Below are 144,179 nucleotides of genomic sequence, written 5' to 3'. Positions count from 1 at the left end.
TTTATTTCACTTATGGCGTTCTTGAGTTACTGCGTTTAAATGCGTGAGAAAGTACAGACAGACAAAACGATCAACCCCTTGAAGCATAAGATTTCAAACTTGATATAGATCAATATTATCAATGTTAAATCTGTGTATCAATTTTAACTATTTAGCTCTTTAAGTTTTTCTGTTTATCGTGTTGACTTACACTCGGACAACAGAACAGATAAAACTTCCTATAATCGTTCAAAATTTGATAAAAATCAGCAAATTTCCTGTTAAAACTACATATTAAATATCAACCGTCCATTTAAAACATTTTTGAATTATAGTGTTCACAGATAAACAGATATAAGTTCAAAAAGGAGTATTCTGATAGGTCTGAAACGCGGAAATTCGTCAAAAACTCTAGTTTAAATTCTTTAGAAACTATCTAACATTAGAAAAAAAAGAAACTAATTCCTGATATAATTCAAAAAGCGCATATTCCTATAGTTTCATTAAGCAAGTAACTATTTTCATTTTTATCATTTAATGTGTTTCTTAAATCCTTTTTACAAACATTAAGGAAAACAATAATCAGTTTTACCGCGAATTCGCAACTATATAATTCTCATATAAAATCAATTAGCTAATAAAAATTAATCAAATAAGTGATACTAGGCTCTGTAAATATTAAAATATTGAGCTGTCAATGAAAAGAGACAAATGCTCAAAATTTCAAACCTGTAAAACTGTAAAAAGTGAGTGAAAAAATCAGTTACAATATTCCATATTTACGAATATTAAACTAATAAAAGTTGAAAGAATTTAGATAAAAGCGTGGGAAATGAAACTATCAGAAGTGGATACTTTTCGATTTCAAGCATTTGTAACATGATTGCCCAGCGTTTCATTTTGCCGAATAGTTATTCCCAGAATCCAGTAACAACTCTCATAGCAACCAGGGATTCCATAACCTTTCGCTTATTTGTTAATATACGAATTGGAACCAAATACCGAACATCCAAACAATATCACATCAAAATTTATTAATTTTTGTAGGTCTCTACTAACAACAGTAAGTTTTTGTGCACTTTAATGTCTTGACCTAGACTGATCAAATAACGAAGCAGAATTTCCAGACAATTCTTTATTTTACAGCCCTATATATACAAAAGAACAATTTGTTCTAATCTTGGTTAAATAAATAATTATTTACACCTGAAGTAGGAGACACAACAGTCGAAGTCGAAGGGTTTTCTTGAAACTCAGTTGGTTCTCGGACACCAAACTCCTCGGGGTAGTTCAACAGTCTGCCTGCAATTCGTTTCTTCTCTTCTCCTAAAAAATATCTCCGCACTTTATTTCGGCGACAATCTCCGCCTCTTAATTTACATTGGTCATTTGAGCTGTCTTTCGGCCAATCGGGGTTCAGCAATATGCTCCCTCAGCGGCGCCGGTAGGTCGTGGGAAGATCCTTTTAGTGAAGCACCTTTCATAACTGACTATTCTGGAACACGGAGTTATCATAGTCCTTTCACAATGAGAAACATTTAGCATGCAGATGTTTAGATACCCCTTTCTCTTTGAAGGTACTATCAATACCTCTTGGATGAGGAATTCTCACATGTGGCTTTTCACTGTAGTCGCTAATGAACAGATGCGAGACCACCCAGGTGAAAAGATCCACCATCTGGCTATCTGGAGGAGTTTAGTCATTAACAACGACGACACAGCTGACTGTAAATGTCTTATCAGTACTGGGAAACTAGGAATGTTACAATGCCTACAGTGTCCTGAGATATTTATTACGCTTACAGCCGTGAAATCTGGCACATAGGCAGGCATAAACAGTGATTTAATGCATCCCGAAACCCGAATTTTAAAATTTAATACAGAAAGTATTTTATTCAATATTTTGAGTTGTTTGGGATGATTTCTCATACGGACCGTAGAATAGTTTCGACTGATTGTAAAAGCCAACCTGTAGGTTCCCCTTCCTCCGAAACTTTCTCGCATAATCTCTAATAAATGAACATGCGTATTATTAACTGTAGGTCATTGGTGGTTAATCGCTGAGATGAGGTTAATACACAAGTACCAGAAAACCAAGTGCATATTTTGGATACTTTTTTCTAAACGGAATGAAATCAAAATTTCACGCAGAAATACAATTGTAATCACAAAATCACATACTAAATTTCATATATTTATGTCATAGTGTTTTTGAGTTATATTTATGCGCTTGGGATAGAAATTGTGTACACTGTTAGATTAATTTTTGTTAATAGAAACTATGATTTTTGAAATATTAATAATTGTAATTTTAAAGCAAAATGATAGAATCATGTATTAGTTAATTAAAGTTTAATTAATTCGTATTTTTATTACAACTGCAAGTCGATTCATTACATAAGAGTAATCAATGTATTCATTTTTATAAACATTTCGTTGAAAAAGAACAAGAAAATAATTTTTATCAAAAATATACTCCTTTTCCAGAATTCTAAAAATAATTGCTTCTTCCTCCGTCAATTTGGTTTCTCTGTCATAAGTGTATCTTATCATGAGTTTTCAACACGAAACTGAATTTTGAGTCATAAGTGTAATTTATGATTTTCGATAAATGTTTAATATATACAAGTCCGATATCACGTCTTTTTTTTTTATAAATGGTATAATTTTAAAAATTTCGTATTACAAAAGCTATTGAATTCATTTTCACAGTTAATACGAAATTTCAGTGCTAACTGTGTAAATCCTTCTTAATTATAAAGGGAAAAATTGTGCCTGAGTGTTGCTGTTCTACTGGCCAGGCCATTCAAAATTTAACCCAAATATACTTTATAGAATGTGCATCTTGGAGAAATTATTTTCAAATTTTAATTGGTTAAAAATGAAATAAACGTTTGGCGTTTCACTGCGATCATTTTAGAAAATATTAGCTTGCAAAATTGATTTTATCTCGTTTAAAAAATTGCCTTTTGAATGATGCCAATTTAGTAATACAATTATTCGCTAAACTTTGATTATTTTAATTTTTTTTTATAATTTTAAACAATAGCATTTATTATTGCAATGAAATTCAAATCATTTTCATCATTCCGTCAAGTATTTAATCACGTGATTTCCTCCCATTGATGAAAGCTAAGGAAGAAAGATCAATTTATTATTCCCATAGTTTTCCTGAGGAATTAGAACATGAAAATGCATTACAGAAAGACCACCTGAAATTAGATTACAATTACGTTTACGTGTAATTACATTTTTAAGAAGACTATAATGTTTTGGAACTTGGCTTAAGAAGTTTCGTGTGCATAACAGACAGAATAGGTATAAGGTCATTAAAATACAATTGTCACAGTCTGATGCCCAAAAATTAATAACATTAATATTCTAAGCGAATGAGCTGTTATCAAAAGCGATTGGTAGTTAACTAAAATTGATTTGGACTTTAAATATCTCTCAACTGGAGTAGGCTTGTTTTTTAATTGTTGTTTAAATATGAATATTTCGATTACGGATTTGGCGTATAAGAAATATTCAAAAATGAGTAAACTTCTAAACTCTGATTTCTAAAGACATCTATTAATGTAACGATCAATCAGTAGCAGATCTGGGAATTTTGTATCAGCAGGAAGTGGATATTATGAGGTCCCATTTTTAGTAGCTGGTCAATTCAGTTTAACTTTTTAACGAATTTTTGTCCTAATGAATATTACTAATTTATTTTAATTTGATTTTTTATTTTAGTAACTTTGAAAAATATATGAAATTTATTATTTTTATTATATATTTGATTGACTAAAATACTAAATATTGATTTGAAATTGCTGTTTGTAAGTCACTGATAAATTATAAATAAAAGCATCTAATTATCATGATATATTATTAAGAAATGATAGCAAATGTAGTTTCAAAAAGTATTATTTCACAGTATCTATCAGAAGGAATATAATATAATAAGTAAAACGTATAATTAAATTTTCACTATAAATAAATGCTTCATTATACTTTAATTTATTTAACAAAGATTTTAATAATTCAGTGTAAATCTGCATTGTAGTCTTGATATTTTATAATTCAAAAAACAAATTTATGTATTTGACAACTTGGGCATATTTTATTACTCAAAGCTCAAGATCTACTTTGCTTCGTTGAAAATGTTGCAAATATTAACCAGCGGGAGTGGTCTCCGAAATACTTTCTCACATATTCTCTAATAAAGATATTATCCAAGTGAACGCCTTGCTTAGCATTGGAGTACAATATTTACGAAATTTAATCTTTGGTGGGAATTTAGCATTTTTACTGAATCTATCACGTGACCATTGGCGAATTATTTGGCGATTAAGCCCTGGCATGACATATATTATCCGAAAATCGAATTTGGGTTTCAGATGCCTTCTTCCCAACTGATTGAAATAAAAATTTGACATGAAACTACTCTTAAAGTCACGAATTCATGTACCAAATTTGAAATATTTAAGTCATTGTGTTTACATGTTTCTGAAAGTAAAGACCGACAGATGAGGAACCCTACTTTGGATTTCGCTCAAAATTTGACAGGTTTCTACAAAATAAATGTTAAAACTGTACACCGAATTTTATCCATGTAATTCTAGCTTGTAATTCCAGTAGGCTCACTTCCCCTGAACAGATTTTACTCAAAATTTGATAAAAACCTGCAAATTTGGTGGAACATACACCAAATTTGACCTCAAATTTCAACTGTCTAGCTCAAATCGTTTTTGAGTTATTTTTGCCACAGACAGACATTTCCAAAAATGTGTTTTTCGAATTCAGAAAGGTCTAAAACGGGGAAATTCGTCAAAATTTCGAGTTCGAATTTTTTGACGATTACTACACTTTTTCTATACTATGTATACAAAAAAGTAAAAATGCTTATAGCATAATGTATTAACTAATCTAACAGTTAGTAATGTAACAATTTTCGACTTGAACCTACATTTTTGGGATACAAACTATCAGTATTCGCCCTTTCCTGTTTTGCTATATGATATCGAGACGAATCTAAGAGTGATTTCATATCGCTAAAGAATAACTAAAATTAAAATCCCTCCTTCGCTTTTTAACATGGAAAAAGCTGAGTGCATTTCATTATAAATGATGCAACTTATGGTGTTAAAATGAGTGGTGACAGTGAAAGAGTTCTGCGTTTGATAACCGTGTGAATCGTCTGCATCTAAAGATAAAAAAGTTCTGAACTTCGATACACGGTCAAGGTTAACGTTATATTTATTCAATAAGGGGGGAAACCTTCGACATCATCTTTGAATTCGTGTATTTTAAATGTTGGTTTTTCTTTTAATGTTGAACGTCCAATTAAATTTAAATAGTTATAAATAATTTTTAAGATAAATGTCCATTAAGCTTTGGGCTACTTCTATTAAAGATGGATATTACGAAAATATTTTAGCAAAAAGTAAAGGGATGAAGCATTTCTTTTAACGTGCCATTTGATATGCAATATGATAATGTTTATAGGTTGGTTATACTTCTTGTATACAGCCGACCATCGCCATCACTGAACGTAGCAATATCGACCTTAGGTCAGTTATACTATCGATATATTGTGTCATGTTTCAATATGTATGAAAAAAAAATATCATGCAAAATCTTTACAGGATAGATCAATGGATCTGGATGGGAAAAATTTGACAGGAAGTCAATTTTTGGTAGTAGATGCTCATTATAATAGTTTCTTTTTTCAAATTTTAATATGATTTGTAATTACAAAATCGAAATGTTGACGTATCTCCTTAATAATTTCGGAATATAATATCTCAGAAAATTTCAAATAAAGCACTAATTTTATTTCCATACAATTTTTTTCTTTAATTTTAATATTTTTAACAATACTTTTCATGATTTTGTTAATACAAAAGCGCGTTATGCCGAAATTAAATAGGGAATACAGGGTTTAATTTAGCTTTATCAATGTCCCATTTTAAAGCAGCACTAGTGCTATTTTGTGGCGGATCTTGTAATTTTGAACCACAATCAAATGGCGAAGACGACACTTGAGCTGGCACCTCCCTCTCTAAGCTTTCATACCACACCAGCTGGAGAACGTTTGGTCCCGATTGATTTAACCTTCAGCATATTCGTTTATTGATGGTTCTTCGGTGGAATCGGGTCTTCGAACTTGAAACCCTCCGATTCCGAAGCCGAGACCTTACCAGCAATATTCATTAAGGAATATTGGGACAAACAGAAGATGCTAAAAATAGATAATATTAAATTAATTCAATTTCTGAGACAAAATTATTTTCTTTACATGTGTTGTTAGAATGATATTATATTGTACCAAGTTGGATAATTTTTTAAATCTATTATATTCAAAACTTTTTTTTTCCACAATTCTGATAAAAGTTGAATATAATTTTATTTTTAGAAAGTATAAAACAGCAACTAATTAATTAAATATTGCTTACTATTTTTTGAATAGTATGTAACAAAAGGTTATTATATTTAAAACTTCAGTTCATTGTAATCTAATATAATTAAAAAATAATATATAATTAACTAATAATTTATTATCAAATATTTGATACAAATTTTGTTCATGTAATTTTATTATATGTAATTATTGCTTTTTTGTATAATTATTCATATCATAAATAGGCTAATTAACGCTGTTTATAGATGGATCCCGAGATTAGCAATTTTCGACGATTGCACTTCGCTAAAGGGGTGACAGGCGGAAAGGTGAGCAATAATTACTCCTCATAATTTCGCGGACAATCTGAATTCATCTTATTGCTAAAGTAAACTTATTCTTCCTTTTTTTTCTCTCACCCCCCCCCCCTTTTAACGAAGCCTGACGCATGTGCAAAAGTGTAGAAAGTTTCCAAATCCGAGAATGAACGGAATATAGTTGAATAGCGAAAGGCGAGCAGTGGCTTTTCTTCTTACTTTAAGCACAGCTATCCCGTTGTTAGCGACAATATTATGTGATATCGTAAAAGTTATGTGGTTTTCGTCCATGATTTTTGTGTGTATGTTATATCGACTTACAAAAATAAAGAAGCAAAATGTAACCAAGAATTGTTCAAAGGATAAAACTCCACACACCTCACTTCAAATTTCTTTTCTCTTAAATCTGAGCATACTTCATGCTCCTGAGTACAACGCAACACTTTATTCTATCATAGATCTCGCAGCAGTCAATATAATATACACAGTACTTTCTTTGGAAGTTTCTACTGGTATCATGAATGTCAGGCTTCTTAATTTTTTTTTTATAGGAATCAAATTTCTATTCTTTAGTAGCAACTCCTTTTTATATCTTAAACATCTTTCCTTAGTAGTTTTAAACATTCAAATTGCTTCTTTTTTTTATTCAAAACATTCAAATTGCTTCTTTTGTCTAACATACCTGTTATATGCGAGATTATAACTTATCTGCGGGTTTGCATGCATTCTTTTATGGTACGGAACAGTTTGTGGATTGCATAATTTATTACACAAGATGAGTTTGAAAAAAAAATGCACACAAACGTAAAATAGAAAACAATAAAAATTACAGAGGCAAGACTATGAAGTCTTCAATTCACACCAGTCATTTTACCTTGACCGGAATCATCAAAAGTATTTTATTTATATAGTAAAATCAACAAGAACAAGATATCAATAAGGAATGAGTGTGGAAGGTGTGTTATCTAAGGTAGCCATATATAGAAAAAAAATATTATTACAGAAAATTCTGCAAAATTGACATGTTCTGATGTAGTAGGTGTATGCTTAAACAGTATAACAGGCTTAATAACAAATAAGGATGTTTATTCAAGACGAAGACACAAATAAACAGACAGAAAACACAACTGAGCGTAAACAAGAACAGCACTTAATATAAACAGTAACAACAGTAACAGGTAGTAAACAACCGCAACAGCAACGAAAGGTTCATATAGAGATCGGCAGGAAGAGAGACTCCACACAATTATTCACATCCTTTTAAATGTCAGCTGTTCTTCACTGTCTGCTCACTTCAGTTGAAGCGAGTAGACTCACGAGTTAGTGAAGTAGAGACGATTTCACTATTAAGCAATGCTCGACTCATCACCGATTGGCTATTCAGCACACGACTCAATGCTTTCTCAATATTGAGCTACATGATTCGGCACACGGCTCAATACTTGTCTCACTAATCACTCGAGCTGATTTCAGTTGATTCAACCGACTGACTCTAAAGTTGTCTGTGAGCTTTTTATAGCTGCTGAGACAGGACACAGAAACCTTTAGAAAGATCGACATAGTTCGCATCTTAATGATCTTATTGCCAAAATTCCTATTGATTCTGGAATGTTGCATTTTTTTTCGCGAAAATCGCCACATTCGTCGCCAATGCAGAAGGTCTTTGAACCGTCATCCGTACACCATCTACTTGAAACTATATGTAGAATTTTCTTCCTTGCGATGGAACTAACTGCGCTGGGAAGCATCATTGCAAACTAGTAACAGTATTTTCTTTTAGTTCACGAGATCTTATGTTGGGGACTCTAAAAAATTACAAAATGTTTGTCGGAATGCACGAACAGCATCAAACAGACATGGAAATGGTGGCACTGTCTCCACTGTGTAATTTTTTTTTTTTTTTTAGAATAGAATGAAGAGCTAGTAGAATATGAAAAATGGTCAGGCGTGGATTTACATATTTTGTGGCCCTAGGTATATACTATGAGGCGTAGGTGTCCCGGCATAGGGGTAGCGGGTATTCCCCATGATCTGGGCGTCCTGGGTTCGAGTCCCGGTTTGGGCATGGTTGTTCTTCCGTTGTTCTATCTGTGAAATGTGTGAATGTGCCCTCCTGTAAAAAGGGGTTGTGCAAGCGAATGAGTGATGCGTGAGTAGCAAAGTCTTAATCTTGGCCCTAGTTAGCGCTACTGAAAAAACAAGTGACGCTCCCCCACCGGCTTAAAATCGTTGTCTTCGTAACAGCGGGCTTGTCCATGGCAAGTGCCATAAAAAACAACAACAACATATACTATGAGGCTATTCTGAGAACAGGATTGTAGATTTGATTTACCATTTCTTACATCTTTTAACATTTAATGATTTGTTTTATTCCAATTTTGTTTTATTTTATTATTTTATTAACTTTTTAAAATGTATTCGTTTATTTTTATTTGTATATTATGATTCTAGAGTTCTCTCTATCTATGTTCATACTTAATATTACCGAAGCAAATGTTCAAAGATAATATAATATATATTATAATATTCTAATATTGTTGTATTATATTTAACTTATATTATTAATTAATATAAGTTTATAAATATTCTAATATTATTAAGCGAATTTAATGAAACATATAGGAAACTGTCCAAGAACTTGGAATTATTATACTTGAGAAAATATTAATCTATCCTAATATTATATTATTAATAGAATTTACATTTTTGACTAATTGGAAAATAAAATTTTTAATGAACCTGTTAGCAATCTCCTATCAACTTAGCGACCTTAAGCAACTGAGTAGTTGGAAATACTCCATTGAAAGTGTTGAATAGCTGAAACGTAAACTAAGTGATTATTTGTCTTATACCACTCATCAACATGCTCCGGACTTTATCGCTGCTATAATTAAAATTTAAAATTAAAGTTAAAAAATAAAATTATGGTAAACATATCAAGGATAACACATCACCATACTTCGATATTTTAAACAAAATATTCGAATTTCTTCTGTCGCTGAGTCAAAAATTTTATTGATTTCCAATTTTGTTTAGTTCAAAGTAATAACAAAGAATGCTGTCATTACTTGCAAATTTTGTATTAAAATTTCTTTAAAAAAATCGTTTTTATGGTATTGGAGGGATGATGGGATCAGTTTTGTGTGTGTGTGTGTGTGTGTGTGTGTGTGTGTGTGTGTGTGTGTGTGTGTGTGTGTGTGTGTGTGTGTGTGTGTGTGTGTGTGTGTGTGTGTGTGTGTGTGTGTGTGTGTGTGTGTGTGTGTGTGTGTTTCATTTGTTTTAAAACAACGTTTGGCCAAGATTATTTTCAAGATTATTAGTTGTGAATAAGTTATTCTAAATTCTAATCTAAATTCTTTGTTATTTAGTTGTATTCTATATTATTTTTTATTGAGAATTTTGTTCATGGCATTTTTAAGACAATTTGATTTTGTGTCTTCATTTGATTTACAATGCTGTATACTCGAACAATATTTGCGAGAATTATTTCATGCTTTTTCTCTTTTTTCTCTTTCCATATTAGTAGGGAAGTTTCTTTCTTTCTTTCTTTTTTTTTTTTTTTTCAGTTGGATGTTTGACTCACAAGTTAACAGCTTTTGTACTTTGCATTAACCCTTTCTTGGACTATGGAAAGTATGCTTCCCACCAAATTCATCAATCTTTGTACGAAGTTATGTTGGTTGGCATAAGTTCTGGCAAATTTTTCAATAAGATAGAAACTTAGAAATTTCACTTCTTTATCTTTCACAAAATGGTGTGTCTTGATTTGCTACTAATTAATTAACCAAATTAATTAATGTATCAAATTATATTTATCTATTAAGCGAAATGAATCCTTTTTTAAACCATTGTCAATTCTGAAAACCTTTTAATATACCATGACTATAAAAGAAATGACCCTTTAAAGGGTTATATAATTTAGATTGTGTTAGTTTTTCGCCATTTCATTAAAAAACATCTTTATACACGAGATGCTGGAACCAACTCTTTTGAAGATGTCCCTTAACTAATATTTTGCTATTTCAATTTGTTGTAATATTTCTTCCTCAGATACTGCTTATAGAGAAATTTAAAAAAAATCTCTAAATTAACATCAATTAAAAATATCTGCAGATGAAAATATTTATTGACTTAAAATTAAATTAACATCAATAAAAAATATCTAAAAAAAAGAGAGGAGACTTTCGAAACAAATCTAAGGGTCCCTTCAAATACAACTTATAAAGAGACCAAATTAAAACCAATAAAAAATATCTATAGTTGGGGAAGAAAGCGAGGAGGCCCGCGAAGCAGATCTAAGGGCCCCTTCAAATATTGCTTATATAGGCATCAAATCAACACCAATAAAAATATATATATAATTGGGGAAGAAAGAAAGGATCCCTCGAAGCAGATCTTAGGGCCCCTTCAAATACAACTTATATAGGCATCAAATTAACATCAATAAAAAATATCTATCAATGGGGAAGAGAGAGATGGCCCTTGAAGGGTCCTACAACACTTAATCTGGCCTTGCTTAATTACACATTTGAATTTATATTATATATTGCATAAATATTTCTAAAATATAAACAGATGTCATCGTCAGAGCACATATAGTTTAATAATGATGACTGAAATATTTCAATTTTGGGTGACAAATTCTAAGAGAAGATTTAAAAAAAGAACGCTAAATCATACTTTACAAAGTGATAAAAATCTCAGCTCATGGTTCTATGAATGCCAAAATACCCGCTTCGTCGCCAAATATCTTCTGTTCACATAAGTATGCAGAACCGGTCAGTTTTGTTCTGCATCAGACTTTGACACAGAACTCAATATCACCAGGGGCAATCCCAGCCTTCAAAAGAACGCGGGGCCGCTCTTATACTGCATTTTTTCGAAACATAACTGTCTGTTATTGCTTTTTCGCAGTCACCTTTTAATATCCTTGTGCTGTCGTTAATAGAGGTCGTAAAGGCTTTCTAAGCTCTTCAGACAGTTGTTCACTTTTCCCATCACACGAGCAACTGTAGAAAAAGAATGTTGCCAAAAGAAGAAAAATACTTATAAAAAGTATTTATTTTATACTAGACGCTTTTGGCAATCATTTGTTTTACTGAAATTAATGGTTGCTTCAATTTTTTTTAAAGTATTTTGTAAATTTTTTTTTTCTGCAAAATATTTTTGGAATTTCAAATTTTGATTGATATAATAACTCATATGGCCTTACAATAACTAATATGGCATTTTTCTATTCAGTGTTTTATTCACTTCCTAAATTTTCTGTATATATGTTTATACAAACAATTATATCGTAGGGAAAGAGCAGCAGTATGTAAATATACGTAGATGCACTTTATAAATTTTTAACCGTTGCTTGATTCTGAAATTTAACCTTAATTATAAGTATAATGGAATTAAAAAAATACTAATATAAAACATTTCTTATATTGAAAACCATTCAACATGAAAGAATAAATCGAATCTTCATATCTGAACTTAAGAGCAATAAAATATATCGTTGTAAAAAACAATTAAAATATTTTCTATAAAAAATTAATAAAAAGCAAAAGAAATTATACGACAAAAATTTTTTATGATTATTTTTATTTTTGGTCATGTTAGAATTATTTTTGTGTAGTAATATTTTTGCCCGAAAACGCCAAAATTTAGCTTGATTTTTAATAAATTAAAATTTAAAAAGAAATTGCTCTGAAGTGGACATTTTTACGAGCCAATACGCACACTAATTAATTCATCTTTATTATTAATAAAAATAGTAAGCAATAATATTATTAAAAGTAGAGTTGACGTTTTTTTGAAGAATTAAAATCTGTTTAAGTTGTAGATTTTCTCTGAAATATTTCTATTTATATAAATCAAGTAATTAAGTAGCTATAGATATCAGAAAATCTCCGATATGTACTTATTCTTGACTGTGTTTGTTTGTAGAAGGTGTCCCGAAAGCTCATTATCAAATTATAATGGTTAGATCAGACATATGAATCAAGCCCTTTTTGCTTTCTAATAAAGAAAGTAAGAATAAAGAGAAGTATTGTAATCGTCAAAAAATTCGATCGCAAGATTTTGACGATTTCCAAGTTTTAGACCTGTCTGAGTTCGAAAATCTCATTTTTGGAAAATGTCTGCCTGTCTGTGACAAAGATAACTCAAAACCACGTTGAGGTGGACTGATGAAATTTGGCATATAGCCTTACACTAAATTACAACCTCTACACTATCAAATTTTGAATGAAACCCGTTTAGATGAAGTCTGTCCGCCCGACTGTTCGAATATAAATTAACACGGTAACTACAAAACGAAGAGAGCTTGACAGGTGAAATTCGGTATACACATTTAACATCTATAGTGTAGACAATTATAAAATTTTGAGCCAAATCTAAAGAAAGGTTAATCGTCTGCCGGTCTGTACTCACCGAAACATGTAGATGCGATAATTCAAAAATGTAATGACTTAAATATATCAAATTTGGTACGAGATTTTGAGACTTCAAGTGTAGTTTTAGGGTAAATATTTGTTTCAGTTGATTGAGAAGAAGTCATTAATAACTGAAATTCGAATTTCATATAGTTTTTAACCCCATGCCAATAATTAAATTAAAAAAAACTCGCCAAGTATCACACGATAGATTCAGTAAAAATGTTAAATTCACGCCAATAGTTAATATTTTGTAACTATCATACGCCAATGCCATCCAAGGCGTTTCCCGGTATGACACCATTATTAGAAAGTATGCGAGAAAATTTTGGGAGAATTGCTCCCGCTGGTTTGCCATGGATATTTAAAGTCGTACTTAACAGAATATATCTGATAATGACAAATATGATGTGGTATTAGCAAGTACATTGGCGCGACTTCTGGGCGCAAGCGGCGGCCAGAAGTCGAGGCTGAAGATGGGTTCAGATGGACTTGTAAATCATCATCTATTTATTTTATTCTACATCTAATGTGATATTTTTTATGCGTGCATCTATGTATGTTTGTTTATATTAAGTTGCTCTAACAAAAAGTAAAACGAAGATAAATTAAACGAGAAACTCATAGCAATGCACATTGCATTACTACTTCACCGGCCATGACTGGAATGAAAAGAATTAAGGAAGAAGTTTAAATGGAGCTGCCGACGGATTTGGAAATATACGAAGTTCATATTATATATTATAGTCTTGTGCAAGTGTGCAAAATATTATTAATATAAGGTAAGTAGATTTACAATCACTTACCTCACCTACTAAGTAATAGCTTAGAGTATAGCATATAATGACGAAGATGACAATAACAAATATCATGAAGAAAGTATAAATGTTCTTGGTTTATGGCCAAGTATTATCTATACTTATATAAAGCTCAATGTGTGTGTGTATTGGCGCTGTACAGGCTACCAAATTTGGTACATGTATACCTTGGAGGTCGGGAATGTGCACCTGGGGTCCGTTTTTTGAATTTTTAATTAGAATTTTAATTATTAATTAAAAACTAACTTTCCCGCCAAAAAAATCTTCATTTTCCTCATCGCCAAATGAGTAAGGCTTCAGTTTTTCCCACACTAATGAGGCTAGGGTTAATATTTTTCGGCCGATTATTTCAAACGATTCTGTTTATTTTCTTAATGTTTGATGCATTTAAAATGAAACATTGTTAATTAATCGACCTTTCAGATTCATTATGAAGTACTTTTGAATTAAAATAAAACAGAATAAAGGAAATTAAAAATGTCTAATATGCGTAGCGTTACTCCAACTGGTGTAGAAAAATTCACGCATATGCGTTACCATAACTGGCGTTGAAAATTCACGCACGCGCATTGTGTTCTGATTGTTGACAACTGTTTTCAACGGATGCGACTTGATTTAAATTATTTTTAGGTTAGTTGTGTGCTTTTGTAATTAAATTGTATTTATATTAGTTTTTTTTTTTTTTTTTGTATATGCTTATAGTTTTAAGTACATCGTTTATTAAGTAGTTTTTTTAATATGTTTTCGACTGATTATTTTAAACGATTCTGTTTATTTTCTTAGTGTTTTGATGCATTTAAAATTAAACATTGTTAATGAATCGATCTGCTCATGATGAATCTGAGAAAAATTTCTTGACAAAATCTTGAGATATTACATAAATTAAGAAGGACATTCTTTAGTGCCCATAAAGTTTAAACGCTCAGTGACTCTGTTTTCAGTAATCATATTATAAAAGAAAATGCTTTGTTTGGAAAGGATTAATATACAATTAATATAATAATATTTTTTACTGAAACAAAGCATTTTAATTTAAAGTATAAATTCTACGGGAGCTAACAGAAAATTAGAGAGATACATATTACGTTATGACTGAAGGCCTTTATAATATTATGAGTGAATTATATGACTATCAAAATTTGAAGTTTTAAAATATATTGATGAAGAAGCTATTAAAGTAGGAAGTGCATAAAATATTTAATTATTAAAATTTTAACGAGCATTAAGATTGGCGAACCGGCTGGTCATCAAAGGCGGCTAGTAACTGAAAAATTTAGATTGTTTTGTGTTAAAATCGTATCTGTACAACACAAGGGAGTTTTTGCTAAAAATGCTGAAGATAGATCATTTTCCACTACATACTACTATAAAAGAATGCCAAATGGTGAAACTCAACTTCGCAGCTGGTTAATTTATTTAAAGACGCAAGACTCCGTATTTTATTTTTATTGTATATTGTTTTGCAAAAGAAGAGGAAATGACCAACCTACACTATTTATAGGTGTCTATAATAACTGGAGAAAGCTGTCAATTGTAATCTAGGATCATGAGCGTTCTGGTTGTCATTTTAATTCGTTCATTGCTTGGAAAGAATTACTAAAACGACTCAATTTACATTCAACTATTTGTAAAACAAATCAAGCTAATATAAGTAAGGAAACGGCACGAGTCAAATTACCATTTCAAAGAATTGTAGATGTGATTCTATTTTTAGCGTGTAATAATCTTCCACTTCGAAGAACCCACGAAATAATAGGTACTCCTAATGATGGAAGTTTTTTAAGTTTAATCGAATTATTAATTAAATACGATCCTTTGCTAATGGATCATATAAACAAACTAATAAATTTTAAAAATTTAATTGTGCATCATTTAGCACATAGGTCACAAGAACAAATTATTTCTGCACTAGGAAATGAAATTCTTAACAAAATTAAACATGATATAAAAGGAACCATGTACTATAGTATCCAAATGGATTGTACTCCTGATATTTCCCATAAGGAAAAAACTTTACTCACTATAAGTATGGTATGTAAATTTTGATGAGAAAAGGTTAACTATAAATGAGTCAGTTATAGGGTTTATTGAAATAACTGATCTGGCTGGTGACGGACTAGTAAAAACTCTATAAGAAAGATTAAGCGAGCTTGATTTATATATTATGAATTGTAGAGAGTAAGCATACGACAACGGTAACAACATGAAAGGGAAATATAAAGATGTACAGTTTCGAATACTTTCTCTAAACCCGCATGCAATTTATGTGCCTTGCCTGTCATATTCCTTTAATTTATTAATTTGTAATGCCGCTTCCAGCAGTATATTTTTTTAAAATATTTGGGGGTATTGCAACGCTTATATTGCTTATTTTCTGCATCTACAAAAAGACAGGAAATTCTACAAAAGTATTTGAACATTACTTTTAAACCATTATGTGACATCAAAAATAGATCCTTCCCATTATGGGAAACCAAAGTAGATTCGGTTAAAGCAGTGTATACACAATTTGAACAAACTTGTAATGCCCTAGAAGAATTTATTGATATAAGTAACGATAATATAGCAGTATCCGAAGTTAAAAGTTTATGCAATATAAGAAATTCCATTTATTTTTTGTTTAATAGTATGATTTACAATATTGTCCAAAATTAACACTATCAATAAACTATTTCAAACAAAAACAATTGTTCTTGACTCGGCTTTCAATTTAGTCAATAAAATTAAAACTGAAATCCAAAATTTAATACAGTTTTAGACGAAGCAAAAGTGCTAGCACGTAATTTGAACATTTCAGAACATTTACCTGTAAAACGAATTCGAAAAACGAAAAGATTATATTCCAGATTAGCAGAAGACTAAGCTATAAAAAAACTCGGTAGAGAAATTTAGGTGTTATTTTTTTTAACACTGTAATTGATATTGTTATTGTACAAATAGAAGATAGATTTAAAAATATACCAAATATTATTTCTGATTTCAAATTAATCACTGATATAAAAACTTTAGAAAAACATGAATTAGAGAAATGTTCCAAAAATGTTGTAAAGTTTTATAACAAAGATTTAGATGAACACTTACTTCAGGAAATTTGTTTGCTACGGGATTTGATTTTGAATGAAAAAGATATAAATAACGCACAAGACATACTGCAATGCATACTAAATAATAATTATAAAGAGTATTTCTAAATGTATTAAAACTTTTCTTTACGTTGCCAGTTACTATAGCAAGTGCTGAGCGCTCTTTCAGCAAACTAAAATTAATAAGGAATTATCTTCGGTCAAGCATGTGTTCAGAACGCTTACATGCAATTGCTATATTAAGCATCAAAAAATAAATTGCAAAAAAATCGTAATTTTTCTAAAGTAATTGATGATTAACAAAAACAAAATCATTCATTAAATAAACATGCATTAATAATATGTGTTCGTGTTTTTATTTATTGTTTTTTTACTTCACAAGAAATTAGAGCCCTAAATGGCTTCTTGCACCCGGGCCCTTTCATAGAGAAGGTCAGCTCTGTTTAGGGCCTTATGTATATAAACACCAGTAGATGCTGCTCCGCTATAATACGAAACACAACAAAAACGTACACAAAGACGGAATTTGCCGAAATCAACAACACACATGCAAGCAACAAATTGCCAATCAAATAGAAGCACAGCACAACAGAGCTTAGAATGTATCAACAGACAACTCATACCGCAATCACACTCCAAAGAGAGAATTACTTCAATTGATTTCTTGCTTTAGTCTTAGCTAAAATTTGGTTTATAATATAGTGACTTAATCGGCAGGGTATTGAAAAATCCTAATAGAGATATCGCCTTAATTTTGCTTTCGAATACCTTCATTTTTGTTGCCAAATTCACCATTATGGCCAGGGGGCAATGATCTGGAATCCATTAAAATATCCTCTCTTCCTTACTATGAGACTAGACTTACTATGAGACTCCTTACTATGAGGCATAAGGAGACAATATTACAGATAGATAACAATTTGATAAATTTAAAATAATTCTAAAGGGAAATGAATTTGTAACAGGAACAAAGATAGATTGCTAAATAGCTTGAATACATAAAGTTATAAAAGGCCAAATAAATAATTAAAAAAAAGACTTTGAAGAACAGTAAAACAATTAGTTGACGGAAATTATGAGCTAATCTTTGGATTTCCCAAACGAAGTGTTGATTTTAATTTAATTGATCTAAAATTAACAGTTCTATTCATTTTAATTTAATCTATGTAAGTAATTTTTAAGTAAAAAAATATTAGGATGAATTGAAATAACAAAATATTTGATTGTGGATCAGTTTCAAAAAGTTTTAGCTTCTTGCATATACAAAATAAATAAATTAAAAAATTAAAACAAAATAAATTAAAATAGTTTTATAAACAAAGTGGATTTTTTAAAATCCAAAGCTTTTTTTAAAAAATATTTACAGATAATCTAATAAAAACTTTCCAGGGCTGATTGTTGATATAAGAACCAATCATCCTAACAGACACATACACATACAAAAAAAAAAAAAAAAAAAATCACACTGATCTGCAATTGACCTTGAAAGATCAAAATAAAGTTTTAAAATAATAATAATAAATATATTATATATATTAATAATAAATTATATATTATATATATTAATAATAAATTATATATTATATATATTAATAATAATATTATATAAATTAATAATAAATATATTAATAATAATAAATATATTATTAACTGAACTTTAAACAATGCATAATTTCAATTTGAATATGACCCATGTTAATCAAATGAAAGCACAAAATTAGATAACCGTGAAAATACCACTAAATAATCCTGAGAATTTGGGGCTCTAAAAAAGTGCCTATTTGATAATCTGGCCCTGCGGGACAAAGCTCTCACATTCTACAATTTTCAGAGTCCTCCTTTCCCTTACTTATCTCCCAAAACTAGGAAATTTATGAAGAATTTTATCCCTTAGATTAAAAGATTTACTTTTATAGCGAGAATTGTAATGAAATTTTTTGATAATTTTTGTCTAAAAATTTGAAAAAATATACCTTTAGATGAAAAGACAAACAGCCTAGAAACTGGACTAAAGTATTTAGATACTTAAATATTTTTTTTTTCTCTTTCTCTCTGGAATAGATAATGATTTTTGATAAGAGACTATTAAATCAAGTTTCTTTAATATATATATATATATATATATATATATATATATATATATATATTTTGGAAAAGAGAAATAATCAATTTTTTTTTCAAACCAAAAGTATTTTGAATCCATATAAACAAATATCAAAATAATTTATTCCTAATTCAGTGTAAATGATTCTATTCAAAAATCCATAATAGTCAAAAAAATTTCTGAAATCCAAAATAATATTTTGAATTTGAATGCATAGAATCAAAATAAAGATTTTTTTAAAATTTAATTGTTTATAATTAAAGTAAGTTACTAAATTTCCTTAGCATTATTCCTAGAAATTGCAATATATATATATTTCAAGAATTGTATTAAGCAGTACTCTATAACTCTCAGCAACACAACAAACTATGTATACATATATGACTCAATCACTATATTCTTATTTTGTCTAATTTTTGAGGCCTGAAATGCTTCTGTATATAAATGCTTATCCAAAAATTAAATGAAAATAATATAATTTCTTAAGTATTTGTACTTTTAGGCTTCTTAACCTTTTTTCATATATTTTAATTAAAAAGAAATAATGGGAAGTAAAAAAATTCAAAACTTTGATTATTATTAAACAATTTATTATTTTACTTGCTTTTGAATTATACACATTTTTAGATCCTTTTGAATGATGTATTGATTTTTACATCTACATTTTTTTTTACATTTTTTAATACATAATACATAATATATTTAATACATAATATTTACATTTTTTGAATAAACATACATAATATTCCACAGATATTTCAAATATAGGATATCTTTATTAAAATTATAATGTAATTTTTTTTTAAAGAAAAATGAATCAAATGAATTATAAATAATAATATGAAATATATTGATAATTACCATATAGTTTTTAAAATAATAAAAGTCAGTACAACTTAAAAAAATCTTTGATGGAAAACATTTCAAAATTTAATAACATGTGAAAATAGCAAGATTTTGAAAAATAAAATTAATAAATAAATTAAAGAAAGTTAGTATTCTTCACTAGCAAATGGCTTTTGATATAGTGAATGAATGTTAGATAGTTCATAATAATGGTAAGTTAAATAAGTTTTGAGAAAAGTGATATATATATGAAACATTTATACATGACTAGACAGCAAAAATACAATTTTCCTTGTTTATACAATATTATCAAGTATCTTTATATTGAAGATTGCAAGCAAAATGTTTTTTAAATGAATCCAAAAATAGAGGTATAGTTTCTTTAATTGTAACATCGCGCTGAAGCTCCTTCGATAAAGACGTTACTTCCTTCCCTTCAAGGCCGCAGGGCACTATATGGGAAAACCAGTTTAAATCAACATTGCAGTTCAGTGCTATGCCGTGAGATGTAACATATCGTGTGCCATGAATGCCTAAAAAAAAAAAAAAAAAAAAAAATGGCATTAATTTTTTTTTAATTGTAAATAGTTGCATATGAATAGAAGAAATATTTATATAACTGACAGGATAATAAACATGGGAATGAAAATTCAAAATTTCCTGGAAAATGAAATATAATTAATAGGAACAAATAATGTTTGGTAAACATTTGGATAAAATTTCAATTTCCATAAATATGCATTGTAATGAAAGAGGGGAAAAATATATATGTTTACCAACAACTTGAGCAGTATAATATTTATATAATTAACAATATATATATATATGAAATTTAAATAATAAATACCTGATGATAATAAAATATTACAAAACACTGATTCATGAATAATGCAAATTCCTTCAAATTATTCAAAATAATTTTTAAAGAATTCACATTTGACTTTGATTAAGAATCAAGATCATTTAGAATTTTCATAATCATAATTTTTTTCTGTTATGAAAACATTTAATTACTAACATTCAAATATGCATATTTTGCTCAAGTGCTGGATAATGAGTTTAACTTATCTGAATTGAGACAATATTTTCCATGCAATTGTAAAAAAAAGAAAAGAGAAAAAAAACTTTTAAAGAGACATAAAAAAAATTGCAAACAAATTCAAAACACATAGCTTTTTAAATGCATACACTTCACAGTCTAAAATCAGTGGGAAAAAAAAAAAAAAAAAAAAAAAAAAAAACATTTTTCTTTAACTATTACTCAATTATTCAAACAAGTCTTGTTTAAAAATTATAATTCTATAGAAAATCTATTAACTAGTTAATACACTTTTTTGAATACGAGAGAAAAATAACTATGTATTTGTAAGAGTATTTCATCAATTACATTTAAGTAACATCCTACAGAAAGATGCTATGTTTGTTTTACAAAATAAATAAATTAATTAAATCTAATTAATTAAAAATGCAATTTAGAAGTAAAGAAAAGCCCCAACATCAGGTACTACTACATTATTATTTGGTTTGAAAAATAAACAAAAGTATATGTACATTTTAATTCATATCGATACATGATAACCTGAAATTTGCTCAAACCAATTTGAATTTTTTCCTTTAGACTCCTTAAGTATAGATATTAGATAGAACAAAAACTCCTTAGATATCAAAATTATATGAATATATAATGTAAACACTGTCTCCATTTCACTATTAAACAAAAACTTTGTACAAAAAAAACAGGAACTTTATTTGAGCTCAAAAGCTTTTCTAGGCCTTTTTATGAGCAATATTTGGAATCGTAATAAGAATATTACCTATAGCTGCTATTTTTCTATCATTTATCCACACTCCCACATCGCTCGTAGTAGTGGCTGTCAAACCGAAGTTATGACAAATGCCAATTATTGTATTTTCTAATTGCTTGACATACAATTTCATGCTTTTATTTACATTAAATTGGCCTAAATAAATCACAGGATAAGCTACCAGCTGTCCAGGTCCATGAAACGTTATTAAACCTCCTCGATCTGTTACTAAGAAATCTGCACCAAAAGTTTTCAATTTTTCTTCATCTTTTACATATTGTTTATTGCGAATACCAACAGTGTAAACTGGTTCGTGTTCTACTAAAAATAAACAATTTTCTATTGATTCAAAGTCCTTCGACGCTAACTTCTTTAAAATTTGTTTGCTGGCAGTTTTTTGAACATCTAATGCTTTTTTAAAACACATTTTTCCCAAATTCTGAACGAAAACTACCGGCAATTTTTCTAATCCCATGTTTGCTTGTTTATATTTACAGTTTACACTATATTTTCGTAATTATTTCACTTCAGTTTTCAAAAGAGTGTTATTCGGATGCATTAAAGAAAATAAAGTAACCTATCAAAAATAGTAAATTTCTTTAAAAATGAAATGTCTTGAGGCAAAGAAAAGTATGCAAATAAAATCCCTTTCTAATATTTTTACTAATATTAATTCTCTTAATATTCTTACTAATTCTCTTAATATAATTCTATAATATTCTTCTATAATTCTTTAATTCTATATTATTAAGAGAATATTAATTCTCTTAATATTCTTACAATTCTAGGATTTGATTTTACACTAACTGCTATGTTTTTTGGTGGCAAATCTGAAAACGGAATACGGAATGCAGCCGATATGTAAAGGATAAAAGTGATAACAATATTCTTACCTAGGTATTGCTGTATAATGTTTCTATGTGTGCTCGCATGTGTGTATGTGTATAAGCATGTGCTTGCATTATAGAGCACTAATTCTTTCTAACCGTAAAATTATGTTTTCTTTTCAACCTCACCCACTTGTTTGCTCCTTCGAAGTGCCTCACTGTCTATTTGTGTAATGTAAGTGTATGATTCTAAAAATTTTTTTTCCTCAGTTCCATCTTTGTATATAAGAGAACAGTTTTAAGCTGAGGCACTTCATATAGAAATCCAAATCAAATCATATAATATTACAGTTACATGGCAAGAGTAATTGCTCGTGACTATATCTTTATCATTGCACATTGTTTTACACCATTCAGAAATCAATGAAACATGCACGAAAAATTCCAACATTATATCGGAGGGATATATTTGTCTTGTATAATGAGAGTATTTATTGACTCTGTTAGGAATATAAACTACAAAAATTTTTTAATGCAATCTAAATTCTATAATACAAATTTGTTACAGTTGCTGGTCAGTCAACAGCAAAAAAATGCAGTACATTTTCGAAACACGAAAAAATCATGTGAATAATGTTTTGAACAGTAGATTATAATTTGAGAAAGATGGCGCACATGGCTTTTGTAAATCAAATTAGATTACCCTGAAAATATTTTTTTAAAAAGGAAGTCTCATAACAAAAAAGAAAACCTTAAATTTTTTTTCTTAACAGATCTTACAGAGACTTTCTCGTACAGGAAGTACATAAAAAAAGTGTTGTAATGGTCAAAAAATTTCTACTACAGATTTTCATGGCTCAGATTTTTGTATTCAGACCCTCCTGAGTCTGAAAAGCAAACTTTTGGATTTGTGCATATCTGTCTGTCCGTTTGTGAAAGCGATAACTCAAAAAATGCTTTGAGTTATATGAATGAAATCTGATAAGTGCCTTTATAACAAATTTACATATTTGTATTAAAATTTAGATGAAATCATATAAGGTATCTCCATATTTAGCAATTAAGCTTAAAAGAAAAAAAAATCTTTTCTGATTCATATAATTTACAAATGAAACAAATATTATTTCTCATGTTTTCATATAATTTCAAGAAAAAATTAAAACATTATAGAGAAATATTAACTGGATATCCTTTCAAAGTCTTAAAAATCAGTATTTTACTTAGCAAAGGATTCTGAAATTAAAAATTTGTAAAATTAATATTAACTTGCATAAAAATGTCCAGTTTTGAAGTTAAACATACTTTTTGTAAAATTTTTAGTTAACAAAATATTTTTGAAATACAATTAATTTTTTAAAAAAATGAAATTTTAAGGAAAAAAATCTATTAAAAATTTGTTCAATTTTCTTCTATAAATAATTTATCTAAAAATGAATGTATAAGTCACAGAAGAACTTATTTTGAGAATGTACATGAAATTTTAGATAAATATGTAGTATCCGTAGATTTTGAAAATTCATGTGCACAAGCTTTATTATTACTTTTTTCTTTTTTAGAAAAATGACGTTAAAATAAAAAAAAAAAAATAGTAAGAATGGATTTGAACAAAGTAATGCAAATTAAAATAACCCAGAAACATAGGCATTGTTCTTAGTTAACTTAAATTGTTCGGTTTCTTTTGAAATTTTAAGTTTTTTTTTTTTTTTTTTTGTCCTTATGTACATCAAAGACGGCTCTTAGCATGTCTTTTGATATTCTGGCGGAGGAATATTCTGTTTACAGTGAAGGGGTGTTGTTTTAGTTTTTTTTCTCGATAACTCTGAAAGTTTTAATGTAATCATTAAAACTTTGGTACTAAAATATGTTCAGAAAACATACGACTCTAACATATATTTTTTATTTAAAATAAATCGAAAATTTTGAAGTGTAAGATTCTTGAAACCCCTTAAAAGGAAGTCTATCTTGTTATGCGAAAATAAGTGAGAGTGATAACTACAAAACGCAAAAAAGATGGATGAAATTTGAAACATAGATTTAATATTTAAAGTGCAAATCCATATAAAATTTTGAATTAAATATGTTGGAAGGCTGATCGTCTGTCGGAGTGGTCTTTTGTATAAAAGTAAGCATTATAATTGAAAAGTGCAACGATTTAAATAAAGGAAGTTTGATATGTGAACTTGTATTAAAAATTACTAATTGTGTTTTAAGTTTTGATTTCGATTTGCAGGGGGAAAAAAAAGACATCTAAAATGCATATTGGTTGTCTTTATTTTAGTGCAAAACAAAACTCTCATGTACGGGCTTCTGAAAATAAATTCAGGCGCATTGTTCATAGCTTTGTTCATATTTTATTATTTTTATGCGGAAGGCAGTGAGGACTGTATCAGGCCTGCTTTTTTAAAGGGGGGGGGTAGCATTCCCTCTGGTTGGTGATTTTTAAAATGTTTTAGAGTTGCCACTCTTATCATTCAAAATTATCTGCGGTGGAGCCGCAGGTACTTTTTCATCTGCTCTTTTCTTTTTACAGAGTGACATTTTCAAAATCGAGATTATATATTTGCATATGTATGTGTGCAATGATACCTCTTAATCTAATTTAAATCTTAATTGATTTCCTGATTTTTATGTTAATTTAATCCATATTAACTTCATTTTAAAATATTCTCTTATTTCCTGATCCAATTCCCACTTTTTTTTTATTTAATTACTTTTTACACGCGTTCTGTAAAACTTTTGAATTCATCAGGTTCACACGCTTCGAGTGAAGGGATAAAAATCTTTAATGTTTACATCATTCTTTTAAAGATGCCTAAATTTCCTTTTCCTAAAACTAGAAATCCACTACCAAAATCAAAGAGTAAAACCACTGAAGGGAAAAATTTTGCTGTCTTTTGCTCTTGTGTCACGATGTTAATTAAAGCATCGCTAATTGTATGCAAAGTGTGCCTCCCATCGTAAAATAAATCAAAGTTTTAAAATTTCCAAATTTTCTTCTGCTCAGCCACGCAACATATATATATATATATATATATATATATATATATATATATATATATATACACACACACACACACAATACGAAATACGTTGCTACTGTTTTCGAATTTTTGATCATATGCACTTTCTTTTTTGAGTATTTCAAACAAATTACCTGTACTATATTGGTATTCGTATTGAGTTAATTTGGCCATATATGTCTTCTTATTTTTTTCTTTTCAGAATAAAGTTATTTTTTGTTACAGTATGTTACTTATGATATTGTCACTTCCATTAAATGTAAAAGTAGCAACATCTAGCTTGTCATTTAGGATTTTAACTGAAAAAATTTCATCTTCGAATATCTTTTTTTTTTTGTAGCCTGCTAAAATAACCAATCACATTTTTATTCCTCACAAAAAATGTTTCACATAATACAAGGTAATTAAGCAAAATTAATTTACAAAATCAATACTAATCTTTACTAGGTAATTAATTGTATTGAATAATATTTAATACTAAATAATAAATATTGAGATTTCATCAAGAATAAAAATACTGTGGCGGATTGAAATGTGCCAGAATAGAACCTGGAATCTGGTGGTTCACAGCCGAGTAACAAGACCACAACACAAACGCAATTGCCTGTGTAACATAGCTGCTAACTGGCTTATAAGCTTTCACCACAATACTAACTAATTTATATTCTTGAATTATTTATTTTTATCTGGTTTGCTCTGTTTTTTTCAATTCCTACTATTAGCTCACTCTCTCTCTCTCTATATATATATATATCTTGTTCAAATTTTCAATCGTTAATAAAATACTTTTTATTCATCCACTGAAATTCAAATACATTTTTTTAAACTTGTAGTGGATGACACATGATGTTAATACAGTTTTCTTTTTCAAATATTAATTAATTAATTAAATTTGTCCAGTAATTTTTATTTGGTCGCCAAATCTTTCGCCATGTCGCCAAATGGACGTCAAGTTTGTCGCTAATCTCTATTTTGCCATTTAGTATTGCAATTCTGTCATATGTATATACATATCTGGGGGCACGGTAGTGCCCCCGCCAAGTCGAGCAAAAACAGCGGCACGGCCGTACCATCCTTTTCTCGAAGCAGTTCAGGCCATTTTCGACCCCCTATAACTTCGTTGTGAATAAAACTAGAAGTCTGAATTTTCAGTAACCAAGCAGGCATGAAATAAACACGGTATATTTCAAATTTCCTTAAATTTGAACCAGTAGTTTCAGAATTATAACTAGTCAAAATTTGTGAATTTTGTCACTGACTGGCTGACTGACAGATCATCAAAATTCTAAGGCACTTCTAGCAGACATAGAAGCTTCAAATTTAGCATGCAATTAGTGTTTAGTGTATAAATCAAGGAAAAACTAAAATATGCCTGTAATAATGGACGGATCGATAAATTTCTCGAAGTTTCGAGCATTATCCATTTTGTCGGCAAACTCGTCGCCAAGTTTATCACCAAGCTCTGGGATCATTGGCTCGGCATCCGACAGCATCCAATACAGATTACTGTAAAACGATCTTTCTTATGATGACACTGTTCTCGCTGGGAGGCACAATTACAGGTTTGTAACAATATCTAATTTAAAATAATTCAATTGGAAGTTGCAAATGCAATGGTTGACTTTCAGAAAATCAATCTGGTAGAAGAGCAAACTGATCTTCAAAGTATGATCGCAAAACTTAATGCTGATCAAAAAAGAGTCTTCGATGTGATCACAAATAAAATGGACACAACTGATAATAACGCTGAGGTTTTACGCTGTTTTGTGAGTGGAACTGGTGAAACTGGAAATTGCTATTTAATAAAAACTCTGAAAGTTTGGGTTAAGAAGTATTTAAACAAAAAAGTGGCAGTTAGTGCTCCAACAGGAATAGCTGCATTCAATGTGAATAGATTGACTATACATAGACTATTGCAGCTGCCTGTAGAACACAAGCAAACACCGAAGTACAAGCCACTTTCTGATGAAGTGCTCCAAGTTCTGAGATCAGATTTGAAAGAAGTAGTGTTATTTATCATAGACGAAGTGTCAATGAGAAAAACTGTAGCTGAAGCTCAAGAAGTAGTACCGGAAAAGAAAAAGAGGAAGACTACGTACAAAAATAAGAAAAGGAAAATCTACAAAAAGAAATGAGATGTCATCAAAAACATAACTTGTAAAAAAAACCAAGTCTCGCAACTCAATTCTTCTATCGTAAAAAGTTGTGAGATCCATGTAATACCAAGTCGGTCAATTTATTCAGTCCCTACTTAAGAGTCCTTCTGTCTTAAGTTATTACGTAATTAGCTAACCTAACAACATCTTATATTGACCATATCAATATTAAAAATCTTTTATGGTTTAAATAAATAGATTGACTTGGCAATCGCACTAAACAATCTAATTTAATATAATATGTTAATGTAATCTAATTTAATGTAAAGATACATTGTGTTTTCATGCGATGGCCACGTCAATCTATTTATTTAAACCATAAAAGATTTTTGATATTGATATTGTCACTATAAGATGTTGTTAGGTTAGCTAATTACTTAATAACTTAAGACAGAAGGACCCTTAAGTAGAGACTGAATGAATTGACTGACTTGGTATTACATGGATCTCACAACTTTTTACGATAGAAGAATTGAGTTGCGAGACTTGGTTTTTTTTACAAGTTATGTTTTTGATGACATTTATATTAATTGTAATTATTTAATAAAAAGTAACTAAAATAAAAAAAAATTGTTGACCTAAGAAGGAGTTGACATAAAATTTTTTTTATATATTACTTGTTATTTATAATTTTATTCAAAACGTATTCTAATCATGCTTTTTATTCTTATATAAAATATACATAGAACAAGCATTGTAATTGCCAGAAATTTAGCCTCGGGGATACGATGATTGCTAAAAACTCGTTTTTCGAATTTTGCATCTATATATAAGAACACAAAAACTAAAAAAAAAAAAAAAAAAAAAATGAAATTTGATATATAATTTTTATATAATGTAATAAAAACCTCATATCTATATATAAAACATATACTGATATGTAATGCAGGTCTACAACTACATATACAATCAATATCAATATAATTGCAATTACAATATAACTATATATATATCAATACAATCGCAACTGCATATTGATATGTAATTGCAAATCTGCATCATATTTTGGATCCAATAAATCAATAGAAACGGTCGCTGTTTCAAAATACAAACTTGATTCTGTTCAATGTCCGACGAATATGAGTTCAAAATGAGCCATATTGCGGAATGTGCATATATAGGCGGAAGTTCGTTAATAAGCATAGCGCGAATACTGTCCCCCCCCCGCAATGTTAACCCATAGTTTAGACCCATATCAATGCTTAGAAATGTTAACTAAAAGTTTTTGAAATTCCTATAAAGCATTAGATTATAAAAAATGTAGGTACGCTCTAATTTAGTTATTTTTACAAATTTTTACAGAGGGAGTAGTATTCCCGAAATTTCCTCACATACTCTCTAATGTACTCCCCCCCCCTCCTCCTTTCGTCTCATAAAACTGTACATCCAAAATTTTAATTCCCAAAACCGGCACTTGACAGTTTTGTGGTACGTAATATAACAAAGAAAACGGTATATGCATTTTGGATGCGTTTTCTTCCACCGATTGAAAATAAAATTTGACACTAAGCTACAAGGTTAGTAATAAGATCAAATGCCAGATTTTAGTTATTTAAACTTTTGAATGATATGTTTTTTAGTTCAAATATTAATAAAAATCAACATTTTCAGTGCTGAATCTGTGTCAAATATGATCTTTCTAGCTCTTTAAGTTTTGTAGTTTTTGTGGTCACTTATATTTCGACAGTCAGACAGATGGACTTTCTGTAAATGGATTTCTTTCAAAATTTGAAGAAAAAACAGTTTAACGTAAAGACCACATGTCAAATTTCATCCGTCTGGCTCTAAGAGTTTTTATATTATCGTATTCACAGACAGATATAATTCAAACCAACTCCGTCGTCTCCCCGAAACTTTCTCGCTCGTTTTTTCCTCTTTTTCTCCTTTTAATAAAATTGTACATTTTGGCCAAATCTGCGAACGAAATGAGAACTCATTTTTATAGCACATGAAAGTTTTGTCTTCTTACTTAAGAAAATAGAATATGCAGTTTGGACAGCTTTTTTAATTGGACTGACTGAAACCAAAAGTTTGACAGATAACTACTGCAATTTTGTTAAAAAAATTCATTTAATTCAATCGTTTCATTTTTGAATTAATATATTTGCAAATATGCGAAAAATGCAGGTAGACAGACGGTTACAGTTTGACAAATTTGATTTTCACTTTTTAGTTTGGTTGAAAATTTTGGTTTGATGGTAAGATCTATTGATGGATCATCTTAGAAATAGAAGGGTCATCTATTGAAAGATCTATATTTTAGAAGTTTCCAAATTTCATTTATCATAGTTGTTGCATGTTTGAATTATCTTATTTGCATGTATACTAAAGTTATAGATAGACAGATGGTCGATCCCTTGTTTCAAAATTTGATACAAAGCTTCAATGTAGATGTTTAATTTTCTAGATGTTATCCATCTAGCATATAGAAGTAGGGTTTCAGGTTCGAGACCCGATTCCACCGAAGAACCGTCGTATAAGGGGTCCTGTTGCACGTTAAATCCGTCATGACAAACGTCCTCCCGCTTGGGTGGCGTGGAGATGGGGGTGCCAGCTCAGGTGTCGTCCTCGTCATCTGACCGCGGTTCAAAATGACGAGGTCCGTCCCAAAATAGCCCTAGTGTTGCTTTACAGCGGGACGTTAATATAACTAAATTAAACTAAACCATCTAGCCTATTTCGTTTTGTTGCTTTCGGTATTATTTATTCAGACTGCCAGGCAGATAGGTTTTCTGTAAATGTATTTCGTTCAAAAGTTAAGAGGACCATCTAACTGAAAGCGTTGAGTTATTGTCTTTGTAGATGATAGACATAATTCCAAAAATGTGTCTTATTGGGTTTAGAGATATCTTAAGCGGAAAGATTTGTCAAAACATCAGGTTCGAATTTTTCGGCGATTGTAATACTTTGCACATTTCATATACGAGATACTACAAATAATTGTGCATCATATCAGTAATACAACGATACTTGATTTGCCAAATCGCAGGAAAAAAAGTCTTGAAAAATACAATTATTTACTCCAAGAAAGTTGACTTATATTGTCAAGTAGGTTCTTTAGTGTGAAACGCAATGACACACACAAGAAGTAGAGCTAAACCAATTTATTAACTCAACTCAGAACACAGTGACTGACAAATCTTCTGCTTTTATACTAGCAGGGAAAGTTCCAGAATACTTTTCTGGAGACAGTAAGAAAAGTCCAGAACACTTGTCTGGTAAACTAAAGAAATGTCCAGAATTCTCTGGAACATGAAATAAAGGAAAACATAAAATCAAGGAATTAAATATTTACACAGACTGCGAATCGCATTGTCTCTAGCGAGATTCGAACTTACGATCATGAGATCAGTGCTATCACCATTCGGCCATGGAGAGTCCACTACATCTTTTCAATGCGGCAATATTAAGACCGATGTTCAACAATTAAAATAAACGATTATGGTTGAAAAATCAACCCAGTGCAATAAGGTGCATGCTTTTAGAATCAGAAGATTCAAAAACTCGAGCGCCATGGATAATTGCCTTGTAATAATTACAGTAAATTCTTTATAATCTGGTACTATTCTAATTCTGTCCCTCAAAAAGTCTGCTGTTTTCAGCGCGGCTATTAGAAAGAACGAAAGGGAAGCAAATCATTGCATATTAATTTCAGCGATCTCGGTACGAAGTAAATAATAAGCTGCAGCTTAAATTTTGTAAAAGTTTCTAATATTAATTACATTTTATCTATTTTTCTGAATAATTTGGCATATTGTGTGCAACTTCCCTGCATTCGAAGAATATATAAACAATGTGCGTGTGTCTGTCTGTCAGCCTACGAACACGATAACTCGAAAAACGGTTTAAGCTACACAGATGACATTTGGTATATGAACTTAACATCAAATTTGTAAATTTCTATCAAATATAGAACGAAATCTGCTCAGAAAAAGTCTATTTGTCCGGCTGTTCGAATACCAATTGACATGATAACTACAAAAGGAAGAGAGCTAGATGGATCAAATTAGGTACACAGATTTATCATTTAAAATAGATCACTATCAAATTTTTAGCCTAATCCGAAAGGAATTGAAAGTCTGTTGGTATGCAGTTTTTCAAGCATATAGACGCGCTATCTCGAAAACGCAATGATTTAAATTAATGAAATTTATATGGGATAACGTGACTATAATTGCAGTTCTCTATCAGATATTGGTTTCAAGCGATTGAAAAAAGAGCGGCCAGCATTTATATTCTATTTTCTGGTACTTGTATATTAATCACATACCAGAGATTAATCTCTAAAGATCGCACATTAATGGACTTTTTCGTAATTATTGCCCATCAACGCTGTGTGGTTAGGAATGCATAAAAGCCTTTTTTTAAAAAAAAACTAAATTACAAAGAACACACAACTCTCATGCGCGAAAAAAAAAATCTAAACTCTCATGGCGTTTTTGGTGCCCAAGGTTCAAATTTTATGCGGTGGGGGAGAGTGAAATAACACCCTTAATTAGTGACTGTACGAGAATGTTTCATGGAAACCGCCTTTTATGTTTTCACCCTTAAGAGAAGTTGTTGTAAACAAACAACAACAACAAAAAGACTATGATTTCTAAATGGACATAAAGGATGCATGGCCAAACATTTCCAATTCTATATTCAAATTCTCAAGCTCACGTTGTCCAATTCTATGGACAGAAACTGTCTTTTACCATGGCGTTTATTGATCGATGATAATCTTAGGAAAATCTGTTCAGTGGATAGTTTTATTAGGCAGAATGCTACTTCTCATCTTCAGATCTCCAGAGCATGTCTGGGAGGCTCTTGCTCTGGAACACAGATTGTCACTGGGTCATTCAAGTTCTCTCTGAAATTCATTCCAATAATTAAATTGTCATTTCCACTCAAAAATTATGTGTCACTAATAAAGGAAATCAATAAATTAATAAAGGATATTAATACGAAAGAAAATTATAAACCATATTACATCTTTTAGAAGACATTCCTTCCCTTTTTGTCCATCCATTCTTTTCTTTATTCTGTTAGGTTAATTCTATATTGAAACTATACGAAAATTGCAAGCAGAGAACTATACTCGTAATTCTAACAATTGAATTCAGAGGTATAATAGTGTTTGTAGTATATAAAATGATGCTGTTCTCGACGCAACTTTTCTTTATTTTTACTATTAATATACTTTCATTTATGTGCTATGAAGGAGAAAAAATGTATATCTAGCTTTGCTCCTTCCTGCAAACTATGATTCTCACTCATCTCCTTACAAAAACTAACTTGTCTGATTTTACCCACTTTTTGCGTCACATTCGCCAATTTGTCAGGATTGTCTCACCTTATTCGAGAATCCTAGGATAGAATAACTGGGTCCCTTACCAAGACCGTAACTGGGAGTTTGAATGCCGACTGTTGAATGAAAATAACTACTTAATAAAATAATAAGAAGGAAAAAAATCGGAACACCGAATACGTATTTAGAATGTCTTTCGTTTCCAATCTATTAACACCAAAATTTGACGCAGCAAATACAATTGTTATCACAAAATCACATACCAAATTTCATATATTTCAGTAATTGCATTTTTGAGCTATCACATTCGTATTTTTGCAAAAGTATGTCAGACAATTGATGCATTTATGCCAATACCTTGATGATTTGGTTGCAAATTTGATAGGTTTACTTACATTTTAAATGCATACTTTGTATTGGATCTTGTTTACTGTCTAACTCTCTTCGTTTTATAATTATCGTATTAATTTATATTCGAACAGCGGGTCAGGCAAACTTCCTCTGCATGGATATCATTAAAAAGATATTAGAAATGTGCATATCTTAATATATATAAATTACGTGTCACGTTCTTTGTCCGCGATGGACTCCTAAACTACTTAACCGATTTTAATCAAATTTCCACACCGTATGCAGTTTGATCTAACTTAAAAGATAGGATAGCCCTTTTTTTTGAATTTTTAATTAGAATTTTAATTATTAATTAAAAACTAACTTTCCCGCCAAAAAAATCATTTTATTTTCCCCACCGCCAAAGGAGTACGGCTTCAGTTTTTTCCCCCAACAGTCATGAGGCTAGGCTTAAGATTTTTCGGCTGATTATTTGAAACGATTCTATTTATTTTCTTAATGTTTGATGCATTTAAAATTAAACATTGTTAATTAATTGATCTTTCAGATTCATTCTTAAGTACTTTTGAATTAAAATAAAACAGAATAAAGGAAATTAAAAATTTCTAATCTGCATAGCGTTACCCTAACTGGCGTAGAAAAACTCACGCATTAGCGTTACCGTAATTGGCGTTGAAAATTCACGCATGCGCATTGTGTTCTGATTGTTGACATGACAACCATTATCAACGGATGATTCAAATTATTTTTAGGTTAGTTGCATGTTTTTGTAATTAAATTGTATTTATGTTAGTTATATATTTTTTGTATACGCTTATAGTTTTAAGAACATCGTTTTTTTTAGTTTTTTTTTAACCGGTTTTCAACCGATTCTTTTAAAGGATTCGTTTTATTTTATTGGTGTTTGATGCATTTAAAATTAAACATTGTTAATTAATCGTTCTGGTCATAATGAATCTGACAATATTTTGTTGAAAAATTCTTGAAATATTACATAAATTAAAAAAGATATTCTTTAGTGCCCATAAAGTTTAAACGCTCAGTGACTGTTTTCAGTAATCATATTACAAAAAAAATACTTTGTTTCAGTAAAAAAATATTATTATATTAATTGCAGATTAATCCTTTCCACTTTAATTTATAGTATAAATTCTACGGGAACTAACAGAAAATGAGAGAGATACATATTACATTATGACTGAAGACGTTTATAATATTATGAGAGAATTGTATGACTATCAAAATTTGAAGTTTTAAAATATTTTGATGAAGAAGCTATTAAAGTAGGAATTGCATAAAATATTTCATTATTAAAATTTTAACGAACATTAAGATTGGCGAACCGGCTGGTCGCCAAAGGCGGCTAGTATATATATATAAAGGACAAAAAGTTTTTGAATTATCATTGTTGGCGCATGCGTGCTCCCAACCGGTCATGTGATCACGAGTGTAAACAAGGGGAAACCCGGGGAGACGCCGCCAGGATTTCGGCAATAACTGACGTGGGTAATCACGGTGATAAAGTATGAATCGAAACCCACAATAACAAAATTTACTGTCATCTATATTAATGTTTTGTGTAGTCTTGTGTGATGTCAATAAATAATTGAGATAAAGGCAACACTGGTCCGTCGTTATTTTATCAAATGGAAACTGGATTTTAAGTCAGACCAATCATATTCATAGAACAGGCAGACATAATGCCAAAACATGTGTTTCTCGATTTCAGAGTGGTTTGAAACTCGAAGATTCGACAAAACCTCACGTTTGAACATTTGACGAACACAACACTTTCAATGTGTACGCTTTGTCGTGGCTGGTTCGTGAGTGCTTTGAAAAATTAGGCAAATAGAAAACTTAACAGATTTATTGCAGATTCGTTCGAGTTATTCTGCTCAGTAACTCCTCCTCCAAGAGCAAACACTCGAATTTAATTACACTCGCGCTAGTTGCCTAGCGCCATCTATGAACGTTTATTTTCTAACGTTTCAAAATCCAATCACTACACGCTTCATATACGAGAAAGTAAATAAATAAATAAAAAATTAAAGAATTTATAAAGTCCTATGAAATTAATGAAATAAAACAGCAGGAATGTTCTTGCCTTAACTTTCTCATAACATGGACATGCCAGCACTATCTTTTTTCATCTCTCCATTTAGGGGATAGGGTATAGTGAGTGAAGCGGCGACCTTTAATGTCACAGCTGTCCGCATGCGTGACATCCCTCCCCCCCTACTTCCGCCTAGTGGGACGTAGAACAGCACGTTGTGTATTTCGAAGTAAAATGAAGAAAACTGAGAAAGCAGTTTAGACGTCTTCCTTCCCATCAGTTGGATCCAAAATTTGACACACGCATTCAGTTTCGCCCACAAGACCGCATATCAAATTTTGTTTATCTAATTCGGCGTGTTACTTGAATTATCGCATCCACATACACGCAGTAACAGACCAACCCCCAACCCCTTCCTTTGGCAGTATTGGTTCAAAATTTAATATGCTTTACATTTCTGATGATAAATCTGTCAGGGCTGTCATTTAAATCTGGAAAAAAAAAATTCCCTGTTTTTTTTTTTTTTTTTTTTTTTTTTTTTCTGTACGTATATTCAAGACATGTGCTAATTATAATGGAATACAGTTTTAAGAAATGGAAAAAGCAAGGAAAGGAAGCAACAATTTAACATTGTTTGAGAGAGCACATTAAAAAAAGTTTCTATTTACATACAAAAAAAACAAACAATTTATTTATTATCCAGAATTTAGCAAGACAAAATTTATATAATAAGGGGAGGGATCTATTACCTCTCATGCTCTTTAAATGTAAGTCAGACAAAATTAAAGACACGGGTGAAATAAACCACAAAACATTTTTGTTATCATGATACAAATCATTTAAAGATTATTTAAAAAATATTATAAAGCAAGTTTCCCTTTTTTTTTTTTTTTAATTTATTCATTTTTGCCAATTTAAGTATTTGGGCAACAATTTCTGCAGATTTTTTAGCCATCAGTTTCATGAAATTAATGGACCTAATTCATAACAAATAAGGTAAACCATTCCTGCATTGCCTAATGTAATTTTTTTTTATTTTTTTGTTATTTCACCTTCAGGGAACATAAGTGAAAACATTTCTGATATATCATTGAATGCATTAAAGGACGAATGTGATGCAACAACTTTTAATACCATAAAAATTTAACTTTAAATGACTGTTCTAGAACTATAAAGTTCAAAATCGGTTTATTTTCGGACATTAAATATGTCACGTCCTATTTTCCTTCATTCCAAAGTCCAACATTAATGATGACCCTTATGGATTGGTACGCAGTCATGTATGTTTTCTTCTTTTGGCGTGACTAGTGAGTGCCTATTTCCCCATATTACTTAGGTTTATTATCTTCTTACGAAGTGAACAGTACACAGTAAATGGATAATATGGAACTTCTCGAACCTATTCAACAAAATCAGGATTGATTTTATTTTTATCCGTCCAATTCGTATTAAATACGGACTTTCAGCCGCTCATTGCTTTAAATAAGTTGTCTAATCTATTTTGAATAAGATCACAGTTTTCTCAAATGATAAACAAAACATTCAATGAACTCAAGTATGGTCAACTAAATACCGCTGCTTTGCTTCCATAGATTGAATGTTGCTAGTCCTACCAGAGAAACGGATTCTATTCTTTCATGCAGTTACAAAAGTCTCGCACATGCTCATTAGCTTCAGTTCGGGTATCTCACGGAAAAAACAACTTTCTTGATAATCGAAACTGGAATGATTTATACAGAAAAAAAAAAAAAAAAAAAAAGGGGGAAAAGAGAAAAAGGGTGAGTTTCCATATTATACGATTGCGAATGGCATTGTTTCGTTTTTTAGAAGATATGAATACGATAATTTATTCTTGCAATCTTTAGATATTAGTAAATTTTTAAATGTGAAAAAGAATAGCTTAGAAACTTAAAATTCCCGCTATTTTTCCTGTTTTTTATAAAAAATTGTCAAAATTCCCTGCATTTTCTCGGTTTTATTAGACAGTTTCTAAATTCCAGTGTTTTCCCTGTGGCGTGGCAACCCTGATCTGCGTTCTAAATTTCATTTGCATAGCTCTTTGCATTTTTAAGCCATCGTGTTTACATGCATTCGTACAAAGAGACTAATGTATTGCGTCCAAATTTTTCTTCTTTCTTTCTTCTACCAAATTTCAACTCTCTAAGTCAGTGCACTTTTGAATTATGGTGATGATAATAAAAATGATATACTAATTTCAAAAATATATTTTTCTGATTTAGAAAGATAGGAAACAAGTTTTATCAAAAATGGAAATCCAGTTCTTTTATTACTTTTATCTTCATATCTGAAAAAGAAAAACCATTTATTTATATTTATTGCCTGCAAAGAAAGATGCTGACATCAGAATAATTAAAAAGACTATATACACTAACAACATAAATAACAGCATTGCGTTTAAAATAATCATATCACATTTTGTAAATTGTTATACAACATATAATATTAATTAATATTATATGCCGAACAAAAGCCTAAATATAACGCACACTTATGATATGTAAAAGTGTGCTCGTATAATGTATGTAACTTTTACACGAAAGCTCAAGACTTTTTTATTGATCATCACTGTATAAATATTTTGTGAATTCATTTACATTGGATTAAGTATTGTTTACATACAACATCAATAGTGTCTCATTATAGTATTGTGCATTAACATTGATCATCACTATACAAATATTCTGCGCATCGATTTACATTTGCTTAAACATTGTTTATGTAAAACATCGATGGCTGTCCTAAATGATCATCACTATACAACTATTTTGTGCATCGATTTGTTCAAGCACTGTTTATGCACAAAACATTGATGACAAAATTATTTTCACACATATTTTGAATTAAACTTATGCAATATATATTGAAATTAATATATTCAAATTAAAATGGAATCTATGTAGAAAATTTTTAGCACCTTTGGAACAATTGCTTTTTTTTTTGTTTTTTTGTTACAGCCCACTGAATAGGACAGCGATTCTGAACATCGTCATAAAGCTAGGCTATATCTCATTTTTCTGACTTCACTAGTGCACTAATGTGAAAACGCTTAGCCTAATATATATATATATATATATATATATATATATATATATATATATATATATTACGATTTTATATTAGGTTTTGTGATTAAATCGGATCTCGAACCAGTAATCCTCAGATCTCAAAACTGTCTCGATTAATACATCATTGCGACTCATAACTTTGGTATTAATTAAAAAAAAAAAAAACCCATGAAGAAACTTTATGAGATTTTTTTCCAGTCTAGAGTATTTACTTATATATTTGTTTTATAAAAAAAAATATAAATATTTAACATTAATTCATTAATACAAATATTTCAAGAGATTACAACAAAAAGTATAATCGAAGATTTGGGAGCTATTGCATTCGAAATTTAAAATTGCATTGCTAAATACTATTTATCTATAACTGAAAATTAAATGCAATCATTATTAGGGAAGGTGGAAAAAAATTGAGTGTTACAGCATTTCTTAAAAAACATTTTCAATACAAAAATTTCATTTTTTAAAAAAAATATTCAGTTATTCATTACAGAATTTAATACATGCATGAAAATTCATTTTCAAGTTTCGATACAATGGCCATTGCTTGAAGTAGACAAAACAGCTATGTAAACAAGCACATTTTCAAAAATATGCATTTCGGTTTTATTTTTTTAAATCAAGCTGTGCTAAGCTTTTGTCGAAAATATTTTGTTATTCTAAGCATTCTTTCCTTTTCGCCTTTTTTTTTTTTTTTTTTTCAGTCAGACTGAGTAATTGATGATAAGGCAAAATTCGTTTATCTATGTTTTCGAATGCTAAACATAAATATTTACCTGATTCGTAATATACTATGTATTACATGGATATTTTTTTTCCTTTCTTTTATTATCCACTTATATGTAACACGAGTATTAAAAGTATGTTTCACCCAATTTTTACGTTCCTTTTTCTTTTTTTTTTTTCACTGAATATTTTTTTCCCGCGCAAAACTGAATCAAGGGCAATTGATAAAGATTTCTAACCTAACAAATCAAAGATGAATCACTGTGCTACTCCACGAAGAGATTTCCAGTTAAAAAAGAAGAATCATTTCTGCTCATTTCCTGTCATATTTTACACACTAAGCCTTTCATTGCTTCAAAGAACCTCACAGAGAACACACGCTCTGTTTCAGGAATTAAATTACTCAGTTCAGGATTTCCCTCTCTCCAGACAAACATCACTTCAGCGAAGAATTCTAACAAAAGCATCAGATCATGTAATTTAGATAAAGATCCGGACAGCTTTCAAAGAAAAGCATTATTAACGTTAAAGAAGTCATTAACTTCTCCGACCACAAATTCCCCATAATACCCGCATAATTCCTTTTTAGTATGCACGCAAAAAAAGTTCCCTAATTGGCTGGCAATTCATCCGATAATGGGGCTAATATTGAGCGAATGGGAGGAAGTTACTCTGAAAGAACCCTGTTATCGGCTAATAAAAACAAATATTGCTTGTTATAACCGATATGAAAAAATCCAGATGACATATTTATTCAGCGTAGCAGTTTTAAATCGGGATGAAACTTGAGCAACGTAAGCGCGATAAAAATCGTAAAATAAATAAAAGATAAGAAAAGACGAGTGTTTAGAGATATAATTTTCTTCGGCGCCTCGACTCCAAAAGAATCGGATATGCCTTAAAAAGATTACAGAAAATTCCCCGCCCTGGACACACAGCCATGTTTTTTGAATTTATCTGTTTGCTTTCTGTATTACTGGACATTATCAACTGCCTACCATCATCAAATCATTTCTTCAACTCGAACAAACCCTCAACTAGAATGTCATCATTCGCTCCAACCAGCCACGTCTCCACAAGATTGTTCCAAAATGCGCTGTCACCGCAACTTCTATTGGATAACAAACTGCAACAAAAAAGTGTCCTTGGTTCTCCAGAATATGATTCCTTCTTAAAATCAAATGTGCCGTCAATCAGAATATCATCGTTTGTGTCACCTAGTCCATTGTTCACGAAAATATTCCAAAACGAACAGCTTTTGCAACAGCTAAAGAATGAAGAAGTGGTTACTGAGAATGCACCACGGCATCGTGAAAAAAGAGGAATTGTTATAATCGACGAAGATTTCAATATTCCACCCGAACCAGGAGTGAAACAAGGCTGGGGTGACGGGAATTTCGAAAAAAATGTGACAAAATCCGATAAAAAGAGCATTGAAATTATGTCCACCGAAGAAGGAAGTGGTCAAACAGAAGAAGGGTTTTCAACCGATACTATTCATAACACGACACCGGAACTGTTACAAATATCAACAAATAAAATCAAAGTGATACCAACCAAGGAATATCGCAAAATGACATCAACTTCGGAATACACTGATAAAGAGACATCAACTTCGGAACACACGGATAAAGAGACATCAACATCGGAACACGCTGATAAAATGGTATCAACATCAGGACATGCCGAGAAAGAGACATCACCCATGGAATACACAGACAAAATGGCAACTACTGAGGATATTGAAGGATCAGGAGAAATTTCTGTTTCTACTCAAATTTCATCAACGACGGAGGAGCCCAAAGAACAAGAGGAAAAGTCAGCTATCAAAGTTTGCTTAAAACATACCTGTAATTCAGACGATCTCTTGCTTACACCAGGAATAACTAGAAAAGTACCAGAAGGTACGAACTTGACATTATCTTGTTCCTCGGTAAATACAACGGAACATGGAGTTTTAAAACTGTATAAATACAATGATAGTGAAAATTTATTGTTAGAAGAATCGAACAAAGAAGAAAAATTAAATTTTGACATACCCATGTCTCAAAGGCACCATTCAGGTACGTACATGTGTTTAAAATTCACAGAAGAATCCTGTTGTCATCAACAGCTAGATATTACTGTCTACGAAATGCCAAATTATAAGACTCATTTAATAATAATTGGACTTGTGGCAGCAATTAGTTTGTTTACATGCATTTTATTAGGAATTTATAGGAGCTTTAAAACAAAAAACTATGAAGTGCAAATGGAATTGCAGAATATGGAAAAACCAGTTTTGTTTTAAACAAATACATATTGCATATTTATTTTGTACATTTATCTTGTTTTTGTTTTAGGATGTGCTTAAAATTAAAATGTTAAATTTTGAAAAATGATGAAATTAAAAAAAAAAAACGGTGTATTTTAAATTCCACAGGATTTTATAATGGATCCTTTGCAAAATTCTAAAATTCATTTTAATAATTCATTAAATTTATTTTCTAAAACTCATTTAATTTTTCATCTGTGGGGTGGGAACCCCAACAAATTCACAAAGATATGCATGTTAAACTGTTATGCATTTTTTTACTTATATATTTCTTATTAATTCAAAGCATTTATTTAAAATAATAGTATATTTTATATCGACTTATTTTTTATATTGATTGATTTATATTTTTTATAAAATTATGCAATAAAATTCTGTTACATAAATATATATATAAACACACATAGAAAAAAAAACATGGAGTATTTTATTCTGTTTAAAAAACTGCTTTTATTTCAAATAATACATAGAGAGCAGTGAGTTTCAATAATAAAAACAGATAGATTTATTCTTTGATAAAAGATTTATAACTTCACTCAAAATATCTCCCATCATTTTATCACAAAAATTAAAATTGTGTTTTTATATGAAATTCTCAAATAATGTAAAATTGTAGAATAAGTATAAATAATTATAAAAAAAATTTAAATAATTCAAAATTGTATAACTTTTGTAATGTTTTTATATCTAAAAAAAATGATCTGATTTTTTTTTTTTTTTTACCATTTTTAAAAAGGTTTTTTAAATTAATTCATTCAATTTTGTTCTTCAAATAATTTATTGTTTTAGGAAAATAAGATAATAAAAAGGAATTCTAGAAAGACAATTCTTAGTATATAAAGCAATGGATATGTTGTGATAATCATACATTATAATGATTAGTAATAAAATAAAAATGCATCCAATCACTTCACTATCAAATAATATAAGGTTTATTAAAACACAGATGTGTTGTTTAGTGATTATTGAAAAAATATGTACATTAAAGGAAAATCGATTGATTTCTTTATTCTGTGTAGAAATTTAAACCCTTGAATATATACTGCCAGAACAGCAGTATGAAAATATATAATAGATACTAATTAAATTAGTAATTGAAAATTTGCTATGATTACTTCTAATATAGCTGTTATTTTTAAAGATAATTCTGTACAAATTGAAGAAAAAATTTATATTAATTGAAGAAAAAAGAACTAATAATTAATAAAAATCAATCTCAATATGGAAAAAATAAACTGTGGAATATGATTGGTTATTATTAAGTAAATTTTCTATATAGAAAAAATACCTGTATGATTCCAATTATTTGATCTAGACTGTATTGTCTATAAATGTTTCACAAAAATGATAAGAAAAAAAAAAAGTAAAGGTAAAAGGATACACAGTGTATTGTGGTAAAATGCTTTATTCTTACATTTGAAATACTATTTTATTAAAATACTTACTGAATAAAGAGCTGTATGTGAAAGTGTTAATTTATGCTTAATTTAAATCAATGATAAAAAATGCAGTTATTTAACTGCTAAGTTATTTATTGGAATATTTTATTACATATTTTCAAGCATAATTTTTTTATGATAGCACAATACATTTGATCCTTTGTATAGTACATATTAAACAAATTACAAAAATGTTATAATATTTGTATTGCATTCAAAAATGAGTGTCTATATAGCTAGCAGCTAAAAATTAATATAATTGATTTTTTTTTAAAATAAAAAAAATTGTGTTTTCTATATTAGGTAGGCAGGAAATAATAACTGACAAATGATTGAGAACTCATGCTCTAAAACAAATTATATGATTAACAGTTTCATTGTTTCATTTCTACTATTTTATAATAAAATAAATAAAATATCACCATTAAAAATATAAAAAATTCAAATCAGTTTTGTATCAGATTATTATTTGACATCATATTATTATTGCAGAACATTGTTATACCTTTAAAACTGATCATAACATATAATCAAACATCTAATTTGTTTTCTACTTTATATTTTTACAATAAAATCTCAAAATTTATAAAACTATATTCACATGTGACAATAGTAACATTTCAAATAACTGATTTGAGTATAATTAAAGCACTTAAAATAAAAACCAACTCTTATGTCACAATCTGACAATTTTGCTATCAGAAGGCATCTTTTCATATCAAATTTCCACAAAAAGAACAATTATCTATGACGAGTTAGAAACAAAAGAAAATAAAGCATTCATACAATTCTGATTACTGATAAATCGATGTTGAGTTTTAATTAAAAAAAGATACAAATAAAAGATTAGTTAATAAATGAAGAATGACATTATTGTACAAAAGGTAGCATCCGTACAGTGATGACAATTGTTACAAATTACATATTATCAAAGTAGCTTAATTCTGAGAGATATATAAACATATAAGAATGAAAAAGTCATTTTAAAATGAATGATTTCATGAAACAAGTTACTTTCATCAAGAAAAATGTGCAAAACATCTTTTCATGATTGAGTTATGGATATTAAAGAAACCAATGAAAATAAAAACAAAGAATTAACAAAAGGTGAAGAAAAAATTTTGAATCAAAAGATGTCTATAAATATGTAAATAGAAAATCAGATGAATAATTCTTTTGAAACTTGTTACATGTAATTGTACAAATATCCTCTCTATTTTATGAGTAATTCTGTCCTTTCTTTTGATATACATATTGGGACTGTTTTCATGCAATATACAAGTAACTTGGTGAAATAAAAAAAAAAATTTATCATTGAATATTAGAATAAAAAAAAATCCTTTCTATAAGCAGTGCAACTGGCTTTATTCAATATGAAATGGGAAGCAATATTTCTAATATAAATGCATAGTTTTGATGAAATTCACTCTTACAATTCAATCTTTTCTTGAATAAAAAAATCCAAAATATTTTGTACAAGGTAACAAGCACCAAATGAATAAATCTAATCTTTTGAAATGCCTTCACTATAAAGAAAGGCAGTCATTGACTGAGATTAAAATATAATACTTTTGATACATTATACAAAAGATTTGCCGGACAGATTCAACATGTAAAATTATAAAAACCTGCCTTATTATAAAAATATATTTAAAATGTTATAATTTAATCTGTAAGAAGCATGTTAAAATATGACTGTAAATAGTATAATCCTGGTTTTAATTTCTAATTTTATAGAATGACTAAATGGCAAATTTGTTTTACATATGAATATAAGAGTAAAAAAACTATGGATGGTATAGTTTTGAACAATGTTGGTATAAATCCTTTATATTCATAATTCAATTTTTGTTGCAGGTAACTCTATTCTAGATTCATGTATTCATATAACATTAAAATTATTTTAATGGCATAAGTTATTTCCTTTGTTACAATAAAAATTGTAAAGATTTAAATAAAATATATGAAGGAGATGTTGTATCAAAATGAGATTATTATGTAAAAGATAAAAATTGATGTAATATATATAACTTTTTTTTAAAAAAATTTTCAACAACGAAAATAGAAATAAAAAAAACAATCCTTGTTCCCTGTTATTAAAATATATAAAAGCATACAACATAAAATGCACATTATATAAACAAAGAGATGATTTTCAGATTTATTTAGCAATTTACTTTTATCTATGACCAAATTCTTGAAATCATTAAATTAAATGCAGCTTTATAACACTTCTTAAACATGTGATAGGACATTCTTCTATTATAAAATGCAAAAAGAAAATCTCTTAATGATTAGAAATATTTGAAAATATTAAAAGAAAAACTATTTAATTTAATGAACCTTTCTCTGCTATTCAAAATTCAGTCAAAATTTTCATATAAATATCAAAATTGACCAGGTGTATAGATTTCTGAATGCTTCTTCACTTCTTTTAGTATTCTAATCAAAACAATATTCAATACATCCTACATTTTTCTGAATGTATGACGAGAAAGAAAAAAAATATTAAATCCTCTTTATTCACATCAACAGAATAATCTTGAAAATGCTACTTTGTTTGCTTTTATAAATTTATATAAACAAATATAATATAATTTTCTTATTATATTCTGAGCCAAAACACAAATTATTTCAATAATTTTATTTTTTATTTCTAAGGATTAATTTTTCATCAATTTTTTAAATATTACATAACCAATGGATCTTCATAGTTCTCCACAATAAAATAAATTCAGGATTGGATAGAATTTTAATACAAAATAAATTTAAAAATAGTTTTCAATTTGTAAAATGCCTGCTCAATTGAAATGCATCTCCTTAAAATGAAGAAAAACATACATGTCCTGAAAATGTTATATACTTTACAGTGAATCACTCAAGAATGAAATTAATACATCTTCAAGAAATTTTCAATTGATGTTAGATGACCTTATTCTTCTTAATCATAAAAACAAAAGAAAATAATTCGGCATGTCAGATTTAACCAATATGCAGACAAATACATGGAAATTGATGATAACTTTACAAAATTAACCAATAGCACAAGTTAACTTTTAAGATCAAATATATTTGATTTGCATATACTGACAATAAAAGAATTCATTTCTTTTTACATAAGATAATATTATGATAAATCTCATAATCTTCATTGGTCATATTTTTTCTTAACAAAAATAAAGGACATGAAAGTTTATTTTAAGCAGAAAAGTTTATAAAAATGGAATGATATAAATACAAACAACAAGTTTTGAAAGAATAACGGATTTAATTTTTAACAACAAAAAATAAAATTTAATATCAAAACTGAAATCTCTTTAAAGATGAAGTGATATCAATGCCCTGTTCATGGAAAAAAAGACACCACAGATATGTCTTTTAAAAATATGTTTAGATAAAATAATATACAAAAAATATGGCCATTGAAAAATCTAAGAAATTTTCACATTTCTATCTTTGAATATGAAATATTTGAAATTCAAAATATTTTTCAATAGAATTTTTAAGATTAAACACATATGCAAAAAAAAAAAAAAAAAAAAAAAGTCTTTTATATTCTTAAATTTATACAGTGTTGAATGGAATAATTAAAATCTCTAAGAAAAGTAAGCATAATATTACACATGATTAAAAGAAATAATTACAATTACAACCATTTAAGAAAAACATGCAGCAATAGCTATTTCGAACAGAAGTTATATCTCTTCAAGATAAAATTTCTTAATCTCTTAAATAAATAAATAACTTTTACATTAAAAAAATAATTTAAAACAAAATAAACATTTCTTATTTATTAATTGAAACTTCAGCATAATTCACTGGCAGAAGTTGTAACAAAAATATCACACAGAATACAATTAGTTTTAAGCAATGCTTGTTAAACGATAATTTCAATGAAATTGATAATATCAATATTCAGATTCCAAGGAAAGCTGCAAAATTTTTATGCAGCAGCATTAGAATAAAAAAAAAAATTAAATAAAGTTAAAACATGCTGGTACCTGAAATTTTTACTTAATGCTTTAAAAACATATTTTATATGCAATTTTGGATTTGGTCAAATGTTAAAAGAAAGGTTTTAAAGTATTAAGCAGAATTTAAAAAAAAAAAAAATTGAATTTAAGTGATACAGAGATTATTTTAATGTTTCTTCTTTCTTTTACTATTGATTCATTCAGATTAAATTACTTTTATTCAAATAAATTATTTTTACATGAAATTTCGAATTTGGACCAATGGTTTCTAAAAATGTTTTTAAGTGTTAAGCAGAGTTTTCAAGTTTCTTCTTTCAGTATTTTTGATGACAGTCGATGGATTTATTTTTTTATTTGCATTATTCAATTTTTATTTCCTTAAAAATATTTTGTATGACAGATGGGCAATTGAATGATAGCCAACTTAAGTGTGTATGTGTAAACCAAATGAATCCAAAATGTTGAGATATGACATTTCTCCTAAACACTTAAAAACTTTCTTTCTTTTTTACAATTGATCTAAACCTAAAATTGCATATAATCCTAATTAGAAAATAATTTCAATATAATAGATTAATATTATCAATATTCAGGGCCTGAGAAAGGCTGCAATATCTTTATGCAGCATTAGGCTAAAAAACTTTTAGTAGAATTAAAACATGGCAATACTTAATTTTCTTTTTCTTTCTTTCTTTCTTTCTTTTTTTTTTTTTTTTTTTTTTTTGACATTTGGATGACAACCCATTTATATGTATGAGAAAGCAAATATATTTTCTTTGATCAGTTTCAAAAAAGCTAGGCTCTTTAACATTTCACTTAGGATGGCTAAAAAGTAAGTTTACACCAAAATTTCTTAGAGAATTACAATGACATAATTTTCTTTTAAAACATTTTCAGAGACACTAGACATGCTAAATAAATAAGAAAACAAAGTATTAATTAATGATAAGTAAAATAATAATAATTTTAAATTGCCACTAAACAGATTTAGCAAAATTCTTTTCATTGAAATAATTTCCTTTGAAATTATTTAAAGCTTTCCTTTAAAATTATATCTACCTGGATTTAAAAAATTTAAGATTATAATACGAAAATATCATAATTGTATCATAATCTTTGGGGAACTTCAATATTTAGCAATGCAATCTCATATTGGTACTCAGCCCCAAATTTTAAATTTGTTTTAAATTTATTAGACTGAGGAATTTAATATGCAATAAACAAGTGAGTAAAAATTTTCAGGAATGAAATGATAATTTCATTTACAATATCTATGTATTCTAAACCAATAATAAATAAATAAATACAACAATAAAATAATTATAGATAACATAGAAAATGGCGAATAAAATGGTTAATGAGTTCTTATTTAAATTCACCGTAAAAGTTCTGATAATGAGAACCAAAGAGTTATACTTCAAGAGGATTACACATGAAATAGTAATAGCAATTGTGAATGTGTTTACGGTATTTACAGCATGTATTAATTTCCTAGGATTCTACATGTATAGGTATAAGTTCTATCTACTGGTTTGACAGCTAAAACAGAAATAAATGCTAACGGTGACTTTGACATGCATTCAGTATATGAATAGCAATGTATGAATTTTGATAAAAACACAACTTTTCAAAAGAACATAGTTAAAAAGAGTTTGATTTTTGGGCACTATATTTGAAGAATCCTTTCCTTACAACATACTACTAGCAAAAATCACAATCTTCATCCCATGTTGTCTCAAAGTACATGTAATCCTATAAATAGAATTTAAGCATATCATTCATGAGAGTAAAGTGCTGTTATATTAATATTAAAATCCACACAAGGGAAAAATTAAAAACTAGTAAGTGATAAACATTTTAGTGAAACATTAAAATTATAATCCATTTTATGATAATCAAAGTGAAAATCAGATGCAGTTTCAGAATTAAGTGTCAACTCATTCTACGTTGTTTAGAAACATTTAAAATATTGCCGTTTGATAGCAATGAATAAGGTCCCAGTTATCATAATTATAACATACTAGGAAATCATCCATAAAAATTGGAAAGGTAAAGGTATCTAGTGTACCATTAAACAAAATACACAGAATGAAATTCTGCTAAGATTAATATTTTATGAGTTTTATGAATGAGTATAATAGGTATAAATAGTTTTTGTTGTTTGCTTGGAATAATATGTATTTTCATATATTATAGTAAATGTAATAAACTGGTGATTATGTGTAATACAAATGATTATTCATAACTATTTTTATCACAATATTCTCAAAATATGATTGTGAATAATCACTGATAATAATCACTAAGATAGAGATTTTATAAACTAACCAGAAAAATTGGTAAATGCTCAATAATCTATCACATTTACCCAAGTTTAGTAGTGATAACGTATAATCACCTGTAATTATACATAATCATCATTTTAATCACAATTACTATAACTTATATTATATATATATATATATATATATATATATATATATATATATATATATATATATATATATATATATATATATATATATATATATATCTTGATGATAGAGCAAATCTTTGAACGTATTACCTAATATTACAAGTATGAATAATCACAGATAATGATATGCAATCACTAAGTAGAGGATTTCATAAAGCGATTGGTAAAACTGATAAATATTCAATAATTAATCATATTTACCAAGTTTAGTAGTAATAATAAATAATCACCTGTAATTGTACATAACCACCAGATTAATCACATTTACTATAACTTGTATATATAGAGAGAGATGAATATTTGTTAGTATGCCTTTCATACAAATCTGCAGTTTTTGTTCTATCTTGATGAATTTGGCATACATGTTTTACAAGATAAAAGGAAACTCACTGTTGACTTTCCAAAGTCCTGAAATTAATTAAAAATGAAGCAAGTCTGAAGTGTTTTTCAGCTATATTTTCCAAAAATATAATCCCACAAAAATTATTTCTACACTATCTTTAAAACTTAAAAGATTACCTATTAATGATATTAATAGCATTTCTGTACAATTTTCTCTGATTTCAATACATTTTTTTTATTAAATTTGATACATAATAAAAAATAATGCTTTATTTTTATAATGTAATTTGAATTACTTCGCTTTTTTACTAAACTGTTCAATTACTCGCTGTTTTCAATGTTAAGACTAAAAAAACTGCTTTATTTGGATACTGATTCAGTAATAAGATTTTCATTTTAGCTTTTATTTTGCTATACATACACTTTTTATTTTGTATGTTTCAGTAATTTATAGTACATTGATTCTGTGAAATTCATATTTTGTCTCATCAAACAAGGTGAAATTTAAAATAAATGCATTTATATTAATAAGTTAATAGTTAGGAAAGCCAATATTCAATGGCTAGTCTATGATCTACAAATAAATGCACAGAATTTGTAACATAGAGTAAGCATTTTTAAATGAAAGGTTTTCCGTATTTGCTTCAATAACTTCATGAAAAAATATCTATTAATTGTTTGAAATAAATTTTTATATAACTTATGGTAAAAATGCACTAAAATACTGAAAAAAAAAACTTTTCCTTCAATACATTTTAAAAAGTAAGTAACTATAAATTATAAACTAACAAAAACTAAAAAAAAGAAAAGAAAAAAATTCAAAATTATTTTACTTTCGTAAAATAAAAATAATTGGTATTCAGAACATAAAACTTACAATCAAAAACAAAGCTCCTAATAAAGTTGCTTTCATCTTGACATCCAACTCAAGTGGAAATGAAATTCCAAAATGGTCAACATCTGTAAAAGTTTCTCGTAATAAGCCTGACCATTTCTTAGAAATCTTGCCAACTTCAATACCATCTGTAGAAAGTACCTAATAGAAAAATAATGGATTGATTAAAACAAACAACCAGTTTCCTTTGTTATTAATTTTAAGAAGAAAATATTTTTAAAGTAGTAAATAAATTTAAAGGACTTTATTTATAATTCTAGAAATAATGTGTTAAAAATATGTTGTCTCAGATTTTGTACTAATTTAATGAAATAAAATCAGAGTAAAATATATTAGCAATGGACAAATTTAAATTAAAACAATTTTAGAAGAAATCTGAAATATCTATTCTTTTTTCCAAGTTGAATAAATGCGTCAAAATAATAGAAAAACAAATTTAGAAATTCTGACTTTCTGAAGTATGGAAAATCTGAAATATACTTGTTTACTGAAAATTTCTAAAAGCAGTAGGCTAATGAAACAAATGCAAGAGAACAAGAACTAAATTTACTTAGAAAAGTTTAGGCATACAAATTCTTTCTTTCTTTTTTTTACTTAGATGAGACACATGAATTTGTCTTAAACAGAAGGAAAAGCGAATAACAAGGTACGTATATTAAATAGGTTAAAAAGAAAGTATGATGTAAAATTTGAGAGACACATTTCTCACCACATTTGTATTACAAAAAAAAAAAAAAAAAAACTTTTAGAAATTCTTGAAAATAGAAAATAAATGTTTAAGTTCCAAATAAATTTCTCACAAACATATGAAATAATATCAAAATTTATGTTTAAAGAAACTTTTAATTTGGAGCATAAATATGAATATGCTGCCTAGCATCAATGTAATGGGAACAGATATTCATTCAAAATGACATATTGAAACAATTTAAAATTAACGAACTGCAAGAAATATCAAACATATCTGGTTCATTAACATACAAGGTAGTTATAATTGAAGTTTGCCTATTCAGAAGGCTCTAAATCCCGTTCTATGGCTCCAAACAAAACAAAATTTCACTAGTATGTAGTACAAAAAATGCGCTCTGCAAAAATCGAAAAATAGTTAATATTTCTATCAACAGGTGGTGATGCTCCAATATCTAACAAAGAAAATGCACAGGCTGGAAAATTGATGATAGATATTTGAAATGATAGTATGTTGATTATTTAGTCAAATTAGAAATAAATATTACGTTAATATTCAAAGAATCAAAAAGAAAGATTAACTGAATCCGGCCCGAAGACTTTTTCAAGGGTCACCCTCAGGCAAGGATTCAAACCAGGGATTTTTTCTGTGAGGGGTCTGACTTTTCGTCCAACAAATTGACCCCTCGTGACCCGAAAATCCCAGAAAATTGAGGTTTTAGAGATAAATTAGTATCACAAGATTAAAACAAGTAAAAACACTAGCAAAAAACAAACCAAATAAGACCACAGCAAATCAAACCACAAGATACATGAAAAAAAGTAATATAAACACAAGGCAAATTACTTACAAAATGAAAGTACAAATCTGAAGAAAACTACTTGAGGTTAAAACGTGCTATTGTAGATGTATTTCGTTGAACTAAACTAAGATTTAATTTTTCCACGTTTACAGCTATATCCGCCTCCCACGTTTCGTCATAATGTATCGTCATCAAACTTGAAGCGCCATCTATTGAATTAAAACTCAAAGCTAACAAACCAGAGGAAGTCAGAAATTAAACAGACCCTCTCTTATCAAAACTTCTATATTGCAAAAGTTTTTGGGAAATTCGTTAATAGTTAAATTTTTAATGAGATTGTTTGTTGCTAAGATATAAGATCTTTTATTATTGCAAATTTTTTTAATTCTGTTAAATTGTGAAAATATCAAATTTTTGAAAATTTTAGAGTTTAAATTAGAATGGTAGTTACTAAGTTTAATTATTTTAAAGTTAAATTCATCCCTTTTATCATAAATACCTATCAAAGTTTTTCCATTGTCAATTTCTATATTTAAATCTAAATAATTAGCTTTAAGTTGATTTTCGTTTGTTTGAGTTAAAACTAATTCTTTTGGGTAACAATTAATAATATCATTAGGATTATCCACATTTAACAAAATTAAGTCATCAATATATCTCCAGCCTATTATTAAGTTAAGTTTAATTATTTCTTTTTCATAATAATGTAGGAAAATATTGGCTAACGCACTTGAAAAAGCTGTTCCCATTGGAATTCCTTTTTCTTGTTTATAAAAATTTATTCCGTTAAAAACATAGTTTTCTTTAATATTAAATTTACATAACTCTAACCAATTAGTTTTTGTAATAATATCTCTATTTAAATATTCTTCATATATATTAGTACAGACATCTATTAACTTTTCATGAGGTAGATTAGTGTATAAATTTTCAAAATCATAAGTATCAAGCTTATTAAAATTGTTATCCTTTAGAAAGTCCAAAATATCTTTGTTACTATTGATAATAAAATTATCTTCCTCTTTAATTTTGTTTAGGACAATTTTTAAGTATTTAAAGAAATGTTTTCCCGTATAGTAATTGTAACTGCCAGTGCTACAAGTTACGAATCTAAAATTTATTGGTTTTTTATGAAATTTTATTGTTGGGAAGAGGTAAGGGTAGTTTAAAGAGCAAGTTTTTATTTTAATTTTTTTAGCGAAAGCTAGCATCCTTTTATCCAATTCTTTTTTCCCGGTGTTAATTAATTTGTAAGTTGAATTAGAGTTATATTCCTTAGTTAGAAGTTCTTTATAATAATATTTACAAATTAAACCGAAATTATTTGCCGATTTATCTATTACTGTAATAACAAACCTCTCTTTTAAATTTTTTATTTCTTTTTTCAAAGTTTTGTTGAAATAAATTCCTCGTTCTTTAGTTCTAACGTTGTCTGCATTAAATTCTGTTTTAAAGTCTTCTAAAATCCTTACTTTCCATTCTCTGAAACCTTCTGGAGGCCAATGGTATTTCCTGGATAATTTGGAAATAAAAATATCCAAATCTTGTCCGATAGAAATTAAGATTTTTTTAATGTTAACTTTTTCTCTTAATCTAAATTTCGTGCCCCTTTCCATTAAATCTCTTAAAGAGTTAGAATCTATAATTTTTAAATTCCCTGTTATAATATGTCCTTTGTCAGCATCTATATAATCTTTATAAATATCTTTATTACAATTACAGTCTGTCTTGTCTATCTTATTTAAATTTTTGCTATAGTAATTATAGTTACAGATTCTTTTTCTTAAAGTTGCTGAATAACTAAATGCTATTGAAGCTATTGCATTATCCTTTAAAGGAAAAAATTCTTTATTGTTGTGCATAACTTTAGGTAACTTTAGGTTTTCGAAGCAAATATCCAAAAATCTCACTACACAGTATTCTTTATTTAAATTACTTTTAGTTTTAAATAGTAAATCGTTTTTTCCTATATTAAGCTTGAATTTGATAAGATCTAGAATTATGTATTTAGTGAATGAATTTTCAAACTTTAAATCTTCAAATTTGTTATTAATAAACCATCTAATTTTATTTTTTCTAAAGCCAAATAGATATTTCTTAATTTTAAGAATATTATCATTATTATGTTCCAAATTACACAAATTTTGAAAATCCTCAGTTACTATATCAAAATTGCCGCCTCTACCTTTTCCTCTCTTAAATCTTTTACTTTTGTTTTCATTATCTAGAAAGTCTTTAAAGATGTTAAGTTTGTTATAAATACAAATGTTATCCAAATCCCCGTAACCTTCTCCATTTAATTTACTATTGAGTCCATAAGGAAACAAAGTTTTTAAATTACATATATAAATATTTTCCAAGTCTAATCTTTTATTTAAATCAGGCATATTACCATTCTAAAGGCATATTACCATTATACTAAATTGATTATTTAGTATAATGGTAATATGCCTTTAGAATGTTTATTTATTAAACTATTAAAGCGCAATAGTCAGACAGTTTCGAGAAAATGGCCCTCAAACTTTTAGTATAGCTTATATACTAACACTGTGTCACAGTCACCGAACACCCGAATAGCGTAGTTGGTAAAACATGGACTTAGCATCATGAAATCCGAATTCGGTTCTGGGCTAGTGATTTTAATTTTTTTTTTTCAAAATACTTTACCAATTTACAAAGAGTTTTAATTAATATATTTTCCACTTTTTTTATACAAAAATAAATGTTTATTCTTCCCTTTCTTGAATTACAATTTAATTTTTAGAAAAAAAAATAATTATAAATTTACATGCGCTTTTGTTTATATATTCAAAATTATCTAAATTAAATCAACAATTTAGAGATGGTTTTAATTAATATGCTACTCATTTTTGTTAGAAAAAAAAAGTTTTTTTTCCCTTCTTTTTAATATGTGAGTTATAATTTAATTTTTAAAAGAAAAATAATTATGTTCATTCATGCGGTACTTGAATTATAATTTGATTTTTAAGTATTAAAATACTTATAAATAACTATTATTATCTGAAAATCATTAGAAGTTTCCATTTTTTTAATTTTAATAATGAAAAATTATTTGGTATAATTTAACGAAACTATATTTATATCGGAAATTAAAGAAAGCGGCTGAAATTAATAAAAAAATATATCAGTAAACGTTTCCAATATTAATAACCGAAAAAAAAAGCAAATGTTAAGTTATAGAATGCATAGGCAGATAGTTCAAATTTTTTTAATAACAGGATACGGTATGCTTTCGCTGGCCGATTTTCTGTAGAAAGACAAATACAGGATGTGCCATACATTTGAAATTTATGCTTTTTAAAATGTTATTTTCAAGATAATGTTTGAATTTAAAAACATTCCTTAATATTTGATAGTTTATTGCATTTTTAAAAATCTTTTAATATTTATAAATAAAGAATCTTTTTATGATAATTCACCCACTTTTTTGATAATTTTTTCTTTAAAAAAAAATCGGAATTTCATTTTCTTTCTCAGTTTTCAAAATCTCAGCATGTTTTGCGTAATTTAAAATAAATTTGCTGAAATTAAACTTCACATTAACAAGGAAAAGTTTCATGCAGAGCTTATTCATTATTATTTCACACCATTGACCGTACCTGAAAATTTACACTCCCACAAAATGAAAATGTACAAAAGGGTCCTTCAATCTTTAGTACTGCGTCACCGCTTTCATTTTCAATTTGAAATTGAGGTTTAAAAATGCTCCATTTTTGGACTACTGCGCCAATAAACTGCCCAGGAGGTGCAAACACCTCTAATCTCTGTAAAGAATTATTAGAATTAAAAAAATTGACATGATTGTAAGTTATGAAAAAAATTGAGGGAAAAAAGTATGTATGTAACAGCAAACACATCAAATTATAATTTTTCAATACGTCCTCAATAATCCATGTACAGAAAGAGAGAAAATTTATGAAGTGAATTATAATGATTCAGTGTAATGCATTTGTGCAGGTTGAGGTTCGAACTCGCAACGTTAGGGTTCGTAGCCGAGTAACAAAGCCACTAGACAAAAGTGTACACTCTTCTCTGGAAGTTGTTAACTGGCTTATAATGTTACCACCACATATTCTTCCACATAAATAGAAATGTGTTTCACAAGATCACTAATCCCTCCCCTCCCCCAAACAGCTAGGATTATAAATATCAGTATATAATTTTATGAATTTTAAGATTAATGAACTAGGAACATTATGACACTTTTTCTTGACAGGAAATAATTGAATTAAAAATAATTTTCATTATATTGTGATGTGCTATTTTTTTGCAGATTTACGAAATCAAAATAAATAAGTTCAAAACTGATATTGTATTGTAATTTAATAACAAAATGATTCCTTTTTTTCAATCTTTTCAAAAGGCATTATTTCTTTTAATTTTGCAAAAAAAAAAAAAAAGTAAATGACTTTAATAAGAATTAAATAGCAAAAGCTGGTATAAAAATGACATAAGTTCATCAAAAAGCATTACCAAAATGTATTGATAATATGATTCGTTATAGCTGGTACAAAATATATGTATTAAAAGCGTCAAGAAATTACAAGCATATGCACATGATATTTTTTAAAAAAAAATCAAAACTGTATACTTCCTGTCTAAAATGATCTAGTAACTGTTTTTCAATTATAAAAACAGTAAACAATTATCTATATCTATTCTTACTCAATGTGGGTGTGAGTGTGTTGGCGCTCTACAGGCTAGACTGTTCAACCTACAACTATCAATTTGGTATGTGTATGCCTAGTAGACCGGGAAAATGCCACTCGGAGCGATTATTTTGAATTTTGAATTAGCGTTTTAATTTTTTAATTAATTAGCGTCTAATTAATTAAAAAATTAAGCGAAATATTAGCGTTTTCCGCTATAACTTCCGAAAATATTACAGTGCAGAATTGATGTTTGCACATTCGTTAAAGCTCAAATAATTATCTTTTTAATTATATCAATGCTTTAACCTATAAATTAAGTTTCGATTTTTAATGATTTTTTAAAGAAATATTTTAAACATATTTTTCAACAATATATTTTGCACAAAAAAAAAAAAAAAAAAATTAATCTGCATGAGCACGTAAATGGGGAAAAAATTAGCTTTTATCAACGTGGTGTTATTAAACACTAACAGAAGTTCAAATTAAAAAAATAAATCAACTACTATTGCAAATTAAATATATAAAAGGGTAATTTTCAACATGTGTCTGCAGGAAGTGAAAAAAATTTGAAATATATTTTCTAAAAAGTACATGGTGGAAAAGTTTTCTATGATCTTTTACAATATCTATATTATTAATTCAATAAAACAATTTAATTTACGACAAACATGGTTTAATACATATACAGTATAATCACTCTAATCAGCTCCCATCAGCTAATTTGGGGCATTTATCTGCTAACAAAATGGTCTAAATGAACTAAATAATTATATTTCATATAACTTGAGTCAATAAATGCTCTAATGAATTACGAATTTTAAATTTTTACATAGGTCCTCTGCCCTTTGAATAATATTTAACATAATATTCTAGCAACACTAATATTTTAAATAAAAATTGTTGAACTCTAATCAACTAACTAAAACTGACTAATTTATGAAATCACTCAATCACTAAAACTGACTAATTTATGAAATCACTCAATCACTAAAACTGACTAATTTATGAAATATTAATATAACTTTTCTATAAAAACTAGCGATTTTAAACCACTTCATCGACCGTCTCAAAAAAAAAAAAAAAAAAAAAAAAAAGATATGCCAATTTTTTGCCAGGATTTCTTGACAGTGATTGGCCTATGATTATGAAAATGTTGATTGTTCTAAAATTGATATATAAAAACTTCAGATTTGACTGAAGAAGATAAAAACGTTTATTTATTTATTTAAAAGTTGAAGTGTCAAGAATTTTTCGCAGAATATGATTCCTTAGGACAAAAGGACTATGTAAACTTTAACTTCATAATTTTTTCATAAGTACATTTATTCACTAAAATAAAATATTTTTATTTACATCAATTAAATATTTTGATAGTAAAACTAAAACTGAATTTTACGATGAATCAGAAATTTTTGAGTAATTCTTTAAGATATTATATAAATTACGAAAATTATTCTGCAGTGCACATACTACTTCAATGAGAAACAATTCTGCTTTCAATTTTCATATTTAAAAAAAAGACATGGTTGGTGTATGTAAAAAAATGTTTTTATATTAACTTTAGTTTAACATTTCCACTCTAATTTAAAGTTGACATTTTATGGCCGCTGACCTAACTATTTTAAAGAGAGATTAAGACTATTTAAAGAGAGATATAAGTAGTATAATGAACAGAACTATTTAAGGCCTACATAATAGTATGACTAAATAGTATAACTATCAAAATCTAAAGCTTAAAAATATTTTGCAGAAAAAAGATACTAAGAGACCAAGTTACATAAAACATTTAATTGAAAATTTTAGCAATCATTAATACTGGCGAACCAGATGGCAAGTATTTAATAAAATGCAACAATTAAAATAAAATTGATTTATTAAACACTCTATTTTGAAGTTACACAAGGAGTTATTTGGAATGAATCTTATAATTTCATGATGAGGATGATATTTAAACCCATTTCTTTCTCTCAAAAGTTCCATACCATAAGAACAAGACTGCAAAATATATACACACACACACTGCACATAGCATAATAATTCAACATCAAAATGAAAATCATTTTGATGAAAAATTTGATCATCAAATGAAAATCATTATTCCTTTATATCTACTGGTAATAAAGATGAACGTGTGTGTTTGTCGGCGTTTTACAGGCTAGACCATTTGACTTAGAGCTTCAAAATTTTTGTACAGGTATATCTTGCAGACTGAAAATTTGCACATAGGAGTACCTTTTTTAAAATTATTATAATCTTAATTTATTAAAAAATTAACCTAGAGTTTGATATTTTTCTTTGATAACTTCAAAAAATATTCCTGCAAAAAAAAAAAAAAAAAAAAAAAAAAAAAGATATTTTCACTGTTTTTAAATCTAAAAAAAGTATCTTTTCAATGAGGCTACTTTTGTTGCTGTAAACTTCTTTAGTCTAGATTTAATCAGGCATATGTTTAAATATATTTCAAAACAATGTTTTAATAGCTGAAAATGGAACCAAAATTATTTTTATCGTTTTATCAAATATTTGATTGCGCGATTTCCTTCCATTGTTGAAAGCTAAAGAAAAATTCTATTTAATAGTTTACATTATGAATAAAAATGTGATGTTACAAAATTGTTAAAATTAGAAAATAGGAGAATCCGTCATTTATGCTTTTAATAATGCCATGACATAGAATAAGTTTCCATTAGAAAAGTTCGTAGACACAATAAACAGATCATATTTGAAAAAAATTAAAATAATTTTTTTTTGTATTTGATATCCAGAGAAACAGCTGATAATAAATAAATAAGATCACTAAAGACAACCAGTAAATCATGAATAACACATTATAACTTTTCATAAGAAATTAAATGAAAAGGATCATAGAATTTTTTTAGTTTAACTAGAGTATATTATTACAATAATTAGGTAATTTCTTTCTCTTGGCATGAATGAAACAGATGATGTTATAAAAGTTTGAAATAAATCAATAAAAAATAAATACATGTTTCAGATATCACAGTTGATTTTTTTTAAACAAAAGAATGCAAATTTATTCAAACAAACCTGTAAACAGCAAGGGAAACAACAAAAAGAGCATCGAAGATCTCTAGATAAATGTATGATCTCCGTGCCATAATTATTTTTTATCTTTAAGTCAAATGGTCGGCAACTTCCACAACAGTTTCTTGTACAACAACCGGTATCTATAAAAGTAAATCGGAGATTTCAAAAACTACAGATGAAATAACAGATACATAAAAAAATGACAGAATGAAATGAATGTTTTACTTCATTTGTGTGTTAAATAAGTTACAGAAGGGTTAATGAGATTAGTATCCCTATATCAAGATGAAAAAGATTAATTTTGAACAGATACTTTCATTGCGAGAGATGGTTTGAAAATGATAATGACATCTGCAATCATCAAACTCATTCTTCTATCCTATCATGGGAAAATTTTTATAATATTAGATTCAGTCTATATCAGTACACACAAAGACATGATCTGTTCTGGAATTTGATATTGATATTGCTACTCTTCGTTCCTAAATTCGAAACTCTAAAATCAGACATAGAGACTCCGCAAATTATGTTATATACATGAACCTAAATCTATGATATACATTTGATTTTTAAGTTTAAATCTAATATCAAAATGTGTGATTAGATGTTTAAATAAAGACGAGGTACAAAATAATTCACACACGTATGAAAAAGTATACGGTATTTTACAACTGCAGTACACCTGTGCAGTTTGTTCCATTAACATCATAAAATGAGAGCTGTCTCCACCTGCCAAAGTATCCAGGGTAATATGAATATCGAACTGCAGCAACAGCATAGTTAGATACTGCGGTGAATTGAGGTTGGCACTGAGAAAGGCAGTCATGGCTAAAACGAAATACTTTGCAACATTCTCTAATGAAATTACTTTAATACAATTTAGTTTTATTTTGTACAATAATTTTCAATATAGTTATTTCACTGGAAAGAAAAACACGAATATTTTTATCATACAAACGAAAATTAATTGAAAATTCCTCTTTTTTAGAGAAATAAGGGTGTTAAGAAAGGCTGTTTATAATTTATTATTGCAATAAATAAACAATAAAATCCCGACACATCGAGAAATTTCAATTAATTTTAGACGATATACCACAATGATGAAATTCAATCACCACCCAGCTCTATCTCTCTCATTAGTTGGCATATGAACTTATTGCACTCTCTAGGAATGCATTATTAGACGTTTATAGAGGCGTGACTCCTTAAGAGCATTTAGCATCAGTCCAAGTAATGGACACAATAGAATTTTGGGTATGCAAAGCATACACAATATAAGAACACAATATTTCAATATAAGAACTTAGGTAAAATAAAAAAAGATTTATTTTCAAACGTAGCATAAATAGGTCATAACGTTAAAAACTGTGAGATCAGTATGAAGTAAAAGATTTTATAAAGTTCTCGCCGAGATTCTGCAAAAATTACCGACAGTCAATGGGTTCAATGTAGCGGGTGCAGGGTGAAACAATCCAATAGGCTCAATAATAAATATGGACGTTTATTCTGAGTGAAGATACAATTATACAAAAGGATAAAACACTGTCGAGACGTACGCAAGTACATCACTTACAATGTAAAGTAACACATAAGCAGCAAATCAGTAGTAAACAACCGCAACAGTTCAAAACGGTCAGACAAAACACTGCAGAAAAAGAGATTTCACACAACTATTCACATCCCCTGAAACGTCTGCTATTCACCACTGTCTCCACGCACTCGTCTGATTACAAGATTCGGTACATGACGAAATACTGTCAATATCAGCTTAACTGCTTCCCGGTCAGGTCTTCTATTTTATTTTTTACAGCTTCTGAGACAAGCAGAGAAAGTTCTAGAAAGATTATTTAAAATCGCGTCTTAATGGAAATATCGCCAAAACTGGATTCTATTTGGATTCTACCATTTTGCCGCCAACTCGCCAAATGGCTGCCATGTTTGTCACTAAGCTTGGGGTGGCCATTAGTCCGTCATCCGTTCAGGATCCATCAGAGTTGTCTACAAAAAATTGCGTCTCTTACGATAGAACTAACTGCAGGGAAGCAATATTACAAATTCGTATTAAACTCAAAGAAAAGGTATTAAAAGTGATGATTTATATTGTAAATTACAAATATAATTGCAAAAGCATTCATCAGTATTTTTATTTATTTTTTACAAAGACAATACTGGTGAGACAATACTTGATTTAATTTTTATAACACTCACAAATTAAATTCTAATATATGAACACTGTACAATAAGATTCTGAACATGCTTGGGATAGTTAAATCTGAATAAGTGACACAAATTAAAGCATTAAATATAAATTGGTGGAATGTAAATCTTTTCTCAGTCAAATCATCCAATAATTGGAGAAAATTTAATTAGAAAGTTTAGTTTTAGAAACATAAAGTTATATATAACGTTATAGACAGCTATAGAGTCACTCGTAGTGACAAAATTCTATAAACCTGGAATTGAACACAAATGAAATTTATTATTCATTAGGAATGATCTTCTTAGCAAGTCATACTAAAGATCTTTGCGGTATTATAAGCTTGGAGACATTGTACACAGGATCAGATTACTTTTGGAATTACTCAAGAATTAGTTTTTAGTTTATTGAAATTAGAATTTATGTATTGATGGACTTTATTTTAGTTAAGTACAAATATGAATAATAAAAATGCCAATTAATTATGAAAAGGATATTTAATAATCAAAGCAACTCAATTAATTGTTCCAAAGTCAAAGATATTCTTAATTCCTTTATGCTTAGAGAATTAAGAATGAATCTGGTAATCATTCTAATAATCATTCTCTTGATTTCAGAATATGTGAATCTTGAATGATTCAATATGCAAAAGCAAAGTTTTCTGAAATGCATTTTAAATGAAACAGAAACATGGATCCAAAATTGCAGTTTGAAAAAAAAAAATGAGACTATGCCACAACTTAATGACTTGACAAATATAAATAGATATAATTACAATCTAAAAATTTGATATAAAAATGCATTCAAATTTGCCTTCTTTAAACTTTTGTCTGAAAGAAAATCAGACACTTCTAGAAAGATTTAAAATTTTTACTTAATATAACATTAATCAGGAGGAAAAAAAGTAAAATAATTATATTTTACAAAAACGCAGCAGTTTCTTACCTTCTCTTGCAGTATAAATGTTTTGGCCCAAGATGTTCTTTACTATATATTTATTTTTGTTTTCACAATTCAAGCCATCTGAAATGAAAAGGATTTTTTGAAAAGAAGCATTTTAAAAAGAAAGGCATTAAAAAAATACCTGTGGATTCATAACTTTTATAACTTGGACATTACAATGACAATATTTCAATAAGACACAATATTAACACACAGTGTATAACACATTAGTCAAGTTTGATTTGATTTAAATATTAATTATTTAAATAAATAAAATTTAAAAATATATTTTAGTTAAATGATTAAACTAATTTTTAAATAAATAAATATACCATAATAACCTTTTATTTTGAAGTATAATATTCAATTTTTTTTTATTTGAATTTTTCTAAAATTGCAATAATCTTATCTGAACTACACTTTACTTTTTTTGCTGAAGAAGTAGCTGTAAAGTGCTTATGCCATTTGCAGTGGTGAATGATATCACTAAACATGTTGATGTGATACTTAAATAAATAAAGAAAAAAGTCTTTTAAAGATGTTCCTTTTTTGACTAAAGATGTAGCCATAGGGCTTTTTTATGAAATTCCACTGTGGTAAATATTATCTATGTCTGTTTCATATAATGGCTAAACATTTTTTATAAGACATCTCGATGCATAATATTCATATGTAAGTAGTGTTTATTATTCTCTATCATACCAATTGCTTTTAGAAATTAAAAGGCTCTCGTTGAAATGTAGTGTAGTATAATCTAAATTAAAATTTAAATGCATTTCTTCATTAGCATTATAGGTAGCTTATATTTGTATACAGAAAGTCATTTCCCAGGAAGAAAAGAAAAATAATAAAGCTGTAAAGATTATTGCAATTGTATAAAGAATATTATATATAAAGAAACTTTATTATATAAAGAAAAAACACAATAAGCAGGCACAAAAATAATTATTTGGAAAGTGTAGTTAAAAAGACTCAATTGAAATGTCTGCATATTATAAGAATTGGCATCAAAACAACTCAGTTCTTATTAAAATTTCTTTTCAGTGTAGAAAAATGATGAATGATGGACCAAACACTTGCAGATTATGATAGATAATGAAGGTGCATTGCCATGTGCAGCAATCATCCATTCATCACATAACAGAAATTTGGTTGCATATTATCCTTTAAGCACTAGGCATAAAAAGTAGAACTTACTGTTCAACCATTAAAGAAGAATGTGTAATGGACCAAGTCAAATTATAAGGAAAAAAATTTATGAACGGCATGATTTTGACTGAATTATAATTCTGATTTTTTTTATAGGCTTTTCTAATAATTTTTCATTTATAGTTTATCTTTTGCTTTCTATTTTGAAAAATGTTAGTATCTAACATTTAAATCTTATGCTTTACATTAAATAAAGACCAAAATAAACATACACTAGAGTTCAGACATTTGGACTAAAACATTTGTCATCAAAAAGTCACTTTAAATATTGTAAATATTGTATAGTAAGCATTCTCACAACATATCAACAGAAGATCCCAAAACATACTGGCAAGTGGTGAAGCAAACCAAGCATAGGTGCCAACACAACCAGAATTTGCAAAATATAGCCAAAATTCAACAAATTTCCATTACCTTAACTTGATGTCACATTCATAGATGATTTGTCACAAGTGATAATAGAAGGAAACAGGCTTGATTAAAACTTTCCAGTTGGTGCAGAAATAGAATTAAATTAATCTCAAAATTTTGGTCAGATGTTTACATTTCAGATATAATTTTTTTCTTCAACCCTAAGACTCTATTAGAATAATATATGCATAGGATTTCAACTAACTCAATTTATCAGCAGTCATCTGGAGAGTTAATCAGCAACCAGAAAGAACAAAAGATATCAAATGTGTATATATATATATATGTAATGATATTTTAACTCTAATTTCAATTTAATTAATTTTCAAGATTTTATCTTAATTTAGCCCATAGTAACATTATTCTAAAATATTCTCTTATTTCGTGATCCAATTCCACTGTCTCTACTTAATTAATTCAAGAGAAGCTTTGTTAAATTGTTGAATCAGCTAAAATCTAACTTTCCCACACTACGCGTGAAGAGATAACATACCGCTGATCAAGCAAATTCTTTTTCAAAATCTCCCTGTGTTTCCCCTACCTTGTCTACCCGTGTAATGAAAATCCCTATCGAAATCTCATAATACATTAGCACTGTAAAGAAATATTTTCCCTATCAAAATCATAGGTTATATAAGACCAGGGATAAAATGTCTAAGAGCTCTTCCCACATTCCTTTCTGTGTCGTTCTGTGTGCTCGTCGCTTCTACATATGCTTGCTTCTTCAAAATGAAATAAAACGACGTCACGAAATTAAAAGTATCTTCATTGTCTTCAAACTGCATCTTGCTTCACAACAAATAATATTACATATATATATATATATATATATATGTGATATTAAGAGAGTAACAATAATATTAGCACTGCATCATCCCCCATTAAAATGCTTGATACACTTGAAAAAAAACATATATATATATATATATATATTAAGTTTCTTATATTTAAAAACTGTATATAACATTTCATACATGTCATCAATAATTTTGTCAAATTACTTTGAAAATTTTGATAACCTATATTCCTGAAACTATAACTTTCACGATTCAATGTAATAGATGTTATTTCACTGATTTCATGTCATTCCTTTTCAGAAACATTCAAAAGCATGGAAAAATATATATCTATAAATCTGACATTAGATTTTTTTTATCAGGGTCAATAGAAGGATGCAGTTACTCAAAAATGTAAAAGAAATCAACATTTTCAAAAAAATTTCACTATTTAAAAGGATATCTAATATCTAATTCTTATTATTTAATTTTTTTTTTACGTTTTTTGTTACTTTTTATTAAATCAAAGATTAAAAGTTTGCTGTTAAAGAAAGATGCAATGTATCTAATTTTTGATAAGTAATATAAAACATACACAGATACAACATAATCAGTTTTAAAAAATGGTATTTTTTGATAACCTATAGATATACAAACTATGAAATTATAATTTCAATTTGGAGTTTAGCTTATCTTCAACTGCTAGCAAGTCAAAAGCAAAATAAAACTTAACAGTTGATCATGGACTTCACTCAGAAATAGTTAATTTCCATATTCAGTGAAATATCTTTATGAAGCTGAGATCATTTATGGATACCAAAAGTAATTTCCCTAGTATAAATTTAATATTTTTATCATTGATGTTCATGCACAAAATTGAAAATATAAATTTAACCAATGAGTGATTTCAATAGCATAGAAGTTTCAATTTTTATTAAAAAATAATCCTCCTATTTTTTCTTTAAGTAATAAAAGCATGAGAAAAAAATAACAAACTTAAAGAAATTTCCTCTTTTTGACGAACAAGAAGCTGATCGATCACTGTCAGGTACTGAAGTTCCCGAGGACAAACAGGAGTATCAGTATCTATGGGCATCAATTCAGCATCTATAAATAATAAGTAAAATAATTACACACATTAACACTCAGGTTAGAAATTAATAGAGAAAATTACAAAATATCCATGAAGTTTTAAAAGAACAAGGTTAGAAATACAATAACATTATTGAACAATAATGAAGCCAAAGAAATTTAAAATTACCTAAAATATCAAATTTGAAAAAGGCATTTCACTGACAGATTTCTATTTTTAATGTTAGAGATATAGGAAGTACTGCTATTGTCTAAAAAGAACTTATAGCTTTATAAAATATTTAAATTTTAAATGTAATTAATTTAACATGTTTAAACAAAATTATTCTATAAAAAGATTCTATTTTCATCTTATAATAAGGATGAATTCACTCAATATCTTGAAAAATTACAGAAGTTTCTTTCCTTGTCTACTATATATTGTAATAAAGAAATTTTTTGCTGCAAATCAGTCTGGATTATTTTTAAGAAAAATATCTAATAAGATGAATTCTTTGTATTAAAAGATTGTGCCACATTTGACAATTTTGCTTGAAAGAGAAGTTTTAAATCTCTTAATTTTCATTAAAATACCAATAAAAATGAAATTTTTAATTAGTAAAAATAAGTAAAGATTGTAGATGTACTGGAAATGGTCTTATAAACATTTAACAGTTAATAAGATTTTTTTAAAAATAAATATATAAAACTATCTCTTTATTTTACATAGATAACCATAATATAGGATTTTCCTAAAAAATAATATAAAAATTCTTGAATAATTTAGTTAATATAATAAATTTATATATATATTAGTAATATGCCATAGAATTTTAATTTAAAAATTCCCTTTCACTGAAAGAATTTTTAATCTTTCCTCAGAATTAAACTATTTTCAAATTTAATTAATAATTTTACTTAAAAGAAACTACTGCATTTTGAACGCAGAACTTTTGAATGAAAAATATTTAATATGAATCGTGAAATATACAATATTATAATAAATGAATTTAGGCATCAAGCTTAATAACTTTCATATATAGATGTTATATGTTATAAAAATACAATGAGCTGTGCTAAATAAATTCTATAAAAGTCTAATCACATTTGGAGTATTCAGTCACTATATTGAGCTAAAAAATACATTGATTTAACTAGTAAATGGAATATCAAGTTCATAGATATCATACACGAGAAAAAGAACATTGAAAAGGAACAATAAAATGAAACTATACTAAATTGACAGTAATTAAGGCTATAATTAAAGGGGTGGAAGTTAAATATCTAATGTACGTAGCTCTGAAAAATAAATAATATAATTCACTTCCTAAAATATTATTCAGTACTTGCAGGTTTTTGCAACAACTACATGCCAATTTTCTAGCACATTAAAATCAGAGTTATTTTTATGTAAAATATATAAATATTGTACAATAACAATAAAAGTAATTTTAATAATTTCAGCACTTTAGATTCAATGAAAAAATTATTTTGAATGTCTTTCATAAATTATTAAATATGAAGAAATAATATATAAATACAAAGTTTTTTTAAAAAACTACAAATCATTAAAAGGAAAGTACAGTATTACATTAAGCACACAATACATATCAATGAAAAACTTACCAGGTTGCAGAGCACCTGGAGGTGGGTTACCAGATCTGGGTTTTGATTGAAAAGTCATCAGAATTCCTGGTTAGAGATATCTTTTTGGAAAAGGGTATGTTTCCATAGGCTATGGAGAACTCTCAAGAGAGGGAAATTTGCAAATTGATATCCTGGACCAGAAAGATATGATGCTGATTCCCTAACTCAAGAATATCAGCCTAGATGGTAGGACACTTTTAAGTAATGAAATATGTAATGCAAATATCTTATTCAAATAATATACAGAGAAAAAGTGTAGCATTCCGAGAGACACATTTAAACACCTGAAAAATGTTTTGAATACACGCAAGATTCCAGTTTATTAAAATTTTAGTTTTGACATACAATAATAAATGCAGTGCTATCTTGAATCTGTGTTTCTCTGTTAATAAATAAATTCTAGTGTTAAAATTTCTTTTTTGGCATACATTTGAAACAAAAATGTTAGATTAATATAGTTGGTTTTTGTTCCCAAGTTGTTAATTTATTTATTAACACTATTTATTTCCTATTAATTTGAAATCAATATATATGTGATGTTATCTAAAATATAAAGCATTATTAATGTACTTGAAAAAATAATAAAAAATGCTTCTATATTGATACTTCCACCATCGTGGATATCGCTAAAAGTTTATCGCCAACTAAAGAAAAAAGCGTACTCATTCTTACGCTCTCAGTAACGATATATAGTTTGTACCAGACATGGTCCTCTGTTCCGAAACCGCAATAGGAACGACTACCCGATTTCTTAAACAGCACATTACCGCAGGTCTGACCAGTCTAATTAGTGGAATCCGCAAAACGAGCGAAGGTGTTGCGCTACCGGCCGCCATATTTTTAGTCGCCAAGTTTCTTCACGAGGAGGAGCTTCTTTCATCAATCGTTGCTATGGGAACAGCTCAATATGTGCAGAGGTCTGCTCAGAAATTTAGAAACTAGTGGAGCAATTGGTTTTGTTCAATGATACCTATTGGAAATGATTTTTTTTTGACAAATAATGTATGCCTTTGATATTGTACAAAATATTAAAGCAATAAGAAGAAAAAAAAATCTTTCTGTTTTATATGAGGTGTATCTAATGTCCTCGTCTTATAACATTTTATTGATTTCACCAAGTTTAGAAGCTAATTCAAATGGCTATTATCTTTATGTTGCAACTAGAAATTACAAAGTTTTAATAAATGTCATAAATTCAGAATATATGAACTCAGGCCCAATTTACTTACTCGATCAACGAAATATAGAAAGAGAAAATATTGCCATCGTTAAAAAATTCGAACTCCAGAATTTGATAAATCTTAACATTTCAGACTTGCATGCTTCCATAAAGCAAAGTTCGAACGAAATCTATTAATATGAAATTTATCTGTTTGTCTCTTCGAGTACAAGTGAATCCTAAACATAAATAGCTACATGAATAAAATTTGGTACACAAATTTAGCATCTAAAGTATATATATTTATCGAATTTTGAATTAAATCCGCCAAAGAGTTGACCATCTGTTGGTATATGCTTTTGCATCATGTATATATGATAACTTAAAAAACACAATGACTTAAATAAATGAAATGTGATATGTGATCTTAATATTAAAACTATAGTTCTGTATTAAATTTTAATTTCAATCAACTGAAAAAAAAAAAAAAGCATTCAAAATACATATTTGGTTTTCTTCACTACAGTACGAAGAACAAAATTCTCATGTACGAGTATTTCAAAATAAAAATCTGTGTACTTGTGGCACTTACTGCCTTGTTCAAGGAGCGTAATGTTATGGGTAAAACGAATGGCATCTTTATTACAAAGTATGCTAGAAAGTTTCGAGGAGACTGTTCTCGCATTTTACATTGAATAATTTCTTCTTTTAAAAAACTTAATTAAAGAAAAACAAAAATGATATATTTATTAAAAATATTTTTAAACTTTTTGTTTATATTTAAATAAAGTTCAAACATTCAATAAACAAAATACAAATATTCGGAGAAAAAAATCCTTATCACTTCATTCTTTTATATATATATAAGTTTAGATTAAAAACTAAAACTGAAGGGTTGCAAAATATTGTATCTTTATTTTTTAACTATTATATACATATGTATCCACGATAAAGAAAACCGATCAATCCATGACAAATATAGGATTGCATCTAATTTCTAATTAATGTATAGTCAAAAAATAATTTCGTAATCAGTCATGCTCTGACTTTATTGTATTCTAACTTCTGAGTTGCATAGACTCTTAGTTTTCTCATGGAATCAAAATGGTGTTACGGCAAATTTCTTTCTAAAACTATATGAGTTCAGAGTATTTTCTCATTACCTCTTTTTCTTAGTTTTATGCCTTCCTGTACGTACGCTACAAAGTGTCTATCAAGGCTTGGATAAGAAATCTGGATAATGTATAAAAATTGAACTATTTTAGTGAGTTTTTGGGATGCGCGAGGATAGAACCTGGGGCCTTGTGGTTCGCAGTCCAGTAACATGACCAGGATACAAAAGCAACTGCTCTGGCTTACTTGTTAACTGGCTTATATGCTTTCATCTCATAACATGATAACTTGAAATTTGTGGTCGTAGATTTCATTTTATTTATTGTTGTTTTGTAGAGAATAGATACGAAGATTTCCTTCTCCTACTGAATTCTGTCTGGTCGGTTTGGGTGCTCTGTTTGTTATTACTATCGATTACTACTTTTGGGCAACTGTTTGTTGCTTGTGTGCGTGTCGGTCGGGCATTTGTTGTCTGCGTATTCTTGTCTTCGTGTTAATAAAAGTCGCCGTTTGTTACTGAGGTCTGTTTGTACTTCTTCACCGACTTACAAATCCATGACAGTATTAAATTGTATTTTTGAGACAAAGACACATCAGAATTTAATTTCTTTGTTCAATTCTTCTGGCAACAAATTGTCGCCATCAATGTTTTATTCAGTCTTAAAAATATATGCTCCGATGTATTTAATGAGGAATAAGATAATGCCAATTTTGTACCTTCTGACAATTTTCTACTTAATTCCGTTGAAAGCAGGAAATCGTCTGAAGTGCGCATACGTTTTAAGCAAACTTTGTTCATTAAATAATGGACTTTTCCTCTCGTTCTTTTCCGTTGTCGATGTTGAGTAAATTGCACGGAAATTTCAACTGATCAATCAATATCCTCAGTAGTTGTCATTTTGTCTGTATATTTCATGAGTGATGTCTCTTTATTAGTGTGTTCCGAAGTTGATATGATTTTGTCACATTTCTTGATTGGTATCAGTTTGATTTTATTTGTTGAAGTTTGCAGCTGTTTGCGATGTCGTGTTATGAATAATATGAGTTTAAAAAAAAAATTGAAATCTGTTCTCGCAAATTTCAAGTTATCATGTGAGAACATTATTATTTTTTAAGTCATTATTTGTCTTAATTAATTTAACCTGTTTGAAACAATCATGTGACTCGTTCGAGCTCCAAAACTTTTTTTTCCCAGCTAGAAAAATTGAAAATTAAAAAATAAAATATAACTTTTGATACTTCTTCTCGCTGCTTCGCATTCATTCCCATTTTCTTCTCTATGCTTCTTCGAATGATAACTTCTTACGACACTACCCTGCATTGGTCAGTCAGGAGAATACATGGCGGAAATCCGCTCCAAATTGTAGCTTTTTGTTGGCGATAAGTCTTCAAATATCACAACCTTCTTTATCATTTTCTAATAACCCTAAAAGCGAAAAATTGATGCCTCAAAAGCGATAAATGACCAATTTTCTGCTCTTGCATTTTGAAACTTCAAAATCTCCAAACCAAAACATCATGTTCTCCTACGATAAAAAAAAAAAAAAAAAAACTTCTGTTTGACTACTTCCTTTTTTGGTGAACATAATTTCAGTGTTCTATTTTACTATATTCTGTCATGTTTTTATAAAGCGCCTACGCATTTTAAGGCTTTAACAATTTGTTGCCTACGCCTTTTGAGGTACAAAAACCTCAAACCAAGACAACATCATTGTCTCACATGATAAAAAAAAAAAAAAAAAAAAAAATCTATATTACAAAAGAACTAAAACTTTCTACAAAACCTGTATTAATGGGGAATGTTAAAAGGATTTCCACTTGCAGAAGGAGATGCCCTTGGATAATTTGCTATTACAACCTGCGTCAGCAATTGTTTGGCGGAAGCATTCTTTTTCTTTGATATTAATGAACGGATTTCCTGGTCTGGCGGCGAATGTCATTAGTGTTGCAGAAAGAGGTGCAAATGACTGAATCTTGATGCAAATTTATGCCAACCAGAGCAGAAGGAGTCAGTGGATAACTGGTGGATGGAAACTGAAAATTTCAGGCAATTCTCACTAATGTTAAAAAAGGCAAGTGCTATGCTCACCTGATTTCATGGACCCAAAGTTCAATCGAGTTTTAGTATAATGAGCTCGGTCGTCACCTCTAAAGCAAATAGACTAAGTACAGAATTGTTTGCCATTCGGATTGTGATGTGCGAGCATATGTCTTAAAAGAATTCTGCTATTCAACTCCTTCCGGTAAAATGACGAGTATAGCTCGTCACTGATTTTTCATGCCATATAGCTCAATGACGAGCTATACTCGGCATGCGAGTTACTGTTGAATATAATAATAAATGTGGTTTAAAATTTCTAGGTGCATTGAATCTAGAAATACTTTTATCACTTATGTTGATATCATAAATCACTATCACATATTGTTTTCTTTAGATTGTCTTGGTACAAGTTACGGCCAAATTGTTGTTAGTCAGTGAATTTCATTCTTATAAACATGTAGCACGAATATCTGTCTTACTAAAGGAAAAACACCCTGTGAAATAAACACCGTAACGATTAAGAGTAGTGCAAACTATGAAGATCAAGATGATTGGAGGGATCCAAAAAATTCAGAAGAAATAAGCGTATACCTGATACTGAAACTAATGATAGTGAAATATTACCAAGATCAAAATGTGCTGAGAAACTAATAAGTGATTTTAGTGAATGCTCTGAAACCGTAGACACATCATCAGAATGGATTTGATGATGTTTCTGAAATAATAATAATAATTAAAAAAAAAACATTTACGGGAATGCCTGGCGTAAACGCGAAAACTAGGGGCCAATTCGAAATCATTAGAGATTTTTGAAGAAGTGTTGAATATGAACTTACGAATTACAATTATATCCATATGAATAATATAATTTTAATTATCAAATATGTAAGAATTATAAAATAGATTAAGTTTTCTTAAATAAAAATTAAAGGGTTCTTTCATGCACAATTTTTCCTTATTTAATCTTACTGGAAGGGGTTAATTGTATAAAAAGAACAATTGAAAGATAAAGTGGACAAAAATCTCTGTAGAAACAAAGAATTCAACAGCAAGAAATTATAGAGCAGAAGTTTTTAAAATATATATGTGACAAATAGTAAAAAAAAAAAAAAAAAAAAAAAAGCTGATGTTAAAGGAAGCTGCAAGAAAATATCTGTAAGAGCTGCCAGGTCATCTAGAGAGCCTCAGAAATTTTTTCCACATCTAAATCTTATACACAAAATGAAGATGCTCGTTGTACCAATGTGGCAAAAGCAAACTATGAAACATCAAATAAGTCATGTCGATAAAAGAACAAAACAAACAAACAAACAGTAATGTGTTTGAATTATGCCATAAAGGCAATTAAGCATTAAGGGAATGTTTACGAAATTGTGCTCGTAAAGTATATTTACAAGAAAACACTAATTTCCCCCTCGTTGTCCTTTATATATACATTTAAATTTTTTCAAGACAATATAATTTTTAAGGTGAAAAAAAGTGAAGTTTTAAAAGTGAATTATATACTACTGATTTCTTATTTTTTATTAACATTTGCAAATGATTATAAAAGCCATCTGGACTATAGTTTTTATAGTTTTTTTTTCTGTACATGAACTATTTAATTCATACTTTTTGCATGTTTTTCCCTTCCTCTTTTTCAAATTTTGGTCAATCACATCCCTACAGAATTCTAAAATTCAATAAAAAGCATTTTTTTCTTAGTTTAGGAGAGAGAGGTGGAAGCTATTAATTATTAAAAATTGCACGTTAAAAAAGTTAAAATTCTTTGCATATGAATTTCATATTAATTCAAAATATTTACTAAAAATAATTCATAATATAATTCACTTTTTTATAAAATCAGGCAATAAAATTCAGACATTTACATAAAAAAACATACGTAAACACACAAGTACTTTAAGTAAGAGATTGTTTAAGAAGTTGTTTTCCCTTGAAATAATATATGGAGCAGTGAGTTCCAATAATAAAAACAAAGATTTTTCATTGAGAAAGGATAGATTTATTTTATAACTTCACACAAAAATGTCGTATGCATTCATTATTTTGATCACAAAAGCTAAAATTGTACTTTTACATAAAAATCTCAAAATAAGATTGTAGAATAAGTAGAAAACAAATATTTCAGGAAACTCAAGATTATATAATTATTTTTTTAAACTAAAAAAAATGATCTGATTTTTTCCTATATGTTTATAAACAATTTTTTTACATTAAAAAAAAAGGAACAATTATTTCCAAAATCGATCCCTCTAATTTAATTTTAAAGCTTTGTCAAAAAAATTTTTAAAAAGGTATGATAAGAAAGAATCCCACACAGTCTAGAGCGACAGTTCTCAGTCTATAACACAATGAAAATGTTATGCTAATTCATACATTGTTATATTTAATAAGAAAAAATATAAATGCATTCAATTACTTCACCATCTCATAGTATAAAGCTTATTAAAATATATACCTGCCTTTTAATTATTAAAAAATAAAATGAACACAAATATGTATATCAGACTGAAATCTCTCAACTTCTGTATTGTATGTAGAATTTATATTGCCAAGCAGATTTACAAGCTAACTTGTACTTAGAACAGAAGTAATAACATTGGAAGCAGAAAATTGGTAAAACATAAGAAAATGACATTTCTTTTCAGATAATGTATTTTTGCATTTAAATTAACTGAAGCAAAATAATAATAATAATAAACAAAAATCAATTTTAATATGAAAAAAATCCCTCTAAAATATAAGACTGATTATTTAATAAGTAAATTTTTCTTTACAGCAAAAGTTCATGTTTGATTCTAATTATTTAATCTAACTTCTAATAAACATTAATATTATCTAAATGAATAAACATGCTTAATGTTAACTGGTATATGAAATATATTATGATGAAATGCTTAATTTTTGCATTAAAAATCTGTCTTTATAAAAATACCTTTTAAACAAAACTGTATCTTAATTTGCTACATTTAGGAAAAAAGATAAAAACTGCAGTCATTTAACAGCTAAGTTCTCTACCTGAATATAATATATTTTCAGGGATACTGATGATGCAATACATTTAATTCTTAAATAGCATGTATTAAACAAATTATAGAAATGATATTCACATTGCAATCAAAAATTAATATAATTCAACTTTTTTTAAATAAAAAAAAATCATGTTTTCTATATTAGTTAAATAGGAAATAATAACTGACAAAAGATTGAGAACTGATGCTCTAAAACTAATATGATCAATAGAGTCATTTGCATATTTAATAACTAAGAAAAACATTTTAAGGGAGCAAAAAAGTTAATATTTTAACATTAAAAAAATAAATCCATTCTGCATAATTATTAATGCATGATAACTGTTACATATTTTAAAATGTAACATTATTTTTAATCAAGCAATAGATTTGCCTTCTACTTGCTATTTTTAATATAAAATCTTTTCAATTATAAACTATATTCATCATGTAGCAATAGTAACATCTCATATGACTTTTATATTTGAGCGTAATTAATGCACTTATTATAGAAACAAAGTTTCATATCATTATCTGACAATTTTGTTATCAGAAGGCATACTTTCATATCAAATTTCTACAAGAACAGTAATTATCTATGAAGAACATGAAACAAAAGGAGAAAAAAAAATGTCCACAGAATTATTATCACTGATTAATCTATGATGAGTTTAAACTGAAAATTAAAAAATGCTGCAAATAAAAGACTAGTTAATATATGTAAGTTTGGAATGAAGAATGACATTGTACAAGAAGAAACACCCATATAGCCATGAAAATAATAATGAATCGCTTATTATCAAAGTGACTTCATCTGAGAGATATATAAACATACAAGAATGAAAAAGTTATTTAAAAATGATTTCATGAAACCAGTTACTTTTATCAAGAAAAATGAGCAAAAAGTCTTTTCATGACTAAGCTATGGATATATAAAAAAAAAAATCCAATGAAAATATCACTGAAAAAAATTTTAATGAAGGGGAGAAAACAATTGCCCATAATTGTAGAAATAATATTAACAATAATAATAAAAAAGAATAATTCCTTTGAAATTAACATAAAGTTGTTATATGTAATTATATAAAGATCCTATTTATGCTGTAAGTAACTTTGTCCCATTCATTTGCCGCACACATTTTTATGCAGCACAGATGTACTTTTTTAAGAAATAAGTCTATCGTTAAATATTAAACTAAACTAAAATTCAATCATAAAAATAACTGGTTTCAGTTAATATGAAAATGATGGTATTTTCATAGGTATGGATATTTCTGATATAAATGCAATGATTTTGATGAAATTCAGACTTATAATTCAATCATTTGCAGATTAAAAAAATCTACAAAATAACCTGTACCAGGGATTTTTGTTTTTGTTTTTGAAATGCCTTTACTGATATAGAATGACAATCTTTGACAAAAACTATGGTTTAGTTATTACACTGCACAAAAGGTTTAGTAGATTGAATTCAACAAGTAAAATAACTGCCTCATTATAAACTTTATGCAGTAACAATATAACAATTCAACATCAAAAAAGCATACATAAATAGCATGATAAAATATGGGTGTAAATAGTTGGATACTGACTTAACATTCTAATTTAACAGAATGACTAACTGCCATATATGTTTTACAAATGAACATAAGAGTCAGACGATACAGTTTTGAACAATGTTTATATAAATAATTTATATTCATAATTATAATTTTGTTGAAGGTAAAACTATTCTGAATCTATATATTCATGTGGCATTTAATGAATTTAACATCTTAACATATTTTCCCGATATATAAAGATTTATATAACACATGGAGAAATGTTGTATAAGAAAGAAATTAATATGTAAAAGACAAAATCTGATGAAATATTTATCACCTTTTTCAAAAACATTCAACAGCATAAACACACACAAAAAAAGAAAATAAGCATTCTTTATGTACTGTAACTAAACTAAGTAAAAGCATATAACATAAAATGCACACTATATAAACTAGGAAATGATTTTCAGAATTATCTATGACCAAGTTCTTGAAATCATTAAACTAAACAGAACTTCATAACATGTCTTAAACATGTGATAGTATATTTTTCCATTATAACACATAAAAGAAAAAAGCCTTAATAACTGTTTTAAGTTGGAAATAAAAAATTATTATAAATATTAAATACATGTGATATTCAAAATATTTAATAAACCATCTGTTATTCAAAATTTAATTAAAATTTTCATTTAAACAATGCATCCTACATTTTCTAGACTGGTGTGCGAGGGGAAAAAAAAAAAAAAAATCTTTTTTATTTATGTCAATAAGATGCATCTCACAAGTGTCAATTTGTTTGCTTTTATAAATTTATATAAACAAATGTAACAATTTTCTTATTATATTCTGAGTCTAAAGAAATTATTTCATGAATTTTATTTTCAATTCTAAAGATTAATTTTTCGGACAGTTTATCAAACTATACTTCAGCTCCACACATCCTTTACAATAAAATAAATACAAGATCATGCAATATTTTGAATAAAAAAATAAAATAGGTATTTAAAAATAAATTTCCAACTTTTAAAATGGCAATTTAATTGAAAATCATTTCCATCAAAAGAAGAAAAATCATATATGTCCTGCAAATGTTATATACATTACAGTGAACCACTCAAGAATGAAATTAACACATCCTCAAGAATTTTCATTTGATTTTAGTTTACCTTATTCTTTATAATAAAACCATAAGAAAATAATTCAAACCAGTACACAAATACACTGAAACGGATTAAAAAGACAAAAATCTTCACAAAAATAACTAACAACACATGTTAATATTCAAAATCAAACAGATTTGATTCATATATACTGACATTGAAAGAATTTATTTCTCTTAATACAAAATATCAAGATAAATCTCATAATCTCTATAAATGGTCTTTTTCTTATAACATAAAAGGAACATGAAAATTTATTATTTTAAACAGAAAAGTTTTAAAAAATGGAATGATTTTAAATAAAAACAATATGTTTGAGAAAATAAAGGATTTAATTTTTGACAACAAAAGATAAAATTTAACATTAGCACTTGAAATCTCTAGAAAATGAGGTGGTTTTGTAAATCAATACCCTGTTCATGAAAGAAAATCCTACAGATATGTTTTTTTTAGAAGTATCCTTTTTGATGAAACAATTTACAAAAAAACAGGACAGGAAAAAAAATCTCAATTATTTTTGCATATCTTATCTTTAGATAAGAAATATTTGTAATTCAAAATATGTTTCAATCTCTTAATAGGATTATTAAGATTACACATACACAAAAAAGCAAAACAATGTTGGCTTTTTATTGGTAAAATTATATAGTGTTTAATGGACAATTAAATATTACTAAGAAAAGTAAAACATAATTTTGCCTGATTAAAAGAAATAATTACAATTGCACAACCACTTAAGTAAAGCATGCAGCTATAACCATTTCTAGCACAAATTATATCTCTTCATGATTAATTTTCTTAATCTCTTCTAACATAACAAAAAATAAAGAAATCTGGAATAAAACAAAATGACTTAAAACAAAATAAACATTCCATATCTGTTAATTGAAACTTCAGCATATGGAATTATTCACTGGCAAAAGATGTAACAAAAATATCACATTGAATAATACTACTTTAAGCAATGCTAGTTAAAAGATAATTTCAATCAAATGGATAAATATTATCAATATTCAGGTCCCAAGGAAAGCTGCATTGTTTTTACGCAGCATCATCAGACTAAAAAGCTTATAAGAAAAGTTAAAACTTGCTGATACTTGAAATTTCTATTTAACACTTAAAAACTTTTCTTTTTTTATATTTGGATGATAGCCAAATTATGAGAGTGAAAAAGAGAGCAGCTTTTCTTTGATCAGTTTCTTAAAGATTAGGTTCTTTTAATATTTCATTGAGGGTGGTTAAAAATTAACCCAAGGCTTTTTAAACATTCCCCATAGCCCAGGTTTCTTTTGAAACATCTTCAGAGACCCTTAAATATGAAAAATAAATAAGAAAGTGAAACATTAATTAACAGTAATTAAGACTATTTAATTTTGAAATATATATCTACCTGTACTTAAATATTTTAAGATTATGATATGAAAATTTTGGGGATCTCAACTTTAATTTATGCAATATCATTTATCGTCTCAGCTCACAATTTCAAATTTGGTTTAAACCAACTTAATTAAGAAATTTAGCATTCAATAAACAAGCCAATAAACCTTTTTATCAATCGAACATCATTTGTAGTACTTAAGTATTCTAAACCAAAAAATTTCAAAAATCGTAAATGTAAATAAATAACATAGCAAATGTCGCAATAAAATGCTTATCAAGTTAAAATTCATCACAAAAATTAAGATACAGATTTGAACAGTTGTACTTCAAGAGGATTACACATGAAATGGTGACAGCAATAGCAGTTTGCTATTCATCAAGGGATTAATATTAGTTTGTGACATTTACAGCATGTATTAATTTTCTAGGATTTTACATCTATACTGGTTTGATAGCTACAACAGAAATAAATGCTAATGGTGACTTTGGCATGCATTCAGTACATGAATAGCAATTTAATAAGTTTGACAAAATATAGCATTTCAAAAAATATTGATAAAAAGAGCTTGATATTTAGGCACCATCTTTTGAAGAATCGCTTCCCTACAGCATACCAGGCCCATCACTTTCTTTGTTTCCTTCTTTCTCAAAGAACATATAATCCTGTAAATAAAATTTAAGAATATCAGCCATGAAATTAAAGTGCAGTTATACTGATATGAGAAACAAAAACATGGGGGTGGGGGAATTAAAAGTCTAAAAATCAAGGAAGAGATAAACAGCTTTAATGAAACATTAAAATTATAGTCTGCTTTATGTTAATCAAAGAAAATGAAAATCAGATGCATTCCTAGAATTAAGATTGGTAACTTATGTTGCTTACTCTTGTTTGAAATTTTGCCATTGCATGTTAATAAATAACATTGTATGACAATAATTTATAAAAATTTGAAATGTAAAAAAATAAAATTCTATTAAAATTATTATTTTAAAAGTTTTAAGTATAAACAAAAATATTTTGTTGTTTGCCTAGAATATGCACTATATATATATTTGTGTGTATTTGTATGCCTTGTATACAAATTTACAATTTTTGCCCAACCTTGATGAAATTTAGCCCTTTTTTTTTCAAGACAAGAGAATGTCTATTGTTGAATTTCCAAAGTTAATTAAAAAAATTGAGTAGGTTCTAGGTGTTTATAACAACCCCTCTTCATGTGGAATTTCTTTAATGTGAGCGGTAGAGACAGTGATCACTCCAAAATTAGTTCCAATGTTTTATTCATATACTGATATGGAACACAGTACCAAAATAAAACATAAAAATATGAAAAGAAACACAAACACTCTAACAGAGCACTCTTTTCCTCTTCAGTTTCAGACCACCTTCTTCACCCCCACTCTCATTCCCACTCTCTGTTAGGCAAATGGGGTTGTTATAAGTGGTGAGCGGGGTTGCCAAAATTGGTGTGCCTTACAGTGTTTTTCAGCTATATCGCCAGAAAAATAATATCCCACAAAATTGATTTTACTCTTTTTAAAACTCAAAAAATTACTTTTTAAATAATATCAACTTCAGTCACCTACAATTTTGTCTAATTTGAATAAAAGTTTAAAATCACATTTAACATGCAATCTGTAATGTTTTTATTGCTGTGATTATTGACGGAATTTGAATAGACTTTACTATTCCAACAAACCATTCAAAAGGATGCTTTTCCAATGTTAAAATTAAAATAATAATTTAAAAAAAACTGCTTTTTTTGCACATTAATCTTGAAATAATATTTTTTATTTCCAATTTTATTTTGTAGTATACATACTTTCCATTTCATACTTCCAGTAATTTATAGTCGATTGATTATAATAAACATTCAATACAGTACTGAAAAACATTCCCTTCAATACCTTTCTAAAAGTATTATATATACAGGGTGTCCCTGAATTCATGAGCCAAACTTTAAGTAAAATATTTATAAAGAAGCACTTTTTGTACAGCAATATGGGGGATTAGAAATGAAAAATTTTCATGGAAAACAAAACTGTTGAGAAAATGAAAAGAAAGCACTTTACGTACATTACATTACAATAAGTGCACAAATGTGCCATCACCAACATCGATATAGGTCTGGTATTGTATACCAAGTTATTGGTATACCCTTTGGAAGAAACCTGGTATTTCATGAACAGTTGCAGCAATAAATTAAAGTTCTCCTCAGAATGAATTGGAATCTCGTGGACTTTACATTTTTCTTTTTGCTTATACTTACTTGTTCCACCTACACTTTTTATTTTCGACCCCATATTTCTATACAAAAATTGCTTCTTTATATGTATTTTACCTGCTCTTAAATTTTTGGCCAGGGATTCAGGGACACCCTGTATATTTTATATTATATATACATATATGATTTTATCATAATACGATTAAAAAGCATAAAAGAAATTTGAAAATCATAGTTCCTTCATAAAATATATATATTTTTTTACTTACAATCAAAAACAAAGCTCCTAATAAAGTTGCCTTCATTTTGACATCCAAATCAATTGGAAATGTAATTCCAAAATGATCAGCATCTGTAAAGGCTTCTCTCAATAAACCTGACCACTGCTTAGAAATCTTGCCAACTTCAATACCGTTTGTAGAAAGTACCTATTACAAAAATAAATAAACAACTAGTCTCATCAGTTATTAATTAAAAAAATATTTTTAAATATTAAATAATTAATACATTAATTAATTAAATAAAAAAGATTTACACAAACAATGTATTTTACAAATATTTATAAATCTAGAAATAATCTGTTACAAATATGCAGCTGAATTTACATTAAAGCAGTTTTAGAAGAAACATGAAATATCTATTCCACCTTCTTTCAAGTTGAATAAAAGCTTCAGAAAGATAGAAAACTTAATTTGCTTAAAGTTTGGAAAATTTGAAACAAAACTGCTGAAAATTTCTAAAAGAAGTGACTAAATGATGCTAAGAAAACAAATGCCAGAGCACATGAATTGTATTTGTTTCTTATATAATTTGGATATGACACTTAATTTGATATTTACAGAGGAAAAACGTAAAAACAAGGTATATATAAATAAAAAAATGGTTAAAAAGAAAGCATGATTCTTTGATTAATTCATTTGTCTCTAAAAAAAATTTAGTCTTTAAAATACTCTTGATTACAGAAAAAAAAATTATTTTACTACCAAATAGATTTCTCATAAACAAGTATGTGTAATCAAATCAAAATCCATGTGGTTGAAATTGCTGCTTACATGTTAGCATTAATGTAATAAGAAAAGATATTCATCAAAATGGAATTATAAAAAAATTAAAATTAGCAGCTTTTAACCATTTGAAGGTCATAAATATGCAAGAAATATTAAATAAGTTTGGCTCATCAATGTATATTATATATTTGCTTTGTTTAAGAAATTATCAAATTTTTGCAAACTTTTAAGCAAATTTTAAATGGCATATATCATCCACATTAGAGAGATTTCGAATCTTTTTTTTCTTTCAAATTATTTTCAAAATGTAAAGAATTTGAAAGTAATCTTTATATATATTTTTATATTTTACATTTTAACAATAATTTAATATTCAGCTATAAAAAAAAAAGCTTTTTCAAAATAATCTACCAATTTTGACAATTTTTTTTAAAAAAAATCGTAATTTCATTTATTTTCCATTTTTTAAAATCTTAATGCTTTTAGCATAATTTAAAATAAATCTGCTGGCATCTAAGCATTTAATTAAGCTCAACATTAACAGGTTAAAAATGTCTAAAAAGTCTACACTATATGCAGAACTTATTACAAAAAAAAAAAAAAAAAAAAAAAAAAAAAAAAAAAAAATCGAAAATCTGCATACATTACCTGGAAATCTACATCACCACAAATTGAAAATGTACAACAGGGTCCTTCAATTTTAAATACTGCTTCGCCTCTTTCATTTTCAACACGAAACTGGGGTGTTAAAATGCTCCACTCTTGGACTACAGCACCAATAAACTGCCCTGGTGGTGCAAAAACCTCTAATCTCTGCAAACAATTATTAGAATAATAATAAACGAGTGCTAAAATTATATATTAAAAATATCAAGAAAAAAAGTCATGTAACAGCAAATACATCAAACTAAAGACTTGCTCTAGATGTCTTGAAAAATGAAGAAGAGAACAGAAATGAAAAAAATGCAATGAATTTTTCAAAAACAAGATTATTGCTTTCTCCCCCATAGCTAGGATTACAGCCAATTAGGATAATATTGTTACCAATCTGTTAATGTTGTTTCCCAGCTCTGTTGGATGCTGATCGGAGGCCGAATCAGTGATCTCAGGGCTTGGTGACAAATTCGAAATTCTGCCAGAATTTAGTCGATAGACCTAATAGGAATTGAGATGTGCCTGATTGTTCCAGAAACTTCAAAGATGACTGTCTAAGCTGAAGACAGTCGTGGAAAGAGTCGCCGAAAGGTTTAGAGTCGCACAGCGAGTGAACGGCGAATAGTTGTATCAGTCCAGCGAAGCGCAAGCATTGTATGAAGCTCAATTGGTGAATTGAGCTGTGTGCCGAATCTTTATTATAGAAGCAGTATCGAGTCGTGTGCTGAGTAGACAGTTATGCAGTAGTGTGTCGGCAATTGGATACAGCTAAAGTGTGGAGACAGTGGAGAATTGCAGGCATTTAGAGAAATCATAGAGTGAAGCGATGTAGATTCTCCCCTCCTGCTGAATTCTGTCTGGTCGTTTTGTGTGCAGTGGTTATTACTACCGATTACTACTTGTGGGCTACCGTTTGTTGCAGTGTGTTGCTGTGTACTGTGTGCGTTCGTTTCGGCTGTGCATTTGTTGCCTACACATTCTTGTCTTCATGCTAATAAAAGTCGTCGTTTGTTACTGAGGTCTGTTGATTGTGTTTCTTCATCGACTACGAAATCGAAAGAACCCCAAATTCTTAACAATATACAATTTTATGAATGTTAAGGTAAATATGTAAATTTGGAACATTATGGAATTTTGTTCAACAAAAAATTTTTGAATTAAAAAATATCGTTTTGAAATTTCTTTTAATACTGTTTTTGTACTGTAATTTAATATCAAAATAGTTTCTTTTTCAGTCTTGAAAAATAGCTTTAAACTAAACAAATTTATAGAATGCTTGTTAATTTTACAGAAAAAGGCAGTAAGTAAAATCTAGTATAAAAATAGTGCAGATTCATCAAATTCTTCATATATTCAAGAGCTTCCTCAGCTGTTAGAAATTTTGTAGCCATTTTACAACAACAAAAATTGGCCAGACAAATTTCACAACTGCAAAATAAAGAAGCAACTGAACTAATGGGGAGGTAAGAAAATACTAAGACAAGTTTTACAAGTGTATATGCAGTAGCATATACAAAAGAACCAATTTGGTGAAAGGTACTGATACAAAAGAATTCTAGAACATTTCACCTTATAGTTGTTCCCTGTTCATCAGTATGAAAAATAAAAAAGATACATAATTCTCTGAATTCAAAGAATGTGATCTAAAAGTATGAGTGATTTGAAAAAAAAGGTGGGTATTGGATCATTATTGTATTTATAGGACAGCTAGAAAACACGTGTCAAATGCTTGTAATATTTATTTTTTTCATGGATATTATTAATCTTTTGAACAACTCTGATGATCTATTAAAAATGAATATGTTTGTTTAAGAAAAAAATAATTTTATAAATATTTAATAGGTTCAAACTATGAAAATTTTTAGAGATGAATTTAAAACAATCTTTTTAACTTTATTTTTCCAAATTCCATTTTTTCCCAGTAATTTTTGAAATTTAGTCTGCTCATAATAATTTACGACAGGTGTTATGTAGATTGCAGTTGCATCTTTTATTTTATTCACATTTAATTCAACAATTCTATAAAAAGGATGGTGGTCCAATATGGTTTAACATGGGTATATTGGATACATTAGTTAAATTTTTTTTTTTCTATTTGTATGAATGAACCAAAGCAACGAAACAGTGTTATAAATCAGGCATAAATGAATAATATATATATATATATAGTGCATGCTTCAACATTACAGTCGATCCTTTAAAAAAAATAAATATTTAAACAGACCTGTAAACAGCAAGGGAAACAACAAGAGGAGCATCGAAGGTCTCTAGATAAATGTATGATCTCCATGCCAGCATTATCTTTTATCTTTATATCAAATGGACGAGAATTTCCACAACAGTTTCTGGTACAGCAATCCGTATCTAGGAAAGTAAACATTGGATTTCAGAAACTACAGGCGTTACATAAAAACTGACTGACTGAAATGAAATTTGTATTTCACTCATAAATAAATAAGTTACAGAAGAGTTAATTTGATTAAAATTCTTGCATAAGCTGGAAAGATTTAGATTAAAACATATTGCCAAGTCAGGGTTTAAAAATTTTAATGATAGCTGAATCAGAAATCTCTCCCATCTGTTGTGTCACGAGAAAATTTTAATTATATTAAGTTAAGCATAACATCAGGTATCAAATACAGTCGATCTGTAGTAGATTTGGGTTTTGAAATTGCAACCATTCAACCTAAAATTCGAAAATTTATTAACAAACAATAATGACTCCCTAAAATATGTTTGACTTTTGAACTTCAATTTTGTATCCAAACTGCAATTAGATGTTGAGATAAAGATGAAGCAAAAAATAATATAAACAACAATAAATAAGCATATTTATTGTTGTTTATATTATTTCAAAAAAGCTGCAATATATCTGTAATCAAACATATAAGTCTACTATAAAAGTGGAAAAAAAACAAAAAAAAAAAACATGTAACCTTTCAATAGTTGTCATGTGGGCTCATTGCACTCTTTGAGAGATGGTGTAATATCAGTCTTCCTTAGAAGCATGAATCCTTAAGAACATTTAGAAAAAATCCAAGTGATTAACACAGTAGAATTTTAGAGTATGCAAAGCTTATGGTATCACCAGTTGTGACGACAGATGTCATCATAGAATAATATTAAGACAAAAGATAAAGCTGATTGATAAGAAAATAAAGGTGCTAAAAGGTTTATGTGACCTTGAACATAAATATTCATCATTTCAAATGACATCCGAGATGAATAGTCAAATTCAGACAGTACTTCAATCAATCCATCAAATGCTGTGAACATTATAACTGAGGATCCATTAATTCATATTTTGTAATGTCACTAATAACATTCAGATTCATCTCAAATAAAACTATCACATGTGACTTCCAACTGTGAATGCTTAAGGAACAATGATGACAAAAACTTTGTAATGTAATGGTTGTCCAGTGACATTGAACTGATAAGAATCAGATTCAATCTCAGTGACAGAATTTGAAATGAAACTGGTGTGGATAATGTTCAGAAAGGCATTTAATGCTCACTACTTGCAGATCACTGTGCAAACGTGTAAGCTTACTCTATCATTATCCTGGATTGGAAGATAAAACCCCATCACTCTTCGAATTCTCTAAGTGATTCTGCTATCTTTTATCTAAATTTAAAGCTATGAAAGGTAACTATTTCTACGAGACGTTTCTATTTTCACTGTTAGATGAGTTCCTTAAAAATAATTTTAATAGCATGACAAAGAAAAGGATATAAATGGGTCTCTCAACATCTCAACTTGATTATTTGCTGGTTTATTTGAAGCAAAATGCTTATGCTCATTCTATATCAGTTATTCGTTTTTCTTAAAGGTCCACGGGATCTTAATTTCACATTCTCTTTAAAAATATGAATTATCTCCATACCTACATCCTACATCATGTACAATTAATACACTTAGTCATAAAAAATAAAAATTTTATTCTACAACAAATGTTTCTTTTCCTTTCTTTTTTTCCCCTTATGTACTCTTTCATATGTTATATTAGTAGTAGAAAAACCATTCAGTATTTTTCACTATCTCAACAAGGATTTCAGTCATTAGAATTAATGTGACATAATAAAGATAAATTTTATTTTCAAATGTAACATATATAAGTCATAAGAGTAAATATTTGTGAGATTAGCATACAGTTAAAGATATCAAACTCAAGATAAAGGCATTCCAAGTGATGGTTTAGAATAAGCAAAACAAACACGATTAAGTGCAAGATTGCTAATCAACATTCCTACAAAAACAATACTGATAATTGTTATTTGATTTCATTCTTGTAGCAACCACAAATCAACAATCAAACATGAAAACTATATAATAAGATTCTCGGAAGGCTTTGCTAGCTAAATCAGAATCAGGAACACATTTCAAAGCATTAATTATAAATTCAGTGGAATATAGAACTTTACTTAGTCAAAGTATCCTATAATTAGATAAGATTTAAATGGAAAATTTGATTTCGCATAGAGTAAGGTATATATCAACATTCCTACAAAAACAATACTGATAATTGTAAGTATTGGTAAGGTATTTTAACGCTGACACATTATCTTCAGTTGGCGGTGAAAAGCGGAAATTCAAGCTGCCTCGTTTGGAACTGAAGAAATTTGGCGATGAAATTAAAGATTGGCTGCCGTTTTCGAACAATTCCAAAAAATAGATGAAGACAACGATATCGATGAAATCGACAGGTTCAATATTTAGTCCATGAAACTATCCCGAATTCCAGAGCGAGGGAATTAGTTGAAAATTTTTCTCCTACCTCCGGAAATTATTGCAAGGCGATTGATTGTCTGAAATCTAGATTCGGCAGAGATGATTTGTTGATTGAAATTACGTTAGAGAATTGTTAAAATTGACACTCGCATTTAATCTTAAAGAGAAACATGTTAAATTATCAACTGTTTATGACCGTCTTCAAAACCCAGCTGATATCATTACATACTCTTGGCGTTACTACAGTGAAGTATGCGGCCATGTTATTTTCCCTGGTTGAATCTTGTTTGAGTGAAGAAGTTTTAAGAGCCTGGCGGAGAAATGATAGAGGGGTGGATGCAAAAGATGGTGCGAAAGAATCTTAATCGGAAAGTTTGATGAAATTTTTGAAGAACGAAGTTGAAAATGAGGACAGGATGCAAGGCTCCTGCTTGAAAGAAAATAACAAAAATATCAAGATTAAAAGAGACTTGCCGACAGCTGTGGGACTTTTTCAGGAAACCAAAAATCTGTTTTGAAGTGTGCATTTTGTGACAAGAACAATCATGCATCCAAAGAATGTCATGTTGTTCGAAATTTGGATTCAAATGAGAAAATGAAACGATTGAAGAAAAGAGGTTGCTGTTTCAAATGTCTAAGTAATGGACATGTGTCAAAGTTATGCAGGGTCCAAGTGAATTGTGTCCATGTGGTCAAAGACATCATGCTGTGATGTGCCTTGATAGAAAGACCGTTGAGTCTTCTAACTCTCAAGAAGCAGCGGACAGTTCAATAAATTTTGGACAATTCAATACATTGGCCACTCCCACTTGTTTTACAAACCCTGGTCGTGGTTCTTCGGGGAGAAACACAGGATTTTGCTGTTAGGGCCCTCAAAGACACTGGAGGTCAGAAATCTTATATTACGAAATAAGCTGCTAAGAAAATGAATAATCCTGCATTAAAAGAAACAACTCTTATTCATACTTTGTTTGGAGGAATGCAAAATCCCCAGAAACATTCAGAATACAAGATTTTTGTAAGTGATTTAAAAAAATATATCATTGCACTTTTAACGCATTTGATCAAGAGAAAATCTGCGCCGAAATTTGTCAGATACCAACCGGATTCTGGTCAAAGGAACTAGAGGATAGTAAAATTCATCTAACGGATCAAGAATGTTTACCATCTTGTTCCTCATCCACAATCCATTTGCTTATTGTTGCTGACATAACAGGAAAATTGATGGCTGGAAAAACCCTCAATTGAACTTGGGATTAACTGCCATTGTGACTTTGCTTGGTTGGGCACTTATGGGAAGAGCACCAAGCAGTTCAGACTCTATAAGCATGACCGTGACAAACTTACTTATAAAAGATTGTAATATAAGTGACTTATGGAAGTTAGAAGTCATTGGAATTACTGATCCTGCTGAATCGAAAAAGAAGACCGAAATGCATCAAGGTAATTCAGATAATTTTCGAAACACTCTGACAATTAATGAGGAAGGGAGGTACGAAGTCGCCTTACCTTGGGTGTTAGAATCATGCCGGGCCCCTGACAACAGACAAATGGCCGAGAAACGACTTTCTTCTGTTTATAAAAAACTTATAGAATCCGAGAAGGTTGGAGTATATGCAGATGTCTTTAAAAATTGGATTGCTGATGGTGTCATTGAAGAAAAAAAAAGAGTTAAATGCATACTATCTTCCGCACAGGCCTGTATTTAAAGAGAACAGCATTACTACAAAAGTGAGGCCAGTTTTCGATGCATCTGCACATATAAAGGGTATACCCTCATTGAATGCCTGCTTAGAAAGCGGTCCTAATTTAATTGAACTTGTTCCTTCTCTACTGAATCGTTTCCAGAAATTTCTTGTTGGAATAACATCAGACATTGAGAAGGCATTTCTTCAGATCTGAATCAGAGAGAGGGACAAGGATTATCTGCGATTTTTATGGAAAACCAAAGACAAGGGAATGAAAATCTACAGACATCGTAGAGTTGTGTTTGGTGTCACCTGCAGTCCATTCCTTTTAGCGGCAACTTTGAATTACCATCTGGAAAAAGCCCCTGAAGAGCTCTTGAATACAGCGGAAATTTTGAAGAATTCATTTTATGTGGATAATTGTGTCTGCAATTTGAAAAATATAGATGAAGCAGATAAATTTATAGTTGAGTCGCAAGCGTTGATGTCTTTAGGAAAATTCAATCTACGAGGCTGGCAATCAAATGCTTCACTTGAAATTATCGATCAACCTGACAAACACCAAACTGTACCCTTATTGGACCTAAACTGGGACCTAAAACAAGATACCCTGTAAAGCATCATAAACTGTACGAAAGATGAAAACCTGGTTCTTACTAAAAGAAGTCTGCTTTCTTTGGCTTAGATTATATTTGACCCTTTGGGTATATCTTCTCCCGTAACCATCATTCCAAAGTTTATGCTTCAAGAATCCTGGAATCTTGGACTTAAATGGGATGATTCCCTGCCAGAAGGTCTATCAAAACGATTTTGGAACTGGCTGAAGGGTATAAATAATCTTTCAGAGGTCAAAATACCTCGGTGGATGAAACTGAGTCAAGGTGAAGAAGAAACCGTCAGTCTTCATGTCTTTTGCTAAAGCGTATGCCACTTGTATTTTTCTAAGAGTAGAGTTTCGTGATGAAGTGTTTGTTAGCTTTGTTCAGTCTCGAGCTAGAGTCTAGCCTTTAAAGAACTTAACGATCCATCTTGAACTTATTTCCTCACTGTCAACGGAAAATTTCATACTAGCGCTAAGGCGTTTTATTGCACGAAGTGGACGACCAAGGACCTTGTGCTAAATTTAGGTCAGAAACATTACGAGGAAATTAACGTTATTTTTTCTAATGCGAATGCTCTTTCTCAAATACCGCGCACATTCTGATGCAAACTTTCATAAAGCAAAATATCGACAGGCACTCAAATATCACGAACATGAGATTTACCCGGCAAAGGAAACTAATTTTTACTACAAAGGATCCGGGATGCGCAAAATAACTTCTTAGCTTAGAACAGATTAACGATACTAAGGTTACTTCAAACGTTATTTGGAAAGAAGTTACTTCTAGATTTCTGCTTATTGATATGCCCACATGTGTTCCACTCAAAGAAGTTGCAGACGAACTGAGAAAGTTTAATGATATTGAAATCAGAGAGATGAGACGTTTTGTCAAACAAAATTTGACACAGCAAACTTTCCCAATTCTCGTAATAATTCTGGGTACTTCCCTTCCAGATTCAGTTAAACTTTGATTTACAATCCAGAAAATTCAGCCTAGACAGTGTTCAAAATGTTACAGTTTCCTACACCCATCTAGGACATGTTCGAAAGACCAAGTTTGCCAATTATGTGGAACAGAACAAGTCGGAAATTGTCAAAACCCAGTTAAATGCATTAATTGTCAAGGTTCTCATGCGGCAACATCTAAAGCATGTCCCTTGTACGCCAAAGAACAACAAATTTTGGATCTAAAGTGTCGTAACCACCTCACTACGGGGAAGCACGACGCATATTTAATGCATCATCTAATACAACTTATGCGACTATTACCAGATCGAACACGGAACCCATAGACTTTGAAAAATCTTTCAACGACAAAATGGAATCCATCATCCAAAACATCAACAAAAAGATGGAGCAACATTTCAATGCGCTATTGAAAATATTTCAAAAGACGGTCGAGTCTATAGTGCAACAGTTCATTCATCATGTGATTGACAAAGGTGAAAAAATTAAATCTCCATCCAGAAAGAAAAAAGCTTTACTTAATGCTTCGAAGAATTTCGCTAGTTCTACAAAACCCATGCAATGGGATGGCCCTGCTGGGACTTCGGATTAATAATCTTTTTTTGCGCTTTGTTTTCTTTTTGCTGTTTTCTGTTCCTTTCCCGCTTTACTGCTTGTTATTTGTTTCTCTTCTTTGCAAAATGCTGCCTCAGTTTTATTTTTCCCAAATGCTTAAAGTTTTTTTTTTTGTGTGTGTGTGTGTGTGTGTGTGTGTGTCACCCCAGTGTTTGGTTGACCTCTTGCAAAGGCTGCAGATTGTTTTTTCCTTTTCTGTTGGTTTAATCTATTAGGATACATTTTGTTCAATGGAATAGCCATAGTACCGGGTGTTTCAAAAATGACCGGTATATTTGAAAAATCAATAAAAACTAAACGGGCAGCGATAGAAATACACCGTTTGTTGCAATATGCTTGGGACAACAGTAAATTTTCTGGCACGCAAACTTGCGAAATTAGTTACAATTTACAACAACAGATGGCGCTGCAGGCGATTTGAAAGATATAGAAGTCTGTGAGTTCGCCATTCTGTAAGTCGTCTTTCTGCTGTAAGCGTGTGCTGTTCACAGATTGCAAGTTTGCTGTGAAAAAATGGTTTATTCCTTAAAACAGAGGATTTTTCTAGTGTTGGAATTCCATCGCCTAGAACACAGTGTTGTTGCAACAAGACGAAGTTTTAAACGGAAGTTTAATGTAACCATAGGACCGAAAAGCGATACAATAAAGAATCTGTTTGAAAAATTTCAACGAACTGGGAACGTGAAGGATGAACGTACTGGAAAGGTAGGGCGACCGCGTACGGCAACCATAGAGGGCAATGCTCAGCTTGTGCAACAGGTGATCCAACAGCGGCCTCGAGTTTCCATTCGCCGTGTTGCAGCTGCGGTCCAAATAAATCCAACGTCCACGTATCCTCTCATGCGACAGTTTTTTATGGACACCTCTATCCATACAAAATTCAAACTCGGCAACTTCTCAGTGCTGCTTCCATGAGTACACGAGCGACATTCGCTAACGATATGGTGCAAAGGATTGATGACGGCGATATCCATGCGGGCAGCATTTGGTTTACTGACGAAGCTTATTTTTACCTGGACAGGCTTCGTCAATAAACAGAACTGGCGCATATGGGGAACCGAAAACCCCCTATGTTTCAGTCCTATCGTCCCTGCATCCGAAAAAAGTAATGGTTTGGGCCGCCATTTCTTCCAAAGGACTCACTGGCCCATTTTTCAGATCTGCAATGATTACTGCAACACGCTATTTGGACATTCTTCGGAAATGTGTGGCGGAACAAAATGCCTTAGAGGACATTACGAACACCTCGTGGTATATGCAAGATGGTGCCCGGCCACATCGCACGGCCGACGTCTTTAATTTCCTGAACGAACATTTTGATGATCGTGATTGCTTTGGACTATCCCACGCATACAGGAAGCGGCGTGGATTGGCCTCCCTATTCACCAGACATGAACCCCTGTGACTTCTTTCTGTGGGAACATTTGAAAGACCAGGTGAACCGCCACAATCCAGAAACAATTGAACAACTAGAGCAATACATCTGTTCTGCATGTGAAGCCATCCCGCCTGAGACGTTTACACGGGTTTCTGCTCATTTCGTTCTGAGACTACGCCATGTTATTGCTGCACATGGTGGATATTTGGAAAATATAGTTTAGATTTTTTCCCCAGATTGCAGCGCCATCTGTTGTTGAAAATTGTAACTAATTTCGAAAGTTTGTCTGCCTGAAAATTTACTGTTGTCTCAAGCATATTGCAATAAATGGTGTATTTCTATCGCTGCCCGTTTAGTTTTTATTGATTTTTCAAATATACCGGTCATTTTTTAAACACCCGGTATTAGGAATAAAAAAAATCTGGATTGGTAATCCCCACTTCTCAATTTCAGATTCCTGGATTTTTCAAGAAACTTTTCTTTATGCTGAAGAAGATTTTCGTTTTTATAAAAAAAGGTTTTTTAGATCTCACAGGGAAGACAGACTGGGAGGGGGCCTTTTAATTGGAATCCCCGATCATTTGTCGGTATGTATAATCCCTTCCGATGTACCTCAAAATTCGGACGTGGAAATCCTCACCGTTAAAATCATTACAGCTTCTCTAAACTTTTGCATAGTTAACATTTACGCTCCTACAGGTTTTGACATTGAAATTTTCGGAAACTTTTTTAACTCACTTTCTGAACCAACGTTAATCTTTGGTGACTTTAATTTACATCACCCTTTTTGGGGCTCAACCTCTTCTTCCAGACTCAGCAAAAATTTTGTCGATTGGTTAACGGATTCTAATTTTGTCATTTTAAATACTTCGAATCCTAAGCACATTACTCCTGCAGGTAACCAATCACTTCTGAATCTTACGCTTTGTTCCAAATCACTCTTCTGTAGCTCAGATTGTTTTGTTGCTGAATCATTTTTTGACAGCGACCATTTTCCCATAATTTCCACCTGCAAAAGTTTCCTCACAGCAATTAAATTTCAATCTATTCTATTTCAATCGGAAAATTTTTTGAAGATACAAATCTTAACCTAGACTCAGTTTCATCAAACATTTCAGAAATCATATCCAATAATACTAGAATAATACCTTTGAATAATAAACAATACCCACCCTGGTGGGATAAAACCTGTCACAAACTTTACAACCTTAAAATCATATATCGGAAGAAAGCATTAAGATGCATATCAACTAAATTTTGGATTCTTCACAAAAAATTCGCAAGCAGATTCAAATTTTATAGTAAACAAGCAAAACAACAATTTTGAGATAAATTATGTAATAGCGCAAGAAATCCTTGTTTATTTTATTCTATCTTAAGAAAACTGAATCGGCAATATGAAGATAATAACGCCTTCAACACCATTCGTGCAAAGTAATATGTTCGCAGAATTTTATGCCAACAATTCCAGTTCTTACGAACCATTACCAATCCAGTTTATAGACAATCAGGAAAGCGAACTAAACGGAGCACTACAAATCGAAGAATTACAATTCGTAATTAAAAAATCAAAAACAACAACACCAGGTCCAGACAATATTCCCGCATCCTTTTTCAAAGAAAAAAAAAAGCAAATTATTACATCTTTCAATTATTTCAACAGATTTTTAACACAGCATATGTTCCCAAAACATGGAAACATGCACTTATTATTCCCATTCCAAAACCAAATAAAAACAAGCTTCAGATAACATCATATAGGCCAACAGCTCTAACATCTGTTTTTTCGAAAATCTTTGAACGTATCTTATGTAAGAGAATTACTGATTTTCATACAAAGAACAAAAAACTTCATCCAAAACAATTTGGTTTTTTACCATACAAGGATAATAGGGGAGCCACATACTCATTATATTACAGCATTTCAAAAGCAAAGAGGGGAAAAAAAAAAAAAAAACACACACACACACACACACATTTCATTGGTATTAGTCTCGACATCGCAAAAGCTTATGATTCGGTTTATATTGACGGATTGATATATAAATGTTTGGAATTGGGCATCTGCGGGAAGATATGCGCTTGGTTGCATCAATTCCTTAGTCACCGTATGTTCCAAGTGCGATGGAGACAAACACTCTCCGACATAAGAATTACAAACAAAGGATTAGCACAAGGTAGTATCCTCTCGCCAATCTTATGGGCAATTTTTATATCGGATTTTTTTGAAACTCTTGAAAATGAAGTTGATTGTTTGATTTTTGTGGACGACATATTTATTTTTTGCCCGCACCAGTCTATTGAACTTATTACTAAGAAATTACAAAAAACAATGGAAAACGTACATCAATGGTGTACGTATTGGAAACTTTCAGTTAATGCAGAGAAAAATTACATAGCCGATCTTGCAAACAAAATTAATTTTACACACCCAAATATCTCACTAGTAGGAACGAACATCCAATGGAAAAGCTCAATTATATTCCTCGGAATTCCTTTTTCAAAACAAACAAACAAACAAAAAAAAAAAAAAATCAAAACGGATCGATCTTCAATAAAATTAAAAATAAAGCTTTAAAAAAAATCAATGCATTAAAGGGTTTTGCATATAAACATTATGGCCCAAGAACAAAAGATTTAATCACAATCACAGACAATAGCATTTGCAGCTTATTTTTTTACGCCAGTCAAATTATCAACAAATTTCCAGAAACTCACATGAAAGCATGTAATATTATTCAAACCAAAGCACTTCGCATTGCACTTGGTGTTCCACAGTGGACACCAAATAAAGCTCTCCTTTACATCTCCAATCAGGAAATTCTCAGTGAAAAAATCAATCGTTTATCCTTAAAATTTCTCATTAAACAGATTTCTATCAGTTCCTTCTCCGTCATCTACAAATTAGATTCAGAACATTTCAATCTTGCTCTTATTGAACAGGACAAATTTTTTTCTGATCTAAACATTAATAGGAATCGCATTATTTCTGATCAACATTTTTTACAACTTCCAAGAGAAAATTGCAGTATTATTATTTCAAAATATCCTTTTCAAAACAAATCTCTCCCACACTCTCTTAATGACAGTTTTCAAGAAACGCTACAAAAGGACTTCAAACAATATTTCATAATCGCAACTGATACATCGAAATCGCAAAACTTAACTTCAATCGCCGGCATTTCGGATCTGTCTCAATTTGCTTTTCGAACCCACAACATCAACTCTATTTTTACAGCTGAAGCTCTTGCAATTTGCCAGGCTCTGGATTATCTTTCCGTTCCTGAAAAACATTTACTTCTTCTTACAGAGTCTTTCAATTCTTACAATACTTCAAAAATTTTGATATAAATTCCCATCCATCATTCATAAAATTGTGGTAAAATCTCAGAATAATCAACATATTACTTTTCTATGGATACCAGGGCATTCAACAATATTATGGAATGAAAAAGCGGCGGGAGTAGGGGAAAAAGGAGAGTTCTGGCACAGTTTGACCTCAGTTGACCCCGGCCGAAATGGTGATAGCGAAACCCCTTCTCTGCACCTCCCCCCCCTCCCTAATCCCTTCGAAGACAGATAAGGCTTATCTTTCTTTTAGGACTTTGATGATTTTTGGAGTGTTTTTGATTTTGGGAACTTAGAATTTTTTTCAGAATAAACTAATTACTAATTATTTTTTGTTTCTTCTCTTACTGTGATTGGAAAAATACTCTCCTTGAAAAAATAAACTATAACATTTATTTCTGCTACAAGACAAGTTATTCTATATACATATTAAATTTAAATTTGTTTGTTTGAATGAGGGGGATTTATATATTTTTATTTACAAAGGCTGTCATCCCAGCGTTCAGCAATATCTCCAATTAATAAATGTCAAAAAATTTCAAGTGTTGAAGGAAAATATGAAGAGACAGTTTATCTGCAAATGCTTTGCTCGTGAGTTGTTTGAAATTACAGGTTGAAAGAGAGTTGAGGCCCAACTTCGACCAGAGGCAACGTCTGATGCTTGAGTATTTTCGGCAGTGCAGTAAGATATGATCCAAATTATTAAAAGAGTGGCATGTTTCGCAATTTGGTTGATTCGACAGGTTAAAACGATGTAGAAGGCCAGGTGTAATGAATGTTTTGGTAAAAATTCTAGGGCAAATGATGTCTTCTCTTCTATTTCTTGTACATTTAGCAATATTTTTTATGTCTGGAATTTCTCCAAGAATTTCATAATATTTGATCTGTCTATAGCTGTCTGTTGTTTTTCTTTTTGAGATTTGTTTGATGCCTGAGATGATATCTTCCGATGCGATCCATTCAATACATGGGCTGATTTCTGTTACTGATTTTGCGATCAAGCCCGCCAGTAGGGGAAAAAGAAGAGTTCTGGCACAGTTTGACCTCAGTTGACCCCGGCCGAAATGGTGATAGCGAAACTTCTCTGCACCCCCCCCCCTCCCCAATCCCTTCGAAGACAGATAAGGCTTATCTTTCTTTTAGGACTTTGATGAATTTTTGGGGTGTTTTTGATTTTTGGAACTTAGAATTTTTTTCAGAATAAACTGATTACTAATTATTTTTTGTTTCTTCTCGAATTTAAATTCTGCTTTCCAGGAATACCTTTAGATTTTATTCATTGAATGAAAATCTTTGATTAATTCTCATGAAAGCTGTTTTATTGATTATATAAGGCATTATTTTCCTTTATTTTTTATTTATTTTAATACTGTGATAAAATTTGAATTCAATAGTATTGAATATAAGTATTATTCAACAGAATAGAAATTTTAAATAATAAAATTTCATTATTTTTTTTTCTTAATCTGTTTTAAAGAAAATGTTAATATTTTATCCATTTGATATACATAATATATATTTCAAAATATATTAGCTTTAATTAGTTTTTCTAATCTGATTCAATTGACTCGTCATGTTGAATATAAATTTTCGAATGACAAAGGTGATGATGAAATATTCCTTCAATAAAATATAGAAGTGCTTTTAAGAAATTATTTTAATGGTTAAGCATTTCTTAGATATTGAAATTAGACCCGAAATATTAATTTTCTAATGATTTAGAAACATTCTAAATTGAATTTTTTTTAAAGCTTAAAATTGTCCAAATCATTTTATCAAAGAAATCTTAAAAGCGATACCTCTCACTTTTTAATTTCTTACATGAAGATTAATGTACTTTTAGATATATAAGTGCACCTTCAATCATAGAAGTATATTCTAGATGTAATGCTTATATTAACCAAAACTCATAGAGACTATCTTTCGAAATGTTATGATAAAAGAGTTGCATTTTATCTCGTGCACATAGTTCTCAGCGTCACTGAATATTTTATCGTAAAAATTTAGTGAATCTTCGACAGTACACACTTTTAACCTAGATAATTAATTCAATTTTATAAGGATTTTTTTTTTTCCTGACTTCGAATTCTTACAGCAGTATGAAAAGATTTCTAGAAATCGAGTTAACGTTTCATATATTTAAAGTCCATTTTTTTCCCTTTATGATCGTGAATATTTTTAATGTGTTTTTTTAAAAAAATATTATAACTGAATTAATTTTTTTCCACTTCTATGAAAAGTTTGCCTAGATAAATCCTTTGCCATTTTATTTATTGAATTGCCATTCTATTTATTGAATTAAATTTTTGGTAACAGACCTTATTCAGAAAAATGTGCAGATGTTAAACAAATGATTCATTTCTTTTTAATAATATTATTTTGAATATGTTTGCAAATACATCCGAGATGTGTACTGTCTAGGATTCAATGCTCTGGTCGGTAAATAAAAGTTGTTTCTTATAAATACTACTATGTTTAGTGATATATAATATATAGATATATATAAATTATCTATCTTGAAAAGTTTGTAATAGAATATATATATATATATATATATTCACTCTGCTATACGTTTTTCATCATAAAAAATTAGTTAGTCAATAAATAGAATGGCAAAGTTTCCTTAAAGATTATGTTTGTTTCCTAGTTCATGACTCAATTTGTCTGTTTTTATATTGTAGACATATCAAAAGACATCTTTTATAAGATCTTTCTTTTGAAGGGGTAGAAATTTCGCCAATAAGGTTGACAAAACCATAGATATGTCGGCGAATCCCATTTCCCAAGGAATATGAGGAGCATTTCGACATTTGAATAAAACTTTTTTGAAAGAAATCACCAAACATAAGTAATTTTTTTTATATATATTGAATGTGCTGGGGTCCTTGTTCCTCTTTCGTTAAGTTGGCATCTATACATTAGTAAGATGTCGGGATTTCAACGCATTATTCATGTGAAAGAATGCATGATAAAAATTATCATGATGACTAGTAATATATGATCGAATATTCCATTTTGATGAAAATAAACGGTGAAACACTAAAGTAAACAAGTAATCACCGGAAAGAGTTGTAACATGCATTTTTTTAAAAAAACATCTTTTCTATCATATTTGAAGCAAATTTTAAGCTGTCTGTCTAAGTCTTCATGGCTGAGGGGTTGTAATTGTTAGTTTTTAACATTCAATGATGAGAACTTTTAATGTTCGAAAACAAAAGAATTTGAAAAAAGTATGTATGGATATTGAGAAGTTCTTTGACTTATGAATATAACTTACGAATTTTCAGCTTATGAAAAGAAATAATATCCTCATCATATATAAAATATTCTTTTAAGGGAAGCATGAATGATAGTAAATTCATAGATCTAATATATGCATATAGAATTAAAACCTGAGAACAGATGAGATTCAATTAATGCATTACATTTTTAAAATATCGTTAAAAGTTTCAACTTAAAACGAAATTAAATAATCAAAGACTTAAAAAAATCTCTAATTTTTGGTTTGTGCGGTTATATTTAGGCGAATGATCGTTAATATTAGCTGAAATTAATGAAATTTTGTGAAAGCAATTGAAAGTTTTAGAAGTGTATGGATGAGAATATACTGAGATAAAGTTGGTAAATTTCGTTATACATCAAAATGATACTGATCTATTTTTCGGAAAAGAATTAAGCATCGAAAATTAATAACAAATTCTTTCTCCTCCGATTTTTCTTTGAAGCAGGAAGAATCTCTTTTCAGATTGATCTTACTTTTCTGGAACGAAATTTTATAGAATACGAAAACTGGGACATTACAGATTACTGGGAAAAACAGATTCCTGTTAAAAATAAGAAGAAAAAATCTCCGAGCAATAGACATTTATTTCTCGGATTAGATATCAAAAATTAAAAAAAAAAAAAAAAAAAAAAGAAAGAAAGAACAGAAAATGTTACAGAACAAAAAATAATCGGAAATAATCATTTTTTTTAATGCTGAAACAAATATCTAGAAACTAATAAAACTAAATGTGAAAACTAATAAACTAAAACTAAATGAAATTAAACATAAAATATATTCAATTTCTAATTCGTTTATTTTGATATATTTCACCACAAGTAATATTTTATAAATTTTGACTTTCCAACCTAATTCTAAGTTGTTATAATCTAATACTATGGTCAGCGACTTCGTAATCGCCAAGACCAGTGTTCGATAAGACATTTTGACTTCTTTGGCATAAAGATTAACTTTTTGAAAATAAAATAATCGGCAAAGAAGTACTCCAGTAAACGTAGACACGGATTAAAATACAATCCTTTTATTGTTAATTTTTGCAAAAATTGTAAGTAATCTGCTTCCAGTGCAAGTGCGTGGACAAAATATGCATTGAATATAAAATAAATGGTTTGATGGTTGTTATTACTGAAGATAAATTGATATATCTGTTAGCGCATTGATCTATTTTAAGGAATTAAAACTCGATTAGTAATATATTTAACTTTCAGCATTTCCGCTAGAAAAGTTTAAAATTTTTAAAGATTAAGATAATAACGCAATCTTGTAAAGAAAGAGTGAAGTCTATTTCTCTAAGTCGAAAGAATTTTTCATCAACAGCCTTGAACTTTAAAAATAGTGCACAGTTTTGTTATGCTTGTAGTTATTAAAAGGATGAAATTCTTATTTTAATTTCAACAAATTTCATTATGCAAGAAAACACTTATTCATACGCAAGAACTTATAATATAATTACTTTTATATTTTATTGACGTTTTACGCTGGCATCAGTTTTGTTACTGAAAGATTATGTTAATACAATAGAGAGAATTTGAAACTTGCAAGAAAAATTAGTCAAAGCTAACAAATTAGAAGAATAAATCCTCATAAAAAAAACTAATTCTTGAAAAATCGCTAAAATGAAATCTAATTCTCTAACTATTTTTTTTTTCACTTGCAGCCGTGAAGTTTAAATTAATTTCGTGTTGTGTTCATACTGAAATCGATAGAAAATTAAGAATTCGAGTTTACTTTCATTATCTAAGGAATACTTATTCACATCTAAGATATTTCTTTTCATGGTAAGTCTTTCATTTTATTGAAGAAATACTCACTCAACGCCTTTTCATTGGAAAAATTATGTTCAATGCAAAGAGTAAATTTGAATCAGGACTTAAAATTCAATCAAAGCTGATAAATTGAAAGAAAAATTCCTTATAAAACTGATTTGAAATTTAAAAAAATAAATAGCTTTTATTAGGATTTATCTAGGCAAACTTTTCATGGAAGTGGAAAAAAATTAATTCAGTTATAATATTTTTTTTAAAAAAACACATTAAAAATATTCACGATCATAAAGGGGAAAAAATGGACTTTAAATATATGAAACGTTAACTCGATTTCTAGAAATCTTTTCATACTGCTGTAAGAATTCGAAATCAGGGAAAAAAAATCCTTATAAAATTGAATTAATTATCTAGGTTAAAAGTGTGTACTGTCGAAGATTCACTAAATTTTTACGATAAAATATTCAGTGACGCTGAGAACTATGTGCACGAGATAAAATGCAACTCTTTTATCATAACATTTCGAAAGATAGTCTCTATGAGTTTTGGTTAATATAAGCATTACATCTAGAATATACTTCTATGATTGAAGGTGCACTTATATATCTATAAGTACATTAATCTTCATGTAGGAAATTAAAATGTGAGAGGTATCGCTTTTAAGATTTCTTTGATAAAATGATTTGGACAATTTTAAGCTTTAAAAAAAATTCAATTTAGAATGTTTCTAAATCATTAGAAAATTAATATTTCGGGTCTAATTTCAATATCTAAGAAATGCTTAACCATTAAAAGAATTTCTTAAAAGATCACTTCTATATTTTATTGAAGGAATATTTCATCATCACCTTTGTCATTCGAAAATTTATATTCAACATGACGAGTCAATTGAATCAGATTAGAAAAATTAATTAAAGCTAATATATTTTGAAATATATATTATGTATATCAAATGGATAAAATATTAACATTTTCTTTAAAACAGATTAAGAAAAAAAAATAATGAAATTTTATTATTTAAAATTTCTATTCTATTGAATAATACTTATATTCAATACTATTGAATTCAAATTTTATCACAGTATTAAAATAAATAAAAAATAAAGGAAAATAATGCCTTATATAATCAATAAAACAGCTTTCATGAGAATTAATCAAAGATTTTCATTCAATGAATAAAATCTAAAGGTATTCCTGAAAAGCAGAATTTAAATTCGAGAAGAAACAAAAAATAATTAGTAATTAGTTTATTCTGAAAAAAATTCTAAGTTCCAAAAATCAAAAACACCCCAAAAATTCATCAAAGTCCTAAAAGAAAGATAAGCCTTATCTGTCTTCGAAGGGATTGGGGAGGGGGGGGGGGTGCAGAGAAGTTTCGCTATCACCATTTCGGCCGGGGTCAACTGAGGTCAAACTGTGCCAGAACTCTTCTTTTTCCCCTACTGGCGGGCTTGATCGCAAAATCAGTAACAGAAATCAGCCCATGTATTGAATGGATCGCATCGGAAGATATCATCTCAGGCATCAAACAAATCTCAAAAAGAAAAACAACAGACAGCTATAGACAGATCAAATATTATGAAATTCTTGGAGAAATTCCAGACATAAAAAATATTGCTAAATGTACAAGAAATAGAAGAGAAGACATCATTTGCCCTAGAATTTTTACCAAAACATTCATTACACCTGGCCTTCTACATCGTTTTAACCTGTCGAATCAACCAAATTGCGAAACATGCCACTCTTTTAATAATTTGGATCATATCTTACTGCACTGCCGAAATTACTCAAGCATCAGACGTTGCCTCTGGTCGAAGTTGGGCCTCAACTCTCTTCAACCTGTAATTTCAAACAACTCACGAGCAAAGCCTTTGCAGATAAACTGTCTCTTCATATTTTCCTTCAACACTTGAAATTTTTTGACATTTATTAATTGGAGATATTGCTGAACGCTGGGATGACAGCCTTTGTAAATAAAAATATATAAATCCCCCTCATTCAAACAAACAAATTTAAATTTAATATGTATATAGAATAACTTGTCTTGTAGCAGAAATAAATGTTATAGTTTATTTTTTCAAGGAGAGTATTTTTCCAATCACAGTAAAAGAACCCGTGTACCATAGGCAAGTACACGACAAATAAAATAAAGACATGATCGTCGGAAATTCAAAACTATACACATCCATAGAAACTGTGATGGCTAATGACGATAATACTGCCTAATTTCTCAAAGCTAACAGGTGTACCTTCGCATAAGCTAGAGCTTAAAGTTGGCGTTCCAGCTCTGTTGATGCGAAATCTTGATGCACAAAGACTGTGCAACAGCACCAGGCTTCGTATCAGAGAGCTCGGTAGTAATATTATAAAAACTACCAGTATCACAGGAGCTGCTAAAGGAGAGAGCGTTTTAATTCCCCGCATATCTGTTAATCCAAACATCTTGCCATTTTGTTTCAAGAGGTTTCAATTTTCCTTAAAATTGGTTTTTACAATGACGATCAACAAATCTCAGGGCCAAACCAGGGCTTAATGTTGTATACATTATGGTTAGGGATTGCAATACCGGTATTTTGAGCTATTTGTACAATTTTGTAATACCGGTATTCACAAGTTTAAATACCGGTTTTTCGGTATTTACTAGAAATTTTCAAAATTGTCTCCACTATATGTTCAGGGATCGCCAACATAGCAAAATAGTATACCTTTTTGTTTTTATATCTCCCTTACGGGTGAAATTAATTAACTAATTAATAGGCTTAATTAGTTGCTTAAATCTAAATTAGCAAAACAAGGATTATCCCTGAAAGAAGAAATTGTATCCATAATGACTGATGGAACAACAGTTAGAACAAAGTTGTTTGGTGCAAATAAGCTATTGTGCTATGCTCATGGAATTCAGTTAGGAGTAATAGATGTATTATACCAAAAAAATAAAGAACAGAAGAATCCAAATACTGTGGATATAGAAACTTCTGATTCCACATTTGAAGAGAGTAAGAGTGAGAGTGATATTGACAATGAAAATAATGATAATGTAATTGTTGAAGAAGATATTACTAATGAGGATGAAATATTAACCCATCAAGAATTGCTTCCTATAATTTATAAAGTTCGAAAAATTGTTAAGATATTTAAACGTTCCCCTATAAAAGATAACATATTACTAAAATACATACTAACTGAAAATAAAACAAAATATATGTCAATATTAGATTTTAAAACACATTGGAACCGTTTACTCCTAACAGCACACATCACTATCTGAAGATTATATATTACATTGAAAAGTCGCACAGAAGAAAGGCATATCGTAATAGAAAATGTCTTATGGTATTTACATAATTATAATGATTTTAAAAATGAAAATGGAAAAGAAGGAAAGAAAATAACCAATTTAAATCTGATTAAGTTTATAGTAAATTTTCTTAAAATTTTTTATCCACAAACCTATCCACATTCAAAAGAATTCGAATATTATGGTGACACTAATGTCGATAGTAAAAAGGAATTGTCTCTTGAACAAAAATTAGAATTAGCAATAAATAAGAAAATTTCAACGAACCAAAATACAAAACAGAAATCAGCTATATCCAAAACCATCCGATAAGAAATCGATTTATTTGAAGATGATTGATTTAAAGGTAAATACTTGGAAAAAGTATATCGCGCATTGCTAACAGTACCATAACTATCATAGATGTCGAAAGAACGTTTTCGACAGTTAGTAATTTTTGCACAAAATTACTTTTCAAGCTTAATGACAGTACAATTCATGCATTCTGTTTTTTAAGATCACATTTCAAAAATTTGTATTAGTACCACAGACTGAATAATGATATTTATAATTTTTTGTGATTTAAATAAGTTGTTCCTTTACTTTTTTGTGATTCTTTATATACTTTTATAATTTATAAGTTACAAATTTTTTTTTGTGATATTTACACTCTCTAATAAAATGCAAATAAAACAAAGAAACACCTGTGTTTTCTTTCTTTTCCTAAAATTTCTAATACCGGTATTAAAACCGGTATCTCGGTATCTAAAAAATACCGAATATCGGTATTGAAATTTTGGTTCGGTATTGCAATCCCTAATTATGGTATTAGAATAAAAATAAATGTTGAAATTTTCCCGTAGATCTTTCTCAATCAGTTACAAGTTTCTTGATTATATCATATCAGATTCTGCTTTCAACAGCACTATAATGATACGGTTTGATTAGACCGCCAGTTCTCATACATACACATCAAATTTTCCACGCGAAGGAAGTCGCTGGTAATAGCTAGTCAGCTATAAAAATGCACAGAAAAACGCTAAGTTTTATTCCCTCTCTTCTAAATTCTCCTCGAAATTTAACTGACTGCATTCCATTGAATCAAACTATGTATTGCACAATTATTCGTTTTAAAAAAAAATGCAATGTTAGATTTTTATCTGTAATTTTTCCCTATTAATGTATAATTAATACATTAATAGGGAAAACTTTTAATAAATTTTATTTAATTTTTTCTGTATTTTCCCTATTGTATAACTGTTCCCATCAGTCACATAAAACCATAAATTCAACAAAGCAACTTAAAATTCAATTTTAAATAATGAATTAAATTTAATTTAATATTTCATGGCCTAAGGTTTTTATCTCCTAGAGTTTTTCTAAAGGCGCGAGGGAGGAGATGCGAGTAAATGTTAAACGACACCCAAATTACTTTCATGTGAACTGACTTCAGTTATATATTATGTGATTAAAATTTTAAATGCAAGTAGTTATTAAAAAATAATGACTAAACACATGCTATTACTTATAATCCAGTCCAAATATGTAATCAGTAACTTTAAATTAATAAAATTACATTTTTAAATTAAAATAAATTTATGGTATTAAAATCCTATCTTATCACAAATTAATTTAACAGCTATAAATAACAAAGTTGCTAATGAAGTAATAATCTGCTTTTTGATGCTTGAAGTTGTTTTGAAAGGAAAAATAAATCATTTTTCATAAAAAAAAGATTATTACAAATGAACAAAAAAAAAAAAAAAAAAAAAAAAAACCTATTCTTCAAAAATAATGAGCAACCTAACAATGCAACGAACATATTATAAAATATATAGTATGTAAAAACAGTGTTCTGAAGATTATAATTTAACTACTAAGATTTCGAAAGAAACATTTTATTTAGTGACATACATGACAAAATCAGTTTACATTTTGTATAAAAAAATGTTATAAACGTTATCTGAAAAACAATATTAAAATTGAGATTTTTACTTAGATCGTTAAGATAATCAATATTAAAATTAAAAATGAATAGAAATATTGACATAATATTAAAATTAAAGAAAAAGTAGTTAAAGAACAGATTATAGAAAATGAAATGGACTTAACTCTCGCATTACTAAGATATGAAATTTTTACAAAGGATATAATTCTGACTACTTTTACCAAAATAAAATATTATTTTGGTAAAAGTGGTATTGAATTGAATACATTATGAGCTTTCATATATACATATATATGATATTTTTACAAATGTTCCAGATAATATTTGCAAGAAAGATTACAATGTGTATCATATTTACATACAAAATATGTTTTTAAAAATTTGTTGTTAAACAATTTGAATCACTTATGAAAATTTTCAATATGAAAGTGATTTATTTTTCAGAAATAATTCTTATGCATGGGATAATTCTATGGAATAAATTTTAGATTAAAAAATTAAGAGAGGATAAAAAGCAAAGAAAACATCGTGTTAAGTTCCTTAACTTTCCGAAATAATGTAATAAATTTTCGTACAATTACCTGATTAAATCTGGCCAATAAAACACCACTAAAAGTTATAAATGTTTCCTGAAAAAAGGCTAGACTAATTTAAAATTATTTTTGGAATCAATATTAATAACATGGAACCCGTCATACCTTAAAGCATTACTGATCATAGCAAATCTTTCAATCATTGTTTAAATATATGTTTATACATAGATATGACGATACCATTTTTATCCACTTGGGAGATACCTGTTTCATTAAATCTTGTTGAAATCCATTTTTAATACTACGGTTTATAAACTGCAAGTAAATTGACAATGCTGACTTTCGGTAAGTGTCCAACAATAAGTGGAATGGTGTCTGCTGGAAGAAAAATATCATGGGGATAGGGCATATCGATTCTTGCATATATCCTTCTAGTCAATAAGTGTTCTATCAAAACTGACCTTTTTAACTTGCTTGCTATGACGTCAGAATATATAGGAAACATGTTATCAGTAAGTATTTTCAATATAGAAGCTTCGTAAATTTCGAAAACGTGACTCTCTTTCGTTTCTGCAAGGAGTTTACATAAACTAATTTCTTTGCCGTTCCGTTTTTCCAGGATGGCTAGTTTACGCATTGTAGAAGATTCATTTTCGCACTCCGTTTGGTAATTTAGCAAATCAAGGTATCTTGGATCAGAAAAAGTAAATACATCACCCTCTTTATTTTCAAAAACATATTTGTGAAGAGTGGCATACTTTATTAATAGTTTCAGAAATGCCTTATTTTCAGAATCCGCGAAAACTTCATGCAAAGCTCTTATCCACGGTAATTGTTCACTTGTGCACCATGCGTCATACTGAAGAAGAAGTTCGATAACATGCATATTACGTGATGGACATTGCAACGCAACGTGTAGTGGAGAGCGGTCAAACGAATTCTTGTGATGAACATCTGCACCTTGTTTTAATAGTTCGTCAAATACATCCAAATGACATCTATTTTTAAGGGCATCCAAAAGAACATCTCTATATAACAGTCCAGGATTGTATTTTAAGAGTTCTTGAATGACAGGAACAGTATCCCTACTATAAAACTTATTTTCTATAAGGATTAATAAAGGCGAAAGAAATTTACTTGGGGCTGAAAGAGATGCCCCATTTCTGATCAATTCTTTTATCAGAACAATTTTGTATCTTTTGTTCAAAGCATGTAATAACGGAGTAATACAACCAGATCGATCAAGAAGATTAACATTTCCACCATATTTAATAAGGACTTTCAAGATATCTACATTGCCATATTTGTTGATTGCAGCGAGGTGCATAGCAGACAGAGAATCATTCAACCGATTGGGATCTGCGCGATATTTTAATAACTCTTCTACAAATATCTCGTTACTGTGATCCAATGCTGCAAACATTAGAGGAGTCATATCATATTTGCTCAGAGGGTCGGGAATTGCGCCATTCCGCAATAAAACACCAATAACTTCTGGTGGGCATTTAGTGCACTGCACTGCCATATGCAGCGGTGTTAAGCCAAAAAAAACTTTATTTACAGAATTCGGCTGGGCACCATGCTTCAAAAGAACCTTCACTAGACTGGCTTTACAGCCTGATGTAACTGCCGAATGTAAAGCTGTAAAACCCATTCGGTTTCCAGCATTCAAGTCAATAGTATCTTGTGACACAATTTCCTCTATTATTTCACATGAGCAATTAGGATTTTTTAGAGCAGTCTCAAGTCCCTCTATATTTGGACGTTCTCCATACTCTATCAGTAGTTTAACCGTATCAATTTTCACGCTTCTGTTGCCTAGAACACAGCAGAGAGGAGTTCTTCTCATTTTTAATTTCATGTCAGTTCCCCTCCTCAATAATTCCCGTATCACATTGAAATTAAGTTTGGCTGCATTTACTGCGAAGCTGAAAGCTGTCCGTTGTGTTATGGTGAGGGCGTTGACGTCTACTCCTGCATCCAGAAGAACTTTGACTACTTCATATTGGCAAGATGGACTACCTGTCCAAGATCTAACAGCCAAATGCAGAGGAGTATTTCCTTTGTCATCAACCATATTCACATCAGCACCATAGTTCAACAACAACCTGATCACCTCGACTTCAGGACGTCTCTTGAGAACTGCGAAGTGCAGTATGCTATTTCCACCTTTGAATCTCTTGTTGATATTGTAGCCATTTGCGAGTAAATCAATGATAACAGTCATTTCAGCAGGGTTTCTTTCAACAGCAGAGTACAAACAATTATCTTTAAAATGACGAGTTTTTCCATTTGCCCATTTCACTGTAGTGTTATACGATTCCTTCTTAGAACGGATTTTACCCATTTGGAGTAGCGATTGAGAAATCAGACAACCGAATTCGCCTGCGGAAGCTAGCGAAATAAGGCAGAACCCGGGAGAATATACGAGAATAAACCGGTCTAAGCCGTTGCCATGGCTACACCTAAGCGCGGGAGGAGATGACGCAACAGGAGTGTTCCATTTCTTTCACAGGGGAGTGGAATGGAATGGAATGAGGCAGATGACATGATGGAGGGCCTGCTCTTCTATGCAAAGGAGTTTCGACTAAATAGAAAGCTAATTTTTATTTTATTTATCAAGGGCTTATTTTTTTTCAAAAACGGTTTTATTCCACTTTCTTACCATTGAATGTTTTTTGCAACCTCCCTAAAACTTTTACCGTGTTAGATAAGTAGTTCAATAATTAGAATATCAAATGGAGTTTAGAATTTTGTAAAATAGATATTTAGTAAAATGGAAGTTCGTGTTTTTTAATTCGGAAAATCTATGTCTAATCTCAAAAAAAATTGTGTTCTGAAAAAAAATGAAATAGAGGTATTTATTAATGAATTGTTATTACTCAAAAATTAAAATTTTGCAGAAGTAAAATTTTAGAAAAAGCGTTCAGTTATAAATATTTGTTAATTACGAATGTTAATTTGTTAATTCATTAATTTAGTAAATGTAGAATACTAAATGGACTGTATGCATCACTTTTTCTATAAACTTTCGATGAGTGCTGGTTCATTTTCTGAACGACCAAACTAATTTCTAGTCAACAATATTTAATTAACAATTCCATACTTTTCACTATAGAACGCTCACCATAAAACGCCAACCACGAAACGAGATACGAACAAGAATAATAATGAACAAAAATCAGAATTTATATAGAACGATTGCCACAATTGGCGAGCTATCATCTGACGTGGCGATAATAACAATATTTTTGTTTGATATTTAACATTCCCCCCCACATTGAATAATTATATTATTCAATTAATCATCAAGTAAAAGATAACAAATTAAAGCTCAATCAATTTGAAAAACTTAAAACAACATTTTTTTACGTATTATTCAATGCGAGTCCACAGTATAATTAACATTATTTATACAAGTAATTATAAGTTTTATTAATATATATAATCAAATTATTCAATAGGCAGCAAACATAACTTAGATATTGGCCTTTTGTACGTGCCTGTAGCAGAACGAATTATAGCAACACCTACGTTGTTGTCTTTACCTGGAATTACTTCTACAATGCGACATAAAGGCCATTTACACAAAGGTATGTTGTCTTCTTTCAAAATAGCCATGCTGCCTAGGACAATATTGTTTTTTGAAAATTCCATTTGTATCTCTGCTGGAGGTGATTTAAATAATCACGCTGCCAGTTTTTCCAAATTGTTTGTACAAACTTCGTTACCAATTTCCACCTACTTAATCTATTTGAAGGTATGCTAATTTCAGGTTCTGCTATTGCAGTTATAGGGCGACCAATTAAAAAAAATGGTCTGGAGTAAGAACGTTAAGATCATTGGGGGCGGCCGAAATGGGAGCAATTGGTCTAGTTTAAAATGGATTCAATTTGATTACTAACAGTTAAGAATTCTTCATACTCTAATTTAGTGGTTCCTACTACTCTTTTATAACAGAATTTAAAGGACTTCATAACCGCCTCCCATATGCCTCCAAAATTAGGCGCTCGGGGGGGGGATAAACTTCCAAATTACATCTTCAGATGAACAATAATCAGTTATCTTATCCTTTGATTTTTCAACTAAGTTATACAACTTATTTAGTTCTAAATTAGCACCCACCATAATTGTAGCGTTATCGTTAATCAGAACACTACTTTCTCCACGAAGAGAAAAGAACCTTTTTAGACACGATATTAGCGCTTCTGAAGTTAAATCCTCGACCATTTCTAAGTGGGCAGCCTTTGTGACTAAGCAAAAAAATATCCCGAGGTAAATTTTATGATAAATTCCTTTGCATTGGTTTCTAAATTTAATTAAAAATGGGCTAGTAAAATCGATACGTATTTTGTTAAACACTGCACCAGGGTTAACTCGATCTGGTGGCAGACTTCCCATTATTTTGTTAGCAACTACTGATTTTTGTTTAAAACAAACAACACAATTATAGAACATCTTTCTAGACAAGTTCCTATCTTGTAAAGGCCAAAACTTCTCCAACAAAATTTAATAAGGCTTGTGGCGCTGCATGCAAATATTTTACATGACAGTATTGCACAATCAAATTGGTTAATTTATGTTTTGCAGGTAAAACAATGGGAAATTTTGAATCATAATTTAAATTAGATTGTTCCAATCGACCACCATGAATAACATTTTTTATCTAGAAAGGGATTTAAGAACCGTAACTTTATCTTTGGAGATACCGACTGCCCTTTATTAAGGGAATTTATTTCTTCTAAAAAAGATTTTTGAATGAAACTAACAATTATTAATTCTGCTTTTTTTTTTTATTTCAGCAGATTTTAATGCACCGATCATTCTCTTGTTAGGATTTCTGCAATTGAAAAAAAACCTGCGAATGAAATTAAAAACTCTAATTAGCTTAAGATACTTTGAACAATTTTCAATTAGATTCGCAATGAAGTTACAAGTATCAGTTATCACTACTGAAGAAGTGACCGGCTTCAGTTTTATTTCATATAAATAGTCACTTGAATTATTACATATTAATTCTTTGTCAAAAGTTGGTTTTAGTTTATGTTGCAAAAATGATGGACCATTCATTAATTGAACTTCCGATTGAAGCCTTTCAGATACGAGACCACGTGATACCAGATCAGCAGGATTATCTTCTGAACGCATGTAGTGCCACTGAAAGTCACCTGTCAGTTCTTGGTCTTTACTCACTCTATTGGCAACGAATACTTTGAGTAGATGTGGTGATTGTTTTATCCAGGATAATACGATGCTCGACTCTGACCACAAATGAATAGCTGATATATCTAGTTTAAAGGGCTTGAAAACCTTTGTTACAAGTTTAGACAACAGCACAGCAGCATTCAGTTCAAGTTTAGGAATTGTGATTGTCTTTAAAAGAGAAACTCTGGATTTACTACAAAAAAGAAAAGTAGTCATTTTTCCATTTGATACGATACACCTTATATATATGACGGCCTCCATATGCTTTTTCACTTGCATCTGAAAATCTGTGAAGTTCTGCAACTTTTAAATGTTTGATAAGAACAAATCTGTTGATGTCCAAATCATAACCTTGCGAAATGAGTCCAGAAACTGGGTGCATTCTTGAGATTCTTTTGTAGGAAGTGAATCATTCTAATCTGTATTTAAAACCAAAAGAGTCCTTTGTAATTAAAGGTCCAAGGAAGCCAAGGGGATCATAAATTTTTGCAATAACTGATAAAAGTTCTCTTTGCATATGTAGCAGAATTATCTACAGTCATTTTAAAGGCAAAACAATCAACTTGAGGTTTCAACAAAAGTCCCAAAGCCTTTACTTTGTTTCAGGAATCGAACCAGTAATCACTATTCACACAATTATGACTCAAAAGTTGAGGGCTATTAGAGCACCATTTGTGCAGCTCCATCCCACAACAAGCGAGCATTTGAGTAAGTTGGATTTGCAATTCTTTCGTAGTATCCAATGTGTCTGATCCAGACAAACAATCATCCATGTAGAAGTCTGACATGACAACAGGTGCTGCTACTGAGAAGTTTTCACCTTCATCAATGGCCAATTGTTTCAAGGTTTGTGTTGCTAAAAATGGGCGCAACTTGTGCCATATGTTAAGGTTTTCAGCTTGAAAATTTTGATACGATCATCCTAACTATTTTTCCGTAAAGTTCTCAAAAAATCTTGCTGTGATTCCTCAACTAAAATTGGCCTATAAATTTCTTTTAACATCCGCTATAAATGCAAAGCGATGGGTTCGAAAACGACACAAAATTGTAAACAGTTCTTCTTGAACAATTCCACCGTTCAATAGTAGAGAGTTCAAAGAATATCCTATTGGAGTGGCTTTTGGGGCATTAAAGACAACACGGAGAGCAGATGAGCTATTCTGTGGGCGGTATACACCTTGATGAGGAATGTAGTATGTAATATCAGGCTCTTCACAGTCGACTACTTCTGACATGTGACCCAAGCTTTGATATTCGTCTATGAAATTTTTATATAGTTCCCACATAATTGGTTCTTTTTTTAACCGTCTATATAACCAATTTAATCTCCGAAGAGCGATGTCTTTCGATTCGAATTACTTTTTTTCTTTCATTGGCATTTTAACCAGATAACGACCGCTAATTAGTTCTAGTATGAGTTTTGACATAATGCTCCTCACATATTCTTTCCCGTTTTTAGATTCGATATAAACATTTGCTGTAGCTAATAAGACAGTTTTACCTTTTATTAAAAAACAGCTGATATTGGAAAGCAATAATTCTTTTACTTCTGCGCTGTTTATGCTTTCAAGGCTACTGGGCCATGTGGTAGAAACACTTGAATCGAGAGATTTATTGATATTAGAGATTGTCGCCGGCAATGAGTCATTCGACGAAACATTCTGCTTATAGAAGTCACCAGGACTATTTAATTCTTTAGAAATATGTAACAGACTATTATGCTTTTTTCCACATTGATTGCATAAGTACTTCGATGAACAACTACTTAAATGATGACCCGTCATTAAGCAATTAATGCACAAATTATGTTTTTTGGCTACATCATATCTTTATTTAGGGGAGAGTTGTTTAAACATATCACAGAAATATATCGAATGCGATAAATTGCACAAAATACGTTTTTATTTTTCGCATTAGAATTCAACACAAAACTTTTGTTTCGAACTTGAGTCGAGGGTTTTTTAGTTTTCAGTAAACTATTCCTGTGAATGTTTCCCAAGACCTGACTTCTTTTTTCCATAAATGTTAATAAATTATCCAATGCAGGTACTTCGGTATTTTTCAAAGAAAGCTCAAACTGTTTTTGACTTTCACAAACCAATTTTCTCAAAACAATATTTAAAATAATGATATCAGACAAATTGTTTCTTTCAAACTTTAAATTTTTCAGAGCTCTTAAATTTCTATTTATGTTGTCAACAATTTTTCTTAAATCTTTAGGCGATTCATGTAACAGTTTTTCGATTTCTGGAATTGATTGAATATGGTTATCAACAATAATTCGTTTGTTTTCATATCTTTCTTCCAATGCCTGGAATAAAGACATAAATGTATCATCTTCTGTTCCCAAAAGTTTTGCTTCATTTTTAAGCGAAGCACGAAGATAATGTAATTTTTCAGTATGTGACAAATTATTTTTGCATCCAATAACACTATTAAATTGACATTTAAATGTTGCAAATCCTAAATAATTGTCTGAAAATGTAGGGATAGGCACTTCAGGTATATGATAATTTATACAATTTGAAATAGAAGATTGTTTATTATCTTTAGTATTATTCATATCACTATTTATTTTACAGTTTTTAATGAGGTGTTTAATTCTTACCTCTAACTGTTCAATTCTGGAGTTGATATCCAACAGTTCATCTTCGACTTTATCCATTTGAGATTCATACTTCATAGTGTCACAGTATTTTTCATGTAGTTTGCAAATGGATGATTTGAAATCTTCTATTTAATTTTGCTTGTAATTCCATTTCATCACTGAATTCTTCATCCAATTTATCCAAAGATAACAAATTTTCGAAATGAGTTAACTGAGCTTTGATGCTCTCTTTTTTAATATTTAGTTTTTCCATATTCATGTATGAAAATTATTCATACACAATAAAATATTCCACGAAACTAATCCATTCAAAAACTCCGGCATGAACGACCAAAATGTTGAATAGTAAATGTAGATTACTAAATGGACTGTATGCATTACTTTTTCTGTAAAGTTTCAACGAGTGCTGGTTCGTTTCTTAAATGATGAAACTAATTTGTATTCAACAATATTTAATTAACAGTTCAATACTATTCATGACTGAGAGCTCACCATAGAATGCCAACCACGAAACAAGACAAACAAGAACCATAAAGAACAAATATCAGAATCATACAGAAGAATGGTTGCCACAATTGGCGCACTATCATCTCACATGGCGATATTAACAATATTTTTGTTTGATATTTAACAAATGTTTTTCAACTATGCATAAAGAACAAATATTTATATATATAAGAAATTAATCTCTTGATATCCACATCACATTAATAAGAGAACAAGTGACATCTACAAATTTTCAAAGTGTAAATGAAACAATAGCATAACAGAATTGAGATTCTGCTAAGCCTCATGCCTTGACAAAAATAGGAAATTCAAATTACATTTTCAAATTTCATAAAAACGGATCACATAAGTTATCTAAATTTTCTTTAAATGATTAAGAGCGAAAAGGATTCCTAAATGAATCAAAATCTTTAATATAATAATAGCTGGGTAATAAAAGTGAAATAATTATAAAAAAGCAAACATTTTTTACCTTCTTTTGCAGTATAAATTTTCTGACCCAAGCTGTTCTTTATTGTGTACTTATTTTTGGTTTCAAAGCTCAGGAAAGCTAAAATGAAAAATATTAAAAAATTTTTACAAAGAAAGATAATCAGAAAATTTCTTGTAAACTCATAACATTTCTATCTTTTAAAATTTAGACATTATAATCATATTTCATTATGTACACAATACTAATAATGCACAGTTAATTATACAGGCATTAAAATTGGTTTGATTTAACACATTCTAAGTTTAATACTAATTTTTAAAAAACAAAGATATTCCAAAATAACTTTTGTTTTGAATTATAAAATTTATTCTTTAATAATGAAAATTTTCCCTACCAGTTTATATAGAAACAGACAAAAGATTGAAAGCATAGAAAATACATATTTTTATAACTTTTGTCTTAAAAATTTTCCTCCTTTTCTGCAAGGTTAATAGAAAGATATAATGACTCAAAAACAAAAAGAAAATTGACATTTACAATTTTGTTTTCAAAAATTTATCAGATGAACAGAATGTTAATTTTTATTTTTTTACATTCATCTTTAATGTTTTAAAGTAAAACTTTAATGTTTTGTTACAGAAAGTAGCAATAGATTTACTTTTTGAAAAATATTATATCACAGATATGACATATTGAATTAAACATTATTCTGCATCTACTAGTTTGCATATATTAGTCTAGCAATGGAATTATGTTTTCGGTTTGGAGTTTATCTTTAATTGCTAGTATGTGAAAACCAAAATATTCTGTGTACAAAAGTTTTAATATCCGTCAAATTAAATTTTTTAAATGATTATGAATCTCACTCAAGTTAATCAAATATTCATGGAAACTAAAAGTAATTTTTCTAACATATATTTGGTGTTTCTGACATAAATGTTCATGTTCAAACAGATTCAAAAGTAATAAAAATCTCAATTTAATAAAGTATTTAATAATTATGTTCTTTAATGAATAAAATATCAAAAAAAAAAAAAATAAGAAGGGAAAAAATAACATAAGAAAAAAATAGCAAACCTTCAAGAAGTTCCACTTTTTGATGAACAAGAAGCTGATCAATCATCGTCAAGTATTCAAGTCCCCGAGGACAAACAGGAACACCAGTAGGTATGGGCATCCAATCAGAACCTATAAATAATGGGGGGAGGGGGGAGAAGAAACCACCAAGCATTAAAATACTAACAAGAAAGTTACAAAATTTTTTAAAACAGTATTTAAAAAGAACAAGATTAGAAATAGACCAGTTTTGCCAATAAAAAAAATACTGCCTAACAATAATAAATCCAAAAGAATTTAAAATCACCTAAAATATCAAATATGAAGAATGCCTTTCATAAATAGGGTTCCAATATTAGCATTATAGCTTTTAAAAGTGCTGCCATTATCTAAGACTTTGTAAAATTTATAGCATTATAAAATATTTAATTTTTGAGTGTCACACAAACATACTTAAAGAAAAACATTTTATAAAAATATATCTTTTCCCACCTTAAGATAACACTGAATTCATGTCAGAATCTTGACCAAGTGCAGGAGTTTCTATTTTTACTTACTATGTATTACAAAAAGAACACTTTTTGTTTTAACTCAAATTACTTATTTTTAATAAAAATATCCAAATTTGATGAATTTTTCATATAAAATGTTCAAACTTTGTTTGTGTCACACTCGGCAATTTACTTGAAAGCAATAGCTTCTGCATCACTGATATTCAATAAAATACTAGTAGAAATGAAATTCTAAATTAACATTCATCAAAAATAAATAAAATTTACAGATGTAATAGAAATGCAATCCAACAAATTTTTGTTATTTAAAAAGCAAGTTTTTTTTTTCTCTCCTAAAAAAAAATGGTTTAATATTACATAGATAACAGTAAGATAAGAATTTTCTCAACAACAACAACAACAAAAAATCTTGAGCAATGTTTGGTTAATTTATAGACATTCAAATTTATATATATATTAATTTCAATAATTCTATTTCATTCAAAAACTCTTTAGTCTCTTTCTCAGAATTGAAATAAATTCGAATTCTGTAAGTAATTTCACCTAAAAGGAGCTTATAACTCAAATTTTTGAAATGAAAATATTTCGTATGATCTATGAAGTATAAAATATCACAATAAAAGAAATTAAACATTGATCTTGTATCTCCATATGTAGATATTATAAATATATAATTAAAAATAATAATTCTGTAATGGCCTTTCATGTTTGGAGAATTTAAGACACTAAATTTAGAAGTTAGAATCTAGAAAATAAACTGATCTACAAAGTACTAGTAAATGGCATCGGTCATTAAACTGAGGTTAGTACAGAGCTAAAAAATAAAATGACTTTACGAGTAAGTGGTATACTAAGTTCATATATATCATACTTGAGGAAAAGCAGATTAAAATAGGAATAATAAAGTGAAAGATTAGATTAACAGTTATAAAGAGTATAGTGAGAGGGATTAAAATTGAGTATCTGAGTGATTTTGAAAATTTCAAATCACAGAATATTATTCAGCACTTGTAGGCTCTATGCAACAGCTATTACAACAATTCTACAAATTAAATAAAAGATTCTTTTAAAAAATATATAAAAATGTTGCACAGCAACAATTAAAGCAGTTTTATTAATTTCAGCATTTTAGAATGAATTAAAATTTTTTTTTCAATGTCATCATATTTAATGAATTGTAGAAGAAATAAGATTTAAATTGAAAAACAATAATTTAAATATAAAGATACAAGGCGCTAAAAGGAAAGTACTGTATATTATATAAAACATACACAGGATAAAAAAGAAAAACTTACCAGGTTGCATAGCACCTGGAGGTGGATAACCAGCTCCAGGTTGAGGCTGGTGAGTCATTGGAATTCCTGGTTGGGGATATCCTCCTGCAGGAGGATAAGTTTCCATAGGCTGTGGATAACCACCAGGAGGTGGATAGGCACCAGGTGGATATCCTGGACCAGAAGGATATGGTGCTGTTTCCCCACCACTAAAAATAGCAGGATTAATGCCAGGTGGTGGGGCACTGGGAGAAGATGGTGGATAACTCATTATTTTATCGATTTATGCCTGGAAAAAATATTACAATTAAAATCAAACTCATAATAAAGAAAAATTTATGCCAAAAAGATAAGGAATGGGGAATTTGGTTTCTTTAAAAATGAAATATATAATAGAAATATCTTATTCTAGTTTGCTATTGTTAATAATATGCAAAGATTGCATTTCAAGAACACTGGTATTGCATTTCAAGAACACTGACAAATGTTTTGAATATACATAGAGAGTCTAGTACATTAAATTTCAGTTTTTGGCATACAATAATAAAGACAATACTATTGTGAATCTATGTTTCTCTATTTACAAATTAATTCTAATGTTAAAATCCTTTCTGATGTATATTTTAAAGAGGAATGTTAAAATAGTAAATTTTATTTTTGTTTCCAGTATTGCTAATTTATTTATTACCAGTACTTATAATTTTTTTTTATTATTTTGAAATCAGTATACTTTTGTGTTCTATAAAATATTTAGCATAATCAACACATGCAAAATAGATAATTAAAAAATGCTTTCACAAAATCAGAGTAGCTTTCGATACAATTTTTAAAAATAAAATAGTATAATAAATTTGCATTTTTAATTTGTTGAAGGCATTTAATTTCAAACAGATTTTTGAAGAAGGATGGTCACATTAAATAAAAATTTCAAACAATGTGCTGTAAACAACAAAAATCAACATAAGGAGGAAAAGAAAAAGACATTTGTTTTTAAAAGAACTGGCTATATTTTATTAAATCAGAAAATAAACTGATAATGATTAAAAATCAACACCTGTTGCAACTTTTTAAATTTTTAAATGTTATTCTTATTTCTAATTATTTTTGATGCTGTTAATTTTAGTTTAATGGAAGTGCTATAATGGAACTTTAATTCCTCTATGTCTCAATAACATACATTTGATGGACTGGCATTACTGATATTTTTGTTATATCAAAATACAAGATGATAAGAGCAATCTGTCATTAAGATAGATATTCAATTTGATATACTTGTTCATTATATCATAAGGAATATAAATATAATAAAATATTGTTATTCAATAGCATGACCTTTTACAAGATACATATTTTACATTATAAAATCAAATACACAATTAAAACAGGCACTGTTTCGTTTTACTTAGAACTGATTTATTAAAGCATTGTTTAGTGTTTAGTTAAGTTTATCATTGATTTATAAAAAGCAAGCCTTTTTTTTAAAATCATGACTGTCATGCACATATTTCAAATAGTGATAACAATAACTATATATTTTGTAAATATATATATATACTTTCCACAGAATATCCATTAATTAAGTTTAAAAAAAAATAATAACTGTACTTATTATAAGCATATAACCAGAGCAATAAGTGCTGTCACCTATCACTGCTATTACCTATTTGATTTGAAAAATACCTCCTGTTCAAAATCATAGGTAATTTGTATTTAGTTATATCCAAAATTTAATTTTTTTTTCCTTTTTCTTTGTGATTCTAATTATCTGAAGTCCTTTCAATATTAGGTGTAGACTGTTTAATACAATAAGCAATATCTGATGAAAAAAGAAATTTTGTAATTACTTAATCAATTTAGAAGTATGTTATTAAATTTTAATACTGTGATTTGATAAAACTGGAGGATTTTTAAAAAAAAGTATTATATTTAATCCTTTCTTATTATGAAACCGAGAATAAGAAAAAAATCTTTTGTATTCTTCTGCGAAATATTGCGCTTTTTCCAATTCCTAGAATGCGCCTTCTTGAAAACAGATTAGATAAGCAGTATAAATTCTACTTGGATGCACACATCTGATTGACAGTTTTCAGTAGATTAAAATATTATTTCTTTTCTTTTTTTTTCTATTTTTACAAAGAAATCAATTTTTATCACTCAAAGGATTTTTTTATTAGGAGAAATCAACAGGCGCTGATAAATGTTTGTAGCATTTTGTTAAATGGACTTAACAAAAGTACAATTTCAGTTTTGATTACACAAATTTATTAGTAGGCTAAATGCTATAAATTTATAAACATTTTGATTCTCTTTCTAATTGCCATTTTTAAGCGCAGTTGTGATTATGATACACATATGATAATGTTAATAACAACTTCTCTTAGTTTACATAGATGATATCTTCATTCCAAAGTTAAAGTAACAAAATATATGCTTGTTGAATTAAAAGTATTCTTTGATTTATGGTGTATATAATATGCTTTATATCACAAAGAATTCATTTTACAGAAAATTCAAAATCGGGAAAATATTTTTTTTCAGCATTTTAGTACAGGAAATGATGTCTAAATACAGGTTGGTAAAAGTTTACATACAAATTATGACATTTTAATTTTGTTTAAAAAAATAATTATCTATACTACTGAACTGATTAATGAATTAAGATTTGAAACAAATTGTACAACTCTTGAAACATCAATTTATTTATATAAAAAATAATCAGTATTTTTTTCCATGCTGCATGATCTTACAGAAATGAATACATAAATACTTATGAATTCATTCAGCTATAAGTTATGCACTTAATTATAAGTTATGATAAAAATTAATTACTTAATAAAGTATTATTTTAAATACTATAACCTTATTATTTATAATAACTTTATTATTTATTTACAATTACTTTATAAATCTGCTATAATAAAAACACTTAATAATTTTAATCTACTATTATAGACTGACTGAAATTTAAATAATAGTAATATACAGAGTAGCAGGGAGAGAGAAAATGGGGTAATATCAAAACATTTTTATGATTAACATGATTTTTATTCTTAGATAAGACAGCTTTTTAAATAGCTCTCAAGAAAATTGGATATGTTAGTATACATCTTTGAATATGATTACATATATAATATTAATGCTAAAATATTTGTCTATATAAGATTCAGACAAATAAAAAAAAAAAAATCCAGTATTTGATAAATGCATAAAACTTAAAAATTTTACATAAAAATATTCAAATTATTTTCAATTAAATGAAAAGACTTATGAAACAGGAAAAGTCACAAACAAAATTTTAAAAAATGATTTACATTTTCATAACAAATATTATACTATGAAATGAAAATCTAAAGTTAAAACTTACAAATAATTCAATTTAAAAGGAACAATCTTAATCTATAATTACCCTCACAGACCCCCCCCCCCTTTTTTAATATTATTTCTCTTTGGATAATAAACATAGAGAACAAGCAAAAATAATTCTCAAATGCCTTGGCGCCCACAACATTTAATTTCGATTAAGACTCTACTTAACACCGCAATTTTCCACAAGGTCGCATTTCAAAAAAAAAGAACAAAAACAAACAAAAAGAAAACATGAATAGCAAACAAGGAAGCATATGTTTATACAATGTCATAAAATTAGCAAATACTATTTGGATTCTACGTTCAATTAAATCCTACAGTTTAAAATCGCTTCGCAAGATTTAATTTTCTTTTTAATTTATGACAAAATTTCTACAACATTTCGTTTTACACGTTTGTCCTTGAGCCGGTAATCGATTAACAAAGCTCCGAAGTATGAATAAACATTACCAGCCTTCTAAACTTACCGGGTAACAACTAATACTCTGCATGTAACTTGACAGCTGAACAGAAATAAAATACCCTTATAAGAGTGAAGGAAGATTTCCACTAAAACTAACTCACTAAATATAGAACAGTTATATACAAATGAATGAACGCAAAATAAGAATTAAAAAATGCACCAGATAACTTTTATCTTACTTTATCAACTCCGTAAAGAATGATTACAATATTTCCCACTATTTTGATGTCAATTAAATGGGAAGAAAACTTTCTTCTCCGATTCAGTTATGACGCAAATCCAAAATAAACTTAGTTCAGTTCAGTTGGTAACTCCATGAGTGATAATATTAATATTTCTTTTTTTAGATCAAAATTTTAATTTTATTTTCATACATAATTTTCCACTATCATTTAAAAAAAATTATTTCTTGTTTTTACTTGATAAAAAAGAATTTCTACTGTTTTTCTGACTATTTAGAATTTTTCGAAAGATATTACATTAAAAGTGGCAATCGGTTTTGAATGTTGTCTGCTATACTTTTTGTTTTTGTGTGATGCAAGCGTGAAATTTGAATTAAATGATATATGATTTCTTGAAAAAAAATAATCTTGATTTCTAGATCTGTCTAGATGGCAGATGATTCAGTTGAGATACTAAAAAGGCGGCCAGGAGTTGGAATAGCTGTATTAGTTATAAATAATTTATATCCAAATTGTGTGATTTTAGGGAAAAGAAAAGGGAATATTGGAGCTGGACTTTATCAATTACCTGGAGGGCATTTAGAGTTTGGGTAAGTGATTTTTGAAAAATATGCATCTTTGATGTAACTTTTCTATCAATTGTTATATTTATTTCTGTTAAAGTTACTTTTAAATATACTTTTGGCTTTGGAAAAAAGGGAATTCCTATGGTATCATATTTTAATCTGTATGGGAGAGTTGTATGTTTTGGACGAGTTAAATATTATGTATAAAATTTATTTACAGAAAAGAAGATGAATTTTTGTACATGTGAATGGTTATTTTGGTAATAGCTTCAAAGTCAGTTTTAAAACTTCATTCAGTTCTGCTTTTAAAAATTCTTATTTATGAAAAAAAAATCATAAATACAGTAGTCTGTCGGTGTCTATCTTTTGTAATATAAGCTTTTTCTATTATAATATACCTTAAAAAATTATATTTTTTTTATGATATTTTGAATAAGGAATTTATGAAAAATATCAATGAAAAAGCTTTTGAATAAGTTCATTCACCTGTGCATCACTTAGATTCTTTTAAGTTATGACCAGTTTTTCTGTATGTATCCCAGATTTTAATGGCTGTATTTTAGATGTAACATTAATGTTCATATGAAAATTCATTGCTACATTTGATATTTTAATTTAAAATAGTGAGGAATAAAATGTCATTATCTCTACAAAAGTTTCAGAACTTTACTTTGTTGAATGATGTTGATAAATTTAGTTCCTAATACAGTATTTAATAACATTGGGTGGCATTTGATTATACAAATTTTAATTTGTATTTCTAAAATTCCATGATTTGCTTTTTATACTAATATAACTTTGAAGCAATTTCAAATCCTTGAAAGTTAATTCTCAGGGATTTTTCTAATTGAAGTTAATTGTGATTCATTTTTGATTCTAAATATAGAAAATAAGACTAATTATAGACAATATAATCTTTCTTACTTTGCGTTCAATGTTTTCTTTATATTTCAAAAGTAAAGGTGGCTGTACAACTAATTGCATGTTTGAGAAACGCACATAATTATTTTTTCTGCGCAAGCATATTAAAGTACTTGTTGCATAATTCCCCATTGGCATTTTGATTGAGTAGTGATTTTCGTATGTGCTGGTCCAAAATGATTATTTGTAGATATTTAACAAATATGTGTATATACATCTTGTCTACTATTAAAAAAAAATAACAGGCCAGACTGCCTACATTTCCAAATTCGGTATATGCATAGCTTGAAGAGTAGGAATACATGCTTTTAAGCTATTTTTATCGAAGTTTTAATTAAAAATTAAACTGAAATTTGGTATTTTCCCCTAATTAAAAAAAAATATCATGATGAGTTCATATGCACACTTTTGAACTAGTTTTATTGAAATTTTAATTAAAAATTAAACTGAATTATGGTATTTTCCCAAGATAACTTTCAAAAAGATCATGATGAAGTCATATCTAAACAATTTAATTGAAATTAGATTTAACTAATATCGTCAGTGAACAGCTGATTGTCAAAGATCATTAATAATAAAGTTAATCATTAATTTTCTAATATTTTTTTTCTTTTAAAATTTATCATACATAATTAAGAATTCTTTAACTTAGAATTAAGTTTTTGAATTTATTATTACTAGACATTTTTGCCTACCAGTTTTTTCTGTGAGATTTTCTAATATTATTTTATTTTAATCTCTTATATATAAACTGTTTTTCAAGAATTTGAATTTTTTTTTTTAAATTTCAAATCATTATAGATATTTAATCTTTTTATAATAATTTTGCTCTTTTCCATTCATTGTCTATATGAATGAAGCTAAACATTTGCCCATGTTACTTAAATGCACATTGTTAGCACCAATTTCATTTTCTTACTGTTTTATAAAATATGCAATTGATTTCAGCATAAACTGATGCATATTTTGTATTCATTATCATGACAAAACAACATGATAATAAAAAGAATTAAAGATCAACATAATATTAAAGGTTAACTTTTTGGATAATAATATAATATATTTAAAACCCATTCATATATTCACTGATAATTTGTTTATTATTTTAGACTTTAACAATTTTTGCAGATGAAATAAAAAATGTCAAGATATTACTACTTGCAACAGTGAAAGAGAAGCAAGCAATTAAATATTTATATACACTATGAAAATAGTTTCAATTTCATTTCCACAGTGAAAAATATTATTGTAAATTAATATAAGAATATTTTTTTTAATCTATTAAGATTTTTTAAAAATACGACAAATAACAAATTAAAAAGTAAAATTAAAAAAAATATGTTTTAAATATTAAGATAATGGAGAACCATTTTTGTGCAATAATATTTTTGAATGCCATTGCCAAAAAAAAAAATGTTGCCTAATTTTTAATTAAAATTATCATTAAATTTTCAGAAAAATTGCTTTAAGGTGTATATTTTTACTTTCTAAAATTGATTTGTATTGAATTTTATAGCTCTTGGTCAGGCGATCTGCTCTGCAGAATGTCGATGCATATGCATTTATTTTTATAAAAAATCTGTGCTTTTTATACTTTTAATTTTGATAAATGTAAAATATAGTAGTTATTTTTTATATAAAAACCCAAGAATTAATTTATTCATTCCTGTCCATTAATTAGAATTTAATTAATTAATTATTGCTTTGATGTACTAAAATATTTTTGACAGTGAATCTTGGGAAGATGCTGCATACAGAGAAGTTTTGGAAGAAACTGGTCTTCAGATTAAAAATATCAAATATTTTTATGCTGTGAATTCAATAGTAAAAGAGCAAAATTACCATTATGTAACTGTATTCATGAAAGCTGAAGTAGATGAGCAAGGCATTTCTGAACCAATAAATATGGAACCTGATAAATGTGAAGGTAGGTATTTATCCTTCCAATGTTGCAATTTATATAAATTAATTCTCATAATTAGAAAGATAGAAATTTATCATAACATCATTAATTGTATATTTTGATTTGTTAAACATAATAATTTAAAATTTATCACTTAAAATAAAAATAAAGAATTAGATGTTTATAAAAAAAAGATATAAATTCTTTTAAAAATATAATGTAAAAAGTAAATTAAACTATTATTTTTACTGAGATATAATTTTTATAATGAAATTTTAAGATAATCGCATGTATTTATAGTTTAAATATTTTTCTGTTAAATTAAAATTGTGTTCAGCTGCAAGATTGCAATCAATAACAAGCAATTTTTGCCAGTCTTGTTAAGAAACCTCTTAAGAGCAAAATTTTACAAATTCAAATTTTATATAATTAATCTGAACAAATTGTTCATAATTTGAAGAAAAGAGGGTTATGTGAATCTGCAAGTTGTTCTTCTGCTGGTTTTATTATATATTTATATAGTAAGGACTTATATAATTGTAAATTACTGATTTATTTAATTTAAAAAATGCAGATATAAGCATCAAGATAAATTTTTTACTACATAGATATCTGAAAGGTTGTTTTTTAATAATATATTTATTTACTCATTGTTTGTTATACAGTAACGAGAAGGATATTTCCAATGATTCCAGTTAAGACGATATAGTTATTCAGTGAAAATTAATTTAATATCACAAAATAGAATTATCTGCAATACCAATTCTATTTCTATAGTTAAAAAAATAAATATTTGTGGAGAATTAATTATGTACAGATTTGTAAATTGAAATCAACATATAAATTTGTATTTTCAAAAAAATTCTTTTATTTAGTTGATGTTGAATAATTTCTCATTAAATAATCTTGTTTTAATAAACCAATCAATCACTTTTTTCATTGTAGTTTGAATTTTATTGTTATTGAATTATATTGTTTTGCAGGTTGGAAGTGGGTGAAGTGGGATGAATTGCCTTCAGAAGATTCTTTATTTTGGGCCTTGAAAGACTTTCGGAAGCAGCAAATTAATCCTTTTTTTAGTTAAATTTTTCAAAAATGTATTAAATTGTACAGACAATAAACATAACCATTGATTATATATATATGAATGAACTTCTAAAGGCATGTTGTGAAAAGAAAAAAATAAGTACCTATATGCAACTTACTTAAAATATTTTATGAAATTCTTGAAATTTAAATGAATCTTGGAACTTTTAGAATTAATTGATTTGTTTTCAGTTATATAATAGATGTTCAAGTTGGTTTCCCATAACACCTGAGGTTTTTCTTTTGAAATCTTTCATATCTAAGAGTGTAAACATGTGATTTATTAGTTTGAAATATATAGCCTTAATAACTGCATTTGCTTATGTAGACAAATAAACTTGTCCTTGATTCACAATGAAACATTGCAGATTTTAATTTTTATTTATTATTGTATTAATTAAGAAAGGAAGCTGGCATTAATTGGAAACTGTAGTATTTTTTTAAATGATTGTTATTTTATAACTCTGAAATTCAAGCAAATTTTCTTTAACATATTTTTTTTATTTAGCTATCACAGATAATCAGGTTTTCCAATTTAGAAAATAAGAGAGTATTTAATACACTTAATTCTACTTCATTCAAGTTCTGATTATTATTCTTAATTTGTGAACTCATTATTGCCATTTTCATCCAAACTTTCATTTTTCAATTCCTACTATTAGTTCACACTTTCCGTATATATCTTGTTCAAATTTTCAATTGTTAATAATATAGTTTTTATTCATACACTCAAGTTCGAATACATTTTTTAAAACTTGTAGTGGATGACACTTGACGTTAATACACTTTTTCAAATATTAATTAATTAAATTTGTCCACTAATTTCTATTTGGGCGCCAAATCCGTCGCCAAGCTCTGATATTGCAAGGAAATTCGCTTTTCTATTTTGCCATTTAATATTGCAATTCTGTCATATGTATATACATATTTATATTAATCGTAATTATTTAATAAAAAATAATTAAAATAATAAAAAAAATGTTAACCCAAATAGGAATCAACTTTATATATATATATATTACTTGTTATTAATTATACAATTAATATTTAAAAGTTCTCAATTACATCCAAATAATGACTTAAGGCATTTGAGTTCATTTTTATTATTCTGTCATATAAGTAGATGCACAACTTTAAATCATAGGTATGATGCAAGAAATAAATGGTTGAATACCTTGAATTAATTATAAGTATATTATTGCCTTTCTTAAATAATTATAAGGCTTATAATAATAATTATATGAATTTACAAACACTGATATTTCATATCTGACATAAATTCTCCCTTTAGAATGATGCTTTTATTTCTTTCCTTAAATTCATAATTCTATTTTATTGAATATTTTATATAAAATTTTTGTTTATATGATTTTGTTGAATATTTCATTTTATATATCATTTCTTATTCTTACCTTTAATGTTCATTTAATGCAGTATATCCAACTAGACAACTTTTGTTCTTGATTTGTTTGAATAAATATATATTTTTTATTAACTTTTTTAAAGTTATAAGTATAATAAGGTTATACTGGCTCTACTCCTTTTTAAATTCTTAATTAAATAAAAAAAAGTACATTGTTGTAAAACACAGCTAATTTTTAAAAAAAGTTTGTTGCAATTAGAAACTCCAAAATTTCCTCCCATGTATCTTGAGATACTTTTTGGCTGTCTGTGCATTCCTTTCCAGTTAAAATAAAGAAAGCGTAAGATCATTTTAATGTTAATTTCTCATCGAAAATAAGAGAATCACAAACACAAAAAAAAAAAATAAACTACTTTAAGAGAATTTTAAAAATTATATAGTGTAACCCCTATTTAACCCTTTTAAAGAGATCTGAGAAATAAAATTAAAACTGAGGAGAAAATTTATATTTCGAAATTACTTATATTAATTATGACTTAAACATAATTCAAGGAACCAACAAAAAGTGTTGTAAATGACAGAAACATGAATGTATGACTAATAAATGATATTGTGCAATTAAACTTTAGAATTTGAGTACAAAAAAAGAGCAGTGTTTTGAGGATCATATTGAACACATACTATCAAAGAATGCAAACAATTTTTTTTTCTAATAATTATTATAGCTTTGTCTATCAATAATACTATTTAATTGTACTGCGATATACTTGTTAAAGTAAAATTGTATATTTTTAAAATTAAATTTTGTTACACATATACCAAGTGAGCCATAATATCTGCAAACTGACTTATAATATTTGTTTTGAAAAAAGAAACAGTGCTTTAATTAAAGCCATAATATATTTTTCATAACTAGTCCGGGGAAAAAACTGCAAATGATAATTTGAATTTTAGCACAAAATATTTTACTTCAAAATAAATGGTAGTACAAGTTTGAATATTGTTAAACTATTTTAGTGTTAAATGAATGCACTTATTGAAAAAGCAATTGCTGTTCTAACAGTAAATGTTTTGAAAAAAAATTTTGGCAATTTTTTTGTCAGAAAATATTAGAAATATTCATAGCTGAAACAAAGATACGGAAGGGGTTACAGTAAAATAAAAACTATATATATATCTTTTCAATTTACATATGTTTATATTTCATTCTTTTTTGTCAGCATATGAACATGTTGTAAAATTAACGTCTTTATGTAAAACTTGACTTATTTCATCACTTAAGAGCTGATGTAAAGATATGCCTTCATGTTTGTAAATCCATACGCCATCTTTGAAATCATACCTCTTTGGCCCACTGAAAAATAAATAAAAGCATAACATTAAGCAATTTAAAAAATAAAGTAAAAATATTGAAACCAAAACACAAAAACTCATAGAATTTCTTTATTTTTAAAATGTACGAACTCAATACTCTTTGACCTTTAAAATATATCATCATGAACTCATTGTTTATGTCATCCATTATAAACTTTAATGCCTACTTATATCACAATTTGAATTGGTCATGATTCTAAGCAGTAAATGAAACATTTTATTAACTGTTCTGGAAAAGACTTTAACTATACATCTGGCAGACAGTTGTTGGCTGACTTTTTTCAATAAAAAAAACAAATCCTGGAGATTTGGAGTTAATTATGTGGAACATTGTTTCAAAATTCTACTTTGCACCTGAACTAGTTGCTATGATGAGCATTGAAAGGGTAATTAACCATATGTCTTGCAATAAAGCTATTGCTGTTCTATGACTTAACAGATCAAGATAGCTGAATCATATCTTGAGAGACTTGATCAGAAGTGATTCAACCTAAACTGTTGTAGAAAGAATAAAGCCTAATTTTTTTTTTTTTTTTTTCATTTGAGAGAATTATCAGGGTTAGTTATGAATAGTATTCTGGGACATCATTTGAAGTGCACATTAGATGTAACATGTTAACTTTCTATAACCTAATTATTATTATTAGCAAAATAAATAAATATTGAAAAAGATGAAATGAACACTTTTGAACAAAAAGTATTACTAATTTATCTAGATTAATTAAAATTATTCAACCATTGTCAAAGGTTATGTCAAATTTGAAACTGATTTTATGATATAATTCTGAAACATGGTTAGTTGGCAAAATTTACATCTAGGCTGAGATCCTACTTTTCAAATTGTCATATGTCAATTTCAATATGTCACATAAACATGAAGATAGTTGATCCCTGTAATATATTTGACATAAACCAAACCTATAATCAATAAATATATCTGGGATCCTATTCCATCTCTGCCCACTATTTATGTACCAGAATCTTAAAAGAAAGAAGCTGAATTGGGCTAATTTAAAATAGCCAGAAAACTTTTTGAAAATATTAAAATTAAATGTATAAGGAACGAATATCTGTTATGCAACAAAAATCGATCCTTCTAAAAAAATTCACATTCCAAAAATGGATAAAATAATTATATCAATGTCTTGTTTTTAAAAATTATTATCATTATTAATTGTTTGTCACAAATTCTTTATGTCATACTGAAATAAGAAAGATTTTTATATTTGTCATCTCCAATTTAAGAACAGCATTCAGATATCAGATGACCTATAAATTAAATCAGGTCTTTGAAAATATCAAGATAATACTAAATTCAAAGCCATCAATAAAACTGTATTTCGAAAAAAGCATAGTAAAAAGAGAGAGAATTTTAGATGGCATAATATACAGGGTCGTTATAATTAAAGTGCAAATGTTTGCAGGACTGTAAAAGAAAAACTACTTGGAGTATGTTGAAGAAATTTGGTAATGTTATATTTACAACATGGGGAACACTTCAATTTTAAAATCATTGTGATGATAAAAGTCATGTATCTTTAAGCTATAGCCATGACTTTGTCAAAGTTAGAACGTGCTCTGTTAGTAAAATGTTATTACCAAAAGAATAGCAATTATAGTGTTGCTTTGAAAGAATATCGCCGTCTTAAGGATTTGAGAAAAGGACCGATGTTTGTGAATGGTTTAAAGAGAATGATTAATAAATTGGAAGCTACAGGAGAACTCGGAGTGCTCCCTGGAACTAGAGGAAGAAGATCTGTGAGGCAGGAAGTTGTGAAGAAATTAGGGAAGCATTTGATTCAGGGTTAGTAGATCAGCGACTTGTAAGCGTTAGAAGTGTAGCAAGGATGTTATCTACACCATGGGCAAAGTCTTGCGCTACATTTTAAGACGCTATCCGTATAATATTGAAATTTTGCAGCACTTGCAACCAGGCGATCCACAACAAAAAATTGATTTTGCCAACTTCATTCTTGACAAAATTGATAAAGACGAATTATGGATTCGAAAGATTTTGTGGACTGATGAAACGCATTTTAATTTATCCGAATAAGTCAACACCCATGACTGTAGGATATGGGGCTCATCCAACCAGCATACTGTTTTTGGGAAACCCTGCATTCAACGTTTGTTACAGTTTGGTGTGGTATGACTGCTGACTTTATCAGAGGCGGTGGCTGAGATTTACCGACGGGGGGGACAAGACAAATCCGACAGGGGGATAAGCACAATATCTCTAATTTGGCTTCAAAATAACTCATAATAATCAATTTTATATTAAATTAAAGAAAATCAAGTATTATTTACATGTTATTCAGATGCTGATTCTTTCTTTCATTGTTAAAATTTTCCAAAGTATATTTTATATTTGTATTATTTCTTATACTGACTATCAAAAAATTGTTGATAATTGAGTCAATTTCTTCATGAGACTTTTGAAATTTAATTTCTCTGATATCTGATTTTAGAAAAAATATGGTTATATTCTATTCTAGATTGTAATATATAGATAGAAACACAGATTGCGCCAGAATGACGTGTCATACTAAATGAATAAATGCATGGTCTTACTATTTTATATCAGAAGCTATATAAAATGAATATTGAAATAAAAAAATTTCATAAAAGAAATTTTTTAAGAAATCCAAAATAATAAATAAAAATGTTTCAATGTTTTCGCCAAAACTCTATTTTTCTGCGTAGTTCTCTACCCAAAATATTTGTTAATGGTTGCAACAACGATCTCCCATGTATTTATTTTCAGATGTGTTTCGAATCCGAGGAGAATAAGTATGCATACTCAACAAAAATTTACTATAGTTCGGACACGAACATTATAGAATGCGGGAAAGATACAATGATGTTGTTTCTTAAAAAGACTGGAGAAAATAATTTGCAAATATATGTATAAACTTAATATTTTATGTAAGATAGCAAAAATATTCTTATGAAAAATGGACTGCTTAAATATTAGATCCCCAATGTATTTATTTTTCAATATATATTTAGGTTTAAAAAAAAAACAATGCATTCTATTAAAAAACAATTAGATTTTGAATACGAATTCTCCTATCTTCATTTTTAGGTATGCGTTCTTATGGTTAAGTACTTTTTTAATTCGAAGTTATTGGAATCTAATATTCCTCTCAAAAAGTAAATTTTATCCCCTCAATTGCATGCATTGGTTTTTCTTAACCCTTCCATACGCAATGACGAGTATGACTCGCGTATGGAATTATTAAATTTTAAATCTGCAATTAAGTGAAAGTATTAAATAATTTAAAATGCAAAAATCACTTGAAAACGCTTCATTACCTCAAATGCCCTTATATTATTGTAGGCATTAAAATAATAATAATTGTTCCATATAGGATCTGTCATCTTATTAGGAAGTTAAATAAATTCGTATGTCAAGGGTTCGTATGTTATTTATTAATATTCTATGAATAACTATTTGAATCATCTTTTTATCAAGATATCTTTATTCAAAGTCTATTAAAAATTTAGAAGCATCTGAAATTATATAGTTTTTGCCATGAATAGTAATTGAAAAAGTGGGGGAAAAAAAGAGAGAATGTGTTCCCCGATTACATAGTCCTAATATTGAATGCAGAGTCTGAAGAATTTGGGTAGTGGAAAAAAAAAAAAAAAAAAAAAAAAAAAGAGAATGTGTTCCCCGATTACATAGTCCTAATATTGAATGCAGAGTCTGAAGAATTTAGGTAGTAATTTATTTAAGAAATTTAATGTATACTTGGATAAACTCCTTTAATATAGCCAAAAAGCTACCATACCACAAATATTTTTTTTTCCAATTGCAGTCGGTAATGTTTCTTTAGTGTAATAATTGTAGCCTGATAAATCAGATAGCAAAAGAAAAGATATTTTACTGTTAAATAAACTTAATTTATAATTATACAATTTACTTACTCCAGTGATTTATTATGAATTCACATAATTTGGCTACAGCAAAAAAAAGTGCAAATTAAAAGCTTGATCCAAATGTCGAAAAAATTTCCAGACTTAACATCTTCGACACTCACCGCATTGAGTTCATAGTCGGCCGACCAAATATTGTCAGCAAAATGAGATATCACCTTGTAGATATCTTATTCACTTCTTAATTGTCGGTTATATTGCAAAAAGTAGTAGAAATCATAAGCTGAATGAACGACATTTGAATCAGATGTCTGAAAACCAGCGAACCTAACTTCTTTGATATCCTTTGCATTCGCGAGTTCGCAAATTGTACAGACTAAATCTATGGCAAAGGATACCGACGTGCTCTGGTTGGTTTAAGCCTTGGCATTTTTTTGGCAACGCCTTGGCATCTTTGGCAATATATTTTTTATAAAAATAAATAAAATATGTGGACCCCCCCCTTTTTTTACGGTTTACATGTAATATTAATCTCGAACACATATACAGCAGACAAGATCAAATCCTGAAGCCTAATTCAGAAAATATAAAAATTACAATTTATTAAAAATATTTTTTATGTCTGTTTTTTCTTAATAATATTTTGATATAACTAAAAAAAATTAGCTACGAAATCACATATTCCGCTAAAGCTTACATATTTATACGTTTTGGGCATTAAGTAATCATCTCCCTATATGTAGTTGATGGAAGAGTAACAAACGTTCAGCAACAAGTTTCAATGACTGCATAAATTATCTAATAAAGGCACGAAAATCATAGAAAAATAATAATTATTTAATTGCTGCATCATATGTTGAGTAATTAATTTCATATAGTTTTTATACTTCTGTTCATAAACAACATTAGTTACTTGTATTACTAGTATTATTAGTAATATTTATTATTATTAATAATTAGTATTAGTAGTATTACTAGTAATATTCAGAGAAAACAATCATATTAATAAAAATTAGATCGTGTTAATATTCATTCGTATCTTCCATAAAACTAATGAAAGGTACAAGGTTTGAGCCAAATAAGCGAAAACTACACTATTATGAGTGCAAAACATTGTCAAAAAGATGCCAAGGCTTAAACCAATCAGAGCACGTCGGTATCCTTTGCCATAGACTTAGTCTGTACAATTTGCGAACTCGCTTTGCATTCAGTTCTTAGTCAGTCTATCAAAAATTGCCCGCATAATACAGCATATTGTTGACCTACCATCCAATCGATTATTTTGTCAAATACTGTCAAAACACTTTAACCGTAACTTGGATATTTCGACTGTTTACAATATATTAACTTTAAGGTGGTTTTTAAATAATCATATTCGATAATGCGGAACTCTCTACAGCCATCCTGAAGTGGGGAACAATTTTGCCAGCGAAACCTTCAATCTCTCGCCGACGGGAGGGACAGAGGCGGTGATTGCCTCCCTGCTATCACCGCCTCTGAATTTTATTATTGGTCCATTTTTTTTTTTTTTTTTTTTCAAAAATCTTACACCAACAGGGTTAGTTCGCTGCACCGTAACATGTACTAGTTATACTCAAATTTTAGAAAATAATGTGATCCCTGCTTTGCAAGACAGAAACTGCCTCGATTCAACAATATTCATGCAAGATGGAGCGCCATCTCACATTGCTCATTGTGTTACACAACTGCTTCACCGAACTTTAAGTGAGGACCGTATAGTTAGCAGATGTTTCCAAAATGCGTGGCCACCTCATTCACCTGATTTGAATCCTTGCGATTTCTGGTTGTGGGGATATTTAAAAGATCTCGTCTACAAGGACAAACCTAAATCTGTTGTTGCTTTAAAAAGCAGCATTACTAGACATGTCTTAGAAATTCAGCAGGAAACATTAGTTGCTACTGTCAATCATGCTGTCTTGTGTCTACAGCATTTGAGAGAACTTGAAGGATCCCATTTTGAACAAATATTGTAATACATTACGCATTTTATATTTTAACAAAGAAAAGTGTTATAATTACAATGTTGTCATTAAAAAACGCCACCTATGACAAAAAGTTGAACTAATTTTTTTTATTGTGTAATTCATTTTCCCATGTTGTAAATATAACATATATCAAATTTCTTCAACATACTCCAAATAATTTTTCTTTTACAATCCTTCAAACACTTACGCTTTAATTATAACCACCCTGAATTTTGGAATAAATGTACAAGACTCAAAAGTAGTTTGAATTAATATAAAACTATCCTAAGTATAGCCACTTTTTTAATTTTGAAAATACTAAATGATTGATACTTTTCATATAAATTTTAAAATTTACAATATTAGACTCTGTATTAGAGTTTTATACATGACAGATAACTTTTATTTTATTGAACTTTAAAACAAATGAAATCCTTGATTTCATGGTAAACTATTAAATAATTGCTCATAGGTAAATATTTTATGGTAAAACACCTTAAAAATATTGAGAATGAAAAAAATACACTTAAATTAAAAATACCTCTAACAAAACTTTTCTACATTGGAGCTTGTGGATCAAAAGGGATTTTTAAAATAGAAGGTGCATTTTTTTTTGTTGAAAATTTTCATGTATGTAAAAATATAAATAATCATGGCTTAGCTAAAAGAGTAAGATTATAAGTTTAAGTATTTTTATGAGAAGGCATTCGGTAATTAACTTTTGCAATCATTGTTAAAAAAATGATAAATGCTCTAAACTGTGCTTTAACAAAAATTAAGATAAGCAGTTTTAATTATCTGCCAATTTAGCTTTTGGAAATTCTCTAAGAAGATATTTTACTTTAACTCTCCTAGTAGTCATAGCTGCCTTTATAGTTTTTGGGATTTTTTAATGCAAATTATATATATATATATATATATATTAAAAATTCTACATATGTAATTTGTATATATAAAATATTCTTCAAATTTCGCCATTTCAATTGCATATCAAAAATATGGTTGTGCACTTTAAAAACTCATTTTTAAGAGTTTGAACCTATCTTATCAAAATAATTGGGTACTTAGACGGTTAAATACTGACATGAGTGTGAAACGCAGAAATTGACAACCTGACAATATTTTTATGAATTTGTAATATTGCTTCAGTGTGCACTAAATCTATAGGCAAATAAGATAGTTTTACAGATATAGTAATGCTGGCTGAATGAATGCTTGTGAATGAGATGTAGCCTTAGTGATCACTTAGAAATAAAAATGAAGGACCCAAAATATTTGAGATTCTTGCCGCAGCAATATTAGAAATCATTTACTCTAGAATATTTAAGTTACATTTTATTGCAAATTACATACAAAAATAGCTAAACTTAAAAGTGCTGACTCACCTAAATGGAGAAGACAACCATATTTGCTTGTTTGGACTTTGTTTATTGATCACATAAACACCATGATTGTTCAAAGATATTGTTAAAACATCATTCTAAAAATATTAAAATATCATAAGATTGACACTTCAAACACATGAAATAAATGTCAAGAAAAATTTGCTGCGGATATTTTAAATAATTAGAAAAGTGAAAGTAAATATTTTCTAAATGTTAAAGACTCTTTTTAATATATTTTATCTGAAAAAAAAATAATATAAATAAAATAAAAGTAATTGATTCTTTACATGTATGTTTGTATATTCTACACTTTCTCCTAAACAATTAGTCCAGATTTTGCACCCTTATTATTTAACGCATGAGAAAGAATGCTGTCAACATTTCAAAATACAAAAATTAAATAGCCAATTTTAAGAAATTTAAAAAGTTTGACTTTGAATAACTATTACTATAAGTTTAAATATCTCACTAACTTTACTATATGTCTTATGGCAACTATTTTATTGATTTTAAAGTAGTGATTTGATGATGCTTATGTTAATTACTCAAACTCACACAAAGGCAAGAAATACAAAGCTTGTGTGAGCAAATTAAATAGAAGTTTGAGGACAGCAGCATCTTCAAGCTATGAGGAGATGTACTAAAACATCACAATTAGACGAGTCAAAAGACCAATGAGAATGTCGTCTACAACAAATATAGAAATGATATCCTTGCCAATGATATTAAATTCATTTCTGTGAAATATTTCCTTCAATTTTTATTTATTTTTAATAATTTAATGTTAGCAAACCATTTTAAAATAAAAAAAATTATAGATACGCTGTTGCTAGACAAGAATGAATTACTCGACCTTAATTTTTTGATATTTCTATTTAATTTTTGAAAAAATAATTTTAGGACATTTTATTATTGGTTTTAAAAAAATTCTAAAATTGATTTAATAAAATTAGACAATTAATTCATCTAAAATCTTTTATCACCTTTACCTGTGTATTAGATTAGAGAAGAACAGATTTTGAGTAGTGAGAAATGTAGAGCAGTGACTTAATAATGTCTAAAAGAAAACAAGTACACTACTAAATTTCAAATTAAAGGAAGGAAAGCACAACTTTTGAAAAGAAATGAAATATTTTTAAATTATATAATATTTTATATAAAAAGGATTTTTTATTTAAAAAATATAATGCATAAAATGATTGTGATCCCGAGCAGTGCTGGATATATCAGCTAGTCAAGCAAAGATTATAAACTCAAAATAATGAAAAGAATAAGAACGAGAAACATACTGCAGTAAACTAAATTAATGCATTTTAATATATAATTTTAAAAAAAATGGGGCATTCACAAAATTGAAACCATTAAGAACAAAATAATGAAAATATCAGTTTTGTTGTATAATATTTTCAGAAGTCATCATAAAGAAATGCCAAAACCTTCTTTAGTTTTTCATAAATCAAGATTTTTTTTTTTTTTTAAACCTTTCTTTGAAATGTAAAGTATATTTGAGTATATTCAAAGTATATTGAGTATATTCAAAGTATATTGAGTATATTTCAAAGTATATTCGACACCTCTGAATCAAACAGTGTGTCCCGTAGAAACCCAAGAAAATTTTCTTGTATTGACAAAAGACAAAATGAAAATTTTAAAAAGTAAAATATAAAAATTTATTTCAAACATATTATGACATTTATAAAAATTTGAGCTTTAATTTACAATAAAATTATAAAGGGCAAGATGTCTGCTAGTTCTAAATATTTTGCTTATTATAAAATATACTAAAACAGTATGAAATATTTACCTTTGATATAACCAAGAAGAAGAGAAAAGAAGTTAAATTCTAAATAAATTAGCATACTCATTTATATATTTAAAATAACAGGAAAAGTGATTGAGCTAATTGCCTACCACTTATCAATTTTTGTTTCTTATCAATGCTAGATATGTCTACAAGAGTTGCCTACTCTCTTTTCCTCCATTTAGAGAGATATTTCAAAATAAAACATCAATCAAGCCCTCAACCTCAACAACTGGACCAATAACCAATTAATTTCGACACTTTGAAGTATTGCCAACCAATCAGAATGGTCTATCATTTCTATGCACATATAATTTAAAATAATACTATTTTTTTTTTTTTGTGATAAAACATAGTTCTTTAAAGTTGATTGACATGACTAAATTAATCTTATAATATTAGTGATCTTTGGAAATCCTATCAACCAATTTTGTTGAAATATATCTTATCAAAACAAAAATGTACCATTTTAAATTATAAATGTATCATAATGAAAAACATTTCTCAGTAATTAGCTATATTTGCTATGTGGCAGAATTAATTGCAAACAAAAATGGACAAAATTAAGCAAATTGTTAGCTGGGTCTTTTATTTTGCAATATTTTTCAAAAGAGGGAAGACAATGCAATATCTTTCAAAAGAAGAAGATGTTGTATCTAGGTGTACTTAATTTTCATATAAAACAAAAATTGTTGAAATTAGTACTGTAATTGTGAGAGGGAGGAAAGGGGGCCGAGTCTTTGATTTTGCAATATTTTAAATATATAGATGATAGGCAAAGATCATGGACTGCTTATTATATATAAAATATCAGTAATATAATTATACTTAAAAAAAAGAAATATATGAATGGCAATATATATTCATTTAATTCATCTGAAAAGAATTGTATTTATATTTAAAATTGTGATCTTAGAATGAGATACTATGAATTACAAGCTTTATTTTTAGGAATAGTCTTAGTTGAAAAAATAATTGCCTTTTCATTTTGTTCTAACATCTGGTTTTCTTCCTGGGCAAAAAGTGAAGTTTCTACATGGCTTATAGCTATGATGAAATTAAGAAATTATTAATTTTTATTCTTGAAATAATGAGAAATTGAGCCTTATTAAATACGTTTTAATATTACTTATTTATTTCATAAAATGTAAGAACTTTGTTTAGATTGCTAAAGTTGTCCTATTACAAATGAACTATATACAATGCTTTAAATTACCTGATGCTGACTACAACCATCAGCTTTTGAAGCAAACAGAACTGATCATTATAAATATAACAGTTTATGGTTGTATCCAACGATGGATGGAATTAAAAATATCATCATCATTTTAGTTTGTTTTATTATTGAATGTCCAAATATTTTTTATTGTCAGCTAACAATCAAGACATTCTTTTTTTTTATATTGAAATTGACTGATTTTTCAGTATGCAAATAAAGTAAAGAATGAATGAAAATTAATTATTGGTTTGTAAATATCAATTTTATTTACATCTTTTATGCTGAATTATAGCAAAGGTTAATGAGCTGTATTTTATATTCAAATGATTATGAAATATTATTTTAAGGATTAGTTTTGATTTGAATATTCATGAATTTTATGTAAGGTGACCATTTTTTTTAACCTGAAACCAGGACAACAGGAATTTTGACCAGCCACGCCCAAATTTTATAAATTTTTATCAAAAATTCACCCAACGGCCAATCTGTATACCTAAGTAAATAAAAAACTTTTAGATACCAAAAAATGTTGCGTTTATTTAAACACAAGAAATGTAAAAACTAAAATATGATTTTACAATATAAAAATCCCATTCAGATGTTGTTTAATAAAGAAAAATCCCGTTCGGTCGATGCATTAGTTCCTGGCATACAGAGGCAATACTCTACCAATTTGCCAATATTATTGGACACATCATTTTCTTTAAAGGCTTTAAAAATTTCAATCCACCTATCTCGTGGCGGTCCTGCTCATGCTACACCTGACGATATTACATGGAATTATCAGGGTTGCCAGTTCTAATTTTATTATTTTTATTTTATTACTTTTTTTGTTTTAATGTTTTGTAATCTAAAACCAGTACTTTTTGTGTACTGGTTTTGTTTAATGACTAACCAGGACTTATGCCCTGAAAACCAGTACTGTACTGGTAAAATCAGTACGAATGGTCACCTTAATTTTATGAATACAGAAAACTTCACTGCAAGGAAATAAAACTTTAGATATTACTATGAATTTACATCTAAAGTGTATTACAACATATATTGAAACATATTTTAGTAATTGTTTGGTCAAATAGAAGAAACTTCTGAAATTTTCAACTTCATTTTATTTCAATCTGGAAGGTATAATTTATACGGTAAGAAATACATCAGCTTACATCTCAAAGTAAAAGCAAAAAAAGGCGCACATTTTTCCTTTCAGTGATTTTAATATGAGATTTTGATAGAGATTTCTTTGCCACATTTTTATTTAGGAAAGGGAAACTTAGGTATCTTTAAAAAATGTTGAAACTATAAGGGATTTTTATCCCTTAATTTGGAGTGTGAGAAAATGCTTAAGTCAGCAGTTTTATAGAGCACATATTAAACATAATTAAATAAAAAGTGGAAATTGGATCAGGAAATAAGAGAATATTTTGGATTAATATTAATATGCACTAAATTAAAATAAGAAGAAGGAAATTAATCAGGATTTAAATTAAGAGATAGCATTATATATATATATATTCTCCTAAAACACTCTGTCAATGTACATGAGAGTTTGAAATCGAACTTTCTTTAGTTAATCAGTGACAATCATATTCAAGATGTTAACAGGATTATAGCCTGTCTAGACAGGCCCATGTTCTGGTTATTCTAATTATATATAAATACTTTTTAATATTCTTAATCTATTTTTGCACATTTTCCCCTTTAAATATCCTATAGTAATTGATTTCATAATACATAAGATCCTTCAGATTAAAAATAAATTAGCAGTAATAAGAAAAATATTCAAATGATATAAAAAAATGCAAAATAACGCATAATTAGATAAGTTAGAGCATTTTGATTGACATCAGTTTTATAATAAGTATTCAAGCTTATAATAACCATATACAATATTTAAGATTTGGACCATTAGCTTTTAAAATAAAGGTCATTAATATCTTAAATTTCTTTTTGAATAATATTACTGCATTTATAAATGGTATTATTATTATTATTGATTCCTTTTTTTTCTATCCTCTTTCTTTAAATATTGCAAATTATATATTTCATTTAAGATTAAGGAATGGTGTAGATATCTTTCTTAGTGCGTTATTTAAATTAAATGTAAGCACAATTCTATTTGCATCAATATTTAATACTAAGACTAATATAAAGAATAATCTCCAAGAATTTCGTCAAGGTGCCAGCAGATGGGAAAATACAAATAAATGCAGAGTTTGAGCTAGAATAGTTTTTTTTTTTTTTTCAATATTCTTCTTGCTCACCTAATGCTTTCTTCTGTATCTTAAATGACATGCTGAATTATTCCTTAAAAACAGTAATGTTCTATGTTTTCCGTTAGCTAATAATAAGTTGTTAAATACTTACACTGTAAGTTACATCCCAATCAATAAGGTCAGAATCCTCTAATATTTCTTCAAATCGATCACCAAGACTTTGTAATGTTTCTTCTGATACTTGCTCATATTCAACAGAAGAAGATATACTCTTTAAAGATCTAAATGGAAGAATATGAATTTAGAAAGCATAAGCAAAAATGAATGAAATATATATCGAACTTTCAAATGAACTGTGAAAAGAAATTACCCTAAATTACCCTGTCTAGTTTTACAATAGGAAAATGCAAAGGTACATTGAATTCTTTTCTTGTTTAGCACCTGCAATACATAAATTTTAAATAAATTGTAAAGTTAACAATCGCATATAAAATCGAATCTTATATATATATATTTTTACTCACAGAAATATATTTACTTTGGCACATTAAATTAGAATAATTTGACTTTGCCCGCATAAATAACAATATATTGATCGATGCCCTATATTTATGAATTTTAAAGAAATTAAACATGCAAGAACTTTTGGGGAGAATACGAAACATTTTTAATGATAAGCTTTTAATTTAAATATTTTAATAAAATATGACAATGTTGCCGATCATAAGTAGAATAATTCAAATATCCAGTCTTAAAATATTCAATATATTTTTAAAAAGAAGTATGATTTGGCCATTAATTCGCACTGTTTAAATAGATATAATGCCGGCTAAAATTAGCAGACAACTTCTTATTTCAGATGTAAACAAATAGAACAGTTACAGTTAAATAGCTAATTTATTTGCATGCATTATTATTTTAGTTTTAATAAAAGAAACGCTCGATGAATATTTATCAAGCTGTTTATTCTAAATGCAGTATAAAAATATTAAAAAAAGGCCAAAGAAGAATATTACTGACAGGAAGGTGAGATTCTGTTATTGATATGAAATAAATTGCCAATATTTCTACTATAGTTTTTGAGTCATAAATTCAATCGATACTCGCGTACTCTAATCCGATTAACCGCGAAATTTAATTAACCCATTAAACGCCAAAACTCAAAATCATTATTTGTTTTCGATGCTAACAATACAAGTCATTATTTTGACCACTTATAATAGTAATTTAATGTAAAAATAAGGAAATTGCATTTTCCTTTAAAAATATAGGGTGTT

At 28.5% G+C, this 144,179-nt stretch overlaps 6 protein-coding genes across 8 annotated transcripts; 1 reads left to right on the top strand and 5 right to left on the bottom strand.

Annotated features, from left to right (window-relative positions):
• Positions 1–20,057: 20,057 nt before the first annotated feature.
• Positions 20,058–22,305, bottom strand: LOC129969223 (putative lipoyltransferase 2, mitochondrial). The gene is made up of 2 exons (XM_056083679.1): positions 21,772–22,305; positions 20,058–20,490 (listed from the first exon to the last, which is right to left on the bottom strand). Exons 1-2 carry the CDS (start codon positions 22,235–22,237, stop codon positions 20,267–20,269), a joined length of 690 nt encoding a protein of 229 aa, XP_055939654.1. The 5' UTR covers positions 22,238–22,305; the 3' UTR covers positions 20,058–20,266.
• Positions 22,306–46,577: 24,272 nt separating this feature from the next.
• On the bottom strand, positions 46,578–69,021 carry LOC129969417 (phospholipid scramblase 2-like). 2 transcript variants are annotated; one of them, XM_056083983.1, is made up of 8 exons: positions 68,838–69,021; positions 68,155–68,354; positions 66,454–66,564; positions 63,065–63,142; positions 59,923–60,062; positions 55,822–55,986; positions 50,694–50,852; positions 46,578–48,750 (listed from the first exon to the last, which is right to left on the bottom strand). In XM_056083983.1, the coding sequence occupies exons 2-8, from the start codon at positions 68,210–68,212 to the stop codon at positions 48,700–48,702; spliced, it is 762 nt and encodes a 253-aa protein (XP_055939958.1). In that variant the 5' UTR covers positions 68,213–68,354; positions 68,838–69,021; the 3' UTR covers positions 46,578–48,699. The 2 variants fall into 2 exon arrangements, with proteins under 2 accessions (XP_055939958.1, XP_055939959.1); XM_056083984.1 differs by having other exon boundaries at positions 68,848–69,021.
• A 5,750-nt stretch (positions 69,022–74,771) lies between these two features.
• On the bottom strand, positions 74,772–123,299 carry LOC129968647 (phospholipid scramblase 2-like). 2 transcript variants are annotated; one of them, XM_056082746.1, is made up of 8 exons: positions 123,208–123,299; positions 119,221–119,488; positions 117,435–117,545; positions 116,397–116,474; positions 85,697–85,836; positions 83,467–83,631; positions 82,081–82,239; positions 74,772–80,249 (listed from the first exon to the last, which is right to left on the bottom strand). In XM_056082746.1, the coding sequence occupies exons 2-8, from the start codon at positions 119,468–119,470 to the stop codon at positions 80,190–80,192; spliced, it is 963 nt and encodes a 320-aa protein (XP_055938721.1). In that variant the 5' UTR covers positions 119,471–119,488; positions 123,208–123,299; the 3' UTR covers positions 74,772–80,189. The 2 variants fall into 2 exon arrangements, with proteins under 2 accessions (XP_055938721.1, XP_055938720.1); XM_056082745.1 differs by lacking the exon at positions 123,208–123,299 and adding an exon at positions 123,033–123,190.
• Positions 107,391–110,007, bottom strand: LOC129968646 (ankyrin-2-like). Its single transcript, XM_056082744.1, has one exon. It carries the CDS (start codon positions 109,949–109,951, stop codon positions 107,906–107,908), a length of 2,046 nt encoding a protein of 681 aa, XP_055938719.1. The 5' UTR covers positions 109,952–110,007; the 3' UTR covers positions 107,391–107,905.
• Positions 123,300–123,530: 231 nt separating the features above from the next.
• Positions 123,531–129,091, top strand: LOC129969604 (nucleotide triphosphate diphosphatase NUDT15-like). Its single transcript, XM_056084250.1, has 3 exons — positions 123,531–123,800; positions 126,428–126,624; positions 127,584–129,091. Exons 1-3 carry the CDS (start codon positions 123,640–123,642, stop codon positions 127,682–127,684), a joined length of 459 nt encoding a protein of 152 aa, XP_055940225.1. The 5' UTR covers positions 123,531–123,639; the 3' UTR covers positions 127,685–129,091.
• Positions 129,092–130,197: 1,106 nt separating this feature from the next.
• LOC129969603 (frataxin, mitochondrial-like) lies at positions 130,198–143,870 on the bottom strand. Its single transcript, XM_056084249.1, has 5 exons — positions 143,427–143,870; positions 143,273–143,343; positions 143,054–143,183; positions 137,673–137,767; positions 130,198–130,403 (listed from the first exon to the last, which is right to left on the bottom strand). The coding sequence occupies exons 1-5, from the start codon at positions 143,565–143,567 to the stop codon at positions 130,253–130,255; spliced, it is 588 nt and encodes a 195-aa protein (XP_055940224.1). The 5' UTR covers positions 143,568–143,870; the 3' UTR covers positions 130,198–130,252.
• Between the last annotated feature and the right edge of the window lie 309 nt (positions 143,871–144,179).

Source organism: Argiope bruennichi, chromosome 5 (assembly GCF_947563725.1).
Source record: "Argiope bruennichi chromosome 5, qqArgBrue1.1, whole genome shotgun sequence".
NCBI lineage: Eukaryota > Metazoa > Arthropoda > Arachnida > Araneae > Araneidae > Argiope > Argiope bruennichi.
Note: the sequence above shows the minus strand (reverse complement) of the source record. Positions and strands in the feature narration are given on the sequence as shown.

Bases quoted from the DNA above. Each gene is read 5' to 3' on its own strand.
- LOC129969223 (XM_056083679.1), bottom strand. From the start codon at position 22,237: ATGGGATTAGAAAAATTGCCGGTAGTTTTCGTTCAGAATTTGGGAAAA. The intron at 20,491-21,771 runs GTAATATTCTTA...TTTTTTTTTTAG, and splicing joins TAGAAAAATAGCAGCTATAG to GCATTCATGGCACACGATAT.
- LOC129969417 (XM_056083983.1), bottom strand. From the start codon at position 68,212: ATGACTTTTCAATCAAAACCCAGATCTGGTAACCCACCTCCAGGTGCT. The intron at 63,143-66,453 runs GTTTGTTATTTT...TTTTCATTTCAG, and splicing joins AAAAGAGGAAATTTCTTTAA to ATGGCTTGAATTGTGAAAAC. The intron at 48,751-50,693 runs GTAAGTTTTATG...TTCTATTTATAG, and splicing joins TAGGAGCTTTGTTTTTGATT to GATTACATGTACTTTGAGAC.
- LOC129968646 (XM_056082744.1), bottom strand. From the start codon at position 109,951: ATGGGTAAAATCCGTTCTAAGAAGGAATCGTATAACACTACAGTGAAA.
- LOC129968647 (XM_056082746.1), bottom strand. From the start codon at position 119,470: ATGAGTTATCCACCATCTTCTCCCAGTGCCCCACCACCTGGCATTAAT. The intron at 116,475-117,434 runs GTTTGCTATTTT...TTTTCATTTTAG, and splicing joins AAAAGTGGAACTTCTTGAAG to CTTTCCTGAGCTTTGAAACC. The intron at 85,837-116,396 runs GTAAAAAATGTT...TTACTTTCCTAG, and splicing joins AATTTATACTGCAAAAGAAG to ATACGGATTGCTGTACCAGA.
- LOC129969604 (XM_056084250.1), top strand. From the start codon at position 123,640: ATGGCAGATGATTCAGTTGAGATACTAAAAAGGCGGCCAGGAGTTGGA. The intron at 123,801-126,427 runs GTAAGTGATTTT...TATTTTTGACAG, and splicing joins GGAGGGCATTTAGAGTTTGG to TGAATCTTGGGAAGATGCTG. The intron at 126,625-127,583 runs GTAGGTATTTAT...ATTGTTTTGCAG, and splicing joins GGAACCTGATAAATGTGAAG to GTTGGAAGTGGGTGAAGTGG.
- LOC129969603 (XM_056084249.1), bottom strand. From the start codon at position 143,567: ATGTTTCGTATTCTCCCCAAAAGTTCTTGCATGTTTAATTTCTTTAAA. The intron at 143,344-143,426 runs GTGAGTAAAAAT...TATGTATTGCAG, and splicing joins GCCAAAGTAAATATATTTCT to GTGCTAAACAAGAAAAGAAT. The intron at 130,404-137,672 runs GTGAGTCAGCAC...TTTATTTTTCAG, and splicing joins TGGTTGTCTTCTCCATTTAG to TGGGCCAAAGAGGTATGATT.